Consider the following 144,179-nt stretch of genomic DNA (forward strand, 5'->3'; position numbering starts at 1 on the left):
TCTGATATATTTTTTTATATTGTATCGTGAATAAAATATTGGTTTATGAGATTTGCAAAACATTTCATTAGGTTTTATTTACATTTGACACAGCGTCCCAACTCTTTTGGAATTGGGTTGCAACACCAAAACAATAACGAGAAAGGAGTTTGAATGAATGTAGAATTAAGCTTTTATTTTTATAATGTGATTAAATGCTTTTCAAGTTGTGATATAATATCTTCACACGTAGAAATCATCCACGTTGAAAAGCATGTTTCATGACAACGAACTAGACACACAAGCTCAGTATTCTACTTTCACGGTATAAAATAAGGTTTGTTTGTCCGTTGTTGAAAGCAGTGAAGAAATAAACCGGTATGAACTGCAGTATAGCTGTCTGCTCATCTTCAATTAACTAAACTGGGTCAACCCCGGTCAGTCAATGCGCATGCGCAGCTTGAAGGCTGCCTCTCAGTGCCATAGCAACCAGAGCAGACATCAACCATCAACATGGTGAGTGTTTCTGCTGTCGCCGCTCATTTATCGTTGCTTTCTGATTAAATTGCTTCATATAAACATTAAACATGTATGCAGGCATGCCTTGACTTCGGTTCTGAGAGCTGTCCATGACATTATAAGGAATACCGTTGTCGCTGTAGGCTAATATAAGCGAACTTTAATTAGCTAGTTAGCTTACCCTAAATGTCACAATGTGTAAGCTAGCATTAAACAGCACGAAACGAGACAGTACGGGGTCGACTGTATACATTTTTGATGCGAAGAAATCGTGTTTTAAGAGGACCAGAAGCGCAATTTATGCATCTAATTGCCCTTTTATAATAAATGAAAATAAATAAATATGTACTAGCTTAGTATAAGGTGTGTTTAATGTAAAATAACGCTGCTGCTATGTTGTTCTCTGCACCTGTCTGCTGTTTTCATCACAACATAATCCAGTTATTTCCTGTCTAACTGAATGGTATGTCATATCTCCAGGCTAAAGCAACCACTGTGAAAGAGGCTCTGGCCAAATGGGTGAGTGCAAGTCAAACTAACATGAAAAACATTGATAGAATACTTAAGAATTGATCATCAGATCTGCATTAATCTACCTAATGCTGATGGCGGAATATTTAGTTTGGATTATTTTTTAGATTAAGAAAATAATACTTCTCTATTTCTATTTGTTAGATTTAGCTTGGGGCTTTTGCCTTTATTTGGTGTGGACAGGACAGTGGATAATATAAGAAATCAAAGGGAAAGAGTGGGAAATTATGTCCAGCAAAAGAGCCACAGGTGGGATTTGCATCTGCTTGCATTAGTACACTGGCTACGATCCAACCACCAGGCTATCTGCGGACCTACAATTCTCTTTTAAATGTGAATATTTTGTTCATTTCTTCGCTTATTTAAGACTGCGACTGATTACTATTGGTATGTGCATAGACACAGGAAATATAGAGACATTTTATTGACATTTAACAACAATATCTAGTATATGAGAAAAGGGCTGAATGATTTGGGAAAGTAATATAATTGTTATTACTTTTGTTTAAATTGTGATTTAATATGACATTTTTTAAATTTCCTCATCCTATACATTTTTCAACAAACACAGATAATAAATCATTCTATATCACAGGGCTGCTTGATGATAGCAACAATGATAATCACAGTTACTTTCATTGATATTTACATGATTAATCACCAGTTTTACACTATGTACATCAAATGCTTTTTTAAAATTTAACATTCATAACACTTCACAAAACGTGCTATATATGAAAACAACTGAGTGTAAAACATCAGTTTCAATTCTAAGATGATCGTCTTGTATAAATGAAAATAAATGAAACATTTTTTAAAGAATTGGTGATGTGCTCTCATTGCTAAAAAAATACCAAAAGAAACACTGAGACATTTTATACACAAGACAAACGCCATGAACAAAACAAGCACATGGCACGCAGACCACTAATCATTAAATCAAGATTTTCTTGGTTTCATGATCTTTGGAAGTCAAAATTGCATTTGAAACCAAAAATCAATTAATTGGCCAGGCCAGCTGTATATGTTAAGATGAAATTAGATGATGCATGAATCAATATGAATGACAGATTTTTATGTATTTACTTTATTTACCTCAGTAGTGACTGATTTGTTTATCTTTCAGCCTTGTAAGCAAACATCACTAGAAAGCTCTGCCAAAAAATTGTGGTGTAAATATCAATATGAAAGTCAGGAAGAAATCACACAAACATAAGTGCAGATTGCAGAAATGATAAAGCAAATCTGCAGCTTAACAACTCTGCATTGACATAATTCACACTAAGTCATGGCACGAAACAGGATATGTACACATGTGGAATGGACTTTTTAAACATTGAATTTTACTAGACACTCTTTATACATGAATAAATAAAATATATAAGTAGAGCTTAAACTGTGGTTATTTTGACTCAGATTGTATATTCCATATAATTTTTTGTATTGAAGGGAATAATATATATATATTTTTTATGCCATTCTCATTTTGATTACAATAAACAAACAAAAACAAAAAAAGGTAGGATTTGTTTTTTCAGCCTATTCTAAAAAAAAATCTGACACTTGACTGTTTGCATGATGTGTAGAGCATATAGTCTCTACTGCAAAACAAAGGTATTAAACAGGTATTTGACACACATTTCAGGTTAAGAGTGATAGCAGAGCTTCTGCAGGTTGAAAATTGCAGTAGGCTATATAATAATAATAATAATAACTTTATTTATCTAGCACTTTTAAAAACAGTTGTTACAAAGTGCTTTACACAGCAAGAGCAAAAACTCGGAAAAATAAACATCAGCAATCAGAGCAGAAGAGGAGCTCTGTAAATTCAAACAAGAAGGGGAGAACATAACATGGACACAGAGGAAAAATAACAAAAAATCAAAATGATACAAGAAGATCTTGAATGACAGTTATAGTAAATGATTATAAAATGTAAAATATAATGGAGTCAGTGAAAAATAATATGACTCCTATCATAATATTCCAGGAGATGTAGGATGTGGGAGAAGGAGAGAGTTAAATACATATATTCAAACAAACAACCAAACAAATACATATTGCTATTTAATAGAAATTTTAGATAATTGTCCAGCCTTGGTTTATGACATCTCTGGTCACAAGAAGGGGCAGTTTGTTCAGTTTGACAAAAACAGTCTTAATGGTTTGTTACTTTTTTCTGTTTTTTAGAAATGACCTACTTTACCTGTTTAACTCACTGGCCATTGGATTTGAGCTCTAAAAAGCCACTGAAACATTTTTAAGCTTTTAAATCACATATGACCCAATCTTTCCCAATTACCAGGTTAAATCATGATGAGACTTTTTCACCCAGAACAGGGCAGGGTGGGCATCATTTGGGCAAAGGAATTTAAAAACCCCTTCAGCTTTTGGTGATGTAGTTTGTTCTAAAGAGTTTTTAAAAATTGCATTGGACCTTTATTTGAAAATGAGTTGTTGTTTGCCCTTTTTTGAGCCATGATTCCAACTTGGTTTAGTGAACCAAATGACGTGATGTTTTTCAAATTAGCTCCACTGTTTTTCTTTTTAGAGTGTAGTTGTGTTCATTAGTGGAGATGCTGAGTAAGCATCCACAATATTATTATTGTTCTTGCTTTTTGATGTGTGTGCAATAGGAGGAGAAGTCTGGGGAGAAAGTGAGCGAGGCTACAGCCATAAAACTGTACGGTCAGATTCCACCCATTGAGAAGATGGATGCCTCCCTCTCCACTCTCACCAAATGCGAGTGAGTCCTGTTCTGTTTCTTATCCCATCATGTCATACTACACAAAGATATTTTTATTCAACCTTGATTTAAACAGTTTTCCAACAGTTTTCTGATTTATGGTATCATTAAAAGAACCTGTAAATCACCAGCCTTAACAGTGATACTGTTAAAACCAGATGAGTAAATCCTCTTTCAACCTCATATTATGTCCTCCACAGAAAGCTGTCCCTGTCTACAAACTGCATTGAGAAAATAACCAATCTTAACGGTCTGAGTGAGTACTGATGACATAAAAACATACAGTAGAACCACCACCTGCACACACTTTACGTTTCTACATCAACTGTTATCATATGATGTTTATCTTTTTCTCCAGAGAACCTGAGGATATTATCTTTAGGAAGAAATAACATAAAGACACTAAGTGGGCTGGTAAGTTACATCACCAGAATTAACACTTTGTAGTTTGATCCTCATTTTGTTTTAATGATTTACAACAGGTTATACATGCTAAATACAGACTTTGAATTTATAGTATTTAGGGATAAAATCAACATTTAAAATCTGCATTTATAAATGAAATCAACATTTAAACCTGCAATTTGTAGTTACCAGGGTCATCTTTGTCTAATGTTAAAATTTTGTGGTGATCCGAACATAGAAGTTTGAGAAATATGCAAAAAAATAAGAACCCAGGACAGAAGCAAATGCTGTCATGGCACTGCAAGTGCAGTTCAGACCTAAAACTTTAGTTATTAACCCTTCTGTTGTGTTAAATTCAAAAACGATCCAAACTAATTTTCTACAGATGCAAATACCTCTAAACTGTACTTTTTAAAGTAACTCCAACATTAGAAAAAGTGAAGCATGATCTGAAGTGTTTTACAATTTAATTGATTTTATAAATCAATCACAGTCAATATAATTTGGCTTTTTTGACCAAAAAAAACCCTTAATGTCAAAGTGAAAACAGATTTCTACAAAGTAATGCCAATCAAATAAAGATAGTTAATGTAGAGTAAGTGACTGCATAAATATTATAGTATTATTCAGTAGAGGTCCAGCCAATTCGTGAAATGGGATCTCCTGAGTGCTGTGACTGTAGTATAAAAATGCATGTGTCTGGAAGGTCCAGTCACTTGTTTATCAATATTCCTGGCTATCATTACATCATGAAGATAAAAGAACACTCAAAGCAGCTCAGAGAAAAGGTTATTGAAAAGTCTAATACAGGGTATTGATACAAAACTATACCCAAGGTAGTGAACATCCCCCGTAATTCAATTAAATCCATTATTTACACATATACCATAATTCTTCTATTTATGGTGTATGTGTAAATCTGCCTAGATCAGGATGTCCTCACAAACTGAGTGGGCGTGCAAGAAGGAGACTAGTGAGAGAGGCCACAAGACACCTATGACTACTCTGAAGGAGTTCCAAGCTTCAGCAGCTGAGATGGGAGAGACTCTGCAGACAACAACTGTTGGCCAGGTTCTTCACCAGTCAAAGCGTTATTGGAGAGTGGCAAATAGAAATCCACTGTTTAAGAAAAATCAGATTAAATCTGGACTAAAATTTGCCAAAAGGCATGTGGGAGACTCCATGGTCAAGCAGAAGACAAGACACCAAACACTGCGCATCACTGCTAACACACTGTTCTCACTTTGAAGCACGCTGGTGGCAGCATCATGCGGTTTGATGCTTCTCAGCAGCCGACTCTGGAAGGCTTGTAAAGATAGAGGGGGAAACGGATGCAGCAAAATATAGGAAAATCCGGGATGACATTCTTAATCAGTCTGCAAGAGAACTATAGCTTGGGAGAAGATTAAATTTCCAGCATGAGCCGAAGCATACAGCAAAAGCTACACAGAAATGTTTTGTTGTGATTGCAGCTAAAGGTGCATCTACTAAATACTGACATGAAGGGGATGAATATTTATGCTGTCATTTATATTACATTACATATTTTTATGTAATGTAAAACAACAAACGGACTCACTGATTCTTTCAGTGCATGCTGTGTTTCTACAACCTGTATGTTTCTTAACTTACATTTTAATGTAAATTAGATTGCTTCATATTCATATTTTAACTTAAACCATTGCTGAACAGATATAACATATAGCCAAGAAAAAGGAAAAGTAATGTATATTTTATTGGTGAGCATTAATCATGATTAAGTTAAGCACACTTCTCTTCAACCTTTGCTTTATAATATCTGCCAATATGACATTTATAAAACCAAGAACTGTTAATACTGTTATGTAATAAAGCTGGCCTCTAAAAGCGACACAGTGATTTACTAAGGTCTAATCATTTGAAATAGACACACAGATGCAGTTGCAAAATCAGTTAGTAATCACACTTAATAATCATAATCTCAATATCAATCAAAGTAATTGTGATAAATAACCATAATTATGATTTTTGCCATAAGTTAAAGCTCCAGCTGAAATGGGTTGATATTTCTTGCCTTTATATCTATGCTGAATTTTCATACTGACAGAAATTGTACATCTGCTGATACTGATATCATGCCAACAATTTGTGCATCCCTAATATTATTCTGTGACTTTGTGTGAATCTCCATGTTTTTGCAGGAGGCCGTTGGAGAAACATTAGAAGAGCTGTGGATCTCTTATAACCAGATAGAGAAACTGAGGGGAATCCAATGCATGAAGAATCTTAAAGTTCTCTACATGTCCAACAACCTTGTCAAAGACTGGGGTAAGATACACGCAGAAATATAGTCCACATGATGTGGGAAAAATACAGAATATGGACATTTACAACAATTTGAGGGCATTTTAAAATAATTTGATTCATGCATAAAGCTGCTGTTTTAATGTGAAATTTAAATGCTAACATTAATCGTCAACTGTTGCCATTGATTTGATGAAAAGTGTTAGCTCATCTGTAATTCTAGGAAAAAACTGGAGACATAAACAACTATATACAGCGCCTATAAAAAAGTTATGGATGCTTAACCCTTTCATTGGCATTTCTTAGTAGTTGCAAAATCTTTGTGTATAAAAGACTAATTATTGACCATCCTGGGGAGGTTTTTTATAGGCACTGTAGGCTTCGGGCCAAAACCTTGTCTCTCAGTTTTTCATTATTTTAATTAATTTTTTATAAATCAGTGCTGTAAGTCACCCTTTACATCTGTCAGTGGGTTTTAACCAATTTTAAAGCAATAAAAAATGTCAAAAGATTCGTTTTTTCAGTCCCTGAAAAGTGGCCCGACACTAGCGTCACGTGAGTTCCACCTTGTCTAAATTTTTTAAAGATATTAGAATGAGCTGAGTTTGAGCTATTAAATGATTTTCAAAGAGCTGATGAATGATGGCTGGCTTTTTGAGTATTTATATCTCACATTGGGGCATTTACTGCAGTTCTATGGCTTTATCACCTGATCAAGGTGAGCACATGTGTTGTGGGAACACACTGATATAAACAATGTATAAAAACTCACAGCAGAGTCACATGTGCTTTATTCCTCTTAAATGCCTCTTCTTTAATGGTCTAGAAATGGTCAAAAGGGGTTTCAGCCAGGTATGCTTCTCCTTCAAGAGGAATCTCCTGCAGGATCTTGTGTCTAGAGGAGTTGGTCTCATTAAATATTTTTAAAGTTGATGAGGGCATTGGAGGAAGATGCATGTGGTTGTTGATGTTTTAACTCACAGATTTCTGCTCTGTGACAAGGATTTGGTTGAGCTGTGTTTGTAACTGCACTGTTTTTTGTCTGTCATTGTTAAATGTGCTGCTGCCAGGCAGCTTATAAATGAAATACATCTCACTTAGGTTTTTTGTGGTTGAATAAATTCAAATAAATAAATATATTTTAGAAGCAAGTGTTCTTATGATATGCTGCTGATACTCTAACATAGGCACTCGTGGTAAGTGGTAAACTGGTACCAATACCATAGAGGGTAAAATTTGTGCCACAGATTGGATATTTGCAGCACTGTCACCACCGGTTTAAATGTACGCGTAATGTTGCTGTGCACAGAGAAGGCATAACAGCTGCCACTGCTGGCATAGCAGTGTGAATAAATAAGATTATTGGGAGCTGTAACACAGGATGTCTGTTGCATTAGCCTATCTAAGTTGGTGGTTCCCAACCTTTTTCCTTGGGGCCCCCCTACTTGCATCTAAGAAAGCTATGCCCCCTTTGACCCACTCAGAAAAGGAAACATCATTTGTAATTGTTTTTATTGTCAAAATCCCAACATAACAGGCCTAATATAGACTAAAGATTTATGTCTAATCTATCCTATGTTACGACTGTGTATTAGGACCACTCTAGGAAAAAGAAATGCTAATTTCAAGAAAAAACCCTAAAAATTTTCAAGTTTTAAAGGTTAATTTATGAGAAAAAAATATATTTTAATGACTTTATAAGCAGCAAATGTGCCTGAACCCTTGATTTGAATTTTTCAGATTATAAAGCACAAAATTCAAAATCTGACCACGGTTTTCCATTTGGTTTCTTGATTTGATTTTTTACTTGACACTGTAAAATTAGGATTTAAAAAATTTGATTTTTTTTTAGTTCCTAATGTCAAAATTTAAGATTTTAGACATTCTGAAATCTGTTTTATTTCCCTTGTTAATTCCTAACTTTTGAACTCTTGTAACTGTAAGACTTTATAATCTTAAAAATTAGGATTTTTTTTTCCCCATGCAAATTTTGACCTTTTTGACCAGAGATCAACAGATTCTCCTTATATTTTAATCTTTTAGGTTGGCCCTCATATGCCGTTGTACATTATATTTCTAATCATGATTTTTTTTAAATATTAACATCCAATTTTGACTATGTCAGAGCAGACAGGCCCACGAGATCTTTGGCGCAACCCCCAAGGGGTCCCTGGACCCCAGGTTGGAAACCACTGATCTAAGTTCATCTTGATCTCAGCTCTGCAGCGATTCATCATACAATGGCTTAAACAACTGTTTGACGGTGTTTCAACTTATAACTTGTTTTTTTTTTAACTGCTGGTGCAGTTAAAAAGAAGTGACATGAGTTCAGTATGCCTTCAAGAGCTTTTTTAGGAGGAGAAGGAGGTTGTAATCCCTGACTATGCATTTAAATGCATTCTCTCTAAATAATTATGTACTACTCTAATACAATACTGTTACAGTAAAGGGTGCAGAAAATACCGTGACATGGCACCTAGGCCTAAAAGGCAGTTTAATTTAGTATGTGATGTCTTTTTGTGTTTTGTAGCAGAGTTTGTGAGGCTTGCTGACCTGCCGTGCTTAGAAGACCTGGTGTTTGTGGGAAATCCACTGGAGGAGAAATATTCAGCTGAAGGTACCTGGATGGATGAAGCCTCTAAACGACTCCCCAGTCTGAAGAAACTGGATGGTAAGAGAGTTTTAGTCACAGTTTTATAGTATAGTCACAATCAATAAGTGGTATATTAGTGAAGCAGTGGCTCATATCTCCTGCTCTGTCCCAGTCTCTGTAATTTCTGAATAATTCACAAGAAGCAGTCCTTAAAATTTGTTTCCTAGTGTTATTAAGAATATTTCAAGATTCTAGCTGATGAACAGTCCCGGGTCTTCTTCCGATAACACAACAAGTAATTAGAAAGAATTACAGTCCTATGAAGATGTAGTTGAAAAATAAAATAAAATAAAAAGTGACTCAGCTAGGCAAATAAATAATTCAGTAAGAACATACCTTCCAGAAAAAGTTGGTTTTAAGGAGTGATATTAAAGTTGAGGGAAGATGATTCAAAAGCACAAAACGTACTAACAAGTCCTTGTTTTGAAGATGTGGCTGATGAAGTCTTTTGTGTGGTCTCCAGGTACCCCGATCATCAAACAGGAAGAGGAAGAAGGAGATGGAGAAAACTGAAGAACTTCAGAGATCTGCAAAAATGAAGCCTCCATCTCAGAGTCTTCCCTTTTTTAAACTTTTGTACGGTTTGTTGAGGTCCTTTTCGTTTTTATAAAATGATCCTGTATAGCACAGACTTTGTTTTTAATCTAAAAGCACAACAAATACATACAGTGTGTTCGTGGTAGAATTTAAAAAAAAAGTAAAATACACCTATAGTATGATAGGTGTTTTGAGTTTGGGACCAGTAAGGCTTTAAGGAGACCTTTTCAAGTGAATGACATTTTAAGTACGATTCCTAATGCTAGCAGTGTTATGAATTGTACAGTACGGTACTAGTGAAGGAAAAAAAGAGTAGATTTACTATAGGTGTGTTCCAAATTGCATACTACTGTACTAAAAACTAAATATTTTAAGTGCATAAAGTGCATTCAAACTGAGAAGAATGAAAATTGCAGTGCCGCACTCATTCAGAGCTAAAACCATTAAAGAATTGAGTTTGGAATGGTGGACACTTCCACCTCTAAATCAACGGCACATTTGCAGCGTAGCAGAACTTACATCACAGACTTCTGAAATGTCAAAAATAGCAGCAGGGGACAGCAGTGACCAGGCTGCTATGAATATTTCCCCACTGAGTAAGTTACATACTTATGTTTATGTTGTTGTCAGACAGTCAGCTGTGTTTGTTTACTAAGGCATTAATTTTGTGGTGTGTGGTTGGTCATAGATGTCTGGTCAGATTCTGAACAGTTTTGTTTGCACTCAGCCTCTATAAAAGTAGTAGAAGAAGAACGAGGCGTATAATGGCTGTCATTTCTCAGAAGTGCACAACAGTTATGTAGGATTGAAAAAACTAGGGCTGTCAGCATTAATACATTTATCATGATTAATTAAGGTCCATATTTAGGAAATTAATTTCTCCAATTGCAGTTAACGTCTGGCTTTATTGTCCTTTAAGCACATTTGTGTCAAACCATGTCTAGCTCCTCCCTGCAGCTCTTCTGCTGTGCTGAAGTCATCATCTAGTGTTGCCTAGCCTTGCCTTGTCTGAGATTCTGAGATTACTCTATAAATTGCTCGACAGCCCTGAAGAACCACTACTCTTTCAGGATCAGTCCTGCTTGCTTGCAGTAAAGTATGCAATTTGGAACACAGTGAATGTGATTTCACTGTGACTGCAGTTAATTTACACGCACCTATATGTTTTCCTACAAAAGCTATAGCACAATGTAGCACTTACACAGCACTCAGTGTTTTACATGCAGTCAGAAAAGTTAAATTTTTAGTCAGTCTGACAAAAACTTTACTTTTAAAATGCACGTAAACATTTTAGTCCAACTGAAATCCTACTGAATGGGATTTCCTGAAGTTGGACGAACTGGCTGAGGCTGATTAATTCTTACATGTAGGGATGGGAATGAACAGTAGTTTCAGTACTTGAGTACTCACACGACCTAATGATCAAAACGTGCCTCTCAGAGACAAAATAGCTTTCAGTAATATATGACTCCATGGACAGATCTGCCCACCAGTCTGCTCTTATACACGCACGCAGCTGTTGTTAGCTGTACTAGTGGTTTTTACTAACACTATTAACACGCTGAAGTCTTCTCCTTCCACACAGCATGAGCATATCTCCACTGAACAGTTTCATTAGCAGCAGACTAATCTTCTGGTATCATCACAAACATATATATTAACAGGCTAATGTCTTCTATTTGAGTTGTTTGTCCCTTGAGAGTCACCATAGCTATCATGTTGTTGCTCATATAGTTCACAAAGTCAGAGCTGTGGCTGGAAAAGCTACACATCTGTTTATTTTTCTTACTTTTATTATTTCCTTCCAAGTATTTTCAGTTAGACAAACTCTGAAAGTCTACACATGTAACACCAAATCACTAAAAATATTGCAGCATAAAACAGTGAGTGCACAAAGCATAAGCAATGAAACATTACTTGAGTAATGATGGCCACATTGAGTACTCAAATACATGTACCCATCTCGAGTGCACACCTCAGTCAGACCCAAACTGGACTAAGCCTGCTGCACATCCTCCATGATGGGCTATGACCTGGAAGTCAAACATGAGTTAAAATGATGCTAAGCATCGCAGAAGTCTTTTTATTGTCTGCCTTCAGATGTCAGCATAAGCTAAAGGAAGAGGTGCTTCATAACTGTGCCAAAAGTAAAGCAAAGGGCATGCAGGAAATGTACAGAGCTGTAAAATTGTTCATGTTTTTGCCGTCCGACATACAACCTGTTGGCTGACTTGGAACGAGGTCCCACAGTAACTGAACGAAAGCATGTTTGGACATGCTTCTTTTAATACACACATTTTTTCCCCTGGTGTGGGCTGTAACTGTAGCTCTACTAAACCATGCATGTAAGCATACTGACTGACCAAATGTTTAGGTAAAACACCTGGCTAAGCTATACAGACAAAACACTGTGCTCCCTCAGTAACATCACAATGGAAAATAGCACATATTTTTTCCTAATTGTTAACAAAATTCAGGAATTTGCCGAAACCAGGGTCTTTTACAAGCCTTTGACTTCTCAGGGTAGTGAGCAGGGAAACCATTAAAACAAGTTTTCTCTACTATCCTTCTCATAGGGCATAGAGGGGCCATTTGTGGAACAAAAAAAGTTTAAAGTGAAAAATTAAACAACCAGACAATGTCTTAAGCTCTGTCCCACACTGTGTTTTTAGATTTTCTTCTTGATATGGCACTGAGGTCATAAAGTTTATGTTTTAACATGATTGTATTAAGTTTTAACACTAATTTGCAAGATCTACTATCATTGACCACTTTATTAGGTATACCCGGTACACCAGGTGAATCTAGTGACGTGGCTTCTGATTGTACTGTTAAGGCTGTAAAATATTCATTTGAGTGTATTGACAGTTTCTCATTAATTTCAGTGCAATACAAAAAACTCAAATATATGCAAGTGTATTGTTAATTAAATAGTATGTTTTACAAGTGTTGCGGGCCTTATATTTTATTAATACTATCTTGAAAGCGGTGTTTTTTTCTAGACTCAAATAGAGATGAATAAGACAAATACACTTGCTTGGATTTGAGTTTTTTGGGATATGTCTGTATTTCCTGTCGCTAAAGGTGATTCACCGAGATTTATGCATGTCTCATATGCTCATTAATTAAAAATGTTTTTGTGTAATGATTTTAATGTTTTTAGAGAATTTATTGCATGTCTGTAAATAAACTGTGAGATATTTATGATTTTTAATGGTTTTGATAATTGAAATAAAGTTTATCAATCGAACCTTGTCTTTTAGTTTTCATGAGGTATTGTCAAACATTCAGTGCTGTAAAGAAGTATTTTCAACCTTCCTGATTTCTTTTTTTTTTTTTTACTATTTGTCACATTTAAATGTTTCAGATCATCACACAAATTCTAAATTATGAACTATTAGGAATTTACCACTTTTTTGGAAAGCTGGGCCACACCCAGGCCTGATTTCCATCAGACCAGCTTAATCAAAAAATGTATGTCTGACAAAGAGAAGTAGGTTAAAAGATCTCAAAATTCAACACATCATACTGCAATCTAAAGACACACAAGAACAGATGAGAAGTAAGTGGCATGTATTGGTCTGGAAATAATGCAGAGTTTTCACTGAGTTTTACTATGCTCTGCTCATGTTTTTAGTTCTGTAGATCAAACTGCCTGATTGTGTTTTGTTCTTTAGAGAAGTAAGGGTCTATGTGGCAGGGAAGGTAGTATCAGTGAGCTCACACATTCAGAGTCTGAGTAGTAAAAGTACTGGTTTCAAAATCTACTTCAAGAAGTACAAGTACACAAAAAACTACTCCATTTCAGTAAATATAATTAGTTACTTTACCCCCTGCATTCTTATCACTTCGTTATTCCATTCACATGGATTTTCACCGCCTCTACTTTAATCATTTAATTGTTGTTACTTCCACCCGTCACATTAAGTCTCCTAACTAAGTGTTGTTCTGTCATAGCTTTATTTCTGCATTTGAAACCAGCAGTAAGGGCTGTTTTTGTCTTTCTCCTAAGAGTTACTGTGATAATCACACTGCCCTCTTCTGGTCAAAGCCCATAATCACACTACATTAAGATTTAAAATTGATGGGTTTTGGTGAGAAATAACAAGACAGACAAATGATGATCAAGTGGTTCATGAGGGACACTGAGAGATGAAGAGGGGGAGGAAAAGAAAGATATTAACAGATAAAGATATTTTAGTGTCTTTGTCTTTACCTTCAATTACTTTCCTTTCCACATATCAGCTCCATTAAAATCAGTAGATATTTTGCTCTTACCTTCTCTAATGATGTCCCTGATTTAATTTTCTTCTTCTCCATGGAACATCAGATGGGAATTTCTCTCCCCACCAGTGTCCTTCATCTCATTGATTTTTCCTGGTCACTGATTTCTTTTTCCAGCCTAATCTGGTCCCACATTAACAGATAACTTATTTACCTGTTAACCACTTCCATATTATCAGTAGTTTTATACTATAAGATCGCCTCATTTCCCTGTGTTGCACCTTTGAAAGTTAAATCTCTGGTTAATTTCAAAGTATTAAAGCGGAAAAGAACAACACAACTTAAGTCCATCCCCTTCTTTCTCAACCGCACTCTTGATTGGGCAGAGGAGCCGTCAATCAGTCTTCTATTCCCCTTCCTTGGCAACGGCCTCATACCCGGAAGTTGTTGACTTCACCGCGAAATATCAACAAGTGAACACCTACACAGCACTGTAAATGTCATTGGATATAGCTTTTAATACATTTTAAACAGTTTTAAGGATTAAATTACATAATTGTGTAAATGTTTAGTTATTTTGTGTAAGTTTATCGTGTTGCCGGTGTGATGAGTCGGACTAAAGCCGCCGTGAATGTGGAGGTGAAGCGGGTGATCTCGGCTCTGTGCAGGCTGTTAGCCGACTCAGGCCTGGACTCAGTCCCAGCTCCAGAGACCTTCAGGCGGGCTAAATTTGGAGGAGGACCCGAGGTGGTGAGTCCCTCATTGTTAGAATTTGTAAACAGACATGAATAAATAAGTTTAAATAAATTTTTTGCAGGCAGCCTTTGTCTTTATATAATCAGTGCTGTCTCCATTTTCATTAGGTTAGATTACTTTATCACAGAGGTGAAAAATGCTATTTAAATGTAAGCTGATTATTCGCTCTTGAAAGGCATCACACAATTGACCAGCTGCTTTGTAACTTAGATATGAACACATGTAAAAAAAAAAAACAAACAAACTATGTGCTCTCAGTTTTTTTTTAAATAAATGTAGACATAAAATCAACATTTCACAGATAAACATTATCCTAGATCACTGATCATCAACTGGCAGCCCGGGGGCCAAATCAGGCCTCCCAAAGTTTCCTGTCTGGCCCCCAGAGGATCATTAAATTCAGAAAGGAAGGGAAAGAAGATGCTGGGATTTTAAGAGTATCTTTTGGCTTTAAAAGTCTATAGTCGTTAAATCCACCCCAAAGGCAATTCATATTCAAATAGTTACAGAACGACTGAATTAATCAGTCAAAAGAAAATGTGTTAAAACTGGCAAAAATGGCCAGATAAAGTGGTGAAAAGGGGTTATAGAGTGGCAAAAATAGGCAATAAGCATCCAAATAGGTTGTGGAGTGGCACAAACGGACAAAAGCTTGCAGGAAAAGTAGTGAAAGAGGTTAAAATGTGGTAAACCATTAGTGTAAAAGGGCAAAAAGTATATAAATGGGTTAAAAGTGGCAAAAATGGTGAAAAAAATTATGAAAAGTTGCATAAATAGACAAAAAGTTGCAAAATTGATAAAGGAGTGGCACAAAGGGGATGAGACAGGCAAAAAAAAGTGGTTTAAAGGAGTAAAAGAATGGCAAAACATTGGGTTAAAGAGGCAAAAAAGGGCAAAAAGTATCAAAAATGGGTGGCTAAAAGTGGAAAAAAACAGATAATGACATGGCACAAATGGTGAGACAGGAAAGAAAAGTGGTTTAAAGGAGTTAAAGATTGGCAAAAAAAAATAGATTAAAGAGAAGAAACAGGGCTAAAAGTTTCAAAAATGGGTTAAAAGTGTCAAAATGGTGCAAAAATAGTCAATGGCAAAGAAGAGAAAATGTAGGAAAGTGGGTTAAAGACTGATAAAAGTGGCAAAATGGGCAAAATGTTGCGGAAATGGCAAAATGAAGCAGTGGAGTAGTGAAAAGTGTGAAAGAAACATGAGTTCATATTTGTTGAGGGCCCATTCTCTGTGATTTTCAGGAGCCTGGCCAATTCTGTGGGTCTACAGCAATATAGATCCGGATTGATCTCACTGGTAATGCCTAAAAATTCCCTGCGTTTTGAAAGAAAATACTACTCTAATAATATGTTTATCAGAAAATATTGATTTAATTTTTCTTTATTTGCAAGTCCGGCCCCCAGGGACTCTGTCAAGACTAAATCTGGCCCTTGTGCAAATGTACTTGATGACCCCTGTCCTAAATAGTAAATGGACAATCTGTCCTTGGTCTCAACTTGTGCGGTTTCAAAAGCCAGTAGAAAGTTTTGATGCCATTCAGAAGAGTATCTTTTCTGATTGTTTTGTTGCAATTATCTTTAAATCTACCAGTAATGCAATATATTTCTCAGATTATCTGTGTAATTAATTGCAATTAATTGAGGACTTTTTTATGGACTGACAGCGTTTATTGTTAAATTTTACTTAATATATAACTAGGACATATAAAAAATATCCAATTGACAAAAATTACAATTTAGAAAATCAAGGTCTCTGGATAACCATTCCTGAAAGGCTACCAAAAAATCAAGACAAATAGCTATTTTATTTTTTAAATACAATATTTAAAATCAAAATATAGGGTGATTTTTTAATGGTTGAAAACAGATGTGCAAATTTTTATAAATGTCTGCATTTTCCATCTCTAAACCTAAAATAACTAGAAGACAGAAGACAAAAGCATAAAATGGATTGTGGTGTGTTAATTTTCAAAATAAAAGCCCTATGATGTATCCAATACAGTAAAGGGTAAGGGGGCTCTAAATTTAACCATTCATTCATTTTGAAAATTCACATTGGCCAAAAATATATATATATTAGCTTAAATATGATTTCAAGATCATAATAAAAAATGTTACTTTTAACCAGACATTTCCACTGGGCAGCTGCCAATAATGTTCTTGCTATACACATTAGATATACTGTTGTCCCAAATAAAATCCCCTTTGTGCCTCCATAACAACAAAATGCTGTTTAAAAACCCTTTAGCCACAACCACATATTTTTTGTCCAATGCTGTACATAGCAATAATAATTAATCGTTCTGCATCATGTTGTGTTTTTCCAGGAGGTTCAGTTTTGGGGACTTCTGGCCAACATGATTCAATCAGCTGAAATTGTCTCCTGTGAATCTTGTTCACAGCTAAGAAGAGGTTTGTTGAAATGTAATTTCTGTCCATGTAAGATTGATTTACAATGAAAATTTAAAAAACAAAAATCTGTTATTATCCAGTGAATCACTGATTTGTAATACTCCAGCAGTGATCAGCTGTTCAAAGTAAATTGCCTGTGCCTGCTGCAGTGCTCCTCCATGTTTTTCTGGGTTTTCCAAGGAGCTTCCTTTGGGTCTAGCCTAGAGCTGGTCATGTCTGCAGGGTCTAAAAGTTGGTAAATCTGAAACTGTGTTTTCTCTCTCTGTTTACAATGACAGAGCAAAAGAAGCTGGTTGCTGCTGGTCTCTGGCAGACTGGTTACCATGCAGACTGGATGTTTGGGAGTGAGGGAGGAGACGTAGGTGAAGCAGGCCGATGTTCAAGCAGAGAGCTCCTCCTGGCTCTGGGCTGGCTGCTTGCTGCAGGAATAATGGAGAAACTGGTGACAAGAAGAGTGCAACAGCTGGACAAAACACTGGTCACACCTACACATGTAGGCACCACTGGTATATGACGGGATAATGGTAAAGAATTTGTATTTTTGTACTTGTATGTGTTTGATATTGCTCTCTCTGTATTTTAGGTAAACATTAATTTTTCCAGTGAACTTCAGGTAGATTCACCAACTTTGAGGAAACTTCAGTGGCTCGTCGGCTCTCTGAGACATCAGAACCGGATCCTGCTGTCCATGCAAGAAGAGAGAACACGCTTGCTTCATGCTGTAAGAAAATCAGTCCTTCGCTCTTTTCCCAGGCTGCTGTTCCTTTTCTGGTTGATGCAGTAATAGCACTCACATTACTCCAAGCCCAACCAGGCCTAAGCACAGAAACATCCTTGTGCTTTTAATATGATAAAACACGCAGTTTACATGAGGCACGGTCTCACAGAGTTGGAATATACCAGGGGTGGCCAACCAGTCAGAGACCAAGAGCCAAAGAAAATTACTGTCATACTATAAAGAGCCACATCATACATGTGGGCTTACAAACACACTCCCTCTCTCACACAAACACAAAATGACATTAATGAAAATCAATACATTTCCAATTTTCAAAGCCAGATTTATTTATCTCACACACAACTGAATACCCATGAACAGAGATATACAGTCTCTCCCTCTCTCATACTGTCTTTCTTCACCCCCCACTCCCCCCACCCTCACACACACCCACACCCACCCACCCTCACACACACAGTCTCTCCCTCTCTTCATTCCCTTTTTCTGTCTTCTCTCCCCCTCTCAGACTACAGACACAAACTTAGTTAAATCAAGTCCAAATATGAAAATATAACTATAATACTTAACAAAGGCCTGAGTCACAATAACAGAATATGAAATGCCTTTTGGCTTACTGATGCTCCTTTTTTCCTCAGTGGGACTTCTAGCACTCCTTGCTCACCACAATCCTATTCAAATCTGGCTTGTATTCTGTTGTGGCCACTTGAAGCAGTTCTTTCACATGTGTGTCAGTCAGTACAGATCTGTGCTTGGATTTCATGTGTTTCAAGGCAGAAAACACAGACTCACAAATGTATGTTGACCCAAACATTGAGAGTAACTTGAGCGCAGCTTGGGGTATTTTTCCATTGGCACAGTTTTCCAAAACTCGATGGTCCCATCCTTCAGAACAGACTTCAGTCTGTCATCCTCCGACAGCTCAATCATCTCCATCTCCGATGCTGCGTCATCTGCGACAAGCGGGGCTTTTAAACAGTCGGTCTCCGCATTGAAAGGGTCGACGAGGAACGTAATCTGTGGCCTTTTCTGCTGTAGGTCCTGGAATCGGGTCACAAAACTCTCCTGAAGCTTTTCCATCTGTGTTGAGTATTTGGTAGTGTGCTTTCTCAGGGCGTCAGGTGCTGCTTGTCCGCTTGCTTTTTTCAAACAAGGGAAGTGTGTAAATTCTCCGTTTCGAAAATTTGCCTTAAACAGCATGAGTTTGCCGACAAACGCAAACAAACTTTGCACCAGGTCAGGCAGCAGCTTTAACTTTTCTTGCAGATCCAGGTTGAGTCTGTCCAAGTGACTCAGTATGTCGACCAAAAAAGACAAGTCCATAATGCACAGGGGGTCTGACAGCTGCAGATAGTCCTTGTTCTTCTCCCCCATGAACAGCCTCACGACATCTAAAAGCTCAAGGAAGCGAGACACCACTTTTCCTTTAGAAAGCCACCTCACAGTGCAGTGTAGCGGCAGGTCTCCGGGAAGGCTTTGGTTGAGTTCAGCAATCAGATTTTTGAATTGCCTGTGGTTAAGAGCATGTGTACGGATGTAGTTGACAATTTCCATAACAGGCTTCATGACGTGGTCTAAATTCAGTGTTTTAGACACAAGATGCTCCCGATGAATGATGCAGTGGAAATTCCAAAAATCTGGAAAAGTGTCATCACTTTTACAGAGTCCCACAAGCCCGTTAGCAGACCCGATCATCGAGGGCGCTCCATCCGTGGCTATTGCAGTCAGTTTCTGGATTGGCAGATTTGCTTTAGCAAACATATCAGTCATAGTTTGTTTCACATCAATGCCACGGGTCCTGTCCTTCAGTGGTTGAATATCAAGGAGCTCTTCTTTGATCACACAATCTTGTGAAACTGACCGTGCAAATATTGCCAACTGAGGCACGTCTTGTATGTCACATGACTCATCCAATGCCACGCTGAAATATTCTCATTTCTGAAGATCAGAATGTAATTCTGTTTCTATTGCACAGTTTATGTCTGAAATTCTGTGTTCAATTGTGTGGCATGACAGCTGCATGTCTGACGTCATCTTTTTCAGATTGTCGTTTTCTGGAGACAATATTTCCACCAGATCAGTGATGCATTTCTTCACAAACTCGCCTTCATTGTATGGCTTTTTGGCACGTGCAGTGTTCCAAGCCACTTTATATGACGCAAGTGTCACTGTTTCTGAGTGCTTGCTAAATCTTCGAAACAATTGGGTCTGTTTTTGAGTTTCACTTTTCAAGCGGTTTAATTTGTGCTTGCAAAGTTCAGAACCTTTTGAGAATTCCTGATCAATGTTGCCGTGCATTGCGGTGAAATGGCGCTTGAGATTTGAAACTTTGAAATGTCCCAACGACGTCTGGCATATCAGACAGAACGGCTTTCCATTACGTTCAACAAAGAAAAAATCACCTTCCCACTCTAGTAAAAACGTCCTGTGTTCGGCCTCATACTTTCGCTTGGCTGTGCATTTCTTCCCAGCCATTTTTCGTTCTGCAGTATCGGGGCTGCACTGTTGTCCTTTTCCTCCGAACTCTCCACGCTCTCTCACCTGCCCATGTGCACTCCACGCTCTCTCACCTGCCCATGCGCACTCAATGCTCTCTCACTCGCTCCACTCACGCCTGTTACATTTTAAGGGCTTTTTGCACTCAAAACAATGAATTTATTTTTTTTATGAATGGGTCGAAGAGCCACACACTGATAGGCAAAGAGCCGCATGTGGCTCGTGAGCCGCGGGTTGGCCACCCCTCGAATATACAGACAGCGTGACAGAAACTTTACTCACTTTGTGGCTGTCTAACGCACACCATTTAGAATTAATGGTGAGAAGATAATGTATCCATTATACAACATACACACATCATCCCCACTGTGAAGCATGGTGGTGGCAGCATCATGCTGTGGGGATGCTTCTCAGCAGCCAGCTTGGGAAAAGCTTGTCTGGTTAACTTTCATTAGTGGCAGAGAATAATTGTGGTCCACCACAAGGAAACACATAACATGAATTAGAAACAGCATCAGAATAACAGCTTCCTTTTGCAATTCATGCTTCTTTATGCAGAGTCCCTCTGGCTTTGAAAACTGCTGGAAATATATGAGATAATTTAAGTGCTCAATTAGAAAATATACATAAAATACGAGTAGTAATTTGTTTACTTGAGTACATTTTTGGGGAAGTATTGGGCTTCATTTCATTCTCGTTTTGAAATCATCCATTACAATGTAAAAACAAAGTAACTGTGCTTTTGCTGAAGTACAGTAGTCTTGTACTTTTTCCACCCCTGTAAGTAGCTTTAATAAATCATTTAATTCAGTTATAAAACAAAGAGTACAGTCTAGACCTGCTCTTTTTGGTAAGTTTCCTGAGACAACAGCTTAATTACTTGGTGCTATACATTAAATCTGATTGATCTAAGAAAGAATTAAGTTGAACTTAGACATATTTTTTCTCAGGTTTTACTTGCTGGACTCTCCTCCTCTCCATCCTCCTCTGATCAAAGCTCAGCAGAACTGCGGGAGGTAAGTAAATGGGATGTAAATTAAAGGTATTATTTAAAGATGCCGAAATGGGCCTACTCTGAAAACCAAGCCCAAGAAAGCGCAAGTAAGCACCACAGTTTAAGAATTGTTTTGTACTTAGTAGATGACATTTTAGGATTATTTTGTGCCCTTTGTTAACTGTGAGGAAAATTAAATAACACTGGATTTATAGCATATAGAAATGCCTATATTAGTTAAGAAATGAGTATTCCTATGTTATATATTTGTTTAAGTTGAACACTAACACTACCTCATGTTTTACATTGTGTTGACAAAATATACTCTGAAGTCTTTACACCTAAATTATTAGATGTGTGTTTTAGGAGTGTGTGGGTTTGCGGCGGATGTGTGAGCTCCTTGAATCTTATCTGAACTGGAAACAGGTGGAGAGCATCTTCTGGACCTGGATGGTGAGTTAGACACCACAACAGACTTGTAATGTTAATGAGTAAATTTATGTGTGACTGGATTTGACACTGATGTATTTTGTCAGACTTTGCATACTGGTCTACATACTTTACTGTGAGGTCTATTTTTTATACAGTGCCACGAAAAAGTATTTTCCTCCTTTCTGATTCTTGAGTTTTTTGCATACTTACCACAGTTAAATGTTTCAGATCATCAAACCATCTTAATATCTCACAAAGACAACTAAAGAAATACAAAATGCAGTTTTTAAATGATGATTTTATTTATTAAGGGGGAAAAGGGCCCACTCTTCTTCACAGAATTGTTTTAACTCAGCCATATTGGAGGGTTTTCCAGCATGAACTGCCCTTTTATGGTCACACCACAGCATCTCAATTGGATTTGAGTTTTTATGTTTTGTTTTGTTTTGTTTTGTTTTTTTTAAACCATTCAGTGGTGGACTTTCTGGTATGTTTTGGGTTGTTGTCCTGCTGCGTAATCCAAGAGCGCTTGAGCTTGAGAGCACAAACTGATGGCCGGACATTCGTCTTCTGGATTTTCTGGTAGACAGCAGAATTCTTTGTTCCATCAGTCACAGCAAGTGGTCCAGGTCCTGAAGCAGCAAAGCAGCCCCAGACCATCACACTGCCACCACCATGTTTGACTGTTGGCATGATGTTCTTTTTATTAAATGCTGTGTTATTTGTTCTCCAGATGGAACGGGCTGCACACTTTCCAAAAAGGTCAACTTTTGTCTCATCAGTCCACAGAATATTTCTCCAAAAGTCTTGGGGATCATCAAGATGTTTCTTGGCAAATGTGAGACGAGCCTTTGTGTTCTTTTTTTGTCAGGAGTGGTTTTGGCCTTGGAACTCTCCCATGATGCCATTTTTGCCCAGCCTCTTTCTTATGGTTGAGTCATGAACTCTGACCTTAACTGAGGCCAGTGAGGTCTGCAGTTCTTTGGATGTGGTTCTGGGTTCTTGTGTGATCTCCTGGATGAGTCGATGTTTCACTCTTGGAGTCGTTTTGGTTGGCCAACCACTCCTGGGAAGGTTCACCACTGTTCCCAGTGTGGATAATGGCTCTGACCGTGGTTCTCTGGAGTCCCAAAGCCTTGGAAATGATTTTGTAACGTTTCCAGGCTGATAGATTTCAATCACTTTGTTTCTCATCTGTTGTTGAATTTCTTTGGATCATGGCATAATGCGTTTCTTTCTGAGATCTTGTAGCTTACTTCACTTTGTCTGACAGCTTCTATTTAAAGGGATTTCTTGATTCAACAAATCTGGTGGTAATCAGGCCTGGGTGTGGCCAGTGGACTTGAACCCAGCTTTCAAAGAACTGTGGTTAATCACAGTTAATTTATGATTTAACAAGGGGGGCAATTACTTTTTCACACAGGGCCAGATAGAAACTGTATTTTCTATTTACTTGGGTTGTCTTTGTGAAATATAAAAATTGGTTTGATGAGCCGAAACATTTAAGTGTGATAAATAAGCAAAAAAATCAGGAATCAGAAAAGGGGTAAATACTTTTCACAGCACTGTACATCACATATTTTGCGTGGGTGGTGGGCATGCCAACTTCGAGCCCTGTTATGACCACCTTTATAAATGAGACCTGAGTTTAGTTCTGATCTCAGGCTCTATCTCAGTTTCCATTTTGGTGTCCTTCTGTTTTTCACTTGTGTCATAGCTCCACCCAGTGAGGAATTTAAAGTGAGAGATGCCAGGAAGAGACATAAGAACAGAGGAGGGATATTTACCAAATGAGAAATCCTTCACTTTAAAGCGTTAGTCTCAGCATCATGTGCTGCTGATGAGCTGAATAGCTGATTAAACTCAACAGCAAACAATATAACCATTCCTTTAAAAATCCTTTGAAAATCTTTCAGAGGATTCCTCAGAAATATGGTTTGGACAACTAGTCTTAGAATGTCTTAAACAATCAATAATTACATGCAGCATTCTTTTTTTCACATATCTGATCTGATGGTTGATAAATGTAATCATTGGAATTGCATTTGAAATATCCCCATCTACATTGCTATGAAAAAGTATTTCCCCCACTTCCTGTTTTCGTACATTTTTGTGTATTTTTCACGCACTAATGTTTGAGATCATCAAACAAATTCAGTATAAGAAAAAGATAACCTGAATAAATACAGCTGTTTTTAAATGATCATTTAAAAAGCTTTTTTTGTAGTGCATTTTAAGAAGTTTATTGTTGGAGTGTGCTCCTTTCTTGCTTTCTTTAAAAAGCCGTCCAAATCTACCTGGCCTAAACCTGATAACTGTTTGTGCCTCTCTTGGTGGGAACAACTGCAAGTCAGCGATAACTGGCAATGACTCTTTTACAATGTGTGGGGAATTTTGGCCCATTTTCTTTGCTTAATAGTTTTAATTCAGCCACACTGGGGAGTTTTTGAACATCAACGGCCTGTTTGAAGTCACACCACAGCATCTCACTAGGATTTGAGTCCAGATTTTGACTGGGCCATTCCAAAAACAAATTATCCCACTACCACCACCATGTCTGACTGTTGACATGATGTTCTTTAATGAAATGCTCTGTTAACTGTAGGCCTGATGAACACCTTTCGAAAAATTCAACTATTGTTTTTGTTTTCTCAATAGCTGTGATAACTAGGACGTCTGTCGTTCACATTATTGTGACCTGCTCAATAACGCACCACAGAGATCTGTGGGTCTATACTGATTAACAGTAAAGTAAAAACAATGAAACATTCTGCCTTAGTGATGCCATTATACTTTGAGATTAGAAGCCTCCTTTCTCCTTCAGGTTAATTTAAGGAATTAGAAGATCCTTCATCATGGCAGAGGGAGTTTTATTTCCAGGGTCAGTTGAGGAGAGAGGACGCAAGGCTGGCCAAAGTTATGTAATGAGTGGCACCCTCAGTATCGCTGATGGTTACGGTAAGGAAATGTAATGAAAACATGTTTTTGTGTTTGTAGGACAGTGTGGTGGACTGCCATCTGACAGATCCGGTTGTTGTTGAGAGGAACACACATACTATCAAAGGGAGGGCAAGAGTTTGTCACCATCAAAACCTTGGGCTCAAGAAAATGGAAGACATGCTTCTGAGACTGCCAACAGGACAGGTGTTCAACACAAACACAGATGTGTTCATGCCAACAGAAGATCTTGACCTCTTTGTCTCCAAGATTTATATTTGGGTTTTTAGCCTTTATTACACCACGTTTCCTAAATAGTCGATATAAATGACAGTCAGTATAATTTTCAGGTCATCAACTGTTAGAGCATAATTCAAATTTTGTAGAACAAACCTCCCAATGATACCTATTATTTAAAAAAATTCAAAAATCTCAAAATGCACTGTTCCAAATCAATATGCACAACAGAGTTTCAGAACATTTTATAGGTTGTTAAGAACTGAAAATGGTCATTTGTTGAATTTGCAGCATTAGGAGGTCATATTTACTGAAATCAAAGCTATTTTAATCAAAAACATCTTAACAGGCCAAGTTCCATGTTAACATAGGAGCCCTTCTTTGATATCACCTTCACAATTCTTGCATCCATTGAACTTGTGAGTTTTTGGAGAGTTTCTGCTTGAATGTCTTTGCAAGATGTCAGAATATCCTCCCAGAGCTGCTGTTTTGATGTGAACTGCCTCCCACCCTCATAGATCTTTAGCTTGAGGATGCTCCAAAGGTTCTCAGTAGGGTTGAGGTCAGGGGAGGATGGGGGCCACACCATGAGTTTCTCTCCTTTTATGCCCATAGCAGCCAATGACACAGGGGTATTCTTTGCAGCATGAGATGGTGCATTGTCACGCATGAAGATTATTTTGCTACACAAGGCACGGTTCTTCTCTTTGTGCCATGGAAGAAAGTGGTCAGTCAGACACTATTTACCCCGCCGAGGTCATTTTCACACCTCCACGGACCCTAAAGGGGCCTATCAGCTCTCTCCCCATGATTCCAGCCCTAAACATGACTCCGCCCCCTCTTTGCTGATGTCACAGCCTTGCTGGGACATGGTGGCCATCCACAACCATCCACTATTCCTTCATCTGGACCATCCAGGGTTGCACAACACTCACCAGTGAGCAACCCTGTTTGTAAATGAGTCTTCATGTATTTCTGGGCCCACTGCAACCATTTCTGCTTGCGAGCATTGGTTAGTGGTGGCTGAATAGTAGGTTTATACACGACTGCAAGCCTCTGGAGGATCCTACACCTTGAGGTTGGTGGGACTCCAGAGGCACCAGCAGCTTCAAATACCTGTTTGCTGCTTTGTAATGGCATTTTAGCAGCTGCTCTCTTAATCCCATGAGTTTGTCTGGCAGAAACCTTCCTCATTATGCCTTTATCTGCATGAACCCATCTGTGCTCTGAACCTGCCACAAATTTCCTCACAGTACGATGATCATGCTTAAGTTTTCATGAAATATCTAACGTTTTCATTCCTTGTCCAAGGCATTGCACTATTCGAGGCTTTTCAGCCGCAGAGATCCTTTTTCTTTTCCATATTGCTGAAACCTGTGGCCTGCTTAATAATGTGGAACGTCCTTCTTAAGTAGTTTTCCTTTAATTGGGCTCACCTGGCAAACTAATGATCATCACAGGTGTCTGAGATTGATTTCAGTGATCCAAAGAGCCCCAAGACACAGTACCATCCATGAGTTTAACTGAAAAACAAAAACTGAATGTTTATGACACAAAAATCTAATTAGCATAATAATGTGGAACGCGGTGTAATTGAGTTTTTCATGATATGTCTCCAATAATATAATCACATTTTTCTGCTCTGCTGCATATTTTGTTTAAATTCTCTTCCTCTCTTGTCACAGAAAGGAAAAAGGAGTAGCAGAGGGGATGCAGAAGTCAGACAAGATGGAGGAGGAAGATTACAGGCTGGATCTGACTTCTCCTCACCGCCTAGTCTTCTTGCCTCCTCCCTCTCCCATCCCTCCCTTCATCAGGCCTACCGGGCCAGGTTTCAGTCACCAGGTTTGATCAAACCCAGCAGACAACCGGCAGACGGGGCCTGGAGTGATGCAGGAGCTCCAGAAGAGCTTAAAGCGTCTGAGGTCGCTCAGCTGCTCCATCGGACGGAGGCGCTGCTGCTGGAGAGGAGGAATGCACAGAGACTGAGCAACAGGATGCAGCTGCAGGAGATGTTCAGCAGACAGGACGAGCTGGTGTTGATATCACCATAAAAATAGGAACTGCCTAAGATATGTGTCATGGAATTGCTGTGATATTCATAAAAAATATTAATTTATTCACAAATAAATGCATTTTTATCATTATTTTTAGTACTGCATATTTACTTATTGCATTCAAAAGCTAGTTCTCACTCTTTTTATTTTCATTATTTTATTTTCTCTATGAACTTTTGGAAGTTTTAGAAGGAGCCCAATGCGCTTATTATTTGTCTTTATTGAAGGAAATACCACAGAGAAAACATATAAACAATGTATAGATATCCTTTCCTGGCCTTTTCAATAGCTTTAGACCTGTAAACTACCGTGGAAAAGACAGGTCAGATTAGTTTCCCCTCCACCAAAGCTGGTACCAGAAATCCCACCCCTTTAGCATCGTAGCTGTCATGTATAAAAGGTATAAAAGGCTGGAGCTGTTGTCTGTGAGTGGGGCTTGTGTGAGGACAGAGTATATGATCAATATGATGGGGACCTTCTTGGTATTGATTGACCAGTGGAGAAAAAGTGACACTGAAGCACTGTGAACGCTGTATTTATACCCACGATGCTGATAATGTGACACTGTGTCAGGTTACCCATTGAAAAGTTATTTACAATTCTTGTAACTCTTACGCTGAATTGTACTTTATATGAACTGCAGCTACTCGCCATTATAAGATCCGTGCATTGCAGATCTATATAGGTTCACACTGTCAGAGTTGGCTAGATTGCTAGAGTGCTTTTTTTGTTTCTACAAAAAAGAGAATTCAACTCCCTCATCTTTTCTCTTTTTTTAACAATAGTTTTAAGCTGCTTTCTCTCTACCTAGGCAGCATTTTGCTCTGCCAGCGCAGTCTGTCCCTCCACCTCAAAGGAGCCATATTGTTATTATCATTGTCTCTAACTGGATCAGTTACCATTAGACCTGAATCTTTTTCTTTCTGAGGCCCATAGAGCGGCTTTCTAAGTCAGTGGTTCTCAAATGGTGTGCCTTAAAGCAAGTCTAGGTGTGCTGTGAGAATTTGTACCATATGTTATTACTACAACTTTATGGCAAGAACTGTAACCAGGCCTGCCCACAGATCTGGCTGGACCCCTGAAAACCCCAGATAACGGGACCTCCCTAGTCGGGATTTATTGATGATATCAGTGTATGTGTGTTGGATCAGTAGCATTGGCTAACAGTTACCTCACTATGAGCTGAGAAGCATGGCAAGCTATTATTGGGTTGAATTAGTGCAAAAAAGTTATTAATTTGTGCTATTTTTAACCAAGTTAAACAATTTTTATACCCGTTTTTGCCACTTCTTTTGTCTACTTTTATGCCACTTATTACTACTTTGACCCATTTTTGCCCACTATTGCCTTTGACCACTTTTTTGCCCACTTTTGCCCTTTTTTCTTAGCACTTTTATCCCATTTTACCACCTTTTTTACATGGTTAATCCAATTATAACCCATTTTTGCCACTATTTTGAAACTTTCAACAAGTTTAGGCCAGTTTCAACCCATTGGTTGGCCAACTTTCACCATTTTTGCCCATTTCTGACTTTGTTTAGCCACTTTTTGCCCAATTTTGCCATGTTTTGTCATCACCTTTAACCCGTTTTTGCCACCTTTTGCCATCTCCATAATCCCCCAGTTGTCTAGGCCCCAGAAAGCTCTCCCCTTTATCTCCCCTTATAGGCCAGCTTGACTGTAACATTTAAAAAGTCTTTTTTTAAATATAGTGTGCCTTGAGATTTTGACGTAACCTTAGGTGTGCCTTGGGCAAAAAAAGTTTGAAAACCACTGCTCTAAACCAATAGAAAACCCATGGTTGCTATTACAGATGGCTGACCCATTCACTGTGTGCATACACACACACACACACACACACACACACCCACATAGAGGTAGAAACACACAGATTTCATTCTGAAGATTCATTGGCCTAATCCCATCACACACTCAAACAGGGGCCCATGCACTTACATACACATATCATGCCTGTTCACAAAGCCTTATCAAATCCAGACACACAAAGACAGAGAGCTGTCATTGAAAAAACTTAGTTATTGGAGCTCACTGAGCAAATGGAAATATCATTGGGAGATGATGGGAGTGAGTTGTGTGTCAGAGAGTGTAAGGGCTGCGTACGACTGTCATTATGGCTGGATGTATGAGTAGGACTAAGGATGAGAGGCTAAATGTCATTCTATCAATGAGGTTATCTCTAATAGATGGACAGTTGAAGTCCTGGTTTCCATTTACTCCGCTCTTTGCTGGATCCCTGCATCTCTCTATGAATTCATTACTAAAGGCTCCAAAAGAACATGACAAAAAAGCTTTCTGTGTCCCTTTTTTGTCTCATGTTGCCACCAATTTCAATAGAATCACTTAGAAAAGTAGATATAATAAGTAAACAGTCATGGGCTGCAAATCATGTTTTTTAATCTTGAAAAAAAGGAAATATAAATTTATTTGGGGTTATTTTGGTCTTCTTTCAGAGTTTTTCTGTTAGGTATTTTTATTTTCTGAATATAGTATTTTTTTCTTTATCAGTTCAGTTTTTGAGGACAGGTTTTTTTTTCATTTTTTTCTGTTTTGCTGTTTGCTGTGTTCATTTTTCAATTTGTTTTCAATCAGTTCTATTGCTTCTAAGATATTTTACTGATTAAAAAAAATCCTTTTTTATCAAAAGAGCTTTGAATTGCATGTATGTATAAATGAAAGATAAACAAGAACATTCAGATTTTTTAAATATATATATATATATATATATAAAAAGGTATTGACACCTCAAGAATATTTTGATTCCTTTGTAAAAAAAAACAAAACAAAACAAAAACATCCGTACCATTAATTAAAGCAATTAGCCTTAGTTTTCTATCATTCCTTTTTTTAAAAATTCCTTTTTTTTTAAAGTTCCTACTGAGTTAAGAAGATTCTGACTTGCACCAAAGTTTTATCTGTGATCTTTTTTTTTTTTTTTTGTGTGTGTGTCTGGGAACGAAATCTAAGAACACTTAAAGTCACTCTTAATAATGTTTGACAGTAAAAGTATTAAATGTGCCTTTTATCAGCACTCAAATACCAAATTAAGAAACACAATAACATGATTTTAAGTTGTACAATATATCTGGTGCCGTAACAAGGCAATCTGATGTAAGATTTCGAAATAAAAGCCTTCTCAAATATGCCATTTTCATTGTGCAACTGCCCAGCTTTAAAATGAAATATTTAGGAAAATAATTGCCCAACTTTAAATTCTTTAAATTGAAATTAGTGGTGGGACTTGATTTAAAAAATTAATCTAATTAATTCGAGGCTTTGTAATTAAGCAATCTCAATTAATCGCATATCAATTTTTGACACAAGAAGCAACATTTTTCAACTGAAATGGATTTTGGTATTTGACTGAATCAATGAATAATTGTAGCACCGCTTCTAGCCCCTTATCTTCTACCACCGAGAGTGGTCGACAGTCCACTTCAATCCATTTTGCCAGTGAGTTTGTTAATTTTTCAGTCGTGGACTGACTCATTTTTGGCTGTGAACCCAGTCATCTTGTCGACTGTGGATTGGCGACACTGCCTGCTCAAACTAGGAACGTTGTCTGGTAGCCGTAGCATGTTTGGCTTTGAGGTGGCAGCGAAGGCTAGAAGAGCTCCGGTGACAGGCAAATTCTTTCTTGCACAGTTTGCACACAACTGTGCTTTAGTCCAGGTATCCACCCGCTAGTTTTTAAAACTAAATTTACCGTCCACCATACCCAGAAACGACTTCTCATCGGTTTCCATTGTGTATCGCGTTGTGTCCTGTGCATCAGTATTACAGATATACCGGTGTTATACTAGTAGCGTATGTCTGTCTGTGAATGACTGTGTGCGTATGTGTGGGTAGCGGAAAGTGCGCTAGTTTTTTGTGTACGCAGTCTGAGTCGGGTCTGAGTCCTGTCATGTCAGAGAGTGACTTTGTTTACACCGGAGAAGTTAAAGTGCTGCTTATGTACTGTTTTGAGCTCGCTGTGGCCGGTAATAAAGACCCTAACGTCCTCAAGATACAGCCGGATTCCCTGTGTCTGCTTACCTCTGCTGCTGTTCAATACAAGGTGAAGGGAGTTAGCCCCGGAGCTAAGGATAGCTTCGGCCCTGGAGCAGACCACTAAGTCCCCCCTGTGTGTTCCGACTACGGTCGGGGCGCTGAAGCAGGAAAGGGTTAACACTGGAGACCACGAAGGGACCCTCTCTCGCATCCAACAGAAGTGGTGAGCAACAAAAATAATCCGGTAGAAATAAACCGGGAAGTTAGTGACGAAGTGACTGTGTTAGCAAGGAGCTAAGCTAAAATGGCGGCCGCCGGACAGCGAGCTCCGGCTGAAAATCCCTTTGCTAACGCTACCAGCTACTCTAACCCGTTCATGACAATGACTGCAGTAAATCATATGGAAATAAAAACGGACTCTGTGAGTGACAGAAAGAGAATAAATGGACAATATAATACCTTAAGTGAAGGAGAGACTGTTGAAGTGAAACAACAAGCAAGTGAAATGTATCAAATGCCAGCTAAGCTACAGTTTTCAAGCACAAACCGTTTTATTAAAGATCTGGATAATTACTGCTTCCAAGACTGTGAGATCGACACTCAGGGCAAAGCTCCATGCCCACAAGTGAGTTTTCAGCAAACCTGTGTCCAGCCATCGGAGCAGTGTAGTGCAGTTCTGCCATCAAGTGTGACTGTAGCGACACCATGTGGAAACCCCTTTATGTCTGCTTATGCAGGGAGCTTCATTCAGAGCACACCAGCCCCCTGCAGCACCCAGGCCAACACATACCCAAAGCTGCATACCTGTTGTAACGCTTCTCATGATGACAACTATGGACATGTAACAGAGAAAAGTGACATTAAAGTGAGCCAGTTAAGGCGCTCTCTCCCCAGATATGAGCAGCCTGAGCCTCAGGCCCATCCGGCCCATCTTCTGTGTCACCAGCCTGCTTCGGACAGTGAGGACGACTGTTGCCATCGAGAGAGAGTCCACACCTTATGACCTGGCCAGTACGATGGCACAACTCCATGGAAAGAGTTTCTGCACAGGTTTGAGAGCTGCGCTAAGGCTAATAACTGGTCAGAGAGGACAATGGCTGTGCAGTTACGGTTTTGTTTGACGGGTGCAGCTGGGGCCATCACCCACAGAAACCCCTGGTCATCTCAGTGGGATTACTGCTGCCTGGTGGAGGAGATGGAAATTGCTTATGGCCCATCATCTGAGTATGCTGCAGCAGTGGCCATTGAACTCAGACAACGGCTCCGCAAACCAGGTGAGGCTCTACACGAGCTGAGAGACGACATATATGGACAAGTGGCAATAGCCTACAGTGATAGAACTGAAAATGAACAGGATGCCATAGGTGTTGAAGTCTTTACAAATGCCCTGGGTGATGTTGAGATTGTGCAAAACCTGTTAGAGCAACGACCTCAAGCTCTAGCTCAAGCTTACGACATAGCCCGCCGCCATGAGACAACCAGACGAGCTGCTACACATGTCGCCACCCTCAGACCCCCAGATGCACACAACACGCCTGAAAAGAGACAACGCGCTGCTGTGGTGAGAGAGGGAAAAGGGGACGAGAACACAGAGACTGTTTCTGCAGCTACCCCAGCCACTAGCTACAAGTCAAAACCCTTTAACTCCCGCCAATCACCAACTTCACAGAAAAGCTTCAAAAACAGTAAGTGGGACGAAGTCCGCTGTCATAACTGTTCTGGCATAGGTCCCATGAAGCGAAATTGCCCTCCACCAAAGAAAACAAGCACATTTCAAACAAAGTCAGCCCCACAAGAAAGTCTAGACTCCACTGTGCTACGCGTCAGTGCTCCCAGTCAAGAAATGAGCATTCACATGCAGCTACAGGGACTGAATGTTTGTTCTGTTTTGGACAAGCATGGTAAAATCACATGCAGTTAAGGTGGCACGGACTGTGGTGCTTGAGGCCGGGCGTGAGTATGTGGTGAGAGGCAGCTCCACCATTAAAGAGCCTTTTAAAGGAGAAGTGATGCTGAGCCCCTCTAAAGGGTTCATTGAGAAACACAAGGTAGTGGTTGCCAGAGTCCTGCTTAAAGACCAGCCATTTAAAACTGTACCTCTCTCTGCCAGAAATGTTGCAGAGGCTCTGTCAGATCTTCGACAGGCTTCACCAAGCTAACCTGAAGTTAAAGCCTGCTAAATGTTGCCTCTTCCGCCGTCAGGTAGCTTACCTGGGTCACATTGTTTCAGAAGAGGGTGTTGTTACCGACCCCAGCAAGGTCCAGAAGGTGAGAGAGTGGCCCACACCTACATCTGTCCAAGAAGTTCGTCAGTTCCTAGGCCTAGCGTCTTATTATAGACGGTCTGTAAAAGACTTTGCTACCATAGCTGAAACCTTGCACAACCTGACCAAGAAATACTCCCAGTTTCGGTGGTCCATGGAGTGTCAGGAAGCATTCGACAGGCTGAAACATCTGCTGACAACAGCACCAGTCTTGGGTTATCCCCTAGACCAGGGTGACATGATTCTGGACACTGATGCGAGTAACATCGGCATCGGTGCAGTTTTATCACAAGTACAGCAGGGCAGGGAACGTGTGCTGGCTTATGGGAGTTGTAAGCTGTCCAAGACTGAACAGAACTACTGCACCACACGGCGAGAGCTTCTGGCAGTGGCTGAGTTCACGTCACACTTCCGGCAGTACCTCCTGCGACGTCCTTTCACTGTCCGCACTGACCATAGCAGTCTCCGCTGGCTTACAAAGATGAAAGAGCCAGAGGGGCAGCTCGCTAGGTGGCTCTAAAAACTCAGTGAGTACAATTTTCAGATCATCCATTGCCCAGGGAAGTTACGTGACAATGCTGACAGCCTCTCCCGACAGCCCTGCCGCCAGTCCTGCCCCTGTAAGCTGCCAGATCCCTCCTCTTCCCTGAAGAACATCAGACACCAAGGAGTGCAGTGTGACTTGGACTCTGTCTTTGACCAGGCAAAGCAGAGTCCAGTGGGGGTAGAGGGACACCCTGCTTCCAACACAGAGAGATTAGTGGGAGTAGATAAAATCCCACAACCTGACGCAGACAGTTTAAAACACCCTGAAAGAATCCATCAGGTTAAGACCAATGAGGCTGCACTGTTTGCTGGTTGGTCCCCAGAGGAGCTGAAACAGGCCCAGGAGGCTGACCCAGACATCGCACCAATAAGGGCATGGATGGAGGCCTGTGGAGGGAGACCCTTATGGACTACAGTCTCACCATGCAGTCCAGCCACAAAGACTTACTGGAGCCAGTGGAAGCGTCTCCACGGGATTTTAGTCAGACGGTTTTACTGCCTGGATGACTCCCAGTTTTACCCACAGGTGGTACTGCCACGTGCCTTCCGGCATGACATCATGAGGCAGATGCATGAAGGACCGGTTGGTGGGCATTTTGGTGTAGATTGAACTGTGGCTGGGCTTCAAACTAGATACTACTGGTACCGCATGAGAAGAGATGTGGCCCTCTGGTGCCGAACCTGCACCAGCTGTGCATCCAAAGCTAGGCCTCAAAAGACACCTCAGGCTCCCATGGGAACTGTCAGGGTGGGTGCCCCTGTGGAACACATTGCCCTGGACATCATGGGACCCCTAAATGAGACAGAGCGCAGAAACAGGTATGTGCTCGTAATACAGGACTATTTCACAAAATGGGTGGAGGCTTTCCCCCTACCTAACGATCAAGCGGTGACAGTGGCTGATGTGCTTGCCTCAGAGTGGGTGTGTCGCTTTGGAGCACCTCAAACAGTGCATAGTGACCAAGTTCTAAACTTCGAGTCTGAAGTGTTCCAGAAAATGTGCATGCTGTTTGGTATTGAGAAAACACACACCACACCTTTTCGACTGCAGTCAGACGGCCAAGTCAAAAGATTTAACGCTACGCTGCAAAAGATTCTGGCTACAACAGCTGAACGCTGTCATTGGGACTGGGACCTTATGATCCCCTACGCTGTCATGGCTTACAGAGCAACAAGGCACAGTGCCACTGGTTTCACCCCCAACTTCATGATGTTCGGCCGAGGGGTGAGCGAGCTGGTAGACCTAGTGACTGGCCTTCCCCCTGACCCTGAAACAGCTCCCTCTGCTCCTGAGTACGTCCAACAACTCTGTGAGCGGCTGGAGTTGGCCCATCAGATCACTAGAGATGCACTTGTAGAGTCAGTGCAACGTGCAAAGAGACAATATGACAAGAACTGTTGCTGCACTCACTATCAAGTTGGAGATCCTGTGTGGTATCTCATTAAAGGAACAAGGAAAGTCAAGAACAAAGTCAGGAAGTTTCTTCCATCATATGAAGGTCCATTCTTCATCCTAGGTCAGCTAGATGACCTTGTTTATTGTATCCAGAAAGGCCCTAAGACCAAAGTAAAAGTGGTTCATCATGACCAGCTTAAGCTCTACCGCAGCCGTGACCCCTTGGACAACTCCTGGGCTCTGCAACACGCTCAAGCCTGGACACCTGTGGAGGTGTCCCCTCCAGCGTTGGACGAGAGTGCTGCCGACCAGGACCTAGGGCTCTCTGGACTGTTCTCCAACACCACCACAGAGGAAACTTCAGCTGACACTCCACCAGACCGAGCCGACGAGGAGGCCTCAGAACATACTCCATTTGATCCAGCAGAGGAGGACAACCCTGACGACATTCCACCAGTTCCAGCAGGGGGTGCCCCCGCTACACCTGACCCAGTTCTCTCCACCTCTCCTGACCTGGACTCTTCCTCTGCTGGGGACCTGCAGAATAGTGGGGGTAGTGCAGCAGAGCTACCCCGTCGTGTTCATCGCACCCCAAGGGCCAGACGTCAACGAAGACCCCCGGTTTGGTATGGTGAGTGGGTGGCTCACTAAGTTCATGAGTTAAAGACAGTTGAAAGACTCACATTAAAAACAAAAGGGTTTAATGTTTAGTGATGTCTGCTAATGTTCATGCAAACTGAAGTTTTAAATATGATCATGAGAAAATGAAAAAAAAAAACGAGAAGTCATAGGGGTTGAATTTATTTGGCACTTTTACAAAAACAGTATTTCAAGTGTTAATGAGAACATTTTCGCTAATGCTGTTAATTTTTTTTTATACGCTCCAGTCCTCTGTTTAGAGCACTAGTAAGTTCATAACAAGTGAATTGTGTGCTGATAACACTCTTCTTTGACAGGTTGTTATGCTCTGCTTGTTTTATGTAGCTTTCAGGATGGACTGCTACAGGTTAAAAAAAGTTCCCACTGAGAAACTGCGCCTATTTTCACCCATGATAAACTTAATGCTAAAAAAGTGTATAACTGTTTAAGAGTATGAATATACTGTGAATATCCATGTGCTGGATTGGAATTGTGACTAATTGCCATCCAGAGTGGGGGTAGTGTTATACTAGTAGCGTATGCCTATCTGTGAATGACTGTGTGCGTATGTGTGGGGCGAGCAATAGTGAGAGAGAGAGCGGTAGCAGAATGTGCGCTAGTTTTTTGTGTACACAGTCTGAGTTGGGTCTGAGTCCTGTCATGTCAGAGAGTGACTTTGTTTACACCGGAGAAGTTAAAGTGCTGCTTATGTACTGTTTTTAGCTCGCTGTGGCCGGTACTAAAGACCCCAACTTCCTCAAGATACAGCCAGATTCCCTACGGTCGGGGCGCTGAAGCAGGAAAGGGTTAACACCGGGAATTCGTGCAATGAGAAATGTTCCACGCTGGTAGGAGTGCAAAAATAAATTGAGATGAAATGCGTTATTTTTTTGCTATTGCGTTATTTTTCTGTAATTAATTAATCTTATTTAACACGATAAAATCCCAGCCCTAATCAAAATATTTGACAAACCCCCTGTAACCACACACTCATTATACCTTAGTGATAGTTGGAGACCCCCACAATATATTTGGCGCAGTAACAAGGCAATCTGATGTAAGATTTCAAAATCACAGCTGTCTCAAATATGCTACAGTCATAACTCGACTGCCTAACTTTAAAATGAAATAAGGAAAATAATTGCTCAACTTTAAATTGAAATATTTAAGAAGCCCCCTGTTACCACACACTCATTCCACCTTAGTGATAGTTGGAGACCCCCACAATATATTTGGCGCAGTAACAAGGCAATCTGATGTAAGATTTCAAAATCACAGCTGTCTCAAATATGCTACAGTCATAACTCGACTGCCTAACTTTAAAATGAAATAAGGAAAATAATTGCTCAACTTTAAATTGAAATATTTAAGAAACCCCCTGTTACCACACACTCATTCCACCTTAGAGTGATAGTTGGAGACCCCCATAATTTATCTGGCAAAGTTTTAAGAAAATCTGATGTAAGATTTCAAAATAACAGCTTTCTCAAATATGCTACAGTAACAACTCATTTGCCTTACCTTAAAATGAAATAATTAAGGAAATAACTGCCCAACTTTAAATTGAAATTTTTAAGAAACCCCCTGTTACCACACACTCATTCCACCTTAGAGTGATGGTTGGAGACCCCACAATATATCTGGTGCTGTAACAAGGCAATCTGATGTAAGATTTCAAAATAAAAGCTTTCTCATTTATGCCACAGTAGCTGCGCAAGTGCCTAACTTTCTATTCAGATAATTAGGAAAATAACTGCCCAACTGTAAATTGAAATATTTCAGAAACCCCCTGTTACCACACACTCATTCAACCTTAGAGTTATATTTTGAGACCCCACAATATATCTGGTGCTGTAACAAGGCAATCTGATTTAAGATTTCAAAATAAAAGCCTTCTCAAATATGCCATTTTCATTGTGCAACTACCTAACATTAAAATGAAATAATTAAGGAAATAACTGCCCAACTTTAAATTGAAATATTTAAGAAACCTCCTGTTACCACACACTCATTCAACCTTAGAGTGATAGTTGGAGACCCCACAATATATCTGGTGCTGTAACAAGGCAATTTGATGAAAGATTTCAAAATAATAGCCTTCAAATATCCCATAGTATTTGCGCAAGTGCCTAACTTTAAAATCAAATAAATGAGCCCTTTTATTTTATTGATAACAAATGCAATGCAAGACCTTCATATTGTCAGATTTTTTTGACAATGCAATGTTTGATCTGAATTGAAAATTTTAAAATTCTGAATATAAATTTGCTGTGTTAGTAGGAATTTTTTAAATGATGATTACGCTTATTTAAAACAATGAAAACCTACCTTCACACACAGGTTTTTAAATGAATTTCATCGTTCAGCAGCATCAGTTATAAGAGTATTTGGGTTTCCATCAAATGTTATTTCTTGTTCTGATGATAACACTGTTTGAACAGCTGATACATGTCTGTAACACATTTAAAGGCACTCACATAGGTGTAAATGATAGAAATAAGAATTTCTCTATGCTGATTAGTTTGCATGTGCACAAGCTTTCAGCTTATGAGTGCATGGCTATTTTCCTTCTAAGAACACAGATGAGCACAACTCAGCGCTTTCTCTTAGCAACTTTCTGAGGAACAAGTTCATGATGGCGTATTGGTGAATGAGGCCTACTTGTCATCAGTGTTTTAGATATTTTACTCTTATTTCAACATTAATTGATTTATTTATTGTCATTTTTGGTCCCCCATAGTGTGTGGTCACTTTTCAATCATTTTTGCTGCTTTTTGACCATTTTCCTCACCTGTAACTCGTTTGCTGTCACTTCTTAGCCATTTCCCCCCATCTTTTCTTGTCCTTGTTGCCTTTTTATGCCTATTTTGCCCCTTTCTCCCCATTTTTGGCCATTTTGCCACCTTGAACTTCTGTTTTTATTGCCACTTAAAGCCTTTGTTGCCACTTTTCATCACTTAGATTGTGACTATTGCTAGGGTATTTTTGAACAAAAACAATTTGTCTCTGTGCTTAAGATTTAGTATTTTCCACTTCTCCAGACTAAGCTTTATTTTTTGTGAGAAGGAGAGTGAAGTTAATTTGTATGATATTTGTAACATCTGCGCACAATTTAATCCCCAAATATTTCATACTGGATGGAATCCAGTTGAACTGACCTTTCCCGACCATGGCTGAATGGCATGATTTAGACACAGTCATAGCCTCTGATTTATGCCAGTTGACTTTCTAACCAGAAAACTGAGAGAATGTATCCATTATATCAAGTAGAGCTGAAGAATTTTTTTGGACTGAGATGGGTTTATTCAAAAAGATGTTGGAAAAAGAACAATGCACCCTACCAGTAAATATGCTTTTCAAATGTAAGTGGATATGTGGAAACCTGGAGTGTTTTCTTTTAACAACATACATTTAAAAAAACTCCATACAGCCAGCATGCCTTAATATGCTGGTTTACTTTTAAGACTGACATGCAACAATAAAGTAAAACCAAATTACCTGGCTTACAATAAATGCATTATAATCAAAATCAATAAATAAGTCAAATTTAATACTGTTTTCGTCGCTTTCACTGAACTGAATTTTTAAGTTGAATCTCAGTTGGTGTACACAATGACTTTTCCTTAACATTTTTTTCTGACTCCTCTTTCTGCACTCTTCTTTGTCTTAAAGGCTGGGATAGTGATATCTTGGCTATCCTGCTGCTGTTGCATCTCCTGCCCCCTACATCAAGAGGCCGCAAAAAAACAGCCAAGATCAGCTCAGCACAGGCTGCCAACCGTCTTGTTAGATTTGTTAAAGTAGGTGCCAAAAGGCTTCATGCCACCATAATTACATATATATATATATATTTTTGCAGTTGGTGTTTGTAGCGGTTTGATGATGCACTTAAATGATTGTCTTGTATGCTATGCTCAGTCTGTTTCTATGAATGTGTTTCTAAAAACTACAGGAAGGAGCCAGCCTCACTACATTTCTGGACAAAGCTGATGCAAGGCAGCCCTTTCTTCTCTGTATTGGTGAGAAAAAGAAGAAAATCTAAAGATTCTTCATTGTTGTGGACAAGAAAGTAATTCCATGCAATGCTCAGACATCAGTTGAAGCTCTTTCCAGTTTCTACACTTTCATTCAAACCACAGTTTATCACACTGATGTTGGAAAGGCAAAAGAGAGCCAAAGAGTCAAGGAATTAAGAGCGCGACTACTGCCAGATAGTTGAAATGCCTCCAGATTACAAAGGTCAGAAACAGTTCAACTGTCTAAGCATGTTCAAAATATCTTATTTATTCGTTTTGTTACAATGACTGTTCAAATCTCAAGAGCACTAATGTCGATAGAGAAATAAGAAAAAAAACAAAACAGGTTCACATTTATATTGCAAAGCGTAACAAAAAATGTTAGGCTGTTGTTGGTGACTGCTTGAATCCAGCCAGATTACAAAGGTTTTAAAGAAAGTGTTAATCCGTGCTCACGTTTTGTTTGTAAAAAGCACCACAAAAATTGTTCAGGTCTTCTTGAACATTTAAAATTCCACCATGGATTATATCCAGCTAAAAACTTGAGTTTCAAATGTGGAGTTTAAGGATGTCTCTCATCTTTTTGTACTTACAACGGCTTCAGAAAACACCTTAAAACCGCACATAGGCAACACGCTGGGATACAGACTGTTCCCAGCCAAGAAGTTACCACAGAAAGACATTTTGAGGTGGAATTTTTAAGTGATCAGCCTTCAACGTCAGCCCCAACTTCTACATGTATGGTGCAGATTCCCCCTGCTTCCACACAAAATTCAGTTAAAAAAATGTTTGGATCTATTTATTGCACACCTGCAAGCTTCTGCTGTCTTTCAAAGCACTGTTCGGACAATAGTTTGTTCAGTGGCGGAAGTTGTAAATGACGTTCAAAGTCAAGCACGAGAAGCAGTTCTCCAAGCATTTTCATCTGAAACCAATGATTCAGATATTCATAAGAAAATACAGCACAATTTAGAGCAATTACATAATCCCTTGTCAATATTCAACACAGAGAAAAAGAGGCAAAATTACTATGATGAAAAATGTGAAATAGTTGAACCTAAAGAATATGTCCTTGGTGTCAGACTGGATACACGGAGAGATAGAACTACAGGTGTCTATAGTCAGATTCCTGTAACGGACAAGTACATGTATTTACACATAATAGGTACACTGAAATCCATTTTCAAAAACAGTGAGATAAGAGAGTGCTTTTTGCAAGAAAAACAGAGTTAAAAGGGGACATACAAAGATATTAATGATAGATTATATTTCCAAAACCATCCTCTGTTCTCACAAAAAAATCATGCTTGACAGATTTTGCTATATTACCATGACTTTGAAACTGTCAACCCGTTAGGTCCTAAGAAAGGGCTCCACAAACTTGGTGTGTTTATTTTCTGTCAAAATCCTCCCCCCAAAGTTGAACTCTGTTCTAATGAATGTACATCTTGCAGCTCTTTTCTACATAGAAGATTTCAAAACATATGGTTTTGGTGAAATATTAAAGCCTCTAGTTGATGACTTCAAAATTTTAGAAACAAAAGGGATCCAACTTCCATTTTTCGAGGAACCATTGTTTGGCTCTGTAATACAAGTCACAGGAGACAATCTTGCTTTAAATAGCTTACTAGGCTTTGTCCAGTCTTTCAGTGCAACACACTGGTGTAGGTTTGCCTGATGAATAAGGATGAAATTCAATCTATATTCACTGACAACGATCCTGCGCTAATTCTGCGCTCCAGAGAGCTTCACGTTGAACATTATAATGCACTAAGTGAAGATCCTGCTCTTCCTGCCATTTTTGGTGTTACAAAACCTTGCGTACTTAACTCATTAGAATTTTTCCATTGCTCTGATCATTTTTCACTTGATATTATGCACCATCTGTTAGTATGAGCTTAAGTTGTTTTTTCAGTACCTGATAAAAGTGGCTACATCCATATGAATATGCTGTCAGACAGGATACATGGTTTTAATTATGGATTAGCTGGAACGCAAAAATAGACCAAGCATTTTAAAGATGGATGATAGCAGCAAACACTTAGGTTTTAATGCCATTCACTCATTGTGTGTGCTCCGCAGTACCCCCCTTATCTTTGGTGATGTGGTTGAAAGGGACAATAATCACTGGAGGTTAGTGCTCCTTTTGTCACAAATTGTTAACATAGTGTTCTCCCCATCCTTACTGATGGTATGATATGTTACCTAAAACATTTGATCTGTGACCACCATACCATGTTCAAAACTTTGTACCCTGATAAGAAATTAATACCCAAGTACCACTTAATGATTCACTATCCTAGATGTATTTAAAAAAAATTGGCCCTCTTATTCATATGTGGCGTATGTGTTTTGAAGCTAAACATTATTTTTTTAAAGTCTGTAAAAAAGTTTAAAAACCTTGCTAAATCTCTGGTCAAACAACACCAGCGTCAAATGGCATTTTGCTTTGAAAATGATTATTTTAAAAGATTTGAGGTTGGTCCTGTAAAAATCCAAACCATAGATGACTTGGAAGGTGGAGAATCACTTTGTCAGATGTTGCATTTGGATGCATCTACAGATGTTTCAACCACAAGGTGGTTCAGAAATTAAAACTTACTTTAATATGCACTTCTGTACTTTTTAATACCAATTTTGAAATGATATAATCGACTTTATTTTCATTATTATCAGGATCAGGATGCCTGTTTTTGCCACTTGTTGGCAGATATAAACTTTACAGCAGCTTTGCATTGGGAACCCAGATATTTAAACACATAAAGCACCAAACTTACGCTGAAATTAAAAAAAAAAAAAAAACAGGAGATGCTCAACTTCTTTTCTGCACGATGCACAGACAACTGAACAATCAGCTGCAGGTGCGTGGCTTTTTATTAAACACGCCCACAATGATTGTCAGACAAAGGGGCTGTCAACCAATCAATCAATCATTCAGTTGAATTTATAACATTAAGGTTGCCCATTATAAACAAAATAATAATAATTGAGGGCACATTCCAACACTCCCACTTGCTCTCACATTATTACATTAATACAGAAAAAAAATACATTTTTCTGTTCTTTACATTCTTTTTCTTTCTTCAGTTATTTCCAAACATAAACTTGGCAAACTTAATCAACTTAAATTGTGTTGCAGGTTTGGTCATCATATCTGCCACCATCTGGTCAGTAGGACAAATACTCTTAAGAGTATTTTCCTTCTGTTTACAATAGATCTTATGAAGTGGTACTTAATGTCAACGTGTTTACACCTCTGTCTACTTACAGGATTTTTGGCTAAGGCAACAGTACCTTGATTGCCCTCATATACTTTGGGAAACGCATACAGATGTTTATCTAAGCCCTCTAAAAGTTGCGTGAGGTACAAACACTCTTGGATGGTAGTGGCTAGAGCAATATACTCAGCCTCACAAGTGGACAGTGCTACAGTTGGCTGCTTTTTGGTTTCCCATGACACTAAGGTGCCGTCCTTTGTTAGGCTTACACAATAACCAGTTGTACTTCGTCCGTCATTAACATCAGCAGCCCAGTCCGCATCACTGTATGCTTGTATACCCAGGTTCCCATCACTTTTCCTGTAACACAACTCTTTGTTACCTGTGCCTTTCAGATACCTCGGTACATGCTTAACTGTACCCCATTGCTGTTTGGTAGGTTCAATAAAGTACTGGGACAACTTGCTTACAACAAAGCTCAAATCAGGTCTGGAACAGACAGTCAGATGAGGCACCTGAGACACCTTTACCACTTTTTATGCCCTTTTTGACCACATTTCACTATTTGATAAGATGTTTTTTTTCAGTTTAATACATTTCAGCCAATTTCTGTCTCAGTAAACCCTTTCATGCCAGTTTATAGCAATTTTTTATCCTAGTTAACCAGATTTGCACCTATTTTCTGCCACTTTAAAGCCATTTCAGCCACTTATTAATCCCCTTTTTTATATGCCCGTTTTTGCCACTTTAACCCACTTTTGCCATTTTTTTGGTGATGTTTTTGCCACTTCAGTTTATTTTTTTCACACATCTAAACCATTTCTGCTACTTTTAAAATCCAGTTTCACCACCTTATCCACCATTTTTGCCATTATTAACCCATTTTAATTCTGTTTTTTTAAAAAGGGATTTATATTTTAAAGAGGACTACTTACTACACGAATGAATGAAAAAAGATATTTGTTTCATTGATAAGAGTGGTGATTATTCAGGTTAAATATAAGACATGGATACCACAGCTTAACTTTACAATGGTCCCAGATTTTGCTGACCCCCGGTTTGGTTGGGCCCCAGAAAACCCCCCCATTTATCCCCCTCAAGGGTGACCTTGTCTGCACATGACTATTCTAGAATATTCATGGCTGTGTTCAACCACCTTCAGGTACAGTGGGGGTCCCCGGTCCCTGGCACCTTTATTTTGGGGGTCGCGGGCTGAAAAGGTTGAGAAGCCCTGGCCTAAATGATGACAATATGCAGAAGTTTATTAAAAACAATATTTTAGCTAATATTGGGGTCCCAGGACTTCTGTTTTTGCTGCATACCATCCAAATCAGTGTGTTTTATGATTTGTATTTCACTATTATCATATTGGAGTTTTAAGTACTGGTAATGTGACAACCCACCATTAACATGCCTCCTTTAAAAATCCTGACTTTAAACTTAAATGTTTCTGATCATCAGCAAACACTGTTTTTGAATAGTTATTTCATTTATAAAGGGAAAAAGGCCATCAAAGCCTACCTAAATACATATTGCTATATTTATTTTTACTGCTACTGACATTTCAGAATCTCAAACTGATTTTGAATAAGTTTTTTTCTTGTTTTTATTGTTTGTTTGTTTTTTTTTTCCCATTAAATGGAAGGGCAAACCGGAGCACCCGGGGAAAACCCTCAAGGAGTTGGGAGTTTAGATGGTGGTTCAGGAGGTGTCAGAAGGAGAAGAAGAAGACCTATGCTCCTCCTTTTGCTTCCAACATTCTTGTGTCCTCCATCCGATGGCGTGTCCAAACATTTTGAAGCATGCAGACCAGCTGGAGCCTGCTGGTCTGCATTGTCCAAACATTTTGGAGCATGCTGACCAGCTGGAGCCTGCTGGGCCTGCAGCATCTTCCTGGATCTCTTGTTCAGTTCCATTAGGGTCAGACCTTTCCTGCTGGGTTGGCTCAGTCTCCTGCCGCTCCATGTGTTTCTCTCTCTCAACCCTGAGCGCTGTGGAGAGCTCAAGAGTGAGAGAGGACTGGAGTGAGAGCTGAGCTTTAAGTTCCCCAATTGTATTGGAATAGGTCTCCTCCTTCTGCAGGATCCGTCCTTTCAAGAAGTCCATGTCCTCTGCCATCTTTCTGAAGGAAGCTTGCTGTTCCACCATCAGGGCCATGGCTGTTTTCTGCTCTTCATCAGCCTGAACTTTCTCCTCAAGTTGTTTTTGGAGAATGCTCATCTCATGTCGGGCAGCTGCAGCCTCTTTATCATATTTTCGGCCCAGGTCTTCATGCATCCGGATGATCTTGCCCTGTTCTTCCAGGAGAAGCTTGTTCTGCTCTTTTTCCTGCTGGAGATCAGCAGCAAACTTCTCCTGGCTGATTCTTTGCTCCTCTCTCAGCTCCTCTATCTGTTTTTGAAGAAGGCTTTGGCCACTAACCTGATTGTTTAGTGCCTCCACCTCATTGAGGAGATGCTTTTCTCTGGTCTCTGACTTTTCCCTCAGGGCGTTCATCTCTTCAACCATCTTCTCCTGATCAGCCTTTAGTTTCACGACCACTCTCTGGTCCTCCGTTGCCCTGTCCTCATAAGTCTCGATAATCCTCCTCAGTTCAGTGAGATGGATATCGGCCTGATGTCGGACAGTAGTAACTTCTGTTTCATACTTCTGACTGAGTTCTAGGTATGAAACTTGGAGGTTCCTCTGAACGTTTTGAAGACGGCTGGTTTTCTCTTGTTCCTGCTTCAGATCAGCAGCAAACTTCTCCTGTTCACGTTTGAGTCGCTGGTTCTGCTCTCTTTCCTGCTTGAGATCAGCAGCCAACTGGTCTCTCTCTCTCTGGAGAAGCTGGTTCTTCTCTTGCTCCAGCATGAGATCTGTTACAAACATCTCCCTTTCCTGCTGGAGAAAGTTGTTCACTTCTCGTTCCAGCTTCTTCTGATCCTCCTTATGAAGAAAGTCCTGGAGGCTGAGCCGACTCTTAAGCTCCTTCACCTGCCTCAAACGTTTCCGCTCCCTACCTGCGAAATTTCGCTTCAGGGTGCAGAGCTTTTTGCTCATGTTTTTATGGAGAGCTGTCTGCTTTGCCCACAAGTCTTGGATGACTCTCTGACTGTCCATCATCCTGTCCCTGGAATTCTGGACTTCCTTTTCCAGTTGCCATTGAAGGTTGTCAACCTGATGCTTGTTAGTCGTTGCCGTTGTTTCAAACATTTGGTTGACTTCATCCAATGACACTAGGAGGCTGTCCTTTTCTTCCTGGAGAAGCTGATTCTTCTCCCGTTCAAGCTTGAGGTCAGCAGCCAGCGTCTCCTGCTCCTTGTTCTGGTGTGGAGCCATTCCTACATGGAGGTCGTCCTTCAAAGCTGGGGCTGAGATCTCATCTCTGTCCTCCAACACCCTGTCTTCTCCAGACTTGACCTCTGTCTCAGGTTCAGACTGAGGGATTTTGACCTCCTCGGGTTCACCCTCATCGACCTCCAACACCCTGTCTTCTCCAGACTTGACCTCTGTCTCAGGTTCAGACTGAGGGATTTTGACCTCCTCAGGTTCACCCTCATCGACCTTCTGTTCTGGTTTCTTTTGGGCTTTCTTCTTCTTCTTCTTGTCATTTCCCTTCTCCTTATTGGTAGCCATCAAAATCCTCTCCTCCTCCTCCAAGCTGAGCCAGATTCTTGGTTTGGTCTTCTGGCCCCCACTTATCTTTTCATCTGAGACTTTGTCCACAATGACAAAGTCCTGTTGGCGTTTGCCTCTGACCTTTTTTCTAGAGGAATCCAACTTCTCTCTTGGAGGAGCCATTGCTACATGGAGGTCGTCCTTCAAAGCTGGGGCTGAGATCTCAACTCTGTCCTCCAACACCCTGTCTTCTCTGGACTTTACCTCCTTCTGAGGTTCAGATTGAGGGATGTTTACCTCCTCAGGTTCACCCTCATCGACCTTCCGTTCTTGACGTTTTGGGGCTGTCTTCTTCTTTTTCTTTCCCTTCTCCTTCTCCTCGACAGCCATCAAAATCCTCTCCTCTTCCTCCATGCTGAGCCAGATTCGTTGTTTATTCCTCTGGCCCCCACTTATCTCTTCATCCGAGACTTCGTCCTCAATGACAAAGTCCGGTTGGCGTTTGCCTCTGAGCTCAGATCTTGGCATCTTGGATATAAATGTTATTTAAATAACGAGAAATGGCTAAATTCTGATAATCAGGTTACAGATGGTATCAGAATAAATTGTGAACAGCTCACGTGCAGATTTCAAAGCTACGTCTGAGTGAAAACTACCTCTGACTCTGAAATCCTCACAATGAATAACTGGCGGAATGTGTTTTGATGTGTGACATCAAAGCCATGGAATGTTATAACATTCCATGGCTTGAATGTGTGACATCACACCAACTGACCAATCAGCAGTGGCCTAGAAGAAGTCCCACTTCCTGATTCCTGCAGAACTGGAAAAATGCAGTAATAGGTCTATTTTGGTCCCGAACAAATGGCCCTGAAATCAAAACTAACCATGATAAGTTGATAAAACACACAGAAAAGGTGAATAGTGTCACTAAATATGATGAAAGGTTTTGTTTGAGTAGAATTTCTGCCAATTACTGAAATTTTAGCTTAAAAAAATGGAGGAATTATATTTAGGAGTAAAGAACTCTATAATGTAGTTAGATGTTGCCACAGATGTGTAAAACATGACAGAGTGATCCAGTGGTAAATTTGACTTATTCATATTTTCAAGGTCTAATTTTTAAAAAGGGTGCAATTGTTGGTCAGTTTTATAACCTTATAACAGTTTTATCATACTTCTGTAGACACCACTCACATTTTAGATGGTCAAGTTATTGAAAATGTAAACATAACATTTACAGATCTATAAATAATGTACTAAAAACAGAAAAATACCTTGAACAAAAAGGCACACTGACAGCTCCGTCATTGTGCTTCTTTTTCATAACTTTAAGTATTTTTGTTTGGGCCTGATGGCTCCAAACGTCACTGTTTTAAATGCTAATAAAAGCCTGATACAGGAGCTTTTTGGTGTGCAGACCTTCTCTCCTAGTCTTCTGGGCCTGATGTTTGGTCACGGTCTGCAACAACACAACTGGTGGCTAGGCTAGCTTTAGAATAAAGCTAGCCTAGCTACATTGACTCATGTAGTAACATTTATTACATTAGTAGTGTAGCTATGTTAGCTTGAGCTATGCTTTCAAAGCTAACTTAACTACATTGGCTTTTGTAGTAACATTAATTATGTAGCTACCTTAGCTATGTTGGGGTCCTACTTAAGTTTCTGTTTCTAAAGGCAGCCTAGCTACATTGACTTATGTAGACACATAATATATGTAGCTTGCTGAACTATGTTTGCTTGAGCTATGTTATCGAAGATAACTTAGCTACAGTGGCTTTTGATGTAATGTTAATTTCATAGCTAACAGAGCTACGTTAGCTTTAGCTAAAGCTTACAAAGCTTAAGTAAGCCATTGCTCATGTAACTCAAGCGGCAACCTACGGTCCTGAAAAATGAAGCCAATGCGGCAGTGCAAAAAATTACAAAATGTTTCCACTTGATGCTGGCTGCAGGAACAGCAGAAGTCAGATACACAACATATATTAAAAAGCTGTTTTTAACACTAGAAATAAGCTGGTTTACCACCTGGTTAAAAAATGAAAATGTCTCATTAGCTAATGTCTACATGTCCTCACTCTGTAGGTGGGGGAATTCTTTACCACAATAGTTTAGATGATATTGAGGAAAAAACTCACTGTGCACTGATTAGTACGTCTCATTTGATGAACAGAAAGCTGGACAGGCAGAAGCTACGCATCTGTCAGCCAGAATGCTAGCTAGCTAGCTGACAGGTAGTTGAGCTTAGTAGGTGGGCTGCATGGCTTTACATGTCAGCCATGATTTTAGCTGTTGGAGTGTGACCTACCAGTGGACAAATGAGATAAAGTTCTGTCTAGGTTACCCTTTAGGTGAAAATATGGTGTTGAATAAGAGATTTCATAAAAGCATTTGTTGAACCTATTGTTCAGCATTCATCAAAAAATAAAGATCTACTTACAAATAACATAATCATTTATAATGATGTAACTCAAGCTATTTAAAAATTTGTAAGAGTCCGAGATCTTAAATCTTGAGTGAGCCAGACATATGGGTCCATTTTTCCTTTAAACTAGGTGTCTGTTCAGAATACTTGGTATTGAAGGATTGTACTGAAAGAATAACCCATGTGTAGATAAGCTTTATGCATTTCATTGGCAAGTGTCCCCTTTAGAGCTTTGCTCAGCCTTTTACTATTTCCGGAGCATCTTTGAGGGTCACATATACAAAATCCACTTTTTCAGGCTTTTCTAACAAAAATATGTGCCCCTGTCCACAATCCTCCCAAGAATCAGACCCCCCCCCCCCTTCTCTTTGTCCACCTTTCAGAAAATGTGTGCTACAAGCCGTTCTCAGATTTTCCCCTCATGATGTCATGTGGGGAGTTAGCCTTGCCCCCAGGTTCAGTTGGCTCTTCACGCTTGAACTACACGCAACTTGGGATCTTAGTAGATCTGGCCCAGTATCTGACACTAGAGGGCTGATCTTTCAGGAAATCGTAAACTTCCTCTGCTGTTTGCAAATCAGTGCCTCTTCAGACTGCTGTATCAGCAATCCGCTTTACAGCTCCACCCACTCCAGCAGGAGATCCTTTCCCGTGTGATCTCTCACTGAAGTTCCAAGTGACCCTTTGGAAGCCAAACTGAAAAGGCGCGGTGCTAAGAAGGAAAGAAATCTTTTGGTTTCTGTTTTGGGTAACTGGTCCATCACTGATGATATGCAGGGTTTCTGGTGGTGTGTTACATTTGCCAGTAACATCCCTCAGCGCAGGCTCCCTGTGAGTCTATACAGCCCATTCATCATGGCCGAGAGAGAGAGAGGCAGAGAGAGTGGCATAGGAGAAGGATGATGTAGCTGTTTGCCACACAGGTGTGAAGTGTGGCCTGTTTTCGGCTTCCACCAAAGGGGAAAGCTTGAATTTCACGGCTGAGACAGCAACCATAGTTCTCAGAAAAGTCAATGTGAAGGCAGACTTCGTCCTCTCGCAGAGATTCCTTCAGCTCTCTCAGTGTTTTGGCTTGGTGAAGCCAGGTGAATTAGTGTTTTGCCAGGGAATCCAGCTTCTTGATGAACAAAGACAGGAGATCTGCACACCTGCAACAAAAATTCCCGTTTTCAAAGTCCACCTTCCGTTTAGCCATTTTTCAGGGAGAGGGGTAACGCTAGCTGAAAGGTGACCACAGGTAAGCTTACTCAGTCCATCAGGCTGCTGATAAACTAGCGGGACAGGGACTCATGCTCGCGGGCCTTTGATTGACGTGCCATCGCACTAGCAGTGCATCGTGGGACTTGCAGTTCTAATAGTGTGGGCAATACAACGGCGGGCCAGATCTAATAATGATTAGAAATGATCATGTGGGCCAAAGATAATTCCATCCCGGGATGGTCCTGGCCTGCGGGCCTTGAGTTTGACACATGAGCTAATGGAAAAGAAAATACATGTTTTACTAAATGCACACAAATCTAGAAAATGCATTTTGGTTTGTCATAACTAATTAAAAAAATGGGGCCAAACATATTCTAATAATTTGGCTTTACTAGTGCAAAAGTGCAAATGACTATATTTTAATATTGTGAAATAGAGGGTTTTTTTGTCTCTTGTAAACTTTAAAATTAAACATCGAGAGCATAACAAACAGAAAGTCTTGAAACATTTCACTTAGTGTGAGATCAATGTTGAACACATCAAAGATTCACTTATATAATTAAATTCACCATGTTCCAAATTATCATGCAAATTGGATTTTAGTGTCAACCATTCAATTTTTTGTTTTTCAATCAAACTCATGGATGGTATTGTGTCCCAGGGCTCTTTGGATCACTTAAATCAGTCTCAGACTCCTGTGATCATTAGTTTTCCAGGTGAGCCCAATTAGAGGAAAACTACTTAAGAAAGATGTTCCACATTATCAAGCAGGCCATAGGTTTCAGCAAAATGTGAAAGAAAAAGGATCTCTCTGCTGAAAGGCCTCAGATAGTGCAATGCCTCGGACAAGGAATGAAAACGTTCGATATTTCACAAAAACTTAAGCGTGATCATCGTACTGTGAAGAAATTTGTGGCTGATCAGAGCACAGATGGGCAGAGCTGCTAAAATGCCATTACAAAGCAGCAAGCAGGTATTTGAAGCTGCTGGTGCCTCTGGAGTCCCATGATTTTCAAGGTGTAGGATCCTCCAGAGGAAGGAGGTGATGGGGTCATGTTTTAGGCCAGAATCATGGGGAGAGAGCATGGTAGGCTCCTTTAGAGTCCCTGAAGGTGTCAGCAAAAAATATAGTTTTGACTGACCACTTTCTTTCATGGTACAAAAAGAAGAACCATACCTTCCGTATTAATGTGTGACCATGCTTCATCTCATACTGCAATGCACGGTCAGTCTTTTCTGCTGTGTTTCAGGTGGCCTGAAATCTCAGCACAGATCATTATACAACGCAGTGTCGAGCAGATTTGTGTTCCGGGTCTAAATGAAAAATCTGTCATGGATGGCATGGCCAGCCTTGTTTTTATGCAGACATCTGCTTTAAGAGATCAGTAAATCAGTGCTAAAGGACTGCTTATGGGAGCAGGTGTGTCATTTGTGGATAGTGTTCTGCCTTGTTCTTTTGCCCTCTGCTGTGACTGTCTTTCTTTCACTAAACCCAGACTACAGTCACAATAATTTACAACAAACAAAGGTCAAAAACATAATTGCATTTTTATTTATTCATTCATCAGTATCATTATTATTTTCAGCAGGATTAACAGACATACTTTAGATTTGTTAAGCACTGATAGGTAAATAAATAAATTCTGTTATTAAATTAACTGGTTTTTTTTGTATATCATTGACCTTCAATTAGTGAAAGTATGGCAAACATATAAAACATTTCTGTTTTGATCTCTTTCAAAGGTTTTGTCATTATCATGAAGAATTGACCACCAGTAGTTTCTGCATGTATGAGTTGAGCCACTTCTGCCTCTCCATGGAGGTGAGCAGTTTACTCCTCTCTCTGAACGCGGCGTCATCAGCCACTACCATGTTCCTCTTCACCGTGCCGCCACTGGGAGACGACCACCCAGCAGGCCACGCCCTCTCGTCACTGCAGGGATGCACAAGACCAAAACTTCAAGGTAAGAAACTATAACGTGTACAAATAGAAATATTCTCATATTTAGTTTGAGTTAAAAGGTGATTATTCAAAAGAAAAATAAAGCTGACTTTGCAGATGCCTGATCAAACAAAACAAACAGGAATAGATTGTTAATTGTACTTTGTGTTACTTTGTGCAAATGGTTAGAAATGTTAATGTTGGACAATTATGCCTTCACTTTGAAATTCTCTTTGTTTTAATACAAATTTGGAGGTAAATTTGTGAAGAGGTTTTGTGGGTCCTTGAAGATTTTCAGGCTTTAGATTAGGCCGTGTCTCCTGATGACTCGGCCAGACCTTGAGACCACACACCTGCCAGCTAAAGGAACAATTTCACATGCACAGGACCTTACAGAAACTTGCATAATCAAATGTGACTGCAGAATAGAAATAAGCATGGAAGACGATTAAAATGTTTGGTTGTAACTGGATGTGTCTTGTCATGATGGCTGCCATAGGTTGCAAGTTCAATTGCCCAAACTCACCTCCATAACACGGAGCCGCTGCCCCCCCCCCCCCCCCGCATTTCCAGCAAGTTAAGACCAGCAGCTCTCAGCACCGCCCACTGCAGCCTCTTTCTCAGTACTACTTCTTGTTTTGAACTACGGACTCTGTACAATAAAAAATAGCGCCTCATTTGTGCTGGAAGTGACGCCAGAGTGCATGCACATCCTGGGACCGCTTCCAGCATGAATGAGGAAGTGCCCTTTAAAATGCATTTCTCCTGCATTTCAGAAATTTCTGACTGCAAACAAAACATGTTGTCTGTTTTGTAAATTCACTGTAAGAGGTGCCATTTTTGCTGAACAGAGTTTGCAATTCAAAACAAGAAAGTAGACAGTGGAGATGGGTGGAGCTGGGCAACACTGGTCTGTATTCATCATGTTATTGTTTTGGTTAAATACTGTGCCGTTAACCCTTAGAAATCTGGGTAAAACTAGTGGAAAACACCTCTCCAGGCACACCCAGAATAAAATTAATGTTGTGTTTTGCTGTACAAGCACATACATGGGGTCTTTTTTGGGGGGCTTTTTGCCTTTATATGATTAGACAGCTGAAGAGAGACAGGAAATTTAGGGAGAGAGAGATGGGGATTTTCCATTGCATCAAGCAGCTTGGAATAGCAGCCCAGGGGGTTTGCTTTTCCACCACAACCTAGAATCCCTTTCCCTTTGGCAAATCCCCATCTAGAGCTGATGATGCTGTGTTTTAAGTCAATGACATTCTATAGCTGTGCTTCGGGAAACTTTGTTTTGTTCAAGAGTTGGCTGTTGTTTCTACTTAAAAGTTTCTTCTTCTTCTGTTGGTAATCCAGCAGGAAATTCAAAGTTTGGTGCAGGGGTTCCTACATAAATATGTCTGCAGGACATCTCTGAACTATAATGAACAGCTGTGACATCACCATGGCAAGCTGGGAGGCAGGGTGGGAGTGCTTGGGCTCCGCTCCAGAGCAGAACCTTTCGGTGGGCAGCTCAGCAGGGCCAAACTGGTGAAGGAAGCGTGAATCGGCACGGCCTGGTTTAAACCGGCATGGCCAAAAGTCAACTGGACCAAAACATGAAGCCTTCAGGTTCAAAGTTGATAACAAAAGGACAGATATTGAGTAGTTTACACCTTTATTAGTGAGGAATTGTCCAGGTGTTTTCAAACCGGAGACCTCATAAAGGACCCTTGGTAACCATGGTAACCATGGTCACATACCTATAATAACAAGGCTGCTACTCCTGAATGCTTCAACAAACAGGTCATCTGGGTCCCTATAGGAAGGCGACACTTTTAGGAATCCTGTCCATAGTCTAGAATCCCTATCAGTGTTACTGGCACAGAAATACAGGAATTAATACATTATAGTGCAATAAATATTGATCTTAAAAGATAATAAAAGCACGTATTATGGTTGAGAAATAAAAATAGGATTTTATTTTTACATATCCTGCACTCATAACTAGAGACACTCTTCTCAAAGTTTTCTATTTTCATGTTACCCGCAGAATGACAGTCCTTACATGGCTACAGCCTGTGACATCACAAGAGAGGCGGGCACTTCTTTCCAACCCAGACCCTCATAGGCTATTGCAGGCATTAGACAAGAGTGAGGAAGATCCCAATGGGTCAAACGAGGAGTCAGTCTAAAGGTCAGAGGTTTGCAGCCATTGTGCTATAATAATTGCCTGGATAGATACATTATTACTGCAAAAAGAGAACAACTACGCCAAATTTAAAATTTTACAAAATCAGTGCAGACACTTCACTGTGACAGCGTGTTTATAATTGGCTTGTATTAGATCTGGTTTGCATGCACCATCATATGTTTAACCCTTTAACTCCTTTTTTTTTTAAACTGTTTAAATTAAATCTGAGATTCTGGGCTCTTTTCTTATTTTAACCATAAAGGGGCCCAGAAAATGTCCTGTGAGTACGTGCTTTTGCCCATTTTTCCACAATACTTAGAACTTTTAATATATGGCATTTATTTACATATTATTGCATGTTAAGTGTTTTAACAGTTTAAAATGAAGAAACACAAAAAAACGGCGAAACTTTGTGCTCGAATCTTAGTGGGAAAAGGGGAAATTAAAGAAATAACCACATGCTGGCTGTAAAGCACAGTTTCATAGCTTTCAGAAACTGTTTGAATTTTTCCGATAGCACAAACAGTCATGCAATTATGGTCATGTAAAGTGTGCTTCAACAGCGCGTCGCTGATGACGCGCTAGGAGTAAAAGGGTTAACATTTACCTTGAATCAACTCTCTCAGGACCGAACAGCCACGCCCCCCTAATCAGTCCATCTTTGCTATTGGCTGCTGCTCCGAGGCTGGGCGCCGACATCATCTGAATGCTCCAATCACGGAGAGAGATGGAGGGGAAGAGGACGTCCCAACTGTCTCGTTTTGGTTCCTCTGAATCGCCTGCATTTCTGCAATTTATTAGAATTAACGTGAAGATCAATCAGGAAATATATTTTACTGTGCAACTCACTCAGAAGCTTTAATTCATTTTAAACCCTAAACGGTATTTGGTGCTGCCTTTAACAGATTTATTTAAAGTCACCTGAGATGTAATCGAGGGTGAGGGAAGCCGGATGTCATCAGGGTCATACCCAGAATGCAAAGCAGCAGAGTGGGCATCCGTGGGAAAGTGGGCAGCTCAGACATTCTGAAAAACAAACAGAATTGGCCCTTATATAACTAAACTACAGATTAAATAAGTTTTTTTATGATGTCTTTTTAAAATGCCTGCTGGATTCCTCAAAGGATGAGAACTGTTGTTTTTTCTGTAAGTGAGGAAAACTTTAAGATCTTCTGTATGGTGATGCCTCTATCCTTAGCCCTGTCTTATTCTTTTATACATTTTTTTATCTGCCTAAGGTCTGTGATAATGTAATGCCCTTGTTGCTGATGAAATGTCACTTTGCTTCTCATGAAATTTTTTTGGTGCTTAATCATTCTTGTATTTTTCACTCTTACTGTTTAATTTATGTGTGTACTGAGTGGGCAGACACCTGTCTTACATATTTAACCAAGATCTTATTAGTCCAGAAGAAAGTTTTGAGATTATCTTTTAAAAACTGAATGGGAAACACTGCTGTGCTTACTATGTAGATTAATTTCCAGTTGACAGCTAAGCTGCCCTCTCCTGTTTCATTTGCTGTTTTTAAATAGCTAGTGAAAGTGGTTCTCAACCTTGGGGTCAAGACCCCCTTGGAGATCGCAGGACACTCTGATGGGGTCACCAGATGCCTTAAAAAAAAAACCAAAGAATGTTTCTTAAATGACACTGTTGCCACTTTAGACCAATTTGAAGAAATGTCAACCTTTTTTCCTCACTTTTTAACGCCAGTTTTGCCAATTTTAGAACATTTCTGCCACTTAAAAAACATTTTTTTCCATTTTAAACCCTTTCCATCACTTTTTTCTGCCTTATTTGCCACTTCTAAACCAATTTTTGCCACTTTCTGCCTTATGTTGCCTCTGTTGACCCATTATTGCCTCTATCAATCACTTCTGACAACCCTTTGTTTCCATTTAAACCACAGTTAACCCATTTTTTGTTCATATAAAATTTTCATCCCATTTCACCCAATTTTGACCAATTTTTCCACTTAAAAGCCATATCAGCCACTTTTTAATCCCCTCTTACCACTTTTTGTGCCCATTTTTGCCGCTTTAACCAAATATATTCTTTAGAAATCTAATTTCACCACCTTTTCCACCATTTTTTGCCATTATTAACCAATTTTAGCAATTTTAACCTATTTTAATTATGTTTTTAACAAAAGTTATTTTCATTTCACTACACAAATAAATAAATCAAGATATTTGATAATAAAGTGTCTTTGATAAGAGTGGTTATTATTCAGGTCAAATATAAAATATGGCTTTTACAGCTTTACTTTACAATGGACCATGGATTTGCTAACCTCCATGGGTCCCCAGTTTGGCTGGGTCCCAGAGACCCCCACCCCCCATGGACGGCCTTGTCTCCACATGACTGTTCTTGAATGTGCATGGCTGTGTTCATTCAGCCACCTCCAGGTACAGTGGGGGTCCCCAGTCTGTGGCGCCTTTATTTTGGGGGTCACAGGCTGGAAAGGTTGAGAACCCCTGCTATAGGAAAGTGAATGTGGCTGTTTTAAAATGTTATCACACTGCAGTTGACACTATAGCAAGTATAAATGTATATTTCAGCGTAATCATAATTATTTTTTGTTTGTCTGTGTTTATGTTTATGTTTATGTTTGTCTATTTATTCAGCAGGACAGCCCTGATAAGGAGACCTCTGTCTCAGTGTTTCCTCTGCTAAAATAAAGGATTAAAACAATTACTCCCACTGCTGTATCAGTGGTGTTTGAATGTGTGTGGATGGGATTCATAGATAGGCTGTAAATCGTGTTTTATTGCCAGTAATCTCAGATTTTTTTTTTGTTAATTGCAGTTAATTTCACCTTCTTTGGAAAATGTCTGTTTTGTTCTGTCTTAACCTTTGAGTAACTAACATCCTGTCTAAATACAGGCCAGCTTTTATTTTGAAAGAATATAGGCAACTTGATGTGAAAAACATGTTAAAAGTTGGATTCATTGCATTTGATAGGATGTCCTATAAGCAGTTTGGAAGGTTAGAAGTGTAACATTATTAATTTATTAAGTTTTTCATTTATTATTATTATTATTATTAAACTTGTTTACTTCTTGTTTTATTTTTTTTTTAAATACTACTGTATAGACAAAGGTAAATATCAAGGGAACATTTTTTTATTATGATTATTATTGGTATAACGTTACTGTTATTGTTTTATTGGAGTATGGTCTGAATCTGCCCTTTTTATTTTGATAGTTTATCATGTGCATGTTTAAGATGGAATGTTGTTGAGGCTTACAACCAAGACTGGTTGTATTTATGGTGAATACCAGGGGGAAGGGTTATAAATGTTTGGATTCAATGTTAATTGAAAACCAATAAAAATTATTCATCATAAAAAAAAGGCAAAAAAAATTTGCAAAAAGCAGGAAAAAAGTTTCAAAAAGGGGAGAAAAGTGACAAAAAGAAGTGGCAAAAATGGGCTTAATGTGGCAAAGACTGAGAGAAAACTGGCAAAAGAGGGCAGAAAGTGGCAAAAATGGTCCAAAAGTAGCAAGAACACGAAGAAAAATGGGTGAAAAGGGACTGAAATGGGCAAAAATCAGAAAATAGGTGGGGAAAATGGGCAGAAAGCATCAAAAAGTGGCAATATGGAAAATTAGTGGCATTTATTTGCAAATGGCGGCTTGAATGGGCAAAAGTGGCAAAAAAGCTGGATAAAAGTGTAAAAAATGGACTAAAATCAGTACAAATGGAATCAAAGTAGCAAAAAATTGCAAATAAGGGCAATGGAAATATGCAGACAAAAAATAGAGGTTGAAATTAAGTTTGATGATAAAGGCCTACTGTGTAAGTGGGAAACAAACTGATTAATGTTACTTGCAATGGATAATTTCTGAGGTAAACATTTATTTTGTAAGGTTTTCTGGGGGATTTATGTTTCAAATTAAGACATAAAGTGGCCACAAATCATCACAGACGAGCCACACATTGAGTATCACTGCTCCAGAGTTTCGTCTTTGCAGTTGTCATGCCATATTACACACTGATAAAGATTTTCAATTTCTCAGTCAAAAACGTATGAGCAAGCGTTTACACTTAATGCAGAGAGGTGATACAGATGAGTAAAATGAGTGTGCATGAGTAATGGAGTCTGTAATGTCTGTAATTAAGCAGGAGTGCATGCTTTTGCTGTCTATGAGTTTAAAAAAAGGAACAGCGGTGGACTTATTTTACATCACTGTGGCTGCATGGAGATGCTGATGTGGCTTAACTATGTGATTAATCGTGATTAAAGAAACAATGCCACAGTGATGGACCTTCGATTAATCATGATTAATGCATAAGTGCTGACAGCCTTTGCTATTACTGATAGCAAATCTACCATCAGTGTATAACTGTTGCATGAATGGGTAAGCCTGACAAACACTCAACAAGCTTGTGTCCGTTTACCATTACCAGCTCTGTAATAGTTATTTTGCAGAAAACAAGAACTTTTAAAGTCAAAATGTTTGAAAAAGTTGATAATAAATGCTTTTTAACATTATAAGATATTTACTATGTATGCACTTTTGAAATCTGAACAAAGAGCAGAGTATGCAACGTGAGCAAAATAGTGCTACAGGTGTGCAAAAATTAATTGTACAAAGAAGTATGCCTCAATTTTTGTCATAAATTTGATTTATTTGCATTTAGTCTCTTTGTGTTTGGTTTAATAATAAGATAAAACATCATGCAACCCACTTATAACATGCATTTTTAACAATTTAATTCAACACAGGACGAAGCATCAAGAAGGACTGAAGTTTAAATAAAACATAAATTGAATCTTAAAAACCACAATGGGGTAAAATTGTCTAAGTATAAAAGTTAGAAATGGGATTTAAAGCTGTAAATTTCCTTACCTGTGTCCTAGGTGGTCAGCTGGTTGGTAATGGAGACTTTAACCAGAGAGCAGCCTCTAAGAGTTTGAGTTTAAAACTTCACAGTCAGAAGGAAAACAAGAAGCAGAACCCACTTTATGTAGTCAGATACTTTAGCTGTTTACTATCTTCCACTTATTTCTACTCTTTTCTTTTTCAAAATGGGGAAACACTGGACCAAAACTTGAAACTCCACTTGTTTTTTTATTAAATTGGATAGCTGGTTGTGTCTATCAGCTGCTGTGTGCAGGTCTCGCTGGTTTAAAAGTCAGTCTCCAGTCGTATGTACTTATATACCCTGGACTGGAGTGTTTTAAACCTCACCCCCCCCACCCAAACCCACCCACACATATACAAAAGAATCCCAGATCAAACCAACTTTGACTTCAGCGTGTGAGAGGAAAGCCCAAGAGGAAGAGCCGTTAGCTTGTTAGTGTCCCGTTTCAAAGACTCTTAGTCATGTTGTGGTTGTGGAGAGCCCACCATCTTATTACTGAAAATCATTATTGTGCTTGTGTGTGTATACATGTGAATGTGTGCATTCATTATGTCTGGCAGGTCAACTGAAGACTGGATGTTTCTCTCCAAGACTGAGACATCTTCCTCGTTCTGTCAAAAGAGGGGAAAAAAAGACGTTTATAGCTTGTTTTTAAAAATAAACACCTTAGATGTCCAGTATAGAAACACACAGGAAATACAGCCTCAGGTAACAGTGCTGGTGACAGCATAATGGCAAACACAAAATACTGCTCTACCATAAAGCTTCAAATCTCAAATTTAAGGCCCGGTCCCTTTAATAACATGGTGCTGCTACACGTTTGCAGCAAGACAAAAATAAAAAATGACCTTCAACATCTGTCCAAGAGAGCCAGAATAAAGCTGGTAAAGCTCGAGTGTCACTCATCTGAAAGACTATCAGCATGAACCACCTCTCTCTATAGGAATGAAATTTCTTTCCGAATGAGCCAGATGGGAGGATTTTACTTGAATGAGGTGTATGAAGCATTTTTATTCAGATCATGCATTTATTCTGATTACAAGTGCCCCATGTAAACATAGCTAACGTCTTGCTTGTCACAGGTCCAAAAAAGTTAAAGTCTGAATTTGAATTTGAATTCTTGCCCTTAAAATGCATGAAAATGTCTATTACTTTAGTAATAGTGCCCCTATAGGAATCAAACATTTGCATGGGTGAGTACAGGTCAGTTTGATCAAGTGTTAATTTTGTCAACTAACACTGTGACAAAAATGTTTATCAACGATGTTTTTTTCCATGACAAAAACTAGACTAAGACTAACAAAAATAGATCTGTGATGACTAAAACTAACAAAAAATAAGTTTATTTTCTGTCAAGATGACTAAAACTGGACTAAAATGTAATGTAGTTTTTGTCAGGCATTCAAAATCTGTGATATTTCTCCACTTTGGGTAAATTTGTCAAAAAGCAATGCAGCTGTAGCTATTCTTCCTCTCAGCTGTAGAAAGCAGGGACAACAGGTTAGGCAGAGAGCAGAGAACACACTACCATGATTTGGTATCAGATTTAGGCAAGAAAAAAAAATGCTTGGACCAAAAGTTCAGACTAAAATGAGAGGACTTTTTATGGACTAAAACTAGACTAAAATTTTTTTGAGTTTTCGTCAAGTAAACCTATAAAACTAAAAAGTATAGAAATGACTACAATGTGACTTAAACTAAAATGCATTTCATTTAAAGTTTAAAACTAAGACTAAAATTAAAAATAGCTTCCAAAATAAACACTGATTTGCAGTTTAAGGCCTTTTCCACATGGACACGTTTGATTTTGAAAAAGTTTTCTGTAAACACAGGATTGTTTCAGGACATGTACCACTGAACCACTGAAAATGCTGTAGTACATAAGCCCAGGCTGTTAGTGGTGCTGTAATGCTGCCACGGATATGCACCAAAAGAGAGAAGAAGATCACAGAAAACTGTCCCAAACTTACTCCTGGCTACCCTTCTGGTTGTTCTCTGTGGTAACCTGACACGCAAGATGTGGTAAACGTTCCATAGACAGCGTTTGGGAAAGGGCAGAGCCTTTGAAAAAATACTCAAAAGAAGGTTGGAGGATGTCTGTCACATCTTTACGGGCCAATCGGAGCAACAAAAGACGCAATGTTGTAGCTGCTACCGAGGAGTAAACTCCATAAAGAACTACATAATGTGAACCATGGCAACTGTAGACATGTCAGTACACGACTTTGGTTGTTTTTGAAAAGAAAACAACTCACTGCTGTTCTTTGTTTTTCTATTAATGAAGAAATGACCTCAAGGTCTCATAAAACTTGCACTTTAGCAGCATCCACACTAATCTCTTCCGCCATAATTGCACTGGCCTCTTCTCGCTGCTTGCATACATCAAGATTCTGCCGCGCCTGAAAGTACTGCCCTTCGATGCTGATTGGTCCTGTCACTTTCTAACTGGGCCCAAACGGTTCAGATGGGAGCTTTGCAAGATGCATTCCCCATGTAAGTGGCGCTGTAACGCTGCCATGGAAATGCACCAAAAGAGACTATAGAAAACTGCCACAAACTCTCTCCTTGTTGCCCTTCTGGTTTTTCTCCGCTGTTGGTTTAAGAACATCTGGTGTCTCCTGTTCTTGGTGGTGGTGAAGAAGCATCAGATTTTTCTGTAAAAGCCACAATAAGCTCAACAGCCTCTGCAGCACGACCACAGCGCCGTAATCCACCATTGTTGTTTTGGTTTGACACGTGCATGCGGCTTAAGTGGGCTATGCTATGTATGATATGTACGTAATCGTTTTAAGAAAGATGCGGTTTGCTATCCACACGGAGACAAAACAGTAAGTGTTCACAGATTTGTTCACTCTGGTTTCAAAAAGCAATGTTTACGTCTTCCCAAAATGCCTTTTCTGTGTGGATGAAACGGCAATTACTTGTGCAACAACTCCCTCTCTAAAGACCTATAAGTTGAGTACTATAAGCCTTGATTTTTATATTATACCTCAATAAAAAAGCCATAGTGACTATGATCCATGATGTGTTTCCTCTGAGCCAAAGCTCATTTAAAAAGGACTGTGGCAAAGTGGAAAACTATTCTGTGGTCAGATGAATCAAAATGTGAGATTCTTTTTGGAGTTTCCTGCAGAGTCTGCAGAGTTTGGTCTGCAGTGCATACCAAAGATGAACAGGACCATCCAACTTGCTCTGCTCAAAGCCTGGATCTTTGACGGAGAGGTTGCATTAGGGCCTATGGCATGGGCAACTTACACATCTGGAAAGGCACTATCAGTGCTGAAAAGTTTACAGAGGTTTCAGCTGCATATGCTCCCATCCAGACAACACATCTTTCAGGAAAGACCTTGCATATTTCAGCAAGACAATGCTAAACCACACAAACCACATCCAGTGTCTAAAACGGACACAAACAGTTTAAAGGAAGTGTTGAGATCAGACAAGAGGTAAGGTGGAGGGACATGCTCATGGATCGCCATGATGAGACATGTCCTGTTGCAAGTCTAAAAATAAAAGCCTTTCTCTGGCTTTAAAACTTCAAATTATTTGATGTAATTTAAGGACAAAACTAAAGTACATACACAAAGGGCATTACAGTCCAAAATATCTACATGTAATGCCTGTAAGCATTGACAAAAAATCAATAAATGAGAAAAATTAAATGAGCTAACTTGCCAGGACTATCTGCTGATTAGTGCAAAAAAATCAATAAGATGACACAATTGTTCCCTGATTCTCCTGTGGGTCAATTAGAGAGCAGAAACGGTTGACCTTTATGGTCATAATGGAGGATTTTTTCTAGACTTTGTTGATTTTTAAGCAGAAAGAGGCTGTAAGAACAACAAGCTTTTATTTTTCAGTACTTATTGATATGTCATTTGCTGAAGTTAAAGATAAGTTATCTCAGATAGGCCGACAGTGGAAAGAAAAGCTTCTAAAGGCTGGGATCATCCATCCATCCATTTATCCATCATCCATCCATCCATCCATCCATTCATTGGACCATCCATCCATCCATCCATCCATCCATCCATCCATTTATCCATCATCCATCCATCCATCCATCCATTTATCCATCATCCATCCATCCATCCATCCATCCATCCACCTTAAAGAGCCTTTAGCTTTTGTTAAATTTGTTTTTCGTCCTAATTATTTCATGTCTTGAATTCATTTGTATTGTGAAGTGTTAGCCAAAGATGGGAGAGAAAGAACGTCTGTGGAAGACATTAAACTTTCACCACAGTGTGGCACCACTAAGTCCCTGACTTTCATTGCAGGAGCTGGAGCAATAACAAATTTGGACAGAATTTACCTACAGTCTTTCTGTTCAGCTGGGAAATAAGAGGGATCTAAACCCTGCTCTTAGATTGTAAAATATGTCCTTTCCTCCGTTTTTATTTTTTCTTGGTGATTTTTCCATGAACGCAGGGAAACATTATTCATATTAAGCTATTTAAGATCGACGTTACAGGTAGTACCAAGGATAGAAGGCGGGAAAGGCCTGTTGGAGGTGCAGCAAAACTGAGGTTGTGGGCTGTACCAGCTGTAGACAGAAGACCTTACAGTTTCCAGTTCTAACATTATATACCTATAATAAAGCAGTATGTTTATCACATACGGCAAGCTAACAAGCTATGCCATTATTCCAGAATGAACATCAAGGTTTCTGTGAGGAAATAATCGGACACCAGGTGGTGTATTTCTTGTAGTTTGTGTGCTACAGTGTATAAATATCAAAGTCTGACTCATTTTTTCTATTTCTCTCTCCAGACCCCCCTGTTTATCCCATACTGCTCCAACAGGTGGAAAGATGATAAAGTTCCTCATTGTTAATTGGTGTTGGTTAGGAAAGGGGTTGTGAGTCATATGAATGGTAAATGGAGGCTTTACATAGTGGGGCAAATCATCGGTGGACTAAAAGAATTCCCAATTGAATAACCTTCTACAGGACAGGGCAAGTCCCTGGAACAACTGCCTTTGTAGTACTGTACAGTGACATCTTGTTAGTATGACAGCATCAAATCCCTATTTTTAAACACAGACCTCAAGGAAAGTGATATAAACCTGGATGTGTATATCTGGTACTGTACTCCTAAGACACGAAATAGTCTCTATATGTGGATATCGACCGACATGGACACAAGACAAAGGTTAAATGTGGACATGCTGCAGAGTTTCTTAGGCACACAGGAAGCTTGTTACCCTTTAAGGGCCTCGTTATGGGCATTGTGGGAAATAATGACCTGCAGACAGGAAGCAGGTAGCATTAACAAGGACCTGCAGGAAACGGAATTTAAAGATGGATAACAAGCATCAGACACAAAGCCTGAGTCACCTCACTCTACCTGAGACCTCATCACAAATACAGTCAACTCCCTTTGGGGCCTCAGGAATGATTTTTTTTTTTTTTTTTGAGAGATCAGACAGAGAAAATGAGATAAATTAATGACAAATTCTGGAGTAATTTCAGAAATCACAGTGCAGGTTTAAGTTTAATGTCTAGCTTGTTTATACCTCTCACACTCTAATGTTATTTATATTGTAAGCAACTGAATCATTGATGCAAAATATTTCTAGTTCACCCTTTACAAAGATAAAAAAGATGACAATGGAATAGTAGGAAAAGGCAGCGGCATCAGACCAGACATTCCATGGAGAAAGATAAAAGATGTATCTGACATCAAATATCAGTAAATATAGGGCCTCAGATGTCATCGTACCACAATGGCATCCTGTCGTGGACCATCCTATCCTTTCCTAATCTGTCCTATCCTATCCTATCCTGTCCTGTCCTGTCCTGTCCTGTCCTGTCCTGTCCTGTCCTCTCCTCTCCTATCCTATCCCATCCCATCCCATCCTATCCTGTCCTGCCCTGTCCTGTCCTGTACTATCCTAACCTGTCATTTGTTGTCCTGTCCTAGCCTAACCTGTCCTGTCAGGAACTATCCTGTCCTGCCCTGTCTGATCTGATCCAATACTATCCTGTCCTGTCCTATTCTATCCTGTCCCATCCTATCGTATCCAAACCTGCCCTGTCCTGTCCTATCCTATCTTAACCTCTCCTATCCCATACCATCCCATCCTATCCAGTCCTGTGTTGTCCTGTCCTAGCCTAACATGTCCTGTCCTGTCCTAACCTCTCCTTTCCTTTCTTGTCCTGTCGTGCTCTGTCAGGTCCTGTTCTGTCCTTTCCTATCCCTTCCCATCCTATCCCTATCATGTCCTGTCCTATCCTGTCCTAACCTGTCCTGTCCTGTCCTGTGTTTTCCTGTCCTGTTCTATCTTAACCTGTCCTGTCAGGAACTGTGCTGTCCTGTCCTATCCTATCCTATCCTATCCTATCCTATCCTATCCTATCCTGTTAGGAACTATCCTGTCCTGTCGTGCCATGTCAGGTCCTGTCCTGTCCTTTCCTATCCCTTCCCATCCTATCCCTATCATGTCCTGTCCTATCCTGTCCTGTCCTGTGTTTTCCTGCCCTGTTCTATCTTAATCTATTCTGTCAGGAACTATCCCATACCATCCTATCCTATCCTGTCCTGTCCTGTGTTTTCCTGCCCTATTCTACCTTAACCTGTCCTGTCAGGAACTGTCCTGTCCTGTCCTGTCCTATCCCAAACTAACCTAACCCAACCTGTCCTGTCAGGAACTGTCCTTTCCTGTACTGTCTTGTCCTGTCCTATCCTGTCATGCCCTATCCTAGCCTGTCCTGTCAGGAACTGTCCTGTACTGTGTTGTTCTGTATTATCCTGTCCTATCCTAACCTGTCCTGTCCTGTGTTGTCCTGCCCTGTTCTACCTTAACCTGTCCTGTCAGGAACTGTCCTGTCCTATCCTAACCTAACCTGTTCTGTCAGGAACTGTCCTTTCCTGTCCTGTCCTGTCATGCCCTATCCTAGCCTGTCCTGTCAGGAACTGTCCTGTCCTATCCTAACCTAACCTGTTCTGTCAGGAACTGTCCTTTCCTGTCCTGTCCTGTCATGCCCTATCCTAGCCTGTCCTGTCAGGAACTGTCCTGTCCTATCCTAACCTAACCTGTTCTGTCAGGAACTGTCCTTTCCAAGGCTTTAGAATACATGGTCAGAAGAATTTTAGCACCACAGGAATTGGTCATATTGGAGAATTGAATTAAGAGTCTTTGTATTTTTGCATTCATGCTGCTGCCTTTTGTTATCAATGCATGGACAAAAATGCACACATGCTTTACCAGATGTTAAACAAAGAGAGCTTTAAAACATAATCTGGCAGGTTTTTTCTCCCATCTTCATCTTTAGTGAGTTAAACATGTTAAAGCAACTGCAAGAAAAGTCTCCTTGAAGAACAGACAGCAGCGGTAAATCGTGAAAGTATTTTTATTTACAAACATAAAAAAATACAAATGAAGACTAGAAACTTCTTTATACTTGGTGAAAATATTTACTTTAAAAAGTGACATTTTTGGCCCATAAAGCTGCTTCTTTATGTGCTTTGAACACAAACTGCTTCAAACAGGAGCTTTAACAACAGTTTCTATAAAGTAATGTTGATGCTGTAAATGTCTTTAAAAGTAAGGATTGTCCTGATAATCTAAGCTTTTGAGCACCAGAGGAATGCATCCAGTATCATAGATTATAAACAGTATAAACAAGCTCATAAAGTATACACGTGCATGGTATAATTGCATATTTTTGTACACTGGGTTAATAATAATACTGCAGTCTCTGAGGTTCCAGACCCCACATGGTGTTAGAACATTCTGTGCTGTCTCGCTCCTTTGGTCATGGTTTTAAACATTATATCTGTTCAGTCAGGAATTTAAAGGATAAATTTGGCATTTTTTCACCTTGGCTCCAGTTTTTTTTTTGCTTATTTGGGGCTTGAATAATTCTGAAGTACAAAAAGGTTGTTTTTATACATTGCTTACCAAGCAACCACAAAACAGGCTGTAAAAGTGCTTGTTTTTTGTCACTGACGGGCTCACAGTGTTCCTGTGTCAGGCACATGTTTTCCACAAACAGTAAGAAGCTTTTTAAAAACTAAAATCAGACGTTCCATCAGTTCTTTTAAAGCCTCCAGATTACACTGACAAAATTAGCATTTTTACCTCAAAGAACATCCACCTGAATTTGACTTTTCTGTCCCATGTGATTTTGATGTTTGATGTATTTTTTGCTCCAAATCAAGATTTAATCAGCACTTAAAGTCTAAAAGTCGAATTTCATGACAACAGGCTTTTCTGTGCTTCAGTAATACTTGATACTTTAAGACAGGGGTGTCAAACTTAATCACAGCAGGGGCCGAAATCTGAATTTAGCTTTAACCTCAGGGCCCAACAGGGTAAATAAAGATGAAAGTAAAGAAATAATTTTTTGAAAAGGCAAATATATAAAATAGAAAGTAAAAATCATGAGTTTAAAGCTCAAAATATGAGATAAAATACAAAATCATGAGTTTAAAAGGTCTAAATATGGGATTTCAAATCAAAGTTAGGAGCTAAAAAGGTCAAAATATGAGAAAGAAAACAATAATTTGAATTTAAAAAGGTCGAGACATAACTTAAAATTTAAGATTGTGAATGTAAAAGGTGAAAATATGAGATGAAATTCTAAATTGTGAGTTTAAAAAGTCAAAATATGGGATTAAAAGTCAAATTTAGAAGTTTAAAAGGGCAAAATATGAGATTAAATTTGAAATCAGGATCTTGAAATTTAAAATTGTAATCTTAAAGTTCACAGTATGAAATAAAAACTCAAAATGCTAAGTTTGAGTCAGGATTTTGAGATGCAAATTGAGAATATTAAATGAAAACACAAACACATTTCTCTCCCTCATTCCTTACTTTCCATCTCATTATTTTTACCCTTTACTTTTTCAAATGTTTATGACTTAAAGGAAATTATAAATCTTCAAGGTTAAATTCTAATTTCTATACTGGAGGAAAGCTGCAGGATTCAGACCTGTGGGCCAGTTCTAACGAAAATATGATATGATTCTGCGGGCCGGGTAAAACTGCACTATGGGCCAGATTTGGACCCCAGTCCTTGAGTTTGACACCCCTGGTTTAAAACAATATCATCTCTGTTATTTTACTGATATTAACATCAAAAAGAACCTAAATCTTAAAAACTACATCTCTTTTCTTAAGACAGGCATTTAGGAGAGGAATGTATACATCCAAAATTCATATGTAAAATCCTAGAAACTGTCTTAACCGCACAAAAACAAAGGCAATGTTTCAGTCAGAAAGTGTCTGACAGTATTTGTTGTGAACTATGGGAGTTCACCTGCTACTTCTGGCAATTAAAATCAATAAATGGCCTGATATCAGCTGCTAGGACTTACATTTTTTTCTTCGTGTGCTTTGCAGCTGGGTTCATTTTACTAGAATCATATTAAAACTTATAATTTTTTAATCATTTTGGCAAAGATAGATTAAAATGGACGTCTTTGTTTTAAAAAAAGAGCATCCTAACAATTAAAAAATGCTCTTTCGCTGAAGTTTTACTGTCAAAATTGTTGATTTTTAAAAAACTTTTAGCACTGTGTTTTGAAATGATAAAGTCTGTTATTCGATATATTGATAGCATCAGGGGCGTAGATAGGGATTTTGGGCCCCCAGAAAAAATGGTTCTCAGGGCCCCCCTTAACCAGCTAGCCAAGCAGCAAATGTTGCATCATTTTTCAAATATCTATGCATTTTTATCTATTTTTGAACCATAAGTCCCCCATATATGAGCAATATTTTTACTTCCATTATTTCACAGTGCTTGACTTTACTATTTGGACATTTTTAAGGAAGGAGCGGGGCCCCAAGTATTGTATTTTACTCTATTTGAAACAATTTTCAGTCTGTTGACTGAATTACTAAGAAAAAAAAAAACAAAAAAAAAAAACAACACACATTTCATTACAGGCTCCCACAGGGCCCATCCCTGAAATCCGGGTAATCAGTACCCTTTTCCCCCCATGTTACGTCCATGGATGGCATATAGATTTAAAGAATGGTATCTTTTTCATAACACAGGTGTATATGAGAGGAATAAATCCTTAAAAAAAACTCCAGCACACTCTTTATTCCACTGAAATGATGTCAGTGTGTATGCAGAAGATTTCCTTGCAATTTTTGTTGATTAAAAACAAGAAATTGCCTAAAAGCCAGGGAATATCACTGCTGTTTATGTTTCTGCTGAGTCAAAAGAGGCACTGATAATTTTTGGCTTTTACTGGTCCCCGAGATTTTAAATTTGTGACAACCTGTCTGTGGCAGCAGTAGATTCTTGTGCTCTTTGCATGGTGAAATACTTGTTTTTGATGATGTCAGGTGGCTTAAAAGTCCCTGTAAAGTGATAAAAAAATCTTTATTTTAGGTTTTCTATGACAGCACTGTGCTTTAAACCACCAGGCCAAATTTCAGTCATGACACGCACAAAATTTGGATGTCTTCCTTTCTATTATAAAGTCGTCAAAATGTTTGATACTCTGCAACCTTCAACTACCATGTTTAAAAGGGTACAATTCCCATTTTTGTAAAGATTGAAAGCATTTTAAGACACAGGGCCTTAAAAAGTTTCATCGTATGTATTTTATAATACATATGGATAGGAAAGAAATCATTGCCAGAGTTTTTGCACAACCAAGACAGAGTGCAGGAGTTTGCCTGCAACTTTTTGAAATTAAAACAATAAATCACCCAATCTTTGGTGCCTAGGACTTCTATTTTTGCTGCCATGGTATCAGAACAGATATGAATGTTATCTGATGACCCTACTTTGGCAGCAGTACGCTAGCATCCCTTACTTTGCCATGTAAAACCACTGCTGTTGTCTCTATAGAGGCAGAAAAATGTCTGTTTTTAGTTCAGAAATGCATCTTACCCCCTAGGGAAAAGGTACTTTACTTAAGTTATCTTCAGTGTGAAATGTTTCTGCAATGTTTTTGGGATATTAAGTCTTCGTTTCAGGGCCTGACAGTATCAAAGCATCATATTTGTTTGACTAATTTGGTTTTAATTTGAGCTTTTATCAGTTTCCTTATTGGGTGATGCTGCTGCCTTTTTGGAGTTGGCTTGCTGAAATAATTAATAAGAAATTTAGACCCCATAAAGTATCAAAATCAGGCCTAAGTTACAAAGGAAATACTGGAATCACATTTTTAACAGCTTAAATCTAACACAACAGAAGGAAGGTGTTCATTACATATCCTTCGTGTTTCCTTAAAGAGTTTTCTTCTATTAAACCAAACTGAACTTCCCTCCTCTGCTGCCAGTTCTTCATTGAAGCACAGTGATGTAGTTATTGTAGCCTCCACGGTGACACTGAAACGACTACAAGCTAATCAGACTCTGCTCCTCCGCCTCCTCACTATCAACGGCTGATGCATCAGCTGGGGTAAGGATCTGTGTGGGTGGAGCCGGGGGTGGGTCAGTGGGGCAGCTGCGAGGGGGCTGTTTGATTGGCTGGTTGGCAGGGTGATAGACAAAGCAGTAGGATCCAGGCTGACAGCTGTTCTTTACGCTGACGGCAAGCTCCGCGGGGGCCAGGGGGCGCTGGGCGCCGTCCATGTACACGCTGAGTATGTACGAGTCTGAGGGAGAGAAAGAAGATGTTAATACGTCACCAAGGGAATATTTGTCATGAAAAGGCTACAGAAAAATCATTCACAGAGTAGCTGTTTACTTAAGAGGATTCAAACCAGGCATGGAAAACCAGGAGGTGTCAATGTATTCAACATAACATTTATTCAATATTTGTACAGTCAGAAAAAATGTTGATTTAGCATTCAGAGTAAAAGTCACATAGTGACTGTCATGAAAAAAAGGCCAGTCATAGGAGTTATTTTTAACAAAAAAAAAAAAACCAAATCATTGAGGAAGATGAAAAGAAGGAATAAAATAAGGTTAATGTATTAATCCCTGGACCAATCACGAGCCACCCTCAGGAAGTTAGATGCTACTTTTTTGTACCGTGATCTACAGAAGGGGTCAGCTTTTTCCTATACAGGCACTTTGGGGGCCAATCGCTTAAAAAAAATTAAGAATTTTTAAAACTGGTAACTTATTTCTGTTTAAATATTTTAATTTTCTGTCAAATGTATGCAATTGTGAGGCTCTATCAGTGACATCAGTCCTATTTATCACAGTCAGCCACAAGGGGGCAACTGAGACATTTTAGCTGAATATTCCTGAAGCCAAAATTTAACATAGAAAATGGCAGGTGTACCAGGAATGGACTGATAAATTCATGTTTAACATGCATAAGATTTCCTAGTAACAGCTGACACATGGTTTTCTGAAAAAAAAAAAAAGAAAAAGAAAAAGGATAAAACATAAAGTCATCTTGATGAAACTGTTTCAATCTCAGTTGCTTTTGGAGTTATTTTATCAGCTGTCGGGAGATTATTATCACAACATATCTTTTCCTCTGCATATGCTCTGAATTTGGTGATGCTCTGGGGCCCGGATGGGACAATGTGGGGTCCTGATGTGGCCCCCAAGCCAACAGTTGAAGATCACTTATCTACAGTTTGCCTTTGTACATGCTACTATATGTGGATTAGACCCTATCTTTTCTTCTCATTTACACAGGTTTAACACATATTATTAAATTTGGTGGCAGCAGCATATCTCCGAAAAGTCAGGATGTGCATGGTTCTGTACTGTAAATCACACTTCTAGAAATCATTGTCTGTCAGAATAGTTGGCTATCCCATCAACAAAGGCAAGCTAAAGCTAAAGCTGTTTCATGCAAAGAAGAAGCCATAAGTGAACACAATCCAGAAACTCTGCTGTCCTCTCTGGGCCGAAGCTCATTTTAAATGGACTGAGGCAAAATGGAAAACTGTTCTGTGGTCAGATGAAACAAAATGTGAAATTCTTTTCTGAAACCACGGATGTAGTGTCCTGCAGACTACAGAGGAGAGGGACCATCCAGCTTGTTATTAGTGCACAGTTCTAAAGCCTGCATCTCTGATGGTATGGGTTACATTAGTGCCTATGACATGGGTAGCTTACACGTCTGGAAAGAATCAATGCTGAAAAGAGTACAGAGGTTTCAGGGCAGCATATGCTCCCATTCAGACGATGTCTCTTTCAGGGAAGGCCTTGCATATTTCTGCTTACAGTAGAATTGGCCTGCCTGCAGTCCAGACCAAAACATCTGGTGCATCACAAAAACGAAAAATCCAGCAAAGAGGGGATGCAACACAATGGTGGACATGGCCCTGTCCCTACTTTTCGGAGATGCAATGCTGCCATCAAATTCAAAATGAGCTAATATTTTTCATCAAATGGTAATGATGGTTTACTGTGAATAAAATATGGGTTTATGAGATTTGCAAACCATTGCATTCTTTTCTTATTTACACTTACAATTAATGTGAAAAGCTCTAACATTCAAATCGCCGGCTTTAAGCCCAAACCTTGTATCTCCATTTTTCATTATCCAAATTTTTTTCATAAATCAGTGCTGTTGGTCACCCTTTACATCTGTTAGAGATTTTATTTTTCATTTATGTTAAATTATTTGAAAAAAATGCAGGACTTTTATCTGATTCCCTGAAAAGCAGTGATTTGGTTTGGTAGGTCATTCAGAGACACCAATATTAATCACAAAAACTTGAAATACTGTTTCATACAGTACCCAAATGCTTTTTTTTCTTTTGAAGCAGCCGTAAAATGAAATAAAATGTGACCCTCGTTTCACCTTGTTCAAAGCGTGCAGCACACTGCTCTGCCAGCTCCTGGATGGTTGTGGTCGGGAGGACGCCGAGAGTCTTGGAGTTGGCTCCAACTTCAGGACAACACACGGTTAAAAAGTCCTGAAAACAAAACAAAAACACACAATGAGAAAGATAACTGATGGAAATACACCGCGTTCCAAATTATTATGAAAATTGGATTTTAGTGTCCTAAACATTCTTTTTTTTTTTTTTGTTTGTTTTTTTTATCAAACTCATGGATGGTATTGTGTCTCAGGGCTCTCTGGATCACTGACATCAATCTCAGACACCTGTGATCATTAGTTTGCCAGGTGAACCTAATCAAAAGAAAACTGCTTAAGAAGGACGTTCTACATTATCAAGCAGGCCACTGGTTTCAGCAATATAGGAAAGAAAAAGGATCTCTGCTGCTGAAAAGCCTCAAATAGTTCAATGCCTTGGACAAGGAATGAAAACATTAGATATTTCAGGAAAACTTAAGCGTGAAGAAATTTGTGGCTGATTCAGAGCACAGACAGGTTCATAGAGATAAAGGCATAATGAGGAAGGTTTCTGACAGACAAATTCATCAGATTAAGAGAGCAGCTGCTAAAATGCCATTACAAAGCAGCAAACAGGTATTTGAAGCTGCTTGTGCCTCTGGAGTCCCACCAACCTCAAGGTGTAGGATCCTCCAGAGGCTTGCAGTCACTATTTGTAGTGATGTTTGGGGGGTGTGTGTGTGTGTGTGTGTGTGTGTGTGGTTACCCGCACAGATCCCTGGGCCATGCGCTCCTGGTTGAGCGTGCGTCGTCTCTCCCAGCGGTGGATGGAGTCCTGAACCTCTCTGCTCAGCTGCCGCGTCGCTGACCTCTGCTGGTCGAAGGTCTTAATGTGCTCCAGAGCGCCGTACGTGGTGGTCAGGTAATAAGAACCTGCAAAAACAAACACAAGGACACAGGGTTGGTGACAGCAATAATGTAGAGAAGACCTTGGTTTCAAAGTAAGGGTTTGATTTAAATGTTTTAAGTGGTGGAAAAGGTAAAATAATGGAGAATTTTTTCCTTGCCCTAAACTCTTTCTGTTGGAAAAGAAACTAAAAATGAACAGAATACACTCCTCATCCCCCACAGCAGACATGAACTAATACAACTCTTAACAGCTCTGCTTCACAAAGATAAACTGGCTTAAATTTACTCATTTTTGGACCAGACTTGTGATACATGTAAATCAGCCCAGCTACTTTAACTCATATGCTTTGGCTGTGCCTTTCTGTGGGACTTTAGGGATGCAGTTTTTTGTCTGTCTGACCATTAAATATGCCATGCACAAGACTAAATGATAATTCTACAGATGGCCACAGGCCTCTTAGGTATTTCTATGTTAAAAAAATGTGGGAAAATAAAATTATTTTTGAATGATCAAAGCTTGAGTATCAAGAAGCTCACTTTTAAACTACACCGCAGTGTTTGGGTAAAATAGACAGTGATTTTATATTAAATCTTTTAAGTTTAACACTAAATTGAAACCATTTTTTTCTCTGAAGTGCCACAGTACACATTTAAGCCCTCTTATGGAGCTGAAATTCTAATAAAACTGTGTGTTTGTACCTTCTCCCAGTGCTAAAGAGGGGTCCATCAGCTCCATCATGTACTCCACATCCAGCTGCAGGGCGGAAAGATTGGATCTGGCCAGGACGTACATCATTACTGGCAGGAAGTCATCAGCTCCGTGGGCCCGCCCTGAACACGCACACAAAGAAACACGAAACACACACTTTTAGAAATAAATACTTGAATATTTTGGACAGAGAAAGCTCTGGAGAGATCTGGGCTTGAGGTGGAGAAGTTAGATTATTTTATGCACTTTGCTCCAAAATTTGACTACACATGCAGACAAATGTTCACTCTGTTAGAGCAAAGACAGTAAATGGCTGTTAGATTTACAAAAACAACAACCACAACAGCACAAGTGCACACTTGTGCATCCACAAGTTAAGGAAACACTAGGATTAGGATTTTCTTGCTTTACTAATGCATCAGTAAAGCATGTATAATAGTGTTTATAAATGACATAAATTAATGATGAATTATAAATGATGACATCAGCTTTGCTAAAGCTTTCTAATGCTTTATAAATGTTAAATGTGTAGTTGGTATAAAGTGTTGTCTATGCTTATCCTGTGAAGAAAAAGGTTATAAGAAAAGCTTAAAAATGGAGACCTGGACTGCTGACAGACATGGAGTCATAGATGATCTTGCAGGCTTTCAGCAGCATCTCGATCTTCTTCTGTGGAGAATATTCCAGATGGAGGTTGTTCAATTTGATGCTGATCTTCTCCATAGCAGAGGCCTCTGGGACGGCCGTGGTTATTCCTAAAGCTGTGGTGGTGCTGCCGAGAACAATGGACTGACACACAACAATACAATGTTAACACACCCTTTTTTTTTTTTTAGTGTTTCATTCTTTGAAAGACTCGTTGAGTCAGGCAGGCCGACCTGGTTCTCTGCCAGCTGTTTGAGGCTGTTGTCGTTGGAGTGAAGTTTCTCCAGACTCTGATAAATCGGCTCCCTCAGCGGCTTCAGGACGCTCTTACACATCGCTGCTTCTACGATGCTCTCTGCAGAACACAAGCATGAAGCCAAACAGTAAGGGGTAAAAACGTGAAAATAAACGCCCATACAGTAAGGGAGATAAAATGCCCCTGGTAGAGCAGTGTGCGGAAAAGATCATCCCTTCTAATCAATCACTTAACATACAGACACACACAAAATATAATTTTTAATAATAATAATACTAGACTGCTCTCAAACAGGATCTGGATCTTATCGCTCTTGTAAAAGAGCTGGCTCTTTGTACCAGCTCGTTCCCAAACCACACATTAATATGCCACTGATGTTTCTAAAACGTGCTCCATAAAGATACTCAAGGGAGGAAAAATTTTAACACAACAGATCTTAAAAGTCACATCAGAGTCGTCATCCTAGCAACGGACTATTAACAGAATATGAATATACTAGCGTTAGCCGTTAGCATTTGCATTAAGCCAAAAGCTAGTGCTGGCACAGTGCTGATTCAGCAGACATTTGAAAACTAAGAAAGTTTTTCAGAGACAGACTAAAAGCCATTAATGACTAAATCAGTCTGACTGTCTCCTGATCTGCTGCTGCTTCTTAGACGTATCTTTGCTCTGTTTGATGTGGTTTCACTCACAGTCTGATCAACAACATCAGGAACAGAAGTTTAACCAGACAACATTGCTTTGTATTTCATTTTACATTTTATACCACCCTTTGATATGACTTATGTCAGTGAATATTTTCAATTCCTATGAAAAACATCTGCTCTCTTTCAGTTCTAAATTGTGCAGTCAAAATAACAGCTGTGAACCAAACCTCTCCATTTATTTTGCATGGCGGTGTGTTATCATTGGTGGGTTTCATCTGCAGATTAATTTTCAACAGATTTTTAGCTCCTTACTTCTTAATTGAGGAATGCACTCATTTTTTGGAAAGTGACCCATATTTTATAGGAAAATATCTGATTTGACATATTGCACCTGCATTCTTGTTAAGTTGATTTAAATGTCTGATTTTAAAGTTTGTTAAGACATTTAAATTCAAATCATGTCAAAACTGAACAAGAAAACTCTTTAAAATCCAAGTATGAGTGTTGTAGTTTACTATTAACTTTGTTTGCACAGTATTGCACTAAATTTAAAGTTACAAAAAAGGAATAAATAACAGTTGGAAAGTCAGAACTGTGTTTCTAGGTGAACATGAATGTCAAATATCTTTTCCCATAGCATATTAACCTCCTTTACTCCCAGATGTGCAGACATATCTTATCAATTATCAGTCATTAGAGTAAGAAATCATCACCTGCCCAAAACAATCTAATTGAGCATCACTACACATCAATTAACATCCTAAAATCAACACTTTTATTCATTTATCTGAGATCCTTCTTTTCTGTCTCTCTGGCTTTTGTTTTGAAATTATTACCTTCACGTCCTTATCATGTGACCAACCTTATTTATTCCTTAATTAATTACCATAAAATCAAATCAGAAGAAAGACATCAACAAAGATAAATTTGACCACTATTTTGAAAAAGTTTTCTTGTTCAACCCAAAAAATAAGAAAAACAAAATGACTGCTTCTCTCTCCATGTTATATGTTTAAAACGCCCTTCATTTTAAGTCGTATCCTGTCGACCACGAATGACACGTTTTTAATCCTGATGGAAATCAGGCCAAGGCTACTAAGACCAACATGTGTCAAAAATCACATCTTGACCTTTGTTACAAAGACCTGAGACCATAAATGTGGAGCTTTTCTTAAATGGGACATATTTTAACCCTTTAAGACAAGTTTATATTGCGTTCAGAGGTCCCCAAAACATGCCTGTGAAGTTTGTTGCTGAAAAAACACTCCAATATTGGATTTTTGCATGACTAAAAACCGCTCTGTTTCAGCCCTGCTCAGAACGAGCTGTTTCTGCATCTGTGGCTTTAAATGTCAATGAGCTGTCTAACTCCGCCCCTGACCACACCCCTCTCAGGAAATGGATGTGGTACTCCTGATGTTACAGATGCTATTATTTAAAGTTAATAACCTGACTGGGATTTGAACCATTAATCTCCCAGACCAAAGTCAGAAGGGTAACCCACCAAGCTATCCAGGATCTTAGCTGGCAGCGGAGAGGAAGATCAGGAGAGGAGGGCGGAAATTTCTTCCAAGCTGGGAGAGCCAACAGAAGCTGGCGGTGGGGCTAACTCCCCACATGACATCATGAGGGGAAAATCTACGTTCCGCTTCTTATTCTCTAGTTCTCTCTTTTTTCCTCTCCGAAGCGGCCTTATTGTTTCTGGAAGCTACAAGGATCCTCAAAGCTTCCCCAAACTGGTGTCAGCAACACATTAAGGCTGAATCCCAATTCTCCCCTTAAAGGGGCTCTATGTAAGACTTTGCTTTAAATCTTCCCACTTTTGAGTATATAGTGGTGCGCACTTTATCCTGATGTGACAAATGAGGCTCTTTATGTCCTCCTTGTTTGCCTGTAGCCTGTGGAGCCATTTCTCTGTGAAGAATTCAGGCCGAATTTTCCGCAAAATCTCAACAGAAGTGACGTCAGGTTCTATGTAACGCTCGCACCCCCTTGCTCTGTTTATACCTGAAAACGGTGTGTTGAATGGAGAAGAGAGAGAAACGGTAATGGAGAAGGCAAGTAAACGACCAGCTAACTCTACCCAGACACCCACACAAACTCTGCGAAAACATAAAAAAACAAGATAGTTTTATCTGCTGAAGCTCGTCAAGCTAAAGGAGAGTGTGACTGACGCAGGAGGAAATTGAGGATAAATATCGGTGGAGCATTTGAGAAATGGAGGGAACTTCGCTCTGCGCTCGGGATAAATAATGATGCAGAGATCGCCGTCTTTCTGTTGAAAAGGTAAGGCATCACTCTGGACCATGAAATACAATGTAGTGTTTTATGTTGTATAAACCATACGCTACATCACATTAGCTTGCTAACGAAGATGCTATCCAAAAAACGAGAGTGTCACGTTGCTGATTTAGTGTTTACCGGATAATACTGCATCTTTTTCTTGCTTCCTGGCACTGGACTCAACTTACTGAGTTTATTTTTTGATAAGTAGTTCGTAAAAAAAATCTTCAACACATAATGTCAGCTATCTGATATCTGCGGTCGAGGCACCATAATCAGAGCTAAGCAACGTTAGCCCTGTTGCTTCTGCTCTAAAACGCGTCCCATTCAATACACATCATACATTACACACGTAAAAAGACAATTAAATTGGTCAGTGCTGCACTAAGTAGCGAAGTTGTTCATTCATAGAAATGGTCACAAAAGTATTGTCCTTTTTTAATCGCCTCACGTGAAACAATATTTAATTTTGTGCCGTGTCCGCATAGAGGTTCAAATATACTTTATCCATTTTTATTTTTAGTTTGTGGAACTTTTAAGTGTTCACTTTCCTCCTCTGTATACATGATGCCGGTAAATCACCTTGGTCTGCATGTGTATCAGCTGATAAACCGGAGGCTCGTTCATGAGCAAGGAGTGCGCCGTCATGGACGAGCAACACAATGTTATTGTAGTTCGCCTCATGGCCGGAGGTGTCGCTACACCGATATTTTTCTAAATCATGCACAGAGCCCCTTTAATCCTCAATCCTAATCCACAGTCTCAAAATGCACGTTCCTGCAAAGTGCGAGGGGTGTCCCAATTCTCCGAAGAGTTGAGTTGAGGAGTGAGTTTGAGGGCTTTATCTCCCTCAATTTTGAGATGTTCCTGGAGCTCCCTTGGTGTTGAGGGTTATCACTCAAAGAAAGATGGCTGCGAACGCAGGGAAGAAATCGAGCTACAAATGTAAATTTCTTTGTCAATAAAGATCTAACTATTATGAAAACCACCCCATTATCTTTGTTTAATGTTATTTTATGGATTATTTTCCTTTTTGTTGCGTAACATTTAATTTTATTTTTACGATTGTAATCCTTCTCCTCTATGTTCTCGTTCTTCTTCTTCCTCTAAATCGACAGACTACGCAGTTTTGGCACATTACCGCCCTCTAAAGTCTGAAATCGTAACTGCTATTAAGGGGTGTCCCATTTCTAAGTCATCAGATGGCCCTTACACTTGGTTTTGAGGGGCGAGTTAAGACGGAGGGTTGAGCTTGAGGGTAAGATTGAGGGTTAAGTGAAGAATTGGGATTCAGCCAAAACATCTACTGATTCAGAGTCACAGTTCCAGTATGAATAATAAAAATCATGAGACTGCATCCTGCTGATAGGGTGGTCCTTGTTAGTTGAAGTTTTACTAAAGCCCCCTGCTGAAACTTTAAAGAATGCATAAGGAAAAACGTGCATAGATATAAGATGAAAGTTACCCAGTTTGTCCTGAGTGTACTGCTGTGGCTCCAGCATGGCTTGCAGCTCTGTACTCTGCAGCAGGTAGCTCTTCAGCTGAGTCACCATCTGTCTAATCTCCTGTAGCAGCTCCGTGGATGACGCGTGGTTCGACATGGTCTCCAGGGTGAACGCTCGGTGCTCTTTCACCTTAAAAATATGAAATGAAAAGCTTAAGATGATTCTATTTTTATGGATAAAGTAAATCCAAATCTGCCAGCTCACAATGTGGTGTCTGTGCTCACCAGGTTTCCAAAATAGGTCAGAGGGTCCCTGGCGAGCTCCACGATGCGCTGAGTGAGGCGGCGGTCGTGGCTGATGAGGCCGGTGAGGACGGTGGAGAGGCGGTATCGAGCTCGGTCCAACATCACGGTGGTGGGAGTTCTTCTGACGGCCACTTTGGGGCTGCGGCTCTCTGAAGGCCGGCTGAAAATTAAACAAACGCCTCTTTTTATTGAGTTTTCCTCATGTCTAGCAGATCTATCATTGATTTGTCATGCTCCCAGCCACAGTGTTTGATTCAGTGACGCTTGAAGAAACTTTTAAACATAGAAACCTTCTGTGAAACATGACTAGGCTCGTGACTTTGAGTCTTTGATCAACATCATGCTGCAAATTGATTATGAAGGTCAGTCTTCACTGATGTGAGACGTCTCTGCAGGGAAATGTGTCACATAAAGATCTGCACATACTTTAAAACATTTACACTTTAGCATATTAGCCTACTTACTCTGAATATTTGCTGTGAAAATGCAAAGGTTGTTTCTGCAACCTGATGTTGGTTTTGTGCAACACCTACCTGCAGCAGTAGTTTCAGTTATCAAAAATAACCACAGAAGAACTCAGTTTTATGGCTGGGGCTCTTTTTTGCATCTGTAGTCTGTGCAGAAGCACTAGTATTAAATTCAGCCTTTTCATAATCAGCTAAAGCGACTTACAGAAGCTTTAGTTTTATGTTTTGTGTTGCAACACAAAAACATAGTAAATTCTACCCAAAAACATTAGGTGTGTACTTCAAGAATGGCTGCAGTCTGTTGTAGGATTAATTGGTGTGACAGCAGGTGTGTGTGAACCTTCATATATGGATCCTCTAAATTTAACACTTTAGGATTACTTTCAGAAATTCTGGTGCATGCTGCAGCATAACAAGTAGATTTTAATCCTTCTGTGTTGACCAAAGAGATGCTACCTCATCTCTAGTCATGGACTGCAGATAGAGGGCGCTGAAGTTCTGTGTGACATCGCAGACATTGCACTTTTAATGGGTATAACTAAAATTACTCCAGAAGCTCTTCCTTTCACTGGACGCTTGAAGACTCACTTTAAAAATAACTCAAGTGGTTGATTTATTAAAATAGATTGAAATAAATTTTCTATCAATCAGTTATTCCAGAGTTATTGATGCCACTACAATGAGAGAAAAACTACATTGTATAAAAAACTTCAGCAGTTTTCATAGCATGTCCTTGGTTATCATATTTTTAGACTAAAAGTTTAAAGAGACTGATTATATGTGTTTTTATGTCTGTTTTGCAGAAATAACTTAAGATTCTTTAGCGCAAGTTCTTGGTGTTAGAGTCACTTTTGCACCATGTACAGTGTACGTTTTAGGACAGGTCTCAGAGAGATGTCACGTGTCATGAAAAAAGCATCAGGCCTCAGAAAAAAAAAAAGACTCAGGAAAAAAGGCGCAAGGTCTCAGGAAAAAAAAAGCCTCAGGTCTTAGAAAAAAGGCATAAGGTTTCAGGAAAAAAGGCATCAAAAAAGGTGTCAGGAAAAAAAGTGCAAGGTCTCAAGAAACCAGGTTGGTAACACTTTCTATGCCCCTCTCTATAATGCTTTGTAACTCATTATGATCATACTTATAATGAGGTATAACGTGCCTATAATGCTGCATAACCAAAGTTATAATCACTCATGACTATTTATAATGCCTTGTGATTGTAGTCATTATGATTTATAATTTAACTATAATGATTTATATACATAGTTATATTGTCTTACAGTGTACATTCATGTATAAGGCTTCATAAACATTCAGAATTCTTTATAACCTCATCTAAAATACAGTACATTATAATGGGTTTTAATACATTTTAATCATTATGAGTACTGTTATAAGGCATTATAGATAGTCATGAGTGGTCATAACTACGGTTATACAGCATTATAGGCATAGAAAGTGTTACCCAACTGGTTTCCTGAGACCTGATGCTTCTTCATGACACCTGACACCTCACTCGGGGACCTGAGGTTGTCCTTAAATGTACACTGTAACCATGAGTGAAGTTACCTATTCAGTAAGTGACCTTCTGCCTGTGGAAATGGGTGTGACATCCTCATGACGGGTGTGCTAAACTCCATTTAGGAATCCCTCCTAGTTCCCATATCTCTCTTTTTCCACAACAGTGATGGGAATTTCAGCTCTTGTAAATGATCAGGACCATTTGGCTCGGCTCAGCATGAAGCTCTGCTCTCAAATGGCTTGTCATTTGGGTACCAGGCTTCATTTGACCTGCCAAATTTAGCAATAACTGGTATTTTACTTAAACTGTGCTCATTGCTTTTTGAATAATGAAAATATCATGTATACTTTTCAAAACTAGTGCTGTTACTCGATTAAAAAAATTAATCAAGTTAATCACATCACTACGCTACGATTAATCATGATTTATCACAGCAGATTTTTAAAGGTTATATTTTCATTCTTTTAATTCTATGTACAGCACAATAAAGTGCTGATCTGAGTCCTTATCGATACCACTATCAATACTTTCTATAGTTTGGTGGAAATACAAAATAAGGGCAAATATTTAAACTACAAGTGGTCTTAGCTGAGTTGTGCTTGAGTTAAAAAGCTATGATTCAGTCTGTCACATCTATTGTATATCCCTCAAATATAAACACAGATTCACTGTATTTATTGAAGTTTCTCATCAAAAACAACATTTTCCCATTTTTATGTGACAAACAACACATCATAACATATATAATACAGTCGTCTAATTTACCAAGGTTACCTGAACGCATCATATTTTCCATCTTCAGCTCGTAAAGTTTGCCAATTAACTTCAATTTTGCCGATTCCACCGTGGATTTCTACACTGGATTAATATTGTTAACAAACAGGACTGTCTCAAAGTTTTGGAGCACTTTTCAGCATTTATCTGAGCAGCTGAAGAAGAAAACTGTCCTGAAGCAGCTGAACAGAGTGGTATGACCATGGCTTGATCCCGTGCTGTCGTTAGCGTCTTTGCAAACATTAGCAAAGATGTGCTTTGCCTGAAGGTGGAACTTAAGACTCATTGTGCTTCGGTGTAAAGACAGTTCATCACTGCAGCATGTACCCACAATTTTGGTTTTATCTTCACTAACATTCACCAGCTTCATAAAAAGAAAATTGCCTTTAAGTAGACCTGGGTCTGTCTCCTCGCTCATCACTGCTGGCTGTCTGACCTTCTCACCTCTTCACCCCCAGGCATGTAAACATCTGTGCTGGAGACTACAGGAGCAAGTTGTGGTCAAACTTAGTCATTTGATTAAACTGCATTATTTTTTTTTAATGCGTTAAGGTTTGAAGATTAATCACAAGTGTTAAGGCGTTACTGTTAACAGCCCTTTTTAAAGTTTTAAACTTGACCCTGATATAAAAAGAATTAATAGTCACATTATAAGAAATAATTATGAGATAGTAATAAATGATGCCATTTTTAAACTTGATCTTTGTGTCTGTAGCAGTGCCAGGACTCAGTCGTGACCTTTGTTAATGTCAATAAGGCTCCAAGGAGTGCTTTTCCCAGTGTGTGAACTCCTGCATGTCAAATCAATTCAAATATCATAGTCATACCTAAACATCAAAAATGACTGTTTATACTTTAAGAATTCATTATTGTGTAACATATAAAATCACAGTTAAATAACAGCATGAAACTTAAGAGTCACACTCTGGCCTCTGGCTCATGAGTGACACACTTTAAGACGTGTTGTTTTGGTGACGCTGACATCCTTGATTCTCAAGAGTTAGTGAACCACAAATTTCTATATTTGAACTCTTTTTCCTCTAGAGGTAGAGTCTGAGGTGCAACACAATCACATGATTTGCAAAAACATGATTCAGTACACTGCTGAGACTCTGACTCTAACGTGTTCATGCAGAAGAAAAGAGAAGTTACTACGTTAAAGTTATTAGAAAATTTCAACACACTTAGTATGACCCCTACGGTTTACAAAGAAGGGATTTTCCCACAAGGTAACTGAATCGAGTGGTGTGGAGGCGATTAAAACCACAAATTACACAGTCCTGAAGCCCTCCTACTGTGTGTCTAAAGGGAGACAAGATTCTTGAGGGGTCTATTACTGAGCTAAGAGGCTAGCTGCACTTCTTTAACAGCTTTTCTGTTGGAGACTGAGTTAAGATTTCATTTGCAGGTGAGTTGGCTCTTTAGTATGAACCACTGGTGCTGGCTCCTGTTTGAGTGCTGGTCACCATTTTTCCATTTTTGTCATTATTTTATAAACATGCAGAAAGCCAAACTGTAAAACAGCAAACACTGGAGTGTTAAATTCTCAGTGTTAAACATTGTCAGTGTTAATTTAACACTCAAAGTGTAATTTTAACTCCACTCACAGTAAATGTCCTTCTGTGTTGGAGTTCTCTCACTGTGTTATACACTGCAGAGAGTCAACTGATCCAAGCTCGGCCCGCTGCCATTTCAAATCTGGGGTCAGAGTTTTCCCATCATGCCTTTGTGCAAGGTGTGATTTAGACCTTTCAGATGTCTTTAGATGTTGCCTGTTGTTCAGTGATCACTGTTGGGGGTCCTTTACTCATGTTTCTGGTGAATTATTGTTTTTGATGGTACACTTCTGCACCATGAGTGTAGTTTAAGCTGTTGGAACAAATTTTGGGGTTTGAAAATAACTCGAATATTTAAAAACTCATTAATATTCTAAAGCTGAAGTTACTATTCAAGTATGTGTTTTAAATATTTTTGCTGTTTGTAATTGTTCTCGAGTTTCCCCTCTCTCCTTGGTCTTTACTTCACCCATATGTAGGTGTAGGATTGATTGCCATTATACACCTAAGACTGCTGTAGTAGTAATGTGAGGTGGCAATACATATTAATTGTGGTTTATCATTACTGAATTAAAAATACATCAGATTTACACCCAATGTGAAAGTAAATAACACAATCTTGTGTTAAAAGTACACTTTAATAAGTTAAAAAAACAACACTTTATTTGTTGTTCCCATATAAACCCTGGCAGGGTGTTAAATCTGTAGTGTAGATTTTAATCTATTTTTGTGCTAAATATGACCTTTGCTGTGGTACATTTTACCCCAGTAGGTTTCAAAAGTACACTGTATCAGAGGTCATTTGCCCTCTGTGAGGGTTGCACCTGTAAATCTTTCAAGTGTTGCTGTTAGAGGCAGAGTTAACTGAGAAAAGTGTGGATTTTAACACTCCCAAACTTCCAAAATCACATAACCGCTGTTACAAAAACAGCATTCTACCACCTGAAAAACATTTCTAAACTGCGGTACTTCATTTCACAATTGGACTCTGAAAAGCTGGTCCATGCATTTACAGTATATCAAGCAAGTTAGATTACTGCAATGCCCTTTTAGCTGGACCTTCTAAAAAGTCTAAAAAAAATTGGAAGGCTCCAGCTCATCCAAAATGCTGCTGCTAGAGTGCTTACAAGGACAAGGAAAACAGAACATATTAGACTTGTACTGAAAAATCATCACTGGCTTCCTGTTCGGTACAGAATTGATTTCAAAATATGACTTCTAGTCTACAAATCTCTGATTGCTATGGCACCCCAGTATCTTTCTGGCCTTCTCACTGACTACCATCCCATCAGACCTCTCCGATCATCAGGCACGTGTCTCCTTAATGTACCTAAAATTAAAACTAAATCTGGCAAAGGTACATTTAGTCACTATGGTGCTTTCCTCTGGAACAAACTACCTGCTGATCTGAGAGCAGGCGAAACATTTAGTTCCTTCAAAAGTGGCCTTAAAACACTGCTTTTCTCTTAAGCCTTTGGCTGTTAGGTTTTCTTTGTGTGCAGAACTGTTCATGGATTTGAATATGCTCCTTTAGGAGACCCCAACGTTAGCATATGCAAAATGTTGTACAGATTGGTGCTAGGTGTGTCCAAGATCAGTAATTATTTTGCCTTAAATTTCTGTTTTTCTTGACTTAAAAGTGTATCTTTGTTGCTGTTTGTTTTATGTCTGTTTTATCCTCTGTAAAGCAAATTGAGTTTACATTTGTATGAAATGTGCTGTATAAATAAAATTGAATTGAATTGTTTGAAATTTAACACTATTTCAATGTTGATATTTTACTCCACTGTCTACAGTGTTAAAACAACACTGGACACTTGGACCCAAATGATCGTCAAAATCTGTGTGAACTTTTGTCTTACAGAGTTACATGTATACTGTCCAATTTGCTGTATGGTACCAAAGGAAGCACCATTTAGGTGTTTTCAGACGGACACGGTTCTGGCTCTGGTTTCTTTCTGGAGTCTCAGAACCTTGGTGCTTTCTGGTGAACCTGCCCAGGTTCACACCAGTTTAATCAGAACCAAAGTGGGAGGACATAATGGAGATGTATCCCCACATCCAGCTCCACTTTTGCCCAAGTCTTTCCTGCTGTCCCGGTATTCCTTCATCAGTTTCTTGAGTTAATTATTTGGTCTGTTGTTAAGGTGAACCCAGCCTTAGCTATCTCTTCCGCTAGTTTGGCATATAACTTGCTCTCCCTTGTACTACTCTCCAGCTTCACCTGGAATTCTGTCGATGCCCAGATCACAACCAAACATTTTTTCTCCTCAGCAGACAACTTTTTCTACATTTTCTGCTCTTTTTCACAACCTAGAATATGATATGTCCACTGACGATTTCACGGTTCCCAAGAAGGAACCAACTATTTTTGGTGCCAGCTGAGAACTAACTTTTCAGGTTCAGAAGGTAATTTTTCCCAGTTTGAACGCACTGACGGTTAAAAATTAGGTTCAGGAACCGACCCAGCCCTGCTGGTCTGAAAAGCCTATTTGTGAGCCAAAAGACTGGCTCTTTTAACTGAGTTGAGCCAAATGATTTGTTGAGTAGGTCCAATCATAATAATGGGCATTGATTGTGGAAACACAAGTGCGATCAAAACCAGACGGCTGAGTGGATATGGACCATACTGTCTGACACTGCTCCTCCTGGCTTTAAGCGGAGGTTTTTAATATTTCTCCATGAGTATTTTAAACTTTTGGCTTTAATGTGGCACTTCCTAAAAACTTAAAAGTAGCTTGAGATATTATTCTTTTTCTATATTTCAAATGGTTGGCACAACCATAAAAAGCACAAAACTTCTCTTAGAAATCACTTCCTCACTTTGATATGATCTGCCAACAACGTAAACCCTGCAGAGAAACCAGGCATTAGGACTGATAAATAAAGTTATCATTTGATGAATACTATGTTGTACTTTGTTGTCCAGGACATTTCATGCTGAGATTTATCAAGTGGTTATTGTCTTAAGGCCACAAACTGCTCAGCCCATAGCAAGGACATTAAAATCAGCTACAAGTGTGCTATTATAAACAAGTCTATCAACGACACACTGCTGCAGAACTGCACTTGTGGGTCACTTTCAACTAGGGATGCACAATGTGCAAACACTCTATGCCATGCATCCCTAGCATTGACCTGTCTATCAGGACACTACAATAGGAATTAAGCTAATTTTATTGCTAATGCTAGCTCACATCATTTAAGTGCTTGTTGCAGATGGTGTTTTGGCTTCACTTTTGTACAACAAGAGAAGGCAGAGACACGTTGTCCATCATTATATGAAGTTAGTAGTATTGGTTTTAGGTTTTAAATGCTGATAAATTTGGATTAGGTAGGCGGAGATTCATAAACAGAGCTCCAAGGCAGCCAATCCAGACTCACCTGGGGTTCTGCTCGTGCTCCTGGCTCTGCTCTCCTTCTTCCTCTGTGCTGCTGGTGGAGCATGAGTCGGGGTCTGTTCCCAGCACAGCTCCCCCCTGCGGTGAGTACAGGGACACATCTGGCCGTCGGGCCGGGGAGGGAGGAGGGACTCTCATCCCTGCGCTCTGATTGGTTCCTCCTCCTCCTGCCTGGTTGGGCTGCACAGGTACGTCTGGTGAGGATGGTTTCCTCCTGGGTGGAGGGATGGGACGGGACGGTTTCTTGATTACTGGCGGTTTGTTTTTGTCTTCTTTATTTTCCTGCTCGTCTTTTTTCTCTTCCTCCTCTTTGTGTTGGCCACTGTTCTCGTGTTCACTCAGCAGACCTGATTTACTTCCAGTTTTCGCCTCTCCTCCCCCCTCTCTCTCTGTTTTCTTTGCAGGATTTTGTCCCTTCTCTCTCTCCCTCCCTTCAGCAGCATCTCGGTCACTGCCTTTCCTGGAGGAGGTGCGACGGAGAGGAGCAGGAGGCAGAGGAGGAGCGGCTCGGCTCTGCAGGGGAACAGGAGGCCGTGACGGAGGAGGTGATGTTGACATTGACTTCCTCTCTTCTCTCTCCCCTACTCCTCCCCTTCCTTCCTCTTTTCTCTCAGCTGTTGTGGTTACAGATAAAGTGTGAGGCATGGGGGGAGAGGAGAAGAGGAGGCCTGCCCCAGACCCTGAGCTCAGGCTGGGGGGTCTGGGCGGAGGTCGTTTGTATTTTATCTCCATGTTTGGTGTGGTTTTAGTCTCTGTGCTGACCTTCTGTGGAGCTTCTCCGTTCTGCAGAGCAACTGGGATGTTCTGACTGGTCATGATCTCAGGTTTAGAGATAGACGAGGGGTTTGGGTCTTTATTGGGTGTCTCATCTACAATCACTGGGTTTACATACAAGAACAGTCTGCTGTGGCTCTCATCCAAGTCCAGCTCCTTGCTCATTGGCTGCTGGTTCACATCAGATGTCCAGAAATCTGCAGCACATACAGCCAGTATTAGAAAAGTTTCTGTAACAAAACTCATCACTTATTATCCTCCTTTATTTTGGTTATACTTACTGCATGTATGGAAGAGCTCATCAACTACATTCATACGCATACACCACGTTCCAAATTATTATGCAAATAATATGTTTCTCCGATTTTCCTAAATATTAATACAAATAACAGTAAATATAATTTTCAAGTAACCAACTCTTAGAGCATAATTCAGATTTTATCAAACAAACCTCCCTAAGATAACTATATTTTTCCCCAAATTAAAAAACCCAAAATGCCCTGTTCCACATTATTATGCACAACAGAGTTTTAGAAAATTTTATAGATTCTAAATAACTGAAAATGGTCATTTGTTGAATTTGCAGCATTAGGAGGTCATATTTATTGAAATCAAAGCTATTTCAATCAAAAACATCTTAACAGGCCAAGTTCCATGTTAACATAGGAGCCCTTCTTTGATATCACCTTCACTATTCTTGCATCCATTGAACTTGTGAGTTTTTGGAGAGTTTCTGCTTGAATTTCTTTACAAGATGTCAGAATATCCTCCCAGAGCTGCTGTTTTGATGTGAACTGCCTCCCACTTTCATAGATCTTTAGCTTGAGGATGCTCCAAAGGTTCCCAACAGGGTTGAGGTTAGGGGAGGATGGGGGCCACACCATGAGTTTCTCTCCTTTTATGCCCATAGCAGCCAATGACACAGAGGGATTCTTTGCAGCATGAGATGGTGCATTGTCATGCGTGAAGATCATTTTGCCACAGAAGGCACTGTTCTTGTTTTTGTACCACAGAAGAAAGTGGTCAGTCAGAAACTCTATATATTTTGCCGAGGTCATTTTCACACCGCCAAAGACCCTAAAGGGGCCCACCAGCTCTCTCCCCATGATTCCAGCCCAAAACATGACTCCACCACCTCCTTGCTGACATCACAGCCTTGTTGGGACATGGTGGCCATCCACCAACCATCCACTACTCCATCCATCTGGACCAACCAGGGTTGCACGGCACTCATCATGAGTGCCGTGCAACCCTTTTGATTACGAAAACTTGCACCATCCTTGTCTACTGTATTGAATTACATAGTAGACTTGCCTCTGGCAACATGGCGGCGACATCGGCGTCAAGGCAGCCAGCCAATCTCCCGTCACATATTATGTCGGTGCAAAGTGATACTTGAATTTGGATCATGAATCGATATATCAAAATTAATGTTATGTAATCGCTGTGCTTGTTAGTCTGAAAACTCACATATTTTTTGTCTACTTGTATTTCCTTATGTGGCAGACCTGACTCTATTAATATGGCAACTATGCACAAAGAAAATGTTCGGTTCAAATGACTTCCGGTATTAGAAGGTGAAATTCGACTTCCGGTATAAAGTGGAGGTCTATGGCTGCATCCAGGTCCCTCTCAGAATTGCATCAATGCAGTTTCAAATATCAAACACACTCAGAGTTACTCAGTCCATAATAAACAATAGGCTATGGATACTTAAGTTGTTGTTATTGTGCCTAAACAGCAGGTTACAGATGGCTGCCAGAGTGGAACATTTTGTGAGACTGATTTTAAACATATCCCCCAGAGTACTTTAAATAAGACTGCTGAACAAACAGCATTTTTTAGCAACTGCTTTTTGTATTGATGACTGCTGCAAAGTCAAAAGTGTCAGGTTTTCAGTGTTCGATGACAGAATATAGAGCCATTTGAACTCTTGTAAAGTCTACTGCCCTATTGAGCTGTTCTCTTTTGTTTCTACTGGATATGACAGCAAAGCAAAAAACTGGAGCACGCAGAAGTTTTTATCTATCTATCTATCTATCTATCTATCTATCTATCTATCTATCTATAAATATAAATATTATCTATATATATTTATCAACTCTTTTTTATATTTTGGGGGATTTTCAGATCGTAAAAGATCATTTTTGAAAAGAGAGTGGGGCTCCAAAAAGTTTTGCTCACTGTTTTTCGGTCTCTCCTTTCTTAACCAATCAGTGTGGGAGAATTTATCTTTCCAGCTGCATCACAAGTTTCACACAGAGGTTATGAACAGAAAAAAATAACATTTATAACTGAATGTAGGTGTTTGTATCATGAGATTTGATGCTTGTTTTGATTTGTGGATGCTGTGCTTCCACAAAAAACTGTAAGAAGTCACTGCCTTTGACAATTGCTGTCCTGCACATGTGACTCAAAAGTACCTAGCTACCATCTGACTGTGCCAGGCTTGCTATGAAAACCAAAATATGCCTTATAAGTACTAACTCTGCTACAATGGAAATATATATTTGTTTGTTGTTTTTGTTTTGGTTTATATTAACATACATACATTTAAAGGGGACATATTATGCAAAATTCCCTTTTTCAGGCTTTTCTAACAAAAATATTTGCCCCTGGCCTGTCCACAATCCCCTCAAATACCAGAAAAATCCCCCCCTTTCTCCACCTTTCAGAAAATGTGTGCTGAAACAAGCCATTCTCAGATTTTTCCCTCATGATGTCATGTGGGGAGTTAGCACCGCCCCTGGTTTGGTTGGCCCTCCCCGCTTAGAACAAAGTTCCACCCTGATCTTCTCCTAATGTTGGATAGCTCAGTGGATTACCCTGCTGACCTTGGTCTGAGATTGATGGTTCAAATCCCAGTCAGTGTATAATCCAAGTACAGTTTAGGCCCTTGGGCTTAACTTTGGTTAAAAGTCTGCTAAATAACATTGTAACAGCAGAAGTGCCGTATCCATTTCCCGAGAGGAGTCAGACAGCTCAGTAACATTTAAAGCTACAGACAGAAACAGCTTGCTCTGAGCAGGTCTGAAACAAAGGGGTTTTAAACATACAAAAATCCAATATTGGAGCAACAAACCATCACAGGCATGTTTTTGGGACCTCTGAGACCGATATAATCTTGTCTTAAAAAGGTAAAATATGTCCCCTTTAAAAGCCCATGTGACATAAATATTTTGCCATGCAAACTTTACACATCTGATATGCCAAAAACAAATATATTAATGCATTTTTCATGTTGTTTATTCCTGTTTTTTTATCTTTCATATTTTAAAAGTCATCACCATGCTGTCATTCATATATGTTCACTTTATGTTTCTTATTTATGACACACCACTGTTAAGAAATGTTACTGCTGCATTTTATGACTGGTTTTTACTACTGTGCCCTCCTCTTATTCTTCTACAGAATGAATGCACACAGTGCACTAACAGTGTAGATTTATATACCTGCTCCCATAGCAGAGATGACCTCCAGCTCTTCTTTATTGGTTGCCGTGGTGATAGCCTGTGGTAACCTCAGTGAGACAGCCAAGATGTCCCTGAACAAGGAGAATTAAGAGTAAAGAGAGAGTTTTAATTACAAGACACCTAAAACGATCCCTTATTCTTTGTGCTGTGAGTTTATCCATGCATACTGTGTGAATGTAGTGTGTGTACATGTGCTTGTACATGTACGAATGTGTATGAAGCCCTAGGTTATATGCATGACTCAAATGTATGTCATCACATGTGAATGCATATATAAAGTCCTGTTTTCTAAGCTTTGGTGGCAGTGATAGCCAGGGACCAGAGCTGTTACAGTATCAGGTTCTCAATCTGTCATCCATCTTCCTGTTCGGCAAATACTGTGATCATGGTGTCTCAAAAATGATTAAAGTAATTTTTTTTTTTTTCAAATTTAGCACAAATTACCAATCTGACCAAAGTATAAACTGATTTTAGAGGTGCAAGATCAAGGTCAAAAAGCAAATTAGCCCTTCTTCTCTACCAGAGTTTCTGTTAGCTGGTATTTATTGGTCTTCAGCCTGTTTCACAGGTGGGAGGTCTTTACCAAATAAATAAATAGTCAAGTTACTGTGTTACCTATGAAATATGTTGCAAGAATCATTTAATATAAATTTAGATTAACATAAAGTCAAAGTAATTTCACTACAACCTACTTCTATAGGTGCTGAGGTTGATTATGTGGGCTGTATAATACAGGCAGTGAATATTCATGTGACCAGAGTGGATGGCGTCAAACAAACCCCATCTCCAGGAAATCAACTCTGTGGGAGGAGTTTAAAACCGTCATTGGTGTAGGTAATATAGAAGCCAAAACAAAGGGAACTGGAGATGGCTGAGTGGCATAAACACTGATGCAGTGGCTGGGATAAGAATTTGCCTTGTCCGAGCGAAGAGTTGTAGTGAAGGTTCGAAGTGTGGGTAAATCTATCTTTGATCAATTCTCTGAGGAAGTGAAAGTGTATTCAATGCAGAATCATGTCATAGAAAAGGCAAAGATTGTTAGGGCCGATGGCAACAGCACCAGCTCACTTCTCCAAAGCTACGTGTTCCCGCTACCGGCATCCTAGCTAGACAGCAGCAGCTACATGAGAAAAAAAATTCATGAGAGGAGGACTGTACTTATCGATCCATAATGGATCCCTTTGTCTTTCTTCAGAACTACTCTAAAGAAACCAGGATGGTAGGATTTGACTGGTTTAGTGGAAGTTACAGTTGAGATCATCAGTTTATGAGGGCTAATATGGAACAATTGACAGCAAGACTCAACTGTCATTTATAATGCAGAGTTTTTATGTGATTTCTAGTAAACAGACCACTGGTGCTGAGTTATGGTAGCAGCTAATGTGCTACTGGGCAAACTTAGAGCTAACAGCTAATGTAAAGCTAAGTGCTGTTATTGTTTATGTGTTTAACGTAGGTGTATACCGTGCAACTGACTGCAGGTTAGTAAGGAACAGCTCACAGTTTTCAATATGTTAAACAACCTACACAAAGACAAATAAAAAGGTAAAAACTCTTGGATTTTCTGTCAGCTTGGATTCTTTCGTCTTGTTCTAGGTCAGGTTCGGGAAGAAAAATGTGTCCCCAGTTCTGTTTTAGCGCATATGAAGCTATATCATACCGTTTCTGTTTCTATATGTTTTGATGCTGTTAAATGCAGGTTTTTGGTCACAAATGCATTTCTAAACCAATTTTCCGATAGTTATTCTAAATGTCCGGAATTCTCAAGAGGGTCTGGCTGCAGCCCTCAGCAAACCTCTACGCTGGGGCGAAACCTCTGCGCTGCAGCGTGACGTCATTGCCCAAGCCTACGCTGGGGCGTGCAGTGTGTTAGCTGTTGTTAGCATGACTACAACAATGTGCTTATAAGACCTTAGCATAGCCCCGTACGCTGGGGCTTATGGGTCTATGGTGGGGCGTGCAGCAGCACACTCTGACCCCTACGCCGGGGCTTCGCCCAGCGTACGGGTCTACGCTATTAAAACCTGATTGCTTCAGTTTAGGCGTTAAAATCCGAGTGGTTAGATTTAGGCATTAAAATCCAAGTGGTTAGATTTAGGCATTAAAACCTGACTGGTTAGATTTAGGGTCAGCCTGTCGGCAAGCAGATAAAGCTGAAATTTTGTCACGGGTGAAATACGTCATCGCCCCAGGGTAGAGGTCCATGGCTTGGGCAATTTACATCATGCCCGAGCGCAGAGGTTTCGCTCCAGTGTAGAGGTCTCCAGCTGAACGCCCCAGCGTAGAGGTTTGCTCGAGGGCTGCAGCCAGATGCCTCTCAGAATTCTTGAGGACTGCCGACCATTTTGGAAAGACAAAAAAGACCAGTGGATACTCTGTTCTTAACATACTGCTGTTCCTTAGCTGGATGGCTGTGGATGTAGACGTAAATATCCTGTCACATAACTGTTGTCTTGCGTGCATGCATACTGTACATTTATGCACTTGAATGTGTAATTGTTGTGTTACCTGCTGACACAGTAGAAGGAGATCAGTTTAAAGATGTCATCGAAAACCAGACTGGAGCCTTCTAAGTGGAGAACTGAGACAGAAACAACAAAGTCACCCACTACTCTTCTTTCTAATCCTGCATTTTGTATTTTTGAAGTGAAACAAAAGCTGCTCTATGTAAAACCTACATGCTTTGTGTTGTTTGACCTGCAGGTTGTGTAAAAGTGGTGTCTCATCTTCATCAGGCAGCCGTACTGACAGCTTCACACCCTCGCTTTCTGTGCTGTGGACCAGGAACGCCTGCAAGTATCGACAAGGGACATTACAGCTTTAAGGTCAGACTCAAGTACTATACTATTCATATGATTTTATTCGACATAAATTCATGATATTGGTTTAACAGATTTTTACATATTCTATTCGTATTGGTAGCTATTATTATGTACTGTATATACAATAGCAGAGCCAATTACTACTGATGCAAACAGACTGGCTATATACTGTGTGTATCAACATAAAATATAAATGATTTGGAAGACCTTTAAAAGGGGACAATGAACAGTGCAGTCAAGTTGTGTTTGACCAAGGGTAAAGGGCGGGCCAGTTTGCACCTATTTGAGGCAGGGGCCAGATTTTCTCCCAGGTATATATCTACAGGGCAGAGCACCTGCGACTGCACCCCCCAAACAGGGAGAGTGGCTCACCCAGATTCCAGAAACAAAATCTGAGATCTCTGTCTACAAGTGTGCAATTCTACGAAGAGCTAAGATACTGTACAGATGGATGGATTCCAAAGCAGATGGATACGCCTGTATCCATGTTTCTCACTGGCGAATCCGTCTTGCAAAGCTCCCATCTGAACCGTTTCGGTCCGCTTAGAAAGTGCCAGGGCCAATCAGCATCGAGGGGCTGTACTTTTGGGCGGAATTGTGACGTAAGCAAGCAGCAAGAAGAGGCCGGTGTAATTATGGTAGAAGAGATTAGCGTGGATGCTGCTAAAGTGCCAGTTTTATCAGAACTTGATGACATTTCTTTGCTAAAAGAAGAACAAAGAACAGCAGTGAGTTGTTTTCTTTTCAAAAACGACAAAAGTTATGTACTGACATGTCTACAGTCGCCATGGATGGCGTTATGCAGTTCTTTATGGAGTTTACTCCTGGATAGTGGCTATGACGTCACGTGTTTTGTTGCTCTGATTGAAGATGTGACAGAACATTCATCCAATCACCCTCAGAATTTTTTTTCAAAGGCTCTGCCCTTTCCCAAACAGCGTCTTCGGGAGGTTTGCCAGATGGATGTGTTAAACACGCACATCCATCTGGCGCGTCAGGTTACCAAGCTTGAAGGAGATACCAGCGGGGAGATTTTCCAAGGCGTTCCCAGGCCACATGGGATAACCAATCCCTCCAGTGAGCCCTGGGTTAGCCCCTGGTCTCCTCCGTGCTGGATGTGCCTGAAAGACCTCCATAGTGACGTGACTAGGACGTATCATAATCAGATGTCTGAACCACCTCAGCTGGCTCCTTTCAATGTGAAGGAGCAGCGGCTCTACTCTGAGCTCTCCTTGGATGTCTGAGCTCCTCACACTATCTCCAAGGCTGAGCCCGGACAAAATCCTGAGGAATCTCAGTCGGCCACTGCAATCTCTACCCGACTCATAACCATATGAGGGTTGGAGGGTGTATCAACAGATGAATTTAACACTTTGCATTCCCAAATCCTGCAGATTTATAACAACAACCATGCCGGATTAAAATTTCTGACTTGAAACAAAGAGTTACTCCAAGAGAGTCACTGCTCTTTAATGGCACAACATTGTTTCACTCATAGGAATAAGGAACTTCTGTGTCAGTTCATTGTCATCGGAGGGTTACCATGATGTCATCTTTTTGTTGCTGTTTTGATTGAGAGCCCTCTGGTGGTGGGATTAATATGTTCCTTTCAGTGTGTTTTCGTTGCTGTTCTTTGTAGGGGGTTTAATCTTTAACTGTAATTCATAGATTTGAGGTTAAAACAGAGTAAATATATGTGTTTGTCTCACCCCAGACGTCTCTTTCTCCAGTATACTTGTGATTTTCTCTTGGCCGAGTCCTTTAGGCTGCCACACCGAGGCGCTCCCAACCAGCCTATCAATCGGACTCAGATTGCTGGGAGTTTGGGAGGATGGTGGGACAGCAGGAGGATTGGGAGGAGGAACAGATGAGATAGTTGGCGATAAAGGAGCAGAAAGAGGAGGAGAAATAAGAGAGGGAGTCGGATCAGAGGCCGGATTCAGCTGGAGAGGGAGCAGAGGTGCCGGAGACGCTGGAGCTGGGGAGAGAGGAGGAGGGAGAGATGGGGGAGGAGTGTTGGATGAATTTGTGGCAGGTATAGGGTTTGGGGATAGAGGGAGGGAAGGTTTGGAGGCAGGAAGAAGTGACAGGGGAGTGGACGTAGGCGGAGGAGGAGCAGAGGGGAGCTGGGAGGATTTGGGTGCAGGAGGAGGAGGCGGTTTGGGTCGACATGGTCGAGCTGGAGGCAGGGAGGAGGGCAGGGAAGGTGGAGTGACGGAGGTGATGGATGGAGTGTCGAGTGCTCCTGTCAGCGGGCTTGTGAGGCTGCAAGGGGAAAAAACAACTAAAGGTCAGAGATAATAACACCCCGAGGAGCATCTCTGCAGAATTTCACTCATCCTAGACTGACATAGACTGGATTTAATGTTTGCTCTGCCTAGTGCATGCGCTTAGTGATACATGATGTAAATAAACCTCAGGAATGATACAGATACAGCCTTTTCTTTACATTCAAACTTCTCATAGGTGTGTTACTTCATCAGCTGATGTGAGTAAAGTATGCAGCTCTTATTGCCCAATGCAAAAATATCATCCTGTTTGCTATCTGCTGTTCTGAAGACTCAGAAATCAATTTTCATCCTCTGTTCTTTAATTTCTATGCAAGATAACCCTGTTGTTTTGATGATAAAGATGAATTATTATCAGTTTATAGCAAGAAGGAGAGGCGAGAGGTTAGATAGGAATCCAGCAGCACACAATGCTGTCTATTTATAAGCTTAGCCTTTATAATCAGAGACAGACTGATTGAACTGATGGTCTTTAAATTATCTTAAAAGCACAGACAGAAACTCTAACTCCTGTCTTTGGTTTTATTATTTTATCGGTTCTTGTCGAGTCATTAACAAATGCAAATCCAGTTATAAATTAAGACATGGCTTCCCTAGTAGCGAATCACTATGGACGGGATCGATGATGGGATCATGCCTTTTCCTGAGACCTGGCTCCTATTTTTCTGGGACCTAATCCTTTTTCATATGACATCTGACACCTCACTCTGAGACCTGTGGATGTCCTACAATGTACACCGTACTGGAAGGTCCCAGTCACTCCACTGAGTGGTTAAAATAAACATCATTTCCCATGCAACAGTGGAAATCAGGAACAAAAACAAAATGTGCCTTTTATTAATTTTATTCTATTTTTTTACCAAGCTGATTAAATATTTACCTCATTCTTTACTATTTACTATTTAGCATATAAACTTGTGTGGTACTAGTTGGACTACATTATTACTGATAAATATTCATGTTGAAATTCCAAATCAATATTCTGGCAGGAATAAATTATATATTTGGTTTTCTGTGCATAATTCATAACAGATTTCTAAAAAGTAATGTCAATTAATCAAAAATAAAATAAAGTGACCGACCTATTCCAACAGAGGTCTAGCTAGTTGGTCCTAGTAGTCTCACACTCAATAAACATTGGGATCACCTGAGTGTAGTGATTGTGTCTTAAGTGACTGTATTATAAGGTACAATGTAGTCCAGCTGGTACCCCACAAGTTTATGCTAAATAGTAAATAGTGATGCCAAAAACCTGGCACATTTTGTGTTTGTTCCTGATTCCCACTGTTGCATGGGAAATGATGTTTATTTTAACTGATCAGTAGAGTGACTGGGATCTTCTAGTACGGTGTACATTTTAGGACATCCTAAGGTCTCGAAGTGAGGTGTCAGGTGTCATATGAAAAAGCATCTGGTCTCATGAAAAAGGGTGTCAAGAAAAAGAGTGTTAGGTCTCAGGAAAAAAGTCTTCGGGGAAAAAAGGCATAAGACCTCACACCTTTTTCCTGAGACCTGGCTCCTTTTTTTATGAGACCTGATGCTTTTTCCTGATGCATTATTTCCTGCAACTTGATGCCTTTTTTCCTGATGCCTTTTTTCCTGAAACCTTTTTTTTCCTGAGACCTGATGCCTTTTTTCCTGTCACCTTTTTTATTTAGACCTGGCGCCTTTTTTTCTGGGACTTGATGCCTTTTTTTCTGATGTCTTTTCCTGAAACTTTTTTTTCCTGAGACCTGATGCCTTTTTTCCTGTCACCTTTTTTCCTTTGACCTGATGCCTTTTTTTAATTTAGACCTGGCGCCTTTTTTTCTGGGACTTAATGCTTTTTCATATGACACCTGACACCTCACTCTGAGACCTGTGGATGTCCTACAATGCACACCGTACTGGAAGGTCCCAGTCACTCCACTGATTAGTTAAAATAAACATCACTTCCCATGCAACAGTGGGAATCAGGAACAAACACAAAATGTGCCATGTTTTTTGGTATTACTATTTACTATTTAGCATAAACTTGTGGGGTACTAGCTGGACTACATTATTACTAATAATTATTCATGTTAAAATTCTAAATCAATATTTTGGCAGGGATAAAATATATATTTTGTTTTCTGTGCATACTTCATTTACTCTGACACAGTAACATGCACCATATTTGTCATCACACTTCTGATCACACTACTGACCTCTGCTCAAATTTCTAAAAGCATTCCACTTCTGCATCAGACCAAAGTAAACGCTGTGCTGGCATTGTTGACAAAGTGATAAAAAAAGAAAAATCTTAATTTTAAGTTTGTTGTATGACAGGCCACTGTGCTATGAACCACCAGGCCAAATTGCAGTCATGAAAAACATCTCTAAGTTGATCAAATTAAGCTTCAAAATCATGAAAAATGAGGCAGTAAAACCTGCTCTAGAGTTGTGTGGTTGTGTCGGTTGAATGAGCTGAAGCCACACCCACTCAGGAGAAATACAGTGCCCTCAAATTTAAACAAAAATGCTTCTGATCAGCTGCCTGACTCTGTGCCAGAGCAGAAAGAAAAAAGGTTGTGGATACAAATGTACTGTTTTCTGGTACAAATCTCACTGTCATGATACTTAATGACCCATAGGCCACTGTGGCTGATAGATTTGGGAAATTGACCTCAAAATGAACAAAAAGACAGCAGTAGCTGGCTGTGAACTTTCAATGAAGGCAGTGACAGCAACCATATTCCAACATATCTGGTGTGTTATGACACAAAGTTTGGATTTCACCGTACAGGGACTTTAAGAGGGATAGTTGCATCTACTATACATCAGGTCATGTCATGTTTAATCATATTGCTACTGCTCCTTTATTTGCATTTGTGCCGTGCTTTGGCCCACCTCGTTCCTCCATGCCAGGACCAAGGGAGTGTGCCACGCCCAAGTGTAGAGTAGTGCACTCACACTGGTCTAACGAACTAGACTTAAGACTCAAGTTACAGATTGTAGTAATCTGTCATTTGAGCTGGATCTAAGAGATGGCTCCTTTGTCAGCCATGAGAGTAGGGTCTGTTTGAGAGGTTTCATTTTTTGTTGTTTTAAAGATATACAAAAGACAAAATGGTTAAAAGCCATTCAGGAGCTGAAATTGTGGCTCTTATCACTGAGCTGAGACAAAAAATTTGAATCTTTAAAAAGAGCTGTAATTCCCATGAATCTGAACCAGAATTAAAGCCATGTTTTATTGTTTACTAGTGTACTACAGTAGATTTTGCCAGTTGAATAGGGGGTCTTTGTTGTTGGTACAATACCATTCCAATCTGCGTAGATGAAGGCATCGCAAATCTCCTTTATATCCAGTCTGAGCTCTCAGATATCAGTTTTGGGGTTTGTCCACAATAAGCATTAAGAATTACAACTTGGTATTTGAATTCCTAAAGCAGGTTTAAATCCCTGTTTGTATATCTAAGCATGTTTGCACTTCCTGCAGCAATATCTCCATTTCAGGACTTCTGCCTGTCAACCCAACATCTTTAGATTGTTATTGGACTTTTTGAAGTCTTTTTTGGGACCAAAACTAATGAGGAACAGTTGACTCAAGCATCCAATGCACAAGGACATGGCATCAATCAGTTTAGAACAAATCCTGCATTTAGGCACAAGACTCTAACTCCATGAAGTGGATTTTACTGATGATTGCTGGTTTTCTGGATGCTGGACAAGAAGTCAGCAGCATTCTGGTTCATAGTCTGAGTAATGTTGACCACATCAGTACAAGAGGGCAGGCTTTAGTTTCTTACAGAGAGCTATTGGAGGGACAAAAAAGGGTGAATACATAGGCCTTAATGTAATCCAGGAACCCGCCTGACAATGATTTAACTTTTTAAAATCTAAAAAGGGACATCTGCTTATGCCTCTGCCTTCATTCTTCAGTTCAGCATTTTTATAAACAAACATAAGAAGAGTGACTGTAACTTACACCAACTGGCTGAAAATCATTTTTCCATGTGTTTGTGGAAATATCCCAGCTGCTTTACAGGTGTGTTCAGCAGCCTGAAACAAGATGAGCATTTTCTATAACCACTTGGGTTTGAATCATTAGCTGTGTAAATGATGATCTAGCAAAACTGTTGATTGTTCAGATGTTTCATTTACTAATTGGCTCTACTGAGAGTGAAGAACAGTAATGGCTGCCTGTCAAGCTCATGTTTTTGTAGTTTACTCATGGCCTGCATGAATGTGGCGGACTGAAAGTTTGTCCCATTGTCCCCCTCTGAATTTTTTTAAAGGTTCTGCTGTTCCCAATCACTGTCTGGGGGGTGTTGCTCAGATGAATATGAAATAAATCCTTTGAGATACAGTTTAACTGGCATGTCAGGTTATGTAAATGATGCATACAGTGCCTATAATAAAGTATTCACCCTTTTGGATGTTTTACCCTTAATTGGTTTTATAAATCACTCATTGTCAATATATACATATTTTTTGACAAAACTAATGTACAAAAAACCCTCTTAATGTCAAAGTGAAAACATATTTCTACAAAGTAATATTATATATTAATTAAAAATAAAATAAAGTGATTGACCTAATTTAACAGAGGTCTAGCTAGTTGGTGCTAGTAATCTCATAATTAGTGAAATGGGGATCACCTGAGTGTAGTGATTGTGTCTTAAGTGATTGCAGTATAAATACACCTGTGTCCATAATACAGTGTACATTTAACGTGGGGGTATTTTGCCTTTTTTCAAGGCTTTACACATCTCTCTGATACCCACGTAGTAGCTTCACATGGTTTACAGCTCAAAAAACTCCTCATGTTTCTCGCACTGGCATCCTGAAAAACCCCTGTTTTTCTCCGATTGGCCAATTTTCTGGAGGCTGGCCTCAGGTCTCAGGAAAAAAGGCGTCAGAGAAAAGGGTGTCAGGTCTCAGAAAAAAAGTCTTCAGGAAAAAGGCATGAGACCTGAAACCTTTTTTTTCTGAGACCTGATGCTTTTTTTCCTGAGACCTGAGACCTTTTTTTTCTGAGACCTGAAGCTTTTTTCCTGACACCATTTTTTCTGAGACCTGATGCCTTTTTTCCTGAGACGTGACACCTTTTCTCTGAGACCTGACGCCTTTTTTCCTGAGACCTGATACTTTTTCATATGACACCTGACACCTCACTCTGAGACCTGTGGATGTCCTAAAATGTACACTGGAAAGTCCCAGTCACTACTTAATCAGTATTCCTGGCTACCATTACACCATGAAGACAAAAGAACACTCCAGGCAACTCAAAGAAAAGCTCAGTGAAAAGTACAAGTCATGGGATGGATATAAAAAAAATCCAAGACAGTGAACACCCCCCAGAGAGTTAAATCAATCATCAAGAAATGGAGGAAATATGGCCCATGTGTAAATGTGCCTAGATCAGACCGTCCTCACAAACTGAGCGTGCAAGAAGCAGACTAGTGAGAGAGGCCACCGAGGCACCTATGACTTCTCTGAAGCAGTTACAAGCTTCAGTGCTGAGGTGGGAGAGACTGGAGAGAAAGACAATGTTGAAAAAAACTCATATCAGTTCTTGCCTAGAGTTCACCAACAGGCATGTGGGAGACTCCATGGTCCAGTGGAAGAAAGTTCTTTGGTCGGATGAGACAAAAATGGTGCTTTTTTGACCATCAGACAAGATGCTATGTTTGGCTGACACAATTCCTTGTGTAGCCAAAATTAAACTGGTTTGGTGAAAATTCTGTTATGCTTTAGAAATTATCTTTATGTAACTCCTTGATAATCATTTTGTATCTATAGTCATTTTTAATTTAAAAGTGATGAATCCATTATTCATAGACAGTGACGAAGAACCATCACCGGTAATATCATTTTATAAAAAAGGTTAATTATTAATCATTTTCATTGTTATAGGAAAGTGGTCTTTCTGCCGGTCAAGGCAGCAAGAACCGTACTGCAAATAAGTTTTTGCCTCTTTCTTGAAATCTGAATTCTTCCTAAGACAACCAAATTAAATACGAAATGCAGTTTTTTAATGATGATTTCATTTACTAAGGGAAAAAAGCCATCCAAACCCACCTGGCCCTATGTGAATGAGTAACAGAAGATAAGAAGCAGAGTCAGTGACATCTATCTGTCTGGAAAGGGTTATAAAGCAATTTCTAGGGCTTTGATTCTCCAGCAAACCGCGATGAGAGCCATTATTCACAAATGGAGAAAACTTGGAACTGTGGTGAACCCTCCAAGGAGTGACTGGCAAAACAAAATTACCCCAAGAACACAACAGCGACTCATTCAGAAGGTCACAGAAGAACCCAGAACATTTAAAGACCTGAAGGCCTCACTTGACTCAGTTAGGGTCATGACTCAACAATAAGACAGACACTGGGCGAAAATGGCGTCGTGAGAGAGTTCCAAGGCCAAAACCACTGCTGAGCAAAGAGAACACAAAGGCTCGTCTGACATTTGCCAGAAACATCTTGATGATCCCAAGACTTTTGGGAAAATATTCTGTAGACTGACAAAACAAAAATTGAACAGGCGTGCATCCTGTTATATCTGGCATTAAAACAGTCAAATGTGGTGGTATTGTGATGGTCTAGGGCTGCTTGGCTGCTTCAGGGTTCCAGCCATCAGTTCATGACCTCCCTCGATTCATCCATCAACAAATTTTACTGGAAAAATAAACCCCCAAGAATCAAACTGTCCACACTTCAGAAACCAAAAACATTAGGCGGACTCAATGCACCAAATTTTCACCATTATTCACTAGCAAATCAACTCCAATATATCTATAAATGGACCCACCCCACTCAGTTAGATAGCACATGGTTAGATATAGAACAAGAAATTAGTAAAGACATCCATACCTCAGATTTACCATTTCTCAGCCAGACTCTTAAAAAACACTGGACAAAAAAATGCATAAAATGGGCTTCTCCTCTGGATATTGTTCACACTGCACACAATACTGCACAGATACCTACATTCATGCAACCTGGCACTGCACACCTGTCCAACAATTCTGGAAAAATATTACAGAGACATTATCACACAAGTCATGGGCTGCCACATCCCACTCTGTCCCTCCCTCTGTTTACTAGGAAACATATCCACAATACAACTGGACAAGACACACAGCCGTTTACTTCTTGTGGCGCTAACTATCGGCAAGAAGACTATCCTCATGAACTGGAAATCACGGCACTTAACAACCATCACACATTGGAAAAACCTGCTCATAGATTACATCTCCCTAGAAAATACAAACTCAAGGCAATCACATACACACCCACCCACACACACACACACTCATACACACTCCCTCACACAATTAAATATATTACTTAGACCAACTGATCAACTAGTCTGTAAAATCAACTGGCCTGTCTGTACTTCGTCTGTACTTTGTCTCTGTTTGCCTGCATGTCTTGTGTACTTGTTTGTTACACAAAGTTTTTGGTGTTGCAATAAATGGAAAAAAAAAAAAAAAAGTTCATGACCTCAAGCTCAAGTTTGATTAAGTTATGCTGCAGAACACTGACCTGAAACACACCAGTAAGTCCACCTCTGAATTGCTAAAAAAACAAAACAAAATGAAGGTTTTGGAGATGCCCACTCACAGTCCGGACTTAAATCCAATTGAGATGCAGTGGTACAAGTTTACACAGGCAGTTCCAACTGGAAAACCCTCCAATGTGGCTGAATTTAGATGAATCTGCAAAGAGGAGTGGACAAAATTCCTCCACAGTGATGTGAAAGACTTATTGACAGTAATTGCAAATGCACTTTGGTATTAGGTTTTCACATAGAGCCAGGTAGGTTTGGATGGCTATTTTCCCTTTACTGATGAAATCATCTTTTAGAAATTGCATTTTGTATTACCTCAGGTTATTTTTGTCTTTATCATATCATATTTATCATGTTAAAATTTGTTCTATTATAGAGGACAAATACTTTTTCATAGTACTGTTTCAGCAGAAGATGCTAAGTACTTTATTTTTAACAGACTATATTGAGCCAGGTTACAGTATTTCCTTCTTTTAACCGCACTACCAAACATGCTACAGTTAAAAAAACTACTGAGCTTCACAAGGCAGAGAAAACCCCTCTGTGGTCAGGTGGTTTAACTTTAATACCTCAGAAATGTGACAACTATTTTCTTATTTGAGTCATATCTCTGCTAGGATCCTCTTCAAACCTGCACTGCATGACAAATCCCACTATCTTGCTTTAATGCTACATCAGCTGTGTTTGTAATTGCCACAGAAAGACCAGTTCTGATAGAAAAAACAGTGCAACAAGGTCAGACCAATTTTAGATTTAGTAAACTCGCTGCCAGTGCCTTTAAGGCTGCTTTTCCCCCCTTCTTTAAGCCTTTAGTACACAGATGTTCTAATGTATAGTAGACAGGGTGAAAATTTGCATCAGAGAGGTGTGACACTTTTGCCTTGAAAGCTTCTGCTTTTTCTCTGTTTATGCTCAGCCTTCTGTTTATAAAGAAATATCTTGTGGAAGTGAGGAAATCGTATGACCACAGAGTGAATCCTGTCTGAGCATCACATGTGACGTTAGAGCGTCACATGTGATTCTAACTCACAGGAAAGAGCAAAGAAGAATAACAGTTTTGTCAGCTGAATCTGGGATAGTGATGGAAACTGTAGCAGTCAGTAGAAATCTGCTCAGACATCCTGGAAAATATTTGCTTTGACTCTATAAATGATATATTTTCATAGTTTTTTATCAGTCATGTACGCTCTCTTTGCTCTTTTGCAGCTCTCAATCAGCTTTTGTGCTACTTTACGCTTCTTCTTCTTTATTCTTCTTCACTAGATGCAAAGAAATATATTATGCCGTTGCTCCACTTCATTGAAAAACCTTAATTCCAAAAAAATTGGGACGTTGCCTCAAATGTGAATACAGCAATTTGCAAATATTTTACAGCGTATATACAACTGAATACAGTACAAATACAAGGTATCTGATGTTCAAACTGGTAAATTTGAACATTGTGAACATTCTAAACATGCAACTGGTTCTGAGAAGTTGGGACAGCCATGAAAAGCCAAGGAAAGTTGTGGAACAGTCCATAATTTCATCAAACAATTCAGAGAATCTGGAGAAATCTCTGTATCTAAGGGAAAGAATGAAAACCAACATTGAATGCCTGTGACCCCTCAGGTGGCACTGCATTGAAAACCATGATGGATATTTACGTGGTTTGAGGAGTCCACATTTCATACTGTTGGTGGAAATAAAGGCAGTTGAGTCCTCTAGGCCAGGGGTGTCCAAACTTTTTCCACAGAGGGCCACATACTGACAGCTATAAGAATGGTGGGGCCACTTTCATATATCTCATCTTTATGATACTGAAGTCAGCAAATCCAATTTAGGGAAAGATATGCTTAGTGATTGGGTGTGCTTGAATGGCTAATTAATGGTTAACAAACAGGAAGTCATTTCAAGGATTTTAAGAGGGCCTATCAGATTTCAGTTGAGCCCTGGTTGGCCCTGGCTATCACTGGATAGAGGCTCTATTCACCAGAGAATTTACAGTGTTGTCTCAGTTTGAGCCCCAGAAAAAGTGAATCAATAAATTGTCCTGTCAAAATGTTTGTTAACAGAATTAGCACAGTAGTGCTGCCTAGTGCTGAAGCTAAAAATACACACTAATCCAAATCCATTCACACCATCTTTACTATCCTCTGTGTTTTCTTATCGGTAGATGAGTATAGTTTTGTTTTACAAATATACACTACAGTCAAACATGAGCTTCATTTTCTAATGTGGGCCATTTTCACTGATGTTATAGGTATTGCTGGGGGCCAAATCAAAATGGGCCAAGGGCCACATTTGCCCCCCAGGCCATAGTTTGGACACTCCTTCTCTAGGCTAAAGAGGAAAACAACCATCCAAAATGTTATTAACACAATGTTCAAAAGTGAACTTCTGCTTGTGTGGTGGTGTATTAGTGTTCATGGCGTGGGTCACTTTCACATCAACCCCATTTTTAGGGACGTCCATTGTTATTTCAGCGTAATAATGCAAAGACACATTCTGCACAAGTTACAACAGCATGGCTTCACAGTATAAGAGGGCGGGGCCTAGACTGGCCTTCATGCAGTCTATACCTGATTCCTATTGAAAAAATATGGAGCACAATGAGGCACAAAGTACAACAAGGGAAACCTCACTCTGTTGAGCAACTTAAGTTGTACATCAAGTAAGAACAGGAAAAAAATGACTTTCACTACTTAAACAATTGGCATCTTCAGTCCTCAGGGGCTCACTGAATGTTATTAGAAGAAAATTTGACGCAACACAGTAGTAAACATGCTTCTGTCCCAATCTTTGTGGAACGTGTTGCAGGCATATAATTCTGAATGCTTGTATATCAAAAATGGGAAAATTAACAGTTTGAAAATGACATTTCTTGTCTTTGTTCTTTAGTAAGTTGAATAAATCAGAGGGTATCATGAGAGAACCTCTGCATGCACATGGATTACTGAGGTTATCAGTAAATTTCTACATAACTGAGTATGATCCCTCCATCCCTCCATCCATTTTCTATACCGCTTATCCTGCTGGGGGTCGTGGGGGGCTGGGGCCTATCCCAGGTGTGATTGGGTGAGAGGCAGGGTACACCCTGGACTGGCAAGTTAATCGCACAGCTGACAGAGATATAGAGACAAGCAACCAAGCTAGCTCACATTCACACCCACTGCCAATTTAGAGTCACCACTTAACCTAATGAGCACATTTTTGGTGGTGGGAGGAAGCCAGAGTACCAGAAAAAAGCCCATGCATGCATGGGGGGAGCATGCAAACTCCACACAGAAAGGCCCTGAAATGAACCAGGAACCTTTTGGCCCTGAGGCAACAGTGCTAACCTCTGTGTCGCTGTGTAGCCCAAGTAAGATCCCTACCCTTTGAAAATAAGTGGTTTCTCCCCAGTTTAGCCCAGCCTGGAGGCAAGCAATATCACAAAATAGCCAGTCCTGCAGACCTCATAGCGTCTAGCCTCTTCTAGCCAAATAAAGGGAAGTTCTGAGGAGTCTAGCTGTGCCCCTATAACAGCTTTCCTCCCTTTATTTTGTCACAAATATGCTTTTACTGAAAATAGTAGTATAGTATTAACCAAATGAACTTTGTGGGGTTAGAAGCCAAGTGACGAATGAGCCAGTTCTACGAAACGGCTCGTTATTGGGAGCCACGGCAGCTAGCTTCCATTTGAGCACCGGTTTTCTTTCTTACATCTCTGCTGTTATATAATCTAAATTTTAAAGCCCAGCTGGTCATTTGGGAGCCAGAGATCTGCTCTCATTACTGAGCTGAGCTAAATCATCCAGATCTCTTAAAAGAGACAGATTTTCCGTCACAACAAGACAGGCTTCACCAGCTGTGGAAACACCCAACCATGGCAAACTGTAGACCCCTGAACCAATCTGTACCGTACTTTGTCCCCCATGCCTGTCACCATTTCTCTGTGGACTTTTTAAACTTCTTTTTTTTGCCTGAATATGTCACTACTGCCAGGACTCAAAAGCAACTCGATATTTTTTCACTATTTGAACCGTTGGTCCGGCCATAAAACAGTGAAGTTCTCCACTGTAACATGACGTCATCTGCATAGAACCTATAGTTTTTGTTTGTTTGTTTTAATTGACCAAGTCAAGAATAGTCAGCAACTGTAGCAGCTACTATGGCTTGTTCACTCTAGAGCTGTGAATTCCTACCACGTCTGTGATTCCTAAACTTTATTTCTGGTGAACCATTTTTTACAAGGTACAAGCCATCAATCCAACGCTTTGTTTTCTGTAAATTGTTGTTTATCAAGTCTGCCTTCTGTGCCGTCCACAGGTGAATGGTTGAGCAAATGGCTGATGCTAGCTAATGTTAACTCAACCTGGTGTTTTCTGTTTTACAAGCCTTGAAAAAGCCTCTTAACCTCCGTCACATAGGCTGTCTCCACATGCTTGACCTGGGCCTTCAGAGGCTGTCTGGTCTGGACCTATGCATTTCTTTTTTTATAAGCCAAGCATCAACAACTGACTCCAGCTCTTTTGCCATCCATTGGCTGGTAGAGCGTTGTTGTGTTTTATTAGGGTGAACAGGGTGAGTGTTATGAGGTGGAACCCCCCAAGGTGGCTATAATGTGAACTGCGGACATAAATGTGACATTAAATACTGTAAATTCTGAAAACTTTAGGTGAACCAGAAAAAATCTCTGGCAACAAATCTGTGGGTCCCGATCCAGACTTTGGGAATGAGTGCACAAAATCACAAGATTCTTCATTCTGACTGTACGTTATGATTGACACAGACAGAACGCTCATCCAATCACTAGTGATGGTGAGACGAAGCTTCATGAAGCATTGAAGCTTTCCAATAATAATAATAATAATAATAATAATAATAATAGCAAATTGGTTCAGAAAAGGGTTCATTTCTCGAGGCTTCATGTGCACAAGAAACCACCTACAGGCCAAAGTGTACAAAACAGGCAGCTGTGATCTTAACCATGTATTCTGTGGTGCACTGTGATTAGTGTCAGTAACAGCTGTTTGGGAATAATGAGAAAAATGTATGACTATAATTTGTTTATAAATGTAGTGTATTTCTATAATAACAATGCTATATCATGCATGTATCATAATAAACATTGGCAGCGCCATATAATATATTAATGGTAGTAGGGGTAATATTTGTGTTCTGTGTCACTTTAGGAAAATGGCATTGGTTTAACTGTCTTACTCTCCAAACTATCCAAAATATACAACTCAAAACTAACCAAAAATCTCCTCTATCATAACCAAACCTTTTAAATGTAACCCATGAGGTTTATATTGCTGTCAAACCTCGCACAAAGATCTGAACCACTTGCCGAACCAGTCATGTGGTACAACCAGGCAGCGAGGCTGTAGACATTACCAATGACATCACTCATCTGAAACAATACAGGCCTCGGTACGGGCGTCGCAGAAACACTTCCTGAAATACTTGAAATACCCTTAGAAGCATCGGCACAGCACGTAAAATCACTACCAATCACCCTCCAGGATGATTTTCATTCATAGGTTAACCAGTTTTACATAAAAAAGGGCCAAGAAAATATGTTAGCTCGCCTGTATGCTGTGTCGAAAACATTCAAAGCACTAAATTTCTACCCAAAAACCCCTCTGTGTTGTCCGGCACTAATTTACGACGCAGCTTTTGGCATTTTATCTCCTTCCGCCTCTGCACACTGATATCCTCTGAGCAGCTGTGTGGGTCTGCAGACTTCTACAGGGATAATATCACCACACCAAGCTAGAACAAAGATAAAACGTGCGATTTGGGTGATGATGATATGCTGTTTAATGTGGATGAGAGAGGATATTTGTATAAATCGGAGTACACTGAAGAAGAACTTATTCAGATGGAGAGTGAGCAGGCAGAAAATGAGAGCAGAGAAACTTAATTTGAAAGTTTTGAGCAGGAGAGATCCCGAGCAAGATTTATTTTTGGCCTTTATTTGATAGGACAGTGGATAGAGTTGGAAAGGGGGGAGAGAGCAGGGAGAGACATGCAGGAAATAGTGCCATGGGCTGGATTTGAACCTGGGTTGCCTGTGTATATGGCATGCACCTTACCCACTCGACTACCGGCACACCAGGGTTCACATTTTCCACACCTACATCACCAGGTACGTCAAAATTGTGCATATTATCTTGGTATTAGCTTGGTGTGGTATCCCTGTAGAAGCCCACAGACCCACACAGCTGATCAGAGGATATCAGTGCGCAGAGGCGGAAGGAGATAAAATGCTGAAAGCTGCATCATAAATTAGTGCCTGACACAGAGGGGTTTTCTGGGACAAATGGAGTGCTTTGTATGTTTTCGACACAGCGTACAGGCAAGCCAACATGTTTTCTTGACGCATTTTTACGTAAAAATTGTTAAACTACGTGGATAAATCGTCACCATCTACAGCCACCATGCGCCGGATCTCTCTGAGCTCGTAATAATCACAGGATCAACTTTCACAGAAATCACTGGAGGCTAACGCCACTACTATAAGCCAAACACCTCATACCACCCAACTTCAAAAATCCCGAAATATCCCTTTAACAGACATTTGCCATTTAACAAAGTCAAATAATATTCAAGTATCAATAGATTCACAGTACATCTAGTGGTGAAAACTATGGCTCCTTTACTTGAATATCCACATTTAAATGCAGAACTTGAGCGTTTAAGGGAGTCAGTAAACAGCCTGAATACCTTACCCGACCCCCAACGTTAGCTGACCTAACTTGACCTTTAGGATAAACACAAAGGCAAACAGCACAGCTCCGCCTCAGAGTAAATGATCAAAATACAATTCATCATAACCTGCAATTAGTCTGACCTATTTGTCATAATGGTTTCAACAAAAGCAGCAACAGAACCCACACGCTGCACACTAGAATCAGTGTTTCCTACATCTACGTGACAAGTCATGATTTTGTAAGGAAAAAGGGTCTTAAATCAGAATTTTCTCACACGTGTGTAGCCTAAAGTGTAAAGTTTAGGTACTCAAATTCTTGTAATTGAGGAGCAAAGATGCTGTCATGCATTACAATGGTCTGTTTGCCTTTTGCTTGCACAAACTTGCAACATTCACTCATAAATCTCAACTTTCAAAACTTTCTGCAACAACTGCAACGCTCTTTTTGTGTCATTCAAGTTAAAATGATCAAATCCAGCGGAGCAGGGAGAGATCAGGATTTGGATTTTTTAAACTCTCAGAGAAGGCACTGACCTATTTATTAGTCACTGACTCATCACATCTGGTTTTCCTGCTCTGGCTGCCTGACTTTCGACCCCCTTCCTCCCCTCCCCTCCATAGCACTTCACAACAATCCCCCCTTGATCACATAGTACATTTCCTGCTCTGTATTTTTACGTTACCTCAGACCCCTCATTAACTCACCCTGTGTCTGTAGAAACAACGCTGGCCTCCATCATATTTCCACAGATTGACTCTTCGGCTGCTCTCTGTCACTCTGCCTCAGCTCCATTGAACGCCCCGCCTCCTCTCTGCTCCACACTCCTCCTTTTTTTTCTTCTCTTCCTCCTCTTGATCTGTGAAGGACTGAATAAGGGAAAACTACAAGGCAAAGGGAAAATGTTTGACTGTGTCAGCCCTCCCCTCGTTTTGTTTCTGCCTCCACTTCCTGGGCTGATCGAGAGGCAGGAAGAGGCCGAACACTTTGGTTAGACTTCCCCTCCTCTTTGGCTGTCTTTTTTTGGTCTCCTACAACTTCTGTCTCATGCAATTATCCCTTCTTATCCCACTGATTAAACTTGTGGCTGCCTTTTCCTGTCCTTGTAGATCTTTCTCCAACAATTAGAACATATTTTCCCATTTTTGTATGTTCTTTCTCACTGAAAAGCCATTAAAAGCCTCTAAAATTTGCAGAAATACGACCCTTTGGCCTACATATTCAGCAGATGCTCTGTTAGTCTCCTCCTCTTCTTCCCTCTCCCCTCCTCCTCTCTTCTGTAAAGATTTCCAGATGCTCCCCCTTCAAACTGAGGAATGCACAACTTCATCTCTCTCTTCTCCTCACTCCACCCCCTTTATGTTTACAAAACTGATTGTCTTCTCTTTCCTCCTCCTCTGGTTTCTTATCTGCCTAAACGTTTCTTTGATGCTCTCTCTGACTAAACATCAGTGTAGTTTAAGGGTTTTTCTGCCCTTACAAGGCCCCAAATCAGGAGGAAATAGTGCTTTGGACACATTAAACACAGCACATATCAGACTCACATCATTTCAGTCCTCTGAAAGCAGACGAACTCAACCATGCTCAAAGGGAAAGGCAGGATTGTGAAGCTGAAGCACCGTCTCAACCCTCTGGAATCACTTTAGTTTTCCTGATGATAAAGTTAACAAGGACATAAATGTTTGGGTTATATTATATTCTTTGGGTTATATCTTTAAATCAACTTCAACCCTGATCAACTGAAAAATATTAAAATGTTAAATATTAAAGTTAACATTAATGCGCGAATGCTTGTGATTGATCTTGAAACATTAACATGTTAAAAAAATAATAACACAATTTAATCATACGGCTAAGTTTGAGCACAACTTGCTAGTCCTCCAGCACGGATTTGTGCCTGGGGGTGAAGAGGTGAGAGGGTCAGACACAACAGCACAACTAATTACAAAATCTTGTCCTCCATGAAAATATTCTAACCCAGCAAAGGTAGCTTACCTAGCTACAGTCACCATAGCTTACGTAGCTAAAGCTCAGCTCACAAAGCTGTCTATGTTGTCTATGTAGCTAAGTTGATTTAGCTATTATTGCTAAAGCTCACATTGCTAAAGCGAATGCTAATGCAAAAAAAGAAAGGGGCAAATACTTTTCACTGTACCTCCAATGAAAAAAATCCAAACAAACACAACCTTGAATCACAGAAAATCCACACTAAAGTGATTCTTTTTCACTGGGACATTTTTTGTGCAAACATGGCCTAAAAGAGTAGATGGAGGTGACATTTCCTCTGTGGAGGTTTTGACTTCTGAAAACTTTCTCAGAAACCCATGGGTGACATCCATGCTTTATACACTCATATCAAATCACTGATTCTTCTCCCCTAATTAATGTGAACAACCTTTAAACAGGCAGCGAAACTTCCTGTGAAATTATGAAACAAGGCGCATTTCCTCTGCCCACAAACACGAGGTGTCTTCATATGACTCCAATGACCACACCAATGGCACATCACATTTTCAACTATTACTCGTATTTTTGAAAAATCAGGCTACCTGGTGAAAGGTAGGTAAAAACAGAATGAAAAGATTCTGATTCAGATTTGAATAAACCCAAATATTACTCATGAAGGAACATTTAAATGTATCATGTTAACTAAGACATTTAACCATTTTATGAAAAATATTAGCTCATTTTGAGTTTGATGACAGCGACACATCTTTAAAAAAGTAGGGACGGGGCGACAAAAGGTTGGAAAAGTAAGTGGTACTAATGAGAAACACCTGGAAGAGCATTTTACAGTGAATCAGGTTGACTGACAACATGTCAGTAAAATATGACGGGGTATAAATGTAGTATTTTCAGAGAGAAAGAGTCTCTCAGAATCTGAGAATCAGGAGAAATACATTCAATATTTGATGCTCATGATCTTTGGGTCCCCCCTGTGTGGTAATGCATTAAAATCAGGCATGATTCTGTCCTGGAAATCACTGCATTGGCTCAGAAACGCTTCAGAAATCATGTCTGTCAACGCAGTTTGCCATACCATCCACAAACATGAGTTAAAACTTCATCACTCAAAGAAGAAGCCATGTATTAACATAATCCAGAAATGCTGCCATCTTATCAGGGCCAAAGCTCATTTAAAATGGACTGAGGTAAACTGGAGAACTGTTCTGTGGTCAGATGAATCAAAACTGGAATTTGCAATTCTTTCTCGAAACCACAGATGCCATGTCTGCTGTGCAAACTAGGAGGACAGGAACCATCAAGCTTGTTATGAGTGCACAGTTCAAAAGCCATCTGTGACAGTATGGGGTTGCACTATTGCCATGAGGTCGGCAGCTTACACATCTGGAGAGGCACTTTCAATAGTGAAACGTACCTATAGGTTTTAGAGCAGCATATGCTCCCATCTAGACCGGTGGTTCTCAACCTTGGGGTCAGGACCCACTTGGAGGTCACAAGACACTTAGAGGGGGTCACCAGATGCCTTAAAAAACAAAGAATGTTTTTTAAATGACACTGTTGCCACTTTACACCAATTTTACCAAATGTCAACCCTTTTTCATTACTTTATAACACCAATTTCAGAACATTTTTGACACTTAAAACCCATTTCTGTCCATTTTAAACCCTTTTCTATCACTTTTTTCTGCCTGTTTTTGCCACTTCTACACCAATTCTTGCCACTTTACATAAATTTTACCAAATGTCGATCCTTTTTCATCACTTTTTAACACCAATTTTACCCATTTATGTCTGTTTTAAACCCTTTCCATCAGTTTTTCTGCTTTTTTTGCCACTTCTAAACCAATACTTGCCACTTTCTGCCTTATGTTGCCTGTGTTGACCCGTTACTGCCTCTATCAATCACTTTTATACAACCCTTTGTTGCCCATTTTTAACCAGTTAACCCATTTTTACCAGTTTATATCAAATTTTCATCCCATTCCACCTAATTTCCACCAATTTTTGCACTTAAAAGCCATTTCAGCCACTTTTTAATCCCCTCTTACCACTATTTTGCCCATTTTTGCCTTCAACCCAAATATATTCTTTAGAAATCTAATTTCACCACCTTTCCCACCATTTTTTGCCATTATTAACCAATTTTAGCAATTTTAACCCATTTTAATTATGTTTTAAACAAAAGTTATGTTCATTTAAAGAAGGCTATTTGCTACACAAATGATTAAAAAAGATATTTGTTTCATTGATGAGAGTGGTTATTATTCAGGTCAATTATAAAATATGGTTTTCACAGCTTAGATTCACATTGGACCATGGTTTTGCTAACCTCCACGAATCCCCAGTTTGGCTGGGTCACAGAGACTTCCCCCTTTTGTCCCCCCTTATGAACAGCCTTGTCTACACTATTCATGAATATGCATGGCTGTGTTCAACCACCTCCAGGTACAGTGGGGGTCTCCGGTCTCCGCCGCCTTTATTTTGGGGGTCGCGGGCTGAAAAGGTTGAGAACTCCTGATCTAGACAGCATCTCTTTCAGGGAAGGCCTTGCATATTTTAGCAAGAAAGCAAATCTGGCATAGAAGACCCAGGACTACTGAGCAGCTAGAATCCTATATCAGACAAGAATGGGACAACATTTCTCTCCAAAATCTCCAGCAACTGGTCGCTTCACTAGACAGACTGTTGTTGAAAGAAGAGGAAATGCAACACGATGGTAAAAATAGCTCTGTCCCTACTTTTTTTTTTTTTTTAGATGTGTTGCTGCTATCAAATTCAAAAATGAGCTCATATTTATCATGAAATGGTAAAAATGTCTCAGTTTCAGCATCTAAAATGTTTTTCATTTTTCTATTGTGAATACGTCCCAACTTTTTAAGGAATTGAATTTGCACAAACATAAAAGGCCACATCTCTTAAAATGCACACTTTTGCAGCTGTGTGCAGTTTTCTTCCATGCTGACATCAGTGTTGTTCAGCTGTTACCGCTGTGTGATTAAAGTTTTAAAGTGTGTGGTGTAGTGTAGTAGTTCTCAGCCTTGTGGTATCCATATATCATATTTAACCTGAAAAAATAACCATTCTTATCAAAGACACAAATATCTTTTTTAATCATTCTTGTAGTAAAAAGCCATCTTAAAACTGTAAATTCCCTTTGTTAAAAAAAAATGAAAAATAAAAATTGGTTTACAAATTGCTACAATGGGTTAATAATGGCAAAAAATGGTGGAAAAGGTGCTGAAATTTGACTTTTAAAGTAGCCTTAATGGGTTAAGAAGTGGCAAAAATTAGACAAAAATGGCAAATTAAAAAAAAGACGGCAAAAACAAGTTAACATGGCAAAAATGGGTATAAATAGTGCTAAAGGGGATGTAAAAAGTGGCTAAAATTGCTTTAAATTGGCAAAAATGAATTCACATTTGGTGAAATGGGTTGAAAAACTGGCAAAAAAAGGGTTATCTGAGAAAGAAAAAATGTGCAGGTATTGGCAGAAATTGGTTAAACTAGCAAAAATGGACATCAAATGGTGGAATGTGGATAAAATGGGAAAAAATGGGCATAAAAATGGATAAATAGTGGCAAGAATTGGTTTAGAAGTGGCAAAAACAGGCAGAAAAAAGTGGCGGAAAATGTTTAAAACTGACAAAAATAGTTATTTAATGGCAAAAATGTGTTAAAATCAATAGAAAAATTGATTAAAATTGGTGTAAAGTGGCAACAGTGCAATTTAAAAACATTCTTCGTTCTTTTTTAGGGAATTTGGGGACCTCCTCTCAGTGTCTCATGACCCCCAAGGGGGTCCCGACCCCAGAGTTGAGAACCACTGGTCTAGCGGAGAGAAAGGTTCAAAATCTCTGTCCAAAGCTGTTTACATTTTTTTAGATAAAAATAATTAATTCTTGCAATTTGATTTCATGCAAAACTACAAAAACTCTGCAGAAAAAATATGACATCATTATGACCATCATTATTCTTTTAGCACCCTGATGACCTTTGATTTCTAAATCCCCCACCTATTTTGAGGTATCAGTCTTGAGACTAAAGCTCACATTCACCATGAAACCCCCCTGTCTGCTCTGCTGTAGTGGTCTTATTTACTGTAAAGCCTACAGATGTAAGGGCAAGCATGTGTGGTCAAGCGTGCTGACTGTGCAGCTGCTTCCTGTACAAACCATGGGCGGTCACACGTGGTCTTCCTGCAGACTCTCTGCTCATGTGACTGTGACCAATAGATGTGAAGCTACTTGTCACCAGCTCTGAGCAGCCACTGGAGGGAGCTATGGTGCAGAGCATCACCCACTACAGTTACAGCCACAGTGGAGGACGAGAATAGAACAACCATGTCCGCTGCACAGCTTGAAACATGGTCAGTGTGTTTCTGGGTCCTCTACGTCATCAGGGGGGCACAGGGATCATTAACAGCACTCTCCATAGTCCAGTGGAGGTGAAAATGGAGCAGCATAAACAAATCTGATCCACAGACTAAATTTAGATTTAAGATTAGAGGCTTAAATAAAAGAAGCAAAAACTGATGTACTTTTTTCTGAACTTGCTTTCTTTTAAGCCAGCAGGGAGTGCCATGTGTGGAAGCAAAAAGAAATCAGATTATATGGAAGCAGATGAGAAAACAACCAGAATTTATGGCAGTTTTATCAGCCCAGTTTCTTTTTTTAAGGAAGTTTACAGTCTCCACCATAATTCAGTTAAGCTGGGTGCATACAAGATCAGATAAGATTGGAAAAACATGCAAGACCACAGACCAAAGGACAGCATCAATCAGTTTTTAATATTACAATCCTTTGAAAAGGCAGTGGAGAAAGATGCAGTAACTACGGGTGTGGTTGACACCCTTAGTTTCAGCTTTGCACAGTGGCAGTGACCTAGTCCATGAGGGCTAACCGAGGCAGGATTATTGCTGCAAACTTTTTCCACTGAGGGCCACATGCAGAATATATAGAAGGGTGTTGGGGCCACTTTGATATCCATAAGGTGAGGTATATGAAAACCCAATATAATGTAGGTTAAGATATGCTTAGGGACTGAGTATGCCTACGTGGCTAGTCCAGTGGCTAGCTCTTTTTTGAGCAGATAAGGAAGGCCTGAGGCAGGGAGAGAAGCAGAAAAAACTCCTGAGCAGACCAGGTGCCTCATTGATTAAGTCAGAAGCAGAATGAAGGAGAAGCTGGGGTGGAGGACGGTTGCAAGAGCAGCTTGCAGAGCGTGGCCAGGTAAGAGCAGATTAATTAAGTCAGCATGAGAACGATTGGCCAGTAGTGTGCTTAGAGCAAATCAGCTGGCCATCAGCTGATGAGGGCTTACATTAGATCAGCTGATCAGGGCAGAGCTTGTCATTTCCAGGTTTTGGAGGATGCTGAGATTTTAGGGTACATTGGATTAATTTAACTAATCCAGGGGGCCCTGTTTGGTCCTGCCTGCTGCTGACTCCGCCCCTGAAATATTACAGGTGCTGCTATTTGCTCCCACAACTCACCAGAGAGTTAGAAAACAAGATATTATTTTGGTTGCCAGTGTGTTTACCACTTTATAGTTTAGTCACAAAAAACATATCAATAAACTCTTCTTGTTGAGATGTTTGTAAAGAATTAGCATAGTAGCATAGTAGGAGGTACAATTCAGTCAAGCACAAGCTTCATGTTCAAATGTTGGCTATATTTAATTTTATTTCTGGATGGATGGGGCTTGCCATCGTAGTGCAGGGTGAAAAAGTAGAATACTTTAGGCCCATTGTTATCAGTATTAAAAGCACATGGGACAATAATTCACATTCTTAAATCTGTCCGATGATATATGTGGATTATTTTTTCATACTTATTGACATCCCCCCTAACAGACACTCACACACACTAGCTGTGGGCCCATGATATTAGATTAGAGGCTCTGGGGCCAAATCAGGCCCTCTAAGTCCTTTATGTGGCCCCTTAAAGATACATTCTGTATCATTTCTGGGCTGAAGTACTATTATTAATCTAAAAATTGACCATTTGGCCAATTTCAAACATGGAACCACACACACTCACTATTTACAGGATGTTAAGATCAGCACTGCTCAGTGACGCCCACTTCCACAGCCTGGTTCTAGTTCTGAATTAAGAACTCTGTTCAATAAAAACATCACTTCAGGCATATGACAAAAAAAAAAAATCAACATTTTTATAGGTTTTTATATATGAATTTCTCATAATGAGAGATGAATGATCTGAAAAGGCACTTCCAGGTTTGTGCTGGAGGTGATGCTAAAGTGCTAAAGCACCCTAGGACCATACCCAGTGTTTTCTGGTAAGCAAATACTCCTTATGGTGTGACCAGGGGGACCTGGACCACTTGCTGTAGGACAATGATCCCAAACACACCAGCAAGTCCACCTCTGAATGGACCAAAAAAAAAAAACTAAATGAAGGTTTTAGAGTGGTCTAGTCAAAGTCTGGACTTAGATCTGATCGAGATGCTATGGTATGACCTTAAACAGGCCCTCCAGTGTTGCTGTTAAAACAATTCTGTTAAAAAAGAGTGGGCCAAAATTCCTCCAAAAGCAGTGGTTAGGTTTAGGTGAGAGACTTTTTCACCAGTAGGTGATCATATTTACTCAGGTTGTCGTCTAAAATTTAAATTCCTTGAATGTTGTGAAACATTTCAGTGTGACAAATATGCAAGAAGGTTAGGAAAGAAATCAGCTATGGGTTGCACCAGCTGTGCGTAAATTCAAATGTAGCCTAGTTTGAAGGTAAGTTCTTATTTACTACAGAGTTTACACTCGCCTAACATTTAAGGTGTTGCACTAGCTAACTTAATCTTACACCTACCTCCTAGTAGGTGTAAAGTCCTCTGTAGACTATGGCTGTCATAGTGATAGTGCTGAGAGACAGGATAACCCAGAGGGTGACGAGGGGTTGAGGATTTTATGGCAATTTGGTGTCAGCACTGCATTCTCCATAATCAAAAACACTTGTTTTTTATGAGTGGAAATAATTTCCTACGTCTACTGAGCTTGTTATTTGATACTGGCTCTAGGTTAGGCTAACCTTGCGAAGCAGATGGATACGCCAGTTTCCTAGTTTCTCACTGGTAAATCCATCTTGCAAAGCTCCCATATGAACTGCTTGGGCCCAGTTAGAAAGTGACAGGACCAATCAGCGACAAGGGGCAGTACTTTCAGGTGCGGCAAAGTCATGACGTAAACAGGAAGCAGCAAGAGTCTGGTGCGATTGGTGGAAGAGCTGAGCGTGGATGCTGCTAAAGCGCCAGTTTTATCAGAACTTGACGACATTTCTTCATTAAAAGAAGAACAAAGAACAGCAGTGAGTTGTTTTCTTTTCAAAAACGACAAAAGTCGAGTACTGACATGTCTATAGTCGTCATGGTTCACGTTATTCCTCAGTAGCTGCACACGCACAGCTTGATAGCGGCTACGTCATGTGTTTTGTTGCTCTAATTGGCCCGTAGAGATGTGACAGACAGAACGTTCATCCAATCACACTCTGAGTTTTTTTCAAAGCCTCTGCAATTTCCCAAACATTTTCTATGGGCTCTATGCATGAACTGCTTCCGCATTTGGCATTAGACCGCTCCCAAGAGAACGGCGTTTGATGGCAAATTCGTTGCAGTTTACTCACTGTTTGCGTGAGTTGCCTGAGCTGACTGTCAATGACGAGTTAAATTTAGCTGAAGATGTACATTACAGCACGCAGCAACGATGTCCAGAAGTGCTTTTAACCTGTTTTTGAAACATCATTTTAGCATGTTTGGATGCCAAGCAAATTAAGGCAGTATAGGACGGTTTAGATTTAGACGTTTTGGCTTAGCACATATCACTGGGTGGAAGTTGTGAAGTGGTCTTATTTTCCACTGGAAATACGCCACCCCCTGGCGTGCATAGAGCCCATTGAAGCTTTCCCAGTTGGATGAGTGAAACAAACCCATCTGGCGTGTCAGGATAGGTTTAGGCTGTAGGCTTCACAATGCTCACATGTGAAAAATGCCTCGTCATATTTTTCATCCAAACTGGATGCTGTTTGAGGATTAATGGCAGTTAGCATACGTTATTTTTAGCCGTAGCATCCGTAGCAACCACAGGGTTAAAAAATGCTTTTCGGTGATTGGTGAAAGTAAGAGAAAACGTCATACCTACAACAGTATTTTGGTAAGTTTGGACGTAAATCTCTACTGGTTAAGATCAATATTACTTCTCTGTGGTGTAACCAAACAATAAAACAAGTAAGAACACACTAAACTCAACGTAGAGTTTAGTGTGGACTTTAAACCATAACTTAAGGCAGAACTTATACATAGCTGGTGCAACAGGCCACAGGATACTTTTCACAGCACTGTCCCTTCTTATAGATGCGTTTTCTGGAAATGGCCCCCACTCCAAACTAACTGAATAGCTCTGTTGTAGGCATACCTCTGCTCTCAGTCTGCACAGGCTGTCTGCCTCCTTTTATAGTAAATGCACTTTTGCAAAAATGTGAAGAATTTATTGTAAAAAAAAAATAAAAAATTCACAATCTTATTGTTCAACAGTGAAAAGTGATCAAGAATTGTTTTTCTTGGTTTGGTAGCAATATATTTCCGCACCTATCTTTAGAAATAATAATTATCAAAAGACCATGACATGTATGGCTTGTTTTTTCATCAGTTTTTCAATGTTACTGTAGACAGTTGACGACAACAGTTACGAATGTCGTCAGTGTGGTTAGTTTACATTACATTTTTTTATCACATTATTTTTTTTGTGATTTATTCAGTAAAATTAACACATTTTTCAGTATTAATGCTTACATATTATTTTACTGTTATCCTTAGACAGTGTGAAAATCTGGAAATTTGTCAAGAAATGTCAATGTTATCGTGGGAAAACCAGCTTTGTTATCCAAAGGAAAGGAGAAAGGTATTAAGAAACCTTGAGTCATCGTCTCAGGAAAAACCTTAAAAAATACATGTATGAATTTACTGTATGTCCACACAGGGCTTCTGTACAGATTTTTTTCCTGGCACACATTGCTACACATTGCACAGCAAGGCAGGGGTTAGCGCTGCTCTCCGGGTACTCCGGCTTCCTCACACCACCAAAAACATGCTCATTAGGGTTAATTGGTGACTCTAAAATTGACTGGCGACCAGTCCAGGGTGTATCCTGCCGCTTGCCCAATGCCAGCTGGGACAGGCTCCTATTCCTGCCCCCCTGCAATCCCCAACGTAAATGGATAGATGTATATTGCGACCCACTGGAAAAAGCTTTGTGTCCCTGTTTTGGGTTCTGACGCACCAGTTGAGAACCACTGGTCTAGAAGATGCGGAAATGCAGCGGTTGAGACTGCAAACTTGAGCTATAATTCTTCGTGGCTTCACAAGACAACCATTTTTACATTACAATTATAATATTTTGATCCATTGTTTACATTAAAACAATGATTGATGCAGTTTGGATGATCCTTTACACAGAGCAAGGTGATCATAGTTTAAAATTTGTTTTTTAATGAAAAAATCCAGTTAAACTGTCCATACAGCTCTATTATTTTCTTTATTTTGCTGGAAATTTCTCTTGGATCCGAGCTCTGCTTGGCAGACTCTCTGCTCTTACTGTGCAAAAGTGATTTGTGCTATCTGTGTCAGATACAGGACACCATATGCTGTGCCAGAAGCCTACTGTGCTGCCTCTGAGTATGTCTCTAACCAGTACTTTTTCTTTTATCTGCTCACTGAACACAGCCACTCTTCTGTTTCAGCTGAAATAGACTCAGAACATTTGGTGTAGGTGATTCATTTATTTACCAGCAGCAGGCTGCAGGATTTGACGGTCTTTAAAGTCCAAACTGATGACAATAAATTAGGAAGAGTGAGCGAGAGGAGCAGCTGTCTGTTAATAGAGCATGTGATGTTAACATAATGGATGCAGCATAACTTACAGAGACATGAAAAGAGGTTTTATTGTCCACCCATGGATGCACTCTGGAGCTATTGCTCATTTAGGGCCCTATGCAAAGAGCAACATGGGTCCCTTTCCAGTCTAAACCCTTAGAAATTCCTAGTGTTTGAAAAATCCTTAAAATGTAAGTCTGCACACAACTATCATTGGCTGTGCATGTCTGTGTTCAACTATGCTTCAACCACCTTCAGGTGCAGTGGGGGGTCCCTGATCTCTGGCAATGCTACTGTGGGGGTTTCAGGCTGAAAAGGTTGAGAACCCCTGATTTAGGGTGAGTTTAGACAGTGCTGCCCATAAGGGGGATAAATGGGAGGGCTTTCTGGGACCCAGCCAAACTGGGGGCCCGTGGAGGTCAGCAAAATCAGGGTCCATGATAACGTTAACTACATATCCATATCCATATTTTATACTTAACCTGAATAATAACCACTCTTAACATAGTAACATATCTTTTTTAAGTACATAGTCATATTAAAAATGTAAATTCCTTTTCTTAAAAACAGAATTAAAATAGTTTTTAAAAATGTCCAAAAAAGGTGGTGGGAAAGGTGGTTAAATGGGATTTTAGTAGTAGCAGAAATGGGTTTGAAGTGGCATAAATATTATAACTGGGAAAAAGAGCAAAGAAAGGCAAAAATGTGCTGAAGTGGCAAAATCAGGCAAGAAAGGAGGTGAAACAGGATTAAAAAGTGGCAGAAAAAGTTTTAAAGTGTCAAAAAATAGTGAAATGGTATTTAAAAGTGGGGGATCGTGTTTAAAAGGGCAAAAATGGGTTAACTGGGGCGAATAAATGGCAGAAATTGGCAGAAATGGGTTAAACTGGTCAAAATGGGCATATCAAACATTGAAATGTTGAAATTTGCAAAAATGGGCATAAAATGTGATTAAAAGGGGTTGATAGTGGCAATAATTGGTCAACAGAGGCAACAACATACACAAAGTTGCAAGAATTGGTTTACAAGTGGCAAAACATACAGTAAAAAGTGGTGTAAAGGGTTTGAATTGATAAGAATGGGTTCAGAGTGGCAAAAATGTGTTAAAATTGTCAAAAATTGTTGGTGTAAAGGGATGAAAATGTGTTAAAATGGAGTAAAAAGGCAAAAATGGGTTCAAATTGTGCAAAATTGAGGAAAAGTGGCAAATAATTGTAATGAAATTGGGTGAGAAAAAAATCTTTTCGGAAGTATTCTCCATTTTTTGAAGGCATCTACGGACCCCCTCTTACCCCCAATGGGGTCCTGACCCCCAGTTGAGACCCACTGCTGTAGATGACTGCAGCTGGGAGGTAATAGCTGAAAACTAAACTGGACTAAAGTATGAAGCCATGTCCCAACAAGGCTGTGAGGGGGCAAAGTCATATTTTGGGCTGGAATCATGGGGAGAGATTTGGACCCTGTAGGGTCCCTAAAGGTGTGAAAATGACCTCAGCAGAGTAATTAGAGTTTCTGACTGACAACTTTCTTCCATGGTTCAAAAAGAAGAACCATGCCTTCCGTAGCAAAATGATCTCTATGCATGACAATGCACCATCTCATGCCGCAAAGAATCCCTCTGTGTCATTGGCTGCTATGGGCATAAAAGGAGAGAAACTCATGGTGTGGCCCCCATCCTGCCCTGACCTCAACCCTACTGACAACCTTTGGAGCATCCTCAAGCTAAAGATCTATGAGGGTGGGAGGCAGTTCACATCAAAACAGCTGCTTTGGGAGGCTACTCCATTTGAAAGAAAAATGTTAATACTGATTTGTTTTCAGGTATTACACTGAAGTGAAACCACCAAAGACAAGCACCGTAAATTTGTTCTTAAAAATTACAGACAAAATCTTGCAGCCTTCTACTGATTTCAAATGAAACTTCAGCAAACAGAAGGATGCATAACTGTAAAATAAACATCTTCTATGTTCTCCCTTCTGTCTGTCCTGTCAAACACGCTCAGCTGTCGGGTGTAGACACGCGCAGCTGTGCAGTCAATCTCACCAAATTGAGCTTTATTTTTCCCACATAATGTATTTTTTTCTTATGTTGACTGAGATCTTCCTCCCTGTGCCGCTCCGTCTCCTGTCGGTTTTCTCTCTAACGCTCACAGACTCCGAGTCAACATCACTTCAGCTCACATAATGAACAAGTATCATACAGCAGAGTGAGTCAGTCTTCTCTCTGTCAATCACACAGGACGTGCTGAAAATGACTCGACCGATTTAAGCGAGACTGTGGTGAAAGGTGCAGCCTGAAACTGAAACCTGGAGGAGTTTCAGAAGCACCACACCACTTTTGTTGTATTCCCAGTGTTAGAATCAGTTTTATTCAACACATTTTAATACAACCATATTAAGTAGAACAGATTAATCTCTGGAGGAGCATAAATCTTGATTTAGCGAGTACCTGACTTGCAATTAGAAAATGTATACATTTCTGAAACCTTTTAATGAACAAGTGTGATGATGTTTCAGACACTGCAAAGCCCATGGACTTCAGTTTTTAACCATGTACAGGACTCAAAGGAGCCATGTCAAGACTAATCTACACTGCCATCTGTGTCTTCTTGTTTTTGTTCACTATGTGATGTTTAAAGATAACGAAATAATGTAATCCATAAAGAAAGCCAGGAGACAAACATGTGATCTAGCCTCCCATGAACGTGACTTCAACTTCAAGTTCCATTCAAAGGCTGCACTGGTTTGAGTCATCCATCCATTTTCTACTCAACAAACCCGTTTGGGGGTTGCGGGGGCTGGAGCCAATACCAGCTGTCATTAGCTAGAGGCCGGGTACACCCATGACTGTTCACTAGTCAATCACAGGGCTGACATACCAAGACAGACAAGCAGCTATGATGACACACACCTACGGGCAATTTAGCATTGCCAATCAGCCGAACAAGCTTGTAAGAGTGCTCTTGCATATTTAGTTCCCATAAAGTGTTTCTTTTGCATCTGCATTAACACTTAACTTTGCTACCTGACCTCAGCTAGTGAGAATCATTATGACGAGGAAAGTACGTTCTGTTGCATGTGTTACAATGTTATTTAAAAGATGCTTCTGTCAAAGCCAATTATACCTGAAAGGAAGTACAACACAAATAAGTCTGACTTCTAAAAATATGACCCATCCTACACTGCTATAGTACTCTGACATTCTTATCTCACCAACATAGGATCAATTTCAAAGTAAAGCCTGGCACATACAACAAGATAACTGAGCCAATTTTCAGGCCAGATCCCCCCGTCGGACCAAAGTCAGCAAAGGCCTGGTTATCTGATGGTTCTAAAGATTATCTTGACAGAGTTTCCTGTTGTGTTAGGTGTGTTTGGAATGACTTATTCCTCTCTGACCTGCTCAGAGGAGGGTCAGAGCCACTCTTACTTGAGACTGATTTCAGCATGGATTGCCCCTTTAAACAGGGCGCTCTGGAGGAAGCAAAACTAAACAGCATAGCAGACAGGTAAAGTCGCTCCATGTAATTTAGGTAGGCCAATAGCTGGTGTTGGCTCAATTGTCTGCTGTATTGAACAATTTTGAAGCGTTTCATCTTTCACGCAGAAAGGTGATGTGTTTGGTACTATTTTACAGTGCAAGCTTTGGCTACTAGCTAGCCATTACTGCATGGTCTAAGTCAGTGTTTAACAAGCATTTTTCTTTGGAGTCCCCCCTACATGTACCTAAGCCCTGTCCACATGAAGATGAATTCAGGAGTATGCAAAAGATTTTGTCTTATCAGCATTTCACCCACACTGTGTTCGCTGGCTGTGTTCACGCTGCAGAGGCTACTGAGCTTATTATGGCTTTTACAGCAAAATCTGATGCTCCTTTACCACCACAGAGAACAGCAGACACCAGATGGTCTTAAATGCACCACGGAGAACAACCAGAGGGGCAACCAGGAGAATGTTTGTGTCAGTTTTCTGCAATCTTTTTCTCTTTTAGTGCATTTCCATGGCAGCGTTACAGCTCCACTTACAGGCTTGGCATGTATACCACAGGCTTTTCAGTGGTTGAGTGCTTATGCGGACATTTCCTTATACGATCCCGTGTTTACGTAAAACTTTTTAAAAATGAAACAGAAATATATCATTTTCGTCTCCATGTGGACAAGGCCAAAGAAAAGCATAGCAGCGTTACAGCGCCACATACAGGCTTGGCATATGCACTACAGTGTTTTCAGTTGTTTCAGTGGTTCCTGAAACAACTCCGTCTTTACGGAAAACTTTTCCAAAACAAAACGGCAATATATCGTTTTCGTCTCCATGTGGACAAGGCCTAAGTGTTCTCCTGCCACAGTGTATCATCATTTTCTGATCAGCTGTATTTTTGACAGAAACAACAACAAACTAAACCAAAACTAGTTATTTTAGCTCAGTTTTCTACTTCATCAGCTGACACATTGTTTTCATAAGGTAAACATATCATGCTGATTGTAGCTTGTCTAATTATCAGCCATGAGAAGTAGCAATAGCCATAAACTCTGGCACATTTCCATTCAACTCTCCTGGTCTAATTATCTTCAGAAAGTTGAAGAAGGTCGGTGGGGAGTGATGCAGACTGCAGGTGTATGTGAGCTGCCTCCTCTGAAAAGAAATGTCCTGAAGTAGTGTAGTGAAGTCCCTCTTGTGACAGCAGTAGCTCTCCTTGTTTGTGAACATGTACTCACAGTTGACACACTTATACTGCCAGGTAAGTTGGGATCTCTACTGCTCACCTGTCTACTAAAAGTTCTTTCCTGTTGAGTCTCCATCTGCAGAAGGAGTTGGTGACATCATGAGCCCACATATCCCAAATTAAACCAAGCCAGGAAAGAGGTGAGAAACTTTCTAATGGTCTAAATCCAGAATTCAGTCACATGTAGATCTCAGTGGTTTCAAATGTTTACAGCAACCATATTTAAACATATCTAGAGTGTTAAGACAAAAACTTTCACTTTACAGGGTCTTTAAAACAAGAGCAGAGAGCAACACTGAAAGCTTTCTGCGACAGAAGAGAAGTTTTCGCTCTTCTGTTTCAGCGTGGGTTACCATGGGGGTTTCCAGTGTATCCAGGGCCTGCTGCCACAGTAGCTGTTACCTCGGATGTAGCCGTTGGACAGTCCCAGTTTAATCCGAACTGGACTACGTTTCTTTTAAAAACAGAACCTGTCTTTGCACAGAAGTTGGTTTTGCATGTTTCCTGAGCATTGTTGGCATCAGTGTTACATGAAGCTCTGCCACTCACGAGCTAAGGAAGCAGCAGCCTGCACAAGACTAGCCCATGCGCACAACATCATTTCACGCTCTGATAGCCCGTCATGAATGTGACGGACAGAACGTTCCTCCAATCACCTTCAGAAGATTTTCTGCCCTTCTATGAGGATATTCCCAGATGATTGTGAAATATATTCAGTCGATTTGGCGTGTCAAGTTAGCTGCTTCCTTTAAACTTTAAAGTCCTTTAATTCTCAACCCACAGACATTAGGGACATAACAATTACACACCCCAAAAACAAATCATTACCAGAACACACATTTCAGTCAGGCATTTCAACAGGCATCCCAGATATATGCGCTCAGCCATGTACTAGCTTTTAAAGGGGACATATTATGCAAAAATCACTTTTTCAGGCTTTTCTAACAAACATACACACCCCTGGCCTGTGCACAATCCCCTCAAGTACCCGAAACCTTGCCCCCCCCCTCCACCTTTCAGAAAATGTGTGCTAAAACAAGCTGTTCTCAGGCCCTGTCCACATGGAGACGAAAACAATATATTGCCGTTTTGTTTTGAAAGAGTTTTCCGTAAAGACGGGATCGTTTCAGGAAATATCCGTGTAAGCATGAAACCACTGGAAATGACTGAAAACGCTGCAGTGCATATGCCAAGCCTGTACGGGACACTGTGTTTGTGCCACGGAAATGCACCAAAAGAGAAGAACATCAAACTAACACAAACTTTCCTCTAGTTGCCCGTCTGGTTGTTCTCCCCGTTAACCTGACACGCCAGATGGAATTGTTTCACACATCCATCTGGGAAAGCTTCAATAGGAAACGTTTGAAAAAAAGGCAGAGGCTATGGGCCAATCAGGGCAACAAAACACGTGCCGTAGCCGCTATTGAACTGCGTGTGCGCAGCTACTGAGAAATAACGCAAAACATGGTGACTGTAGACATGTCTGTACTCGACTTTTGTCGTTTTTGAAAAGAAAACAACTCACTGCTGTTCTTTGTTCTTCTTTTAATAAAGAAATGTCTTCAAGTTCTGATAAAACTGGTGCTTTAACAGCATCCACGCTAATCTCTTCCTCCATAACTGCACCAGCTCTTGCTGCTGCTTGTTTACGTCATGACTCTGCTGCACCTGAAAGTACTGCCCCTTGTTGCTGATTGGTCCTGTCATGCTCTAACCGGGCCCAAACGGTTCAGATGGGAGCTTGGCAAGATGGATTCGCCAGTGTTAAACAAGGAAACGGGCATATCCATCTGCTTTGCAAGGTTATCTCCCTGTTGGATTTAAGAACATATGGTGTGTGCTGTTCTCTGTGGTGGTAAAGGAGCATCAGATTTTTCTTTAAAAGCTGTAACAAGCTCAGTAGCTTCTGCAGCGCGAGCACAACCGTGTAGTCTGCCATTATTGTTTTGGCTGGACCCGTGCAGGTGCCTTAAGGGAGCTACGCTGTAAGTGACGTAATCGTTTCAGAAAAGATGCAGGTAGCCGTTCACACACAGACGAAACGGTAGTTGTTTACGGATTTATGCACTCTGGGACCCGTTTTCAAAAAGTATCATTTACAGTCACCCAAAGCGCCATTTCCGAAACGACAAAAAACTTTTGCGTATACGCCTGAATTTGTTTTCATATGGACGGGGCCTCAGATTTCCTCCTCACGACCTTATGTGGGGCTTTAGCACTGCCCCCAGGTTCAGCTGGCCCTCCCTGCTTGGAGGAAAGTGCCCTCCTCTCCTGGAGCCAAATCCATTTCCTGATTGGGGCGGAGTCAAACAGGTCAGTAACATTTAAAGCCACAGACACAGAAACAGCTCGTTCTGAGCAGAGCTGAAACAGAGCCAATACTGGAGTGTTTTTTTAGCAACAAACATCACAGGCATGTTTTGGGGAGCTCTGACAGCAATATGACTTGTCTTAAAAGGGTAAAATATCTGAGCTTTAACCTAGTCTTGTGATTATCTGATCATAAAACTTAAAATGGTAGCAGTCCTTTTTTTTGTAACATAGTGGGCTGGCAAACTGAACTTAACTGTTAGGCCTAGAATGTGTATTTCCATGCCAAGGTCTTCAAAAAAGTCAAGATGCCAAAAGAGGAAGGTGAAGTAAAGGAGGAAGCTGGCACACACATTTCACCACAACAATAACTTAAAAGCAAATTCTTCTTCAGTCAGTGCCAGAATCTAATCTGAGCTGGGTAAAAAAGGCTAACTTTAGCCACATCTTAATAGGGAAACATTCACTGGGCCTTTCTGGGGCCCAGCCATGCCTTTGGGCTGCCCTGTCTGCAGTCATCAGTGAACAGAAGTTCCCATGAAGAAGACGTATTCTGATGTTTTAAATGAGAACAGCTTACATTTATCCCTCATCAGTTCTTATTTGTTGGCTTCAGATTGGATTTTTCTAGCTGTCTCTTTTGCCATGTATCATTGGCTCCCAAAAGGTCACTCCCTCGGTGTGTCAATCAAACCATGTGGGCAGCGCAGTGACATCTACTTTTCTGATTTGGATGAAGTTACTGTTTCTGTAGGTGGCTCTCGCTTTTCTCGCCCAAACATGGCGCCTGCTGCTGCTCGAGCTAATTCTCTCCTTTTTTATTTATTCCTTATATAAAAGACATAAGCAGCTTGTTCACTTTCAACACATAAAAATGTTAAAGGTAGCTGTTACATCATTTCAGACAGGAGGGATAAAATAAGGACAATTTGATATCATTACATGAACGTCTCTTTATAATCAGAAATAGCTGTTTTTCCACACGGCACTTAATGGTCAAATGATGCTGCTAATGATGATGATGATGCTTTCAAATTGCACTGTACAGTACATATGAGTACCCATTGTTGCTCTCTCTCTCTCTCTTTCTCTCGCTCTTCCTGCCGCCTCCACAGTGATGCATGTTGCATTAACGCTGAGGTGAAGAGTGGGAGGTAGAGGGCAAACTGAGAGGGCTACAAGAGGGATGGAGAGAGAGCTGCAGAAGAAAAGAGTGTGTGGGAGACTGAAAACATAGATATGTGGGATAGATAGATAGATAGATAGATAGATAGATAGATAGATAGATGGATAGATTTGTCCTTTCATCTCTTCGTTACCTCGTTTCTAAAATGTCTGACGGTGATGATTTCCCAAGAGTAACCCACTGAGGTCAAACTAAATCTAGACGGGAACGAGAGGAAGATGGAGGGATGACAATAGTGAGGGATGAGATGGAGGAAAGGAGAGAAAGAGAAGCAGCTGGAGAGGAGAAGTTGCTCTCCGTGCAGCTCCAAAGCTCTTAAAGCCCCGAAGCTGTGTGGAGTGTAAATGGGAGGGAGAGAGCGAGCGGTAGAGGGAGGCTGAATTGAGAAGAAGAAAAGCCAGAAGGGGGAGAGAGAGAGAGAGAGAGAGGAAGAGGAGGAGGAGGAGGGTTTGCGTTGGTGTGTTGGTTGGCAGGGAGAGCGCTTGTCAAAAAAACCTTCCTCTGACAGAAGGCATGATTCACAGCGGAGGGAGAGAGAGAGAGAGGAAGGGAAAAAGGGAAAAACGGCACAGATAAAGAGGGAGAGAGAGATGCCGGTAAGGAAAAAACAAATGATGATGCTGATTTGAAGCTGAATGACGAGACGTAACCAGGATGGGACTGAGATCGACGGCCGGGATTGACTGATGCCTCTAAATGACTGTGACCATGTTGATAAGGTTCTGGCTTTTCTATTGATCGGGAGAAAATAGAGCAGGTGGCGACAGCGGTGATGAGACGGGGGGAGAGAGGATGCTTAAGAATGAAGGCACGCTGAAAAGATGAAGAGATAGAGAGATCAGGGATGGTTTTCAACTATCAATAGGCTTCTTTGATGGAGCTCGACTAATTTGGCATCACTAATAGATGCAAATGAGACAGTTCTGACTCTGTACTGTTACATCTGAGAATGTGGCGTGCTTTCGTGGGATGCTTTTGAGCATGTGCATGTCAATCTGGTTTTTCTTTAGGTTAAGAGAAGTCTGAATGGAGTTTCTGAATCATTAAGTAATTCCGCTTGTAACTTTTTCTACCCTCTAAAATGGTTCATCCAAAGGTTTCCAGGTTTCTCAGTGGCTCTTAATCGTGACTTTCTATGAGCTAATCCTCATACTGTTGTTTCCTCCCACAAAGTTGGAGTTGCCAGGCTAGCTAGGAGAGACGTCAGCATCCAACTGAGTTTTTACAATGTCATTCTTTGGCATGAAGTTTAAAAATTCCGCCTCTGGTTTCTTATTGACAAAGGGAACAGCTTTGATGGACTGTTGACGTCATCTTGATTTTATTTTTGGAAGCAAATTTGCATGGGGCTTTAAGGCTGTTTGGTGCAGGCTGTCGCAATAACGTCTCTCCAACTTCAAAATCCCACACAGAGTTGTTCGAGTGTTTCGTCTTTTGTTGTCTTGGCGATCTCGCTTTAGATCGTCAGAGGTGTTAGAACGTTCTGAGATGAAAATTTCACTAAACTTACCAAAACAGGATTCTGTTGTCTGCTTGGTGATTCTATGAAAAGAAAGAAGACAATACAAGGCTTTCATTATCTGCTTTTTAGCCGTGAACGTCTCTCACTAGAGGTTGCAAAGGCTCTTTGTGTTTGATTATTATGAAATCTACTATCTAGAAAATTTACCCAAGAATATTTTCATCCTGTCGAGAAAAGTCTTACGCTCTTAGCAACACAAAATCTGCAGCGTGTCTTACGTATGAGGAAAAAACGTAACTTCTGCTGTGGGTTTTGTAGTGACAGTGTGATAGCATCGCTAGCAGGCTGCTAACTAGCCAACTGACTACTTCCTTTGATTCAGTCACTGATGTGGATTTTCTAGAAATTTGTTATAAAGAACATCATCTGGCTTTCCAAATCTTAACAGATGTTTTTTTTAAATAACAGTCTTGGACAACTGCCAACTTTGATGAGTAAAACTATGACAAAAATGCTAGTCAGCTACCTTTTCCAACAAGGAAGGAGAGGCATCTGGCTGCAGACCTCTGTAGTGGGGTTTGGGCTCATCTGTTGCAGGCCTCCACAATGGGGGCGACCTCCACTGTTGGGCAGGAAGTGACGTACTAATCCTTGCTGGGTTTTCCTTAGTTTGTGACCTGACAAGCCAAATGGATTTGTTTCACACATCCAGGGCTTGACATTAACTTTCTTGCTCACTGGCTACCGTGGCTACTTGTTTTTGAAAAGTTACTAGCCGCCGAGTGTTTCCACTGGCCACGATTATGTTGATGGGAAACTATGTGTTACGTGTCAAATTGGGTATGTCTGGTATGAGATGAAGCACATACTCCATTTCCTCCTTTAATGGATACCTAGTTTATACGATTATTAAACAGTGACTTTTCATTAATTTTATTCAAAAAATCAGAAATGCAGATGGTGTCATCTAATTCTCACTCAGACAAATATCCACCAGAGAATGCTGAGGTTGTGACACTAATAAATTCCACTGGCCAAAGTGGCTAGTTGAAGTCAATTTGGTACCTGCCATAGCTGAAATCAACCCACATTTGGCTAGTAGGCCAGTGTAAATGTCAAGCCCTGCACACACCCCTAGAAGGGAAAACATTCCATAGACAGTGTTTGGGAAAGGGCAGGGCCTTTGAAGAAAACTCAGACGGTGATTGGATGAATGTTCTATCACATCTTCATGGGCCAATCAGATCAACAAAACACGTGACATAGCTGCTACCGAGCAGTAAACTCCATTAGAACTGCATAACCCGAACCATGGGGACTATCAACATGTCAGTACACGACTTTTGTGGTTGTTGAAAAGAAAACAACTCACTGCTGTTCTTCTTTTAACAAAGAAATGTTGTCAAGTTCTGATAAAACTGGTGCTTTAGCAGCATTCACGCTAATGCTAATTGCACCGGCCTCTTGTTCCTGCTTGCTTACGTCATGACTCCCCTGAAAGTACTGCCCCTTGTCGCTGATTGGTCCTGTCACGTTCACACACTGTTCAGATGGGAGCTTTGCAAGATGGATTCTCTAGTGAGAAACACTGAAATGGGGGAATCCATCTGCTTTGCAAGGTTACAAGTTTCTGGTGTATTAATTTAAATTTATCCTCCTCAGTAAACTGGGGCCACTGCTGTAAATCTGAATCAGTGTTAATTTTGGCAGCTATTTTTAATTTTAGTCTTAGTTTTAGTCTTTAAATGAAATGCTTTTTAGTTTAGGTCACATTTTTAGTCGACAAAAACTCAAAACATTTTAGTCTAGTTTTAGTCCAAGCATTTACCTTCTTGCCTAAATCTGGTACCAAGTTCAGATTCAGGTTCTATGCACTCTGCTAAACCTGGGTCCCTGCTTTCTTTCTGAGAGGCAGAATAGATACAGATGTTTTTTGACAGATTTACCCACAGTGGAAAAAGATCACGTTTTTTGATTGTCTGATGAAAACTTTATTACATTTTAGTCTAGTTTTAGTCATCTTGACAAAAAACTAAACATAGTTTTTGTCAGTTTTAGTCATCACAGATCTATTTTGAAATTAACACTGATCTGAATGTGGGCGAAACTTCCAGTGCAAAGGCAGAAGTACATCAAATGAGTGTATTCTAGTGCGGTGGCTAATGATAGAGATAGAGACAATAGGAATTTGTACATGTTGATATACAGTATTTCTATAACCGCATGTTCACACTGTTTGTATTGCAGGCTGTAAATAAGTAAATAAGCTGGATGCCCCCTTATTTCTGGGAAGTCTTCTCTCTCCTTAGGGCTCACTAAGGAATTTAGTATCAACAGCAGGTGTTCTCAAAGAAAGAAATATTTGCTGCAATAAATACAGTTTCATTTTTGTTAATTTTATCATCTTGCTAAAGTTATTATAAACTTAGAGTTATTATATTTCTATTTTTTTGTAATGCTCAGTACCTGTTGCTCCATTTGTGGTGCAAATAACTAGACAAAGTTAAATAAATGTCTCTAACAACAGAGTTTTAAACATGCTGCTCACTGTCTAAAAGCATCAGGGTTGTGATTCTTTCGATATTCATTTATTATTAATTCTCAATACAAAATTTGAGAAGAGTTCAGAGCTTGAGCCATGGATAGTTATATCAATATAATTCCCACATTTTAAGAGGGATTAGTCTACAAAATAAGAATTTCAGCAACACCACAAACTAAATAGAGAACTGTTATCTGAAGGTGGTGTCAAAAGTCCTTTAACAAAACGTGATCACCTATTACTATACCGATACTGAGCTAATAAGGTTGTCATAATAAATAATAATATAACCTCATTTGAGACATAACAGACAAAGTTTACATATCTTAATCTCCAACTTGCTCTAATAATCACGTTTAGAATCTTGTTTCTATGCAGTCCCATTTAGACATAAAGGGCCGTAAGTTGCGCCTATATTTCACGCAAAGCATCATGGGGGCTAGGAATAAGGTGGATGAAAGAACAATGAGTTAGTTATTAGGAAATACCAACTTATCAAGAATGTTAGCTGACCTAGGCACAGAGACGCTCGCAGAAACTTACATGATCAAATACGCATTCAGAAGAAAAACAAACACGGAGGACATCCGACATCCTAGACTGGTTTTCTGGTGTCATAGAGGAAAGAATAGGAGGAATGTCTGGAGATGAAGTTATAGTCAGGTTCATGTTGCAAGCCATAAAACTACGTAACACCGGGTTTGTAACGCGGCCTGTTCTGCCAGCTCTCATTGGTTGCTGTGGAAGTATTCCCTTAGAGACAGTAACTATTAGATATCAACAATGCTAAGTCGGGGAAGCTCCAGTGGGATAGAGGGAAGTAAAACTACTGTTTTTGAGGATTATTTGGAGAAATAACGTTCTGGTGATGTGGTAGAGAATAAAAAGGTCTGTGTGTGGGTTTGGTTGGCAGTGAGAGCCTGCTGGCTCTGAGACACTAAAGCTCACTGTCCAGTCTTCCTAAGGTGCCGTGGGACTAATAGGACATAAAAGAAGAGACAGGAAGTTCCCACTTAACATCCCTGGTTGATTTATGCTGCCCATCTGTCTACAACCTGAATTCCTAAAAAGTTGGGGCACTGCATAAAGTAAACAAAACAGAATGAAATGATTCTCAACTCTCATAAACCCATATTTTATTCACAATAGAACATATCGGATGTTGAAGCTGAGACATTTTTACATGAAAAAATATGAGCTTATTTTGAATTTAATGGCAGTAACACATCACTAAAGAGTAGGGACAAGGCCATGTTTACTATTGTGCTGCATTCCTGCTAGTTTTAAATAAAAGTCTGTAAAATCTGTGTCGTGAGGTGTCCAATTGCTGGAGTTTTCCGAGAGGAATGTTGTCCCATTCTTGTCTGACGTATGATTCTGGCAGCTCAACAGCTCTGGGACTTCTTTGCCAGATTTTATGATGCACCATATGTTTTCTATCTGGGGTGTAGACTAACCTTCCATCTTTTAAATGTCCAATCTATAACGTCTTTGCTGAACCAGTGTAGGGGCCAATAATCATGGCATATTTAGGTTCAGGGACAACTTCATTGAGTGTATCTTTCATGAGTGCAGAAGTATCTTGTATTTGTTTTGAAACAGTTTGTTTTACTGGCTGAAAAGTATTTCCCTTGTTTGTATTGTAAGAACCATGAGTATGTTCTTAGCTACAGCTGTGATAGAAGTAACAATGGTTTCAGTATTTTCATCATTCAAGCTTTAGTCTTTTATTGTCTTGTCTTTGAAGAGGTTTTTATTCATTTTGGTTGTGACAACTGTGTGTGAATTATGTCTAAGAATAAAACAAATAAGGGATTTCAGTATGTGGCTAATATTTAGTACATCTTTAGAAGAAAATAGACACTAAAGGTTCTTACTCATTACTCTTATATACATACTGTATGGTTGATATTTTGGCAGGTACTTTACTCCGACTAGCTTATTTTTAAAATTTATGTAAATATGTAATTTTTCAAAATGTACTATCTCCCCAAAACACCTTTAGGGTCAGATGAAATCTGCTCACTGGCTGGGATGTATGACACACCTAACAGAAAAAATTAATGCTACACCATCAAACATGAGTCCCTAATGCATAGTAGAGGATAAAAGATCATTCCCACAAATTAATCACAGACACACACAATCACAAATTATAATACTACTACTAATAATAATAGTTATACAAATATAAAACAGCTCTCTAATGGGATCAGGCTCTTTCACAATAAAGAGCTGTTTTTTTGAACCGGCTCGTTCAGTAACAACCCATCACTAATTGTCAGCTGTGAGGCCTTCTAAAGAGAGGTGTATGTCTTTCTGGATCATGTCCAGTCACTTTATTTTACCACAGGTGGACCCCAATAAAGGAGTTGAAACATCTCAGTAAAGTTTCAAAGAAATGAGAGGAAACTGAGCTATATTTTAACAGTTGTTGCAAAGGGTCTGAGTCAGCAAACATGACGGTTTTTTTCAAAATAAACTTGCAAAAATGTCAAAAAGATCTGTTTTCACTTTGGGATTTTAGGGTATCGGGTTTAGAACATAACAAAATTGAAAAAACTGAGGGGGTCTGAATACTTTCTGATTGCACCATATTTCACATCTGGGCATTCTGTCGATGCTGTCTGAGAAGGGCGGAGCCTTTAGAAAACTAGGAGGGTAATTGGACAAGTGTTCTGTCTGTCACTCTCATTACAGGCCAATCAGAGAAACAATACATATGACTTAGCAGGTGTGCACCATCCCAGGGATTAAACTGCATAATGTGAACTCGTCATAGCCAATATTGTTGTTCTTTTTCAGTGGAGCCAGTTGGCAGCTCCAGTTGGTTTGCCAAGTCTTATGACTCATATCCCACATAGAAGCCAAGTAAAACCATACTGATTGGTTTCAATATAAAGTAGGGAGATAATCATAAGAAATTATCAACTGGGAGTACAACTGGGAGACTTCTGCTAAAACCAGGAATGTTACAGTCTGGCTGAAGCTTTAGAAACAAATGCAGCTTTAGAAAATAGAGGCAATTATAATTATGTTAATAAAAATGATAAAAATGCAGGTTTAAGGCACTCGTGCATTTCCCCAACTTGTGAAAACAAGTGGCAAAGTCAGCAACTTTCAAATTCCATTCTACCCTTACTCCAGCTAAAGGCTTTTCTTCCCAGCATCTCTGATCACATACTGATGGATGGCGGCAGAGTCGTGATGTGCTCATAAAAGATTCTGATATTCAAATCAATAAACCAAGGAAATGGTTTGATACTTTCATATGCTACTTTTCTTTTTCATTGTATGCAAAGTGCTCTGCAGAATTAAAATTTAACATGCACTCATAGAATAAGAGGCAAATAAATGAGCAAAGTCTGTGCAGAGGCAAGGATTTCCTGACTTTATGGTGTTTTGAATGGTTTTGTAGGATTTCTGATAAAGGGAGAGGTATGCAACTGAAACTGAGGGGGCAGAGAGTTTTTTGCCCCTATCATGGCCTCTCATGGTGCCAGGCCTGCCCAGGTTCCTAACACTACTTAATCCTGCAGTTTCAGACTGCAAATTAGTTGCACTTGCTAATTGATGACTTTAAAAAGCAAATTAAGGTTATCTTAAAAAGCTCATTCCAGACTAACACACTGCATAATTTAATTGTTTTTCAAATTGACTATCCCTTATTAAGTGTTGTGCCCATAATCACTGCAGAGTCCATTAGATTCGGCTTTCAGGATGATAAACGTTTAGAATTTCTTTGTACTGCATATGCTAATAAACAGTTATACAATTATGAAGACATTTTTCAAGCTGCTATTCGTTCAAATTTTTACTTTGTTGTTTTTTTTTGTTTGTTTTTTTGCAGGCAGACGACAGTAATCAACCAATTACAACTGCCAAAATGAAAGGAGAAGCTTTCACTGGATTCAAACCGCCATCAACTCTGCTCGGTCTTTCTGTTGATCCGTGTCTGACTGACTAACGCTCCACTGGATAAGGACTTAATTGGCTCTGAAAAGACAGCCTGAACAATAAACAAGTACAATAAACTCGAATGCAATCATGCTGAGAAGAGAGTGGGAAGGAAGATGAGCTAAGAACAGAAACCCTGTGGACAAAAACTGGACATATTTTAATGTTTTGTTGACAGAATCTTTTGGAATCTTTCAAAGAAGGAATCGATTTCCACTTTTTATTTGGACATTATACTCTGGCATTGTTTTATTGTGAGGGAGATTTTGATGTGCGGATGTTTTGCAGCATATATTGATTCCAAGATTGTCTGAGTTCTCATTTAAACAGAAGTGCAGAAAAAAAAAAAAGTTGCTCGTTCTTCACTTGCAATGGACTTCTCAAACCCTGCTGTCATGCGCTTTGCTCGTTCTAAAACGTATAGCCACATTTTCCTGAATTAGTGCCATAAACGACTTCACAATTCACTCTTCAAACTGCAACCGTGTCTCCCATCAACCCCTCCCACCATCAGCCATCCAACCAATCATGGGAAAGCCTCTTAGCCGCCCCGGGTGTTTCAGGAAGAGCTCCTGCTGCCTGGAGAAGCATGGAGCTGGGGATGGGGGAATGGTAGGGCGAGTTGTGGGAGTGGATGGGGGATATGGAGACGGCTACATACCCCAACGGTCCATCTATGACACCATGTGCATCAATCAACAAATTGACAGCCATCACCATCACCCTGGAGGGTCCATAAGGCGAGACTGTGAGGGGAGCTTTAGCTACTCTGCAAGCGGCTCGTTAAGGGTTGGAAGGCCTTCGGGTGACATGTTTGATCCCCAGCCCCGTTCTTTAACTCCCAACCCCTCCTTTGTGCGGCGACTGGATGAGAGAGCCATCTACGATTCATTGAAGCTCGGGGGTCAGGATGCTGATGGTATCTGCCATTCTCCAGGACATTACAACCGATCCGTTTCTCCCTCTGTGTCCTCTTTCTCAGCGCCGGGAGTGTCGTCCTCTTCATCCAAGAAACACCACCCTCACCACCACCATCACCATGGAGACAGCACAAAGAGCAGAGATGGCCGACAATCGTGGAAAGTGTTAACACCTCCGAAACACCTGGAGTGTCTGGAACTTACTACATCTGAAATGATGGACAGAGGGGGTGGATATCTAAATCCAGGGCACTACCCTCCTCCTGGGGGCCAGTCCTCCTCCCTTACCTCCCCCCTGATTTCTCCCTTTTCTGGCTCACCTCTCTCTTCGGGCTACCATACTCCAGTCTTTTTCTCCCCTGCCAAACCTCGCCCCAGTCAGACTCAGAGTCTGCGTTGCTCCCCTCCCCAGGTCATTCAGCCGAGGCATTACTCCCAAACCCAGAGCCTCAGGCTGTCACCGCCCCACGAGCTCAGACGATCCCCTTACCGAGCCCCACTGGTCCAACTGTCAGCTCATGACCTCGAGCAGGACCTAAGGGACCGAGGAGGAGGATGGGGGCGGGCGATGAGTGAGCGAGAGAGAGAGTGGGAGAGGGAGAGAGAAAGGGAGATGGAGCGAGGGTGGGCCCAGCGAGAGTGGGAAAGAGAAAGAGAGAGAGGGAGGCTGGAGAGGGAGAGAGCAAGAGAAAGGGAGAGGAGAGAAACGTCGACTTTTGGGACCTTCGGATACGGTCGACAAGTTCCTCTTCGTTCTGACAGAGACTCTGTGTTCCTAGAACCTGACCAGGCATTAGACACAACCCCGCTACTACTTCCCCAGCCTTCACCCTCACCCTCCCCGAATAATGCCCCCAGAATGGGCACTGGTGCCGTGGGTAGGAACAGAGCTGGCTCAAAGGTTGGTCATGACAATGTAAATGCAGGTATGGTTCCTAAGTATGATAATGGGGCGGCTGGGTTGGTTTTAGTGGACAGCAAATCCGGATGTGGGCCCAGGTTAGTGAGTGAAGTTGGAAACATGACAGAGGCCGACATAAGAGCTGGAGTGCAAGATCACCACAGAGCTGAGAGCTGGAATAAGTATGACAACGGATGTAGGGCTAGCAATAAACACGGGTCTGAAACAAGAATGGGCTCCCAGGTCAAAACAAGACCAGGTGGACGCGAGTTAGAAGGCAAGGTGCAGTCTGGAGCAGAGATAGAGAAGATGGCTCCAGCTGTGAGCAGGGAGTCCCAGAGGGGAGGGCCAAAAATGGGAAAAGCTGCAACTAAACCAGAGCAGATTTCTGAGGCTGTTCCAGTGGCTGTGAAAGACGTTGACACCAAGGTAGTGCCTGGGGATAAAGCCGACATGGGAGCAGGGATGAAGCCAGAGGTGGAGACAGTGAAGGTTGAGGAAAAAGCACAGCAAGTTGAGAACAGGGTTGTAAGTGAAGCTGGAGGTGTGGCTAAAGTTAATAATGCGGTCGTTTCAACACCAGAGTCCAAAGTAGAAGTTAAAGTTGAGGCAGATGCTAAAATTTCTCCTCAGACTCAGCCTGAGGCTGTAAAAGAAACTCATGAGAAGGCGACTAAGGTTGAGACTGGGGTCGAAAGCCAGAACAACCAGAAATCAGATAAAGCACCAATTACAAGCGAGACTAAGGATAGAAATGATGTTGCCAATGCAGAACAGGCAGAGAAAAAGTCTTTGGATTCTGTTAACTCTGAATCTAGCCGTGCAGAGAAAAGCTCAAGATCCCAGAAGTCTAAATCATCAAAGTCTAGCTCCAGGACTCGACCTGGCACAGCCACAGGGCTACGACCAGGTGCTGTCAGTCCTCGACTTAGCAGAGGGCTTGGAGACCTTGAGTCAACAGGCCCTCCCGAGGGCATCGAGTCCACCTGGCCGAGGCGCATCATGGTTAGAAAGAGGACTGTTCGGCAAGGTGGCGCACTCCACAACCTCCCTATTCTGCCCCCACTCCCCTCTGTTCTCTCTGCTTTGGAGAAGAGGCGCCCACATGGCCACCTCCACCCCCGTTCAGGCCACTTCTCAGAAAACCCGCTAACAAGCTTGATAAATTCAACAAGTATGGTGGGACGGTGCTCACTGAAAGAGCCTTCCCATCCAGATCTTGGACTCGGGGCCGGTTTGGTGGGCAGGGCTTCCCTTAAGGAGCAGAATTTGGAGCACTGGCGAGTCTGCAGAGAGCTGGATGAACCAAGAAGATCCAGAAGCAAGGAGAAACAAGGAGAGCAGAGTAAGGAGAAGATTGAGAGGGAGGAGAGGAAAGGTAAAGAGGAGATCAGAGATAAAGAAAGGAGAGAAGAGAGAGACAAAAAGGAGGAGAAAGCGGCAAAAGAGAAAGAAAGAGTTGCTGTCAGTGAGGGGCTGGGGAAGGAAACCAAACAACCAAAGAATGAAAGAAAAGTTGAAGGGAAAGAAAACAAAAATGAAGAAATGATAAAGGAAACTGTGGTAGAAATAAAGTATGAAAATGTAGAGGATAAAGAAAGAAAGATTAAGGGAGCAATACAAGACCAGCATGGACAAGAGCTGGAGGAAATGGTGGCCAAATTTAAAAAAGAAGATGGTGAGATGGAAGGAGGAGAAGGAGAGGAAGCAGGGATGGAGAGCTGGGATGCTGTCCTTGAGATGGTCACCACACTGTGGGATGATGGTTGGGATAAAAGGGAGGCAGGAGGAGGAGAAGGAGATACAGACTCTTTCTCTGGATCCCTGCAGCGCTGGCCTCTTCTCCGGCCTCCAGTTGGCTTCGGGGGCTCCCACCCGCCCTCCTCGGCAGCCTCGGAGCTCAGCCTGACAGAGATCGAGAGGAGAGCCCGGGAGCTGGACTCTGACCTGGAGCACCTAGACCTGTCCCAGCCCCAGGATGCTTACCAATCACTTCTGGAGCCACAGAGGGAACGAGCTGACATGTACCAAACACACCCTGGGCCACAGAGGGAGAAAGCTGCTGCCTATACAGGTAGATATACGTTTAATGTTGGGTTTATTTCATCATGTTTTCACGTTATCGTGCTTTACTTTAATAGTAGGGCTGTTGGTGCAAAAAAGTAAATTGCAAATCCATGAAGTCCAAATTAACTCCAACCATAGCAAATTATTTTTTGGTGTTCAATGTTTTTACTTGTGATCTACCAAAAGTTCCTTTTTTACTTTCAAAATAAAGCAGGTCTTTATCCAAACAGAAGGAAAAATTCACTTAAGCCGGGCATACAGTGTTGTGAGAAAGTATTGGCCCCCTTTCTGATTCCTGATGTTTTTGCATATTTATCACACTTAAATGTTTTGAACCATCAAACCAATTTTAATATCTCACAAAGACAATCCAAGTTAATACAAAATGCAGTTTCTAAATGATGATTTTATTTTTTAAGGGGAAAAGATCCAAACCTATCTGGCCCTGTGTGAAAAAGTAATTGCCCTCCTGAACCTAATAACTGGTTGTTCCACCTTTGGCAGCAATAACTGAAATCAAGTGTTTGTGATAACTGGTGATGAGTCTTTCTCATCACTGGAGGAATTTTGTCCCACTCTTCTTTCCAGAATTGTTTTAACTCAGCCATATTGGAGGGTTTTCCAGCATAAACTGACTGTTTAATGTCACACCACAGCATCTCAATGGGATTTAAGTCTGAACTTTGACAACAAGCAGCAAAGCAGCCCCAGACCATGACACTGACACCACCATGTTTCACTGTTGGCATGATGTTCTTTTTATCAGATGCTGTGTTATTTTTACTCCAGATGTAACGGGCCGCACACCTTCCAAAAAGTTCAGCTTTGGTCTGGTCAGTCAACAGAATATTTCTCCAAAAGTCTTGGAGATCATCAAGAT

General features: G+C 40.1%; 5 protein-coding genes across 8 annotated transcripts; 3 read left to right on the forward strand and 2 right to left on the reverse strand.

Moving 5' to 3' along the window:
• The first annotated feature begins 479 nt into the window (after positions 1-479).
• dnal1 (dynein, axonemal, light chain 1) lies at positions 480-12,711 on the forward strand. Of its 2 annotated transcripts, none has more exons than XM_041812160.1 (8): positions 480-495; positions 979-1,017; positions 3,666-3,775; positions 3,976-4,031; positions 4,134-4,189; positions 6,361-6,487; positions 8,994-9,134; positions 9,580-12,711. In XM_041812160.1, exons 1-8 carry the CDS (start codon positions 493-495, stop codon positions 9,627-9,629), a joined length of 582 nt encoding a protein of 193 aa, XP_041668094.1. In that variant the 5' UTR covers positions 480-492; the 3' UTR covers positions 9,630-12,711. The 2 variants fall into 2 exon arrangements, with proteins under 2 accessions (XP_041668094.1, XP_041668095.1); XM_041812161.1 differs by having other exon boundaries at positions 8,997-9,134.
• A 1,610-nt stretch (positions 12,712-14,321) lies between these two features.
• tedc1 (tubulin epsilon and delta complex 1) lies at positions 14,322-27,029 on the forward strand. Of its 2 annotated transcripts, XM_041813030.1 has the most exons (8): positions 14,322-14,627; positions 16,966-17,050; positions 17,329-17,543; positions 17,634-17,771; positions 21,233-21,298; positions 21,643-21,729; positions 24,706-24,852; positions 26,568-27,029. In XM_041813030.1, the coding sequence occupies exons 1-8, from the start codon at positions 14,484-14,486 to the stop codon at positions 26,934-26,936; spliced, it is 1,251 nt and encodes a 416-aa protein (XP_041668964.1). In that variant the 5' UTR covers positions 14,322-14,483; the 3' UTR covers positions 26,937-27,029. The 2 variants fall into 2 exon arrangements, with proteins under 2 accessions (XP_041668964.1, XP_041668965.1); XM_041813031.1 differs by lacking the exon at positions 24,706-24,852.
• A 7,377-nt stretch (positions 27,030-34,406) lies between these two features.
• On the forward strand, positions 34,407-40,020 carry LOC121525978. The gene is made up of 4 exons (XM_041812227.1): positions 34,407-35,784; positions 39,465-39,592; positions 39,745-39,811; positions 39,932-40,020. Exons 1-4 carry the CDS (start codon positions 34,407-34,409, stop codon positions 40,009-40,011), a joined length of 1,653 nt encoding a protein of 550 aa, XP_041668161.1. The 3' UTR covers positions 40,012-40,020.
• Positions 40,021-52,000: 11,980 nt separating this feature from the next.
• pth2 (parathyroid hormone 2) lies at positions 52,001-56,001 on the reverse strand. The gene is made up of 3 exons (XM_041813135.1): positions 55,288-56,001; positions 54,974-55,153; positions 52,001-52,208 (listed from the first exon to the last, which is right to left on the reverse strand). Exons 1-3 carry the CDS (start codon positions 55,389-55,391, stop codon positions 52,007-52,009), a joined length of 486 nt encoding a protein of 161 aa, XP_041669069.1. The 5' UTR covers positions 55,392-56,001; the 3' UTR covers positions 52,001-52,006.
• Positions 56,002-67,918: 11,917 nt separating this feature from the next.
• rin3 (Ras and Rab interactor 3) lies at positions 67,919-112,316 on the reverse strand. 2 transcript variants are annotated; one of them, XM_041813088.1, is made up of 15 exons: positions 112,098-112,316; positions 96,602-97,157; positions 94,749-94,860; positions 94,579-94,651; positions 94,461-94,481; positions 92,050-92,141; positions 87,807-88,794; positions 80,092-80,272; positions 79,828-79,996; positions 75,410-75,531; positions 75,134-75,320; positions 74,522-74,653; positions 73,680-73,846; positions 72,917-73,031; positions 67,919-70,799 (listed from the first exon to the last, which is right to left on the reverse strand). In XM_041813088.1, the coding sequence occupies exons 1-15, from the start codon at positions 112,130-112,132 to the stop codon at positions 70,540-70,542; spliced, it is 3,210 nt and encodes a 1,069-aa protein (XP_041669022.1). In that variant the 5' UTR covers positions 112,133-112,316; the 3' UTR covers positions 67,919-70,539. The 2 variants fall into 2 exon arrangements, with proteins under 2 accessions (XP_041669022.1, XP_041669023.1); XM_041813089.1 differs by lacking the exon at positions 94,461-94,481.
• Between the last annotated feature and the right edge of the window lie 31,863 nt (positions 112,317-144,179).

Source organism: Cheilinus undulatus, linkage group 18 (genome assembly GCF_018320785.1).
Source record: "Cheilinus undulatus linkage group 18, ASM1832078v1, whole genome shotgun sequence".
NCBI classification, from domain to species: domain Eukaryota; kingdom Metazoa; phylum Chordata; class Actinopteri; order Labriformes; family Labridae; genus Cheilinus; species Cheilinus undulatus.

Bases quoted from the DNA above. Each gene is read 5' to 3' on its own strand.
- dnal1 (XM_041812160.1), top strand. The intron at 1,018-3,665 runs GTGAGTGCAAGT...TGTGTGCAATAG, and splicing joins AAGAGGCTCTGGCCAAATGG to GAGGAGAAGTCTGGGGAGAA. The intron at 4,032-4,133 runs GTGAGTACTGAT...CTTTTTCTCCAG, and splicing joins AACCAATCTTAACGGTCTGA to AGAACCTGAGGATATTATCT.
- tedc1 (XM_041813030.1), top strand. From the start codon at position 14,484: ATGAGTCGGACTAAAGCCGCCGTGAATGTGGAGGTGAAGCGGGTGATC. The intron at 14,628-16,965 runs GTGAGTCCCTCA...GTGTTTTTCCAG, and splicing joins TTGGAGGAGGACCCGAGGTG to GAGGTTCAGTTTTGGGGACT. The intron at 21,299-21,642 runs GTAAGTAAATGG...TGTGTGTTTTAG, and splicing joins GCTCAGCAGAACTGCGGGAG to GAGTGTGTGGGTTTGCGGCG.
- LOC121525978 (XM_041812227.1), top strand. From the start codon at position 34,407: ATGAGAAGAGATGTGGCCCTCTGGTGCCGAACCTGCACCAGCTGTGCA. The intron at 35,785-39,464 runs GTGAGTGGGTGG...TTTGTCTTAAAG, and splicing joins AAGACCCCCGGTTTGGTATG to GCTGGGATAGTGATATCTTG. The intron at 39,812-39,931 runs GTGAGAAAAAGA...TTCAAACCACAG, and splicing joins GCCCTTTCTTCTCTGTATTG to TTTATCACACTGATGTTGGA.
- pth2 (XM_041813135.1), bottom strand. From the start codon at position 55,391: ATGTCTGAGCTGCCCACTTTCCCACGGATGCCCACTCTGCTGCTTTGC. The intron at 55,154-55,287 runs GTGACTTTAAAT...AATAAATTGCAG, and splicing joins CACCCTCGATTACATCTCAG to AAATGCAGGCGATTCAGAGG. The intron at 52,209-54,973 runs GTAAATGTTAAC...CTTACCTTGAAG, and splicing joins CCTGAGAGAGTTGATTCAAG to TTTTGGTCTTGTGCATCCCT.
- rin3 (XM_041813088.1), bottom strand. From the start codon at position 112,132: ATGATGGAGGCCAGCGTTGTTTCTACAGACACAGG. The intron at 74,654-75,133 runs GTCTCCATTTTT...GTGCGTGTTCAG, and splicing joins CATGTCTGTCAGCAGTCCAG to GGCGGGCCCACGGAGCTGAT. The intron at 73,847-74,521 runs GTACAAACACAC...TTGTTTTTGCAG, and splicing joins CTCTTTAGCACTGGGAGAAG to GTTCTTATTACCTGACCACC.